At 38.9% G+C, this 140878-nt stretch overlaps 2 protein-coding genes and 1 long non-coding RNA gene across 12 annotated transcripts; 1 reads left to right on the top strand and 2 right to left on the bottom strand.

Moving 5' to 3' along the window:
* Window positions 1-56821: 56821 nt before the first annotated feature.
* On the bottom strand, window positions 56822-73122 carry DLL1 (delta like canonical Notch ligand 1). Its single transcript, XM_032214973.1, has 11 exons — window positions 72210-73122; window positions 71216-71548; window positions 68961-69021; window positions 68333-68590; window positions 63119-63179; window positions 62202-62332; window positions 61892-62061; window positions 61570-61786; window positions 58111-58903; window positions 57880-57994; window positions 56822-57448 (listed from the first exon to the last, which is right to left on the bottom strand). The coding sequence occupies exons 1-11, from the start codon at window positions 72267-72269 to the stop codon at window positions 57443-57445; spliced, it is 2205 nt and encodes a 734-aa protein (XP_032070864.1). The 5' UTR covers window positions 72270-73122; the 3' UTR covers window positions 56822-57442.
* A 2774-nt stretch (window positions 73123-75896) lies between these two features.
* On the bottom strand, window positions 75897-82112 carry LOC116508371. 7 transcript variants are annotated; one of them, XR_004255317.1, is made up of 4 exons: window positions 81930-82112; window positions 79587-81762; window positions 77274-77343; window positions 75897-77152 (listed from the first exon to the last, which is right to left on the bottom strand). It is a non-coding gene; the product is annotated as an uncharacterized LOC116508371 (long non-coding RNA). The 7 variants fall into 7 exon arrangements; XR_004255319.1 differs by having other exon boundaries at window positions 75897-81219; window positions 81631-81762; XR_004255316.1 differs by having other exon boundaries at window positions 75897-77343.
* A 4612-nt stretch (window positions 82113-86724) lies between these two features.
* On the top strand, window positions 86725-121500 carry FAM120B (family with sequence similarity 120B). Of its 4 annotated transcripts, none has more exons than XM_032216372.1 (12): window positions 86725-86842; window positions 88368-88506; window positions 90975-92035; window positions 92918-93098; window positions 95695-95790; window positions 102645-102817; window positions 104550-104642; window positions 115570-115776; window positions 117946-118054; window positions 118877-119014; window positions 120939-120996; window positions 121387-121500. In XM_032216372.1, exons 3-12 carry the CDS (start codon window positions 91013-91015, stop codon window positions 121397-121399), a joined length of 2091 nt encoding a protein of 696 aa, XP_032072263.1. In that variant the 5' UTR covers window positions 86725-86842; window positions 88368-88506; window positions 90975-91012; the 3' UTR covers window positions 121400-121500. The 4 variants fall into 4 exon arrangements, with proteins under 4 accessions (XP_032072263.1, XP_032072262.1, XP_032072265.1 ...); XM_032216371.1 differs by having other exon boundaries at window positions 88413-88506; XM_032216374.1 differs by lacking the exon at window positions 95695-95790 and having other exon boundaries at window positions 88413-88506.
* Window positions 121501-140878: the final 19378 nt, after the last annotated feature.

Genomic DNA, 140878 nt, shown 5'->3' on the forward strand with positions numbered 1-140878 from the left:
ACATAGACTAATGAATTAACAGGGTAACTATTATATATTATTATAGTAATATTGTGTAAACTAATGGGAAGGGAAAAGGAAGAAGGAATAGGGAGGGAAAGGGAGAGAAAAGAAAGTAGGAGAAGAGAACATAGGCATGGAAGAAAATTCACTTTGTAATGTTTTCCTAAAGTCAAAGACATGTGAATAAACAAGCAAAAGTCCATTTTGAAACCAGACATAAAAAAAATTTAATAGCCTGAATACACAACTGTAATAGCAAACCATTAAAAATGGATCCCCTATTTCAATAAGAGTGTAATGAAGGCTGATAGATTTCAGCTTCCACATTTTCATGAAATATTTTCTGAATATTATTTGATCATTTCAAGAATCTCAATGGACAAATCAGACTTAACTACAGACCTCCCTCATATTCCAAAGGAGATATTTTATTCTCAACTGCATTTATTCTGGAACTGAGTAATAGCAGTAACTTATTTTCTTTTATAGTCTCTTTTTCTAAAATAGAGTAGCCATCATATCTTTATCAGATATTGCCAAATCTATCACTTTAATGGATTCTTGAATATTATCCAGGCTGATACGAACATGCTCTCTCTGTTCATCAAAACATACATTAATCAATTCATTCTGTTTCCAGTAATAGCAATGAGCATATACAATAAATGATTTTTAGAATGAACAGTGTAAGGGATTATGACAAAAAAATATCATCATCTGAGATATCATCTATACATATTTTAGTCTTTACCCAGGAGAAGTTAATTTAGATAACTATTATTTTCTAACAATCCTCTAAGTAATATGTATACTAAACAGCTCAACATAGAATTAATGGATTGCCCAATTTAAAAAAAACAACCTGTAGTTCTGGGACAATTTTCTCAATCATTACACAAGGCATCATTTTGTAACATCTAGGCAAAAAATATCTCTCTCACAAAAGATCTGCAATACCTTTATTGACCTGAATGGAGCTTTTGATATAATCCCTCAGGAAAGACTATGGTAGATATTAGTTGTTTCTTTTTTATTATTGATCAGTGGCTTTGAGGCTAATTATAGTTATGTGAGGACATAACCCACCAAGATAAAGGCCACAGCACCAGGATCAGTTGGTATTCTAACAGCACCAATCATCACACAAAGGCGTGTCAAACCAGAGTGCATTAATATTAATTTAATCACTCAGATCTTTTCCAAATGTGAACTTCACTCCTCCTCCAACTAAATTACAAAGTAATTTCCATATTCCTCTATGCTGATGACAGACTGTTTCAAGAATCACATCTGCTATAAACAGAAGAGCACTAATGTTAGCAAGATTCAATGTCCTACTTCCAATGCTGACTTAAGGAAGATGTAATAACATACCTTATGCAGAATGTTTTTGCATCTCTTCTGACTTCACTATTGAATCAATAGGTCATATTTCACTTCATCGCCTCCTATACATTTCCTATATTGATAGGCAAAATCCATAGGCTGGTTTTGTGATATACTTATTTGTTTTCTACTTGCTGACTTAACTAAAATTTAGGAAGATATGAATGCTATTGATATTCGAAAGCTCTTGGTTTGACAGCAACAATGGGTGCATTGAATGCCTATGGATATATATTTTATTGTAGTTTAATTATCTTCACTTATATTTTATTTTAACTAGTACTACTAACACTTTACTATCAATCTTATTTTCTAACTTATTTCCTGTGGTGCTCTGTAAGCTTTTATTTATTTATGTCTCCAGCAGTAAATTCATCGACATTTAACATGTCAATATTAAAATGGCTCAGAAATTTTATCCAGTCCATATCTTGGTTACTTATATATTGCTATATTTAAATATAGATACTGCCTGAGTATTCATAACATTTTAAACCAAAACAAACAAGCCACAGCTAAGGGTGCTATGAAATCCCATTCCATAGTTTCTAAATCATGATCCTGCAAACCCAATTAGTTATGGTTTGTTCAGGAAATAATATTCAGGAAGCCTTGACAAACCTAATGTAGGAATTAGGTCACTTTTCCAATGTAGCAATATGATTCAAATACAAGAATTAAATTTTAATGAGCTACCCAGAGCAAATATATTAACTACTTCAGCTTTAGACTTTCTTCACAAATCTGTATGTAGGATAGACACCTTGCAAAGGGGTTCATTTAACAGCCTTGGGACTTCAGTACTGGGTGTACACTTCATAAATTTTTTAGAAAGGTGTTCTATTTGTTGAAGATTGCAGAGGAATAATTACAGTAACAGGTTTTCTGTGGACGTGGCAATTATATATACCTATATATTGCCAGGCTGGAGAGGAGAATGTGGCATTTATGTTTCTATTATGAAATACATTCATATGGTCTTTTTAGAGTGAGGTATATTTTCCCAGAAAAATAAGCTATTCACTGGGCTTTTATCATAGCCATATTAATGTGCACTTTTCCCATCCTTGACTGGCAGAAAAATATTGCTGGCATTACTTGCATTGTTTTGATGGTTGAGCCTTAATTTGCCCCTATATTAAGGACAATATCATTTACTGGCCTTATTATCATACACACACACACACACACACACACACATGATAATATATCATATATATTATCCCCCTCCCCCTCTCTCACCCTTTCTCCCCCCCTCCCCCCTCCCACCCCTCCCAGTCTCTCTCTCTTTCTCCTATCGGGAGGATGCAAACCAATTCTGAAATCTTGCAAGAAAATTTCAGGGACTTGTCTAGGTAGTTGCCAAAGTCAATACTGATTCAATGCACACACATAGGAAAACAGTACAAACGATGAATAATGTGAACCCACAAGGCCCAGATCTAAGATGGTAGCAGTATATGCTCTTAAGTAGCAAGAATGCTGAACACAGCTAGGTCTGAGAATATATTTTTTTTCGAACAGAGCCACTAGGTTGGACTTCATAGATGGAGGAGAAAGAAAAATAAAACCAACTATCTAAACTTTCAATCAGAAACTTTTTTTTTCCAATTTGTCTTCCACTGGAAATGGGTCAGGTTTAACCATGTTAAAATGATGTATGGATAATCATTCCTTGGGACGATCATCTGGAAAGTGGGATTTCTCCTATAAGATGCCCCCATTCCCAGAAGGGAAAATAAGACAATTCTTAGAGAAAACCAGAATTACTAAATTTAAGAAGGGTTAGAAGAAAAAATTACAATGATGGAAGTAATAGAAGGCATTAAAAGGCAAAAGAAAGGGAAAACACCAGGACCAGATGGATTACCAGCAGAACTATACCAAACATTACAAGAAGTATTAAGCAATGTAATGTTAGAACTATTTAATGACTTACTAAGGGAAGCAAAGATACCAGAAACATGGACGGAGGCATATATAATGCTGATACCAAAAGACGACTCAGACCTACAACAAGTAAAAAATTGCAGACCTATTTCATTACTAAATGTAGATTATAAAATGTTTGCATCAATAATTGCTGAAAGAATGAAGAGACTCCTAAATGAACTTATACACACAGATCAAAATGGATTTCTCCCTAAGAAACAGATCAGAGACAATATGCAAATTGTATTAAATATAGTAGAATACTACAAAGCCTACTCAGAGAAGCAAATGGCATTGCTATTTCTGGATGCAAAAAAGGCCTTTGATAATGTGAACTGGCAATTTATGATAATGCAATTTCAAATGATGGGATTTGGTGAGGGATTTATAAATATGATCAAAACAATATACAATAATCAATCGGCAAAGGTAATGGAAATGGTGAGATGACAGGAAAGATAGAGATTACGAAGGGAACTAGACAAGGTTTTCCACTATCACCATTGTTTTTTATACTGACAAACAAACAGACAAATGTGACAAAATAAAGAGGTAAAAGGGATGAGGGTTAAGAAAGAAGAATATAAGCTACAAGCATTTGCAGATGATTTGGTGTTTACTATGGAAGATCCAATTGAAACAGGGCCAAAACTAGTTGAAATAATAGAAGAATATGGAGAAGTAGCGGGCTTGAAGATAATAAAGATAAAACAAAAATTTCAGTGAAAAATATAACAGAAAAACAGAAAAGAGAGTTGATGGGGAAACTGGATATACAGGTGGTGAAAAAAGGGAAATATTTGGGTATTCAATTGACATCAAGGTGTGTAACACTAAAGGAGGTTAACTATTATAAGGTGAGAAAACAAATTGAAGTAGATTTGGGAAGATGGAAAAACCTACAATTATCACTGATGGGAAGAATAGAAGTAGTAAAGATGAATATACTACCAAGATTGCTATACCTATTCCAAACAATACCGATAAAATTGGAGGAAAAATTTTTTTGAAAGTATGAACAAAATAGTGGGGAGATATATATGTCAGGGGGAAAAAGCAAGAATTAACATAAAAATGTTGCAAGATGCAAGAATTCGAGGTGGATTTGGATTATCAAATTGGGAAATGTATTATCAAGCAGCGGGATTAGCTTGGATGAAAGAATGGATTCTACTGAGTAATACAAGATTATTGACATTGGAAGGTCACGATTTGCAACTACTGTATTTTTCGGAGTATAAGATGCACCTTTTTTCCTCAAAAAAGAGGCTGAAAATCTGGGTGCGTCTTATACACTGAATAAAGCATTTTTTTTGCCTCCCAAAGCCCCTCCCCTTCACCAAAATGGCCATGCATAGCCTTAGGGAGGATTTCAGAGAGTTCCTGGGAACTGGGGAGGGCAGAAATGAGCAAAAAAGGGCCGTTTTTTGTTCAATTTTGCCCCCCCTCCCCAGCAGCACTTAATACTACCTATTAAGAACTGCTTAGAAGAAGAAGTGGTTAAAGATATAATGTTAACTTGGGCAAAGAATTTTGGCCACACAATTGAGCTAGAAAAGTGGCAACAACTATGGGAAAGGAACTATAAATTAACCATGCCAACAGCCTATAAAGAAAACTTATACAAAATGTTTTATAGATGGCACATGACACCCGGAAAATTAGCAAAGATGTCTAAAGTGTTACAACAGGAAGAAGGGATGGTAAATAAAGCAACCCAAATTGTATATTATAACCTATTAAATGAAATAATAAATGTATAAGAATGATAAATGTATAGAAGAGTAACAACTATGTGAATGTATACTTAAAATGTTATGTAAGAGAATAAAAAATAAAAAATTTTCTGGAGGAAGATGCACCCATTCAAGATAAATATCTCTGCCATGTGGAGCCTGAAGAAATCAAGAGCAATATTTTCTCAAGTGGATGGACAGAAGTCTACATGATTAGGAAAAGAATTAGAAGTAACTTGATTATACTAAATTGAAATGCTAATGTTTTCTCATAGACCTCTTTCCTCAGACTCCCAACCCCATCTCCCTATCCTTTTAAAAGTATGGGGAGATTAACAGCCGACGCTACAGCTTCTATCATTTATTTGTAATGAATATGCCCATTTTATCTCCTTGCTCCATCAGATTATGCTGCCACTTTGCATATTTCTTTTAGCTAATGAAATGGACACAGTGATAATTTACTGGCTAGCAATTTGCATGGAAAGTAGTAGCGACTGCAATAGCTAGCATCACTGTCATTCTTAAAAAGAGACATCAAGTCAATCAGGTTCGTTAACATTTGAGCTCAATATTGGACCTTATATGATATGTTCCTGTAAGGGAAAGAAATCATTGTGCAAAATTCACCAGTCTAGCTGGGGAACTGAAGGGGCAGGAAAGAGAATGTTGACTAATGTGGGTTTCTTTTTACCCTATTAATCACCCAACTGAAGCTGGAGATTTCTCTTGAGGTTCTAGATTAACGACCAACTTGGTGGAGCTGACAGCATGAGGCACAGATGATAGCCATCATCCATTTCAAATAATATGCATGGAGAACATTTGAAGCGAATTAATGCCCTTTGCCTTAACCAATTGAGTTGGTGGCTTAAGCTTGCAACATTCCATCTATCTTAGAGCCTCTTTCACTATCCAAGCTGACGGGTGGACGTGTAATTAAAATGAATTAATGATCTGAAGCAGAAACTGTGTTTAATGAAGCTTTTGCTCAGATGTGGGATGTGAGATTCAAAGCTGTTTGCTTACAAATGTTTACCAATCCTCCATGGATAAATGGCTTTGCCACCTGCTCTTTCCTGCCATCGTAGTCAGTTGTTCAGTAGTTGTTAATTTCCTCAATGCAAACTTCTCACAAGAGCTTAATATTTTTGGATCCAAATGTGCGATCGTTTAACCCAACTATCAAGCATTTGCTTTTCACAGTGAGGTTTTGGAGGAGCTTTAGGGAATGTGGGAAGGTGCAGTAACAATCTAATGATTTAATAATTAAACAAAGCTACAGCTTGACCAACATCTCTTTCAACCAATGGCACATTGTTAGTCTATCAATAATTCCTGTTCCTTCTTATTCATCTCTGTCCCTGAGATCGACCTTTGTCCTCATAGCTTTTAAGTTCTTTTCCCCGTCTAGCCTCCTTTCAGCCCATGCTCTTCTTTTCTCACTTGTCCCCATTGAAGATTTTCATTATTTCTGGCACAGCTATGCTCTTGCTCAGTTCTGTGTGACCCACCTTCCTTCAGCATTATACTAGCACAACTGTAAGGCAGCACAAGCATAGCTGCTTCATCCCAATGTATCAATCAACTCACACAGACCGGTTCTCTTTGTTTCCTTCATGACCCAAAGGTCTTTACCTTATAATGGCAGAGGCATCATTTGAAAGCTGGCCTGCAATATATCATTACCACATTGGCTCATCTCACCTCTGCAGTTTCCATGCTGCAGAATGATTTGCTGATTCCTGTAGAAAAGCTCTTTTTGGGACACTGCTGAAGGCTGATTAAAGATCAAGTTGTGAGTTGTTGCAATATCCACATTTGCCAAATGCATGGATGTTAGCCGTGTTTGCCAATAGAATTTCCTGATGAAGTGATCCAAGCAAAATGTCAACACTTTTTCAGTAAGGACTGAACTGAACACCAGACTTACAGTAGCAGTCAAATGTTTTCTTCATCCGTGTTGAATTAGGAGATGTGATCCTCCTCTTAAATTTAAAGCAGGTTCAGGAGGGAAGAATGGTTTAAGGAGAGAAACCTACTATTCATCTAAATATACTGCTTGCATTAAAAATTCCACCTCTGTTTGTGGCAGGAATAAAGCAGACCATAAAAATGGTACAAATTGAATCAAATATTCAATAAAATGGAATGAAAACAGACAGATAAAGAATAGAAGCAGTGTATGGAAAGCAACAAAAAATATGTGGTGGGGGGAGTAGAGCTTGACTGGGAAAGGCTTATAAAAATATGTTTTTAAAAAATGTCTGCAGCACCCAGTTTGATACCTGGTATGTTGCATTTCTTGGCATGTGCCCACTCACTTTTTCTCCAGTGAGACTCTGAAGTGAAAATCCAATCCAATGCAAATGCAGATGAAGTGAACCATTATGTGGGATTAGTTATCCTTACTCCTTCCTATTCCTTCCCAACTCTCCATGACAACCTTTCTACCCTGGTAGTTGAACAACCACAAATATGGGAAAATACATTTGCATAGGTCTCCCCTCAGATACCCACCATTATCGTATTAGGAAAAGGATGGCAATGGCCTTTACTCATGTTGTGGCATGGGCTCCATGTTAAAATTGCAGGAGTAGGTAGTCTATACATGTAGGTAAATAAGTAGAAATAAATAGCAATAGAAGCCCTCTTACAGCCCTCTCTAAGTGGTTTACATTGTCAGTATATTGCCCCCAACAATCTGGGTCCTCATTTTACCGACCTCGGAAGGATGGAAGTCTGAGTCGACCTTGAGCTGGTGAGACTCAAACTGGCAAATTGCTGACTATTTTTAAAAGTGATCTGTTAATTGCACCATTTAAACACTTAACAATAGCAAAACCCCATAGTGTTTACAGCCCTCTATAAGCAGTTTATAGAGTTAGCATCTTGCCCCCCCAATAATCTGAATCCTCATTTTATCAACTTTGGAAGGATAGAAGGCTAAGTCAACCTTGAGCCGGTCAGGATCGAACTCCTGGCTATGGGCAGAGTTAGCCTGCAATACTCCGTTCTAACCACTGAGCCACCCATGGCTCAGACCAGATCAAGCATGTGATCAATGTGGATTAATTTGCGATGTTGTCTAGAACTACTTAGGATATTGGATTATAAAACCATAGCTTCCTATCTTATATGCTAATTATATAATGACATGATTCGCACATACTGCTAAGCCGTGATGTAATTTGTTCTTTGTGACATAATGTGCTTTGTAAACATAGCTTTTGTTTTTTGAAAACAGTGGCTTATGGATTAATGCAACATGTGCATCTAGTCACTGGAGTTTATTAAACAAATTGCTTATTAAGTAACCCATGATTCAGTTCAGTATATGGGCTCAAACATTCCTAGGATTATGATGCTGGCTTTATAAAAACATTCTCATTTGGATTAAAATAGGAAGAGAGCAAGGTATTAAATGTAAAGACTATTTTAATGTAGGAATATTAATATGAATCTTACATAAGCTGTTTTATCAGTGTTTAAAATTAATTCAGGTTATATAAAGTGAATATAATAGTAGTATCAATGGAAAATCTACCATAGTCCTGGAGGGGAGTGAAGCAAAGGAGGGTAGTAACAGACAGTGTGTTCTTCATGACATTGTAATGGAAACTTGTACTGCACAGCAAACACAAAAGAATAGAACTTGGGTTGAGATATCACAACGCACATTTTGTCATGTTGGCATCCCCATGGTTAGGAATACATGGTTAATAAGCATGTGAATCTCTTGTAGCAACCATAACAGTGTCCTGTGGGGCTTTTTTGTGGATTACAACAAACTTGTCCAAACAAACCTCCATGCAGAGATGTGACTCTTTGTAAATATGCAAAGAAATGAACAGAAAGTTTGGGTTTAAGATGACATTACAGAGGGAGAGTTAGTGCTGTCATACTGTTTCTCTCCCACATGTCTCTCCAATCCTGCCAATTCCAAGAAAAAACCTATTACCTAAGGTCACCCGCAGAACTTCTTCCATTCCTGAAAGAGGCAACCAATAAAAGGGTAGAGATACCAGGATACACTTATGCCATTTTAAGCATAGCTTGTACAAATATTACTAGGCAGCTACACTTCTTTCTCAGAATGGTTCTAAAAAATTAGAAAATTACAAATTTAGGAGATGTAGCAATAGCACTTAGACTTATATACTGCTTCATAGTGCTTTTCAGCCCTCTCTAAGCAGTTTACAGAGATAGAATATTTCCCCCAACAATCTGGGTCCTCATTTTACAGAGCTTGGGAGGATGGAAGGCTGAATCAAGCTTAAGCCAATGAGAATCGAACTGCTGGCAGTAAGTAGAATTAGCCTATAGTACTGTATTCTAACCACTGCGCCACTGTGGCTGTTGTAACCCTTAACTCCTGTAACCCTTGTTTGAAACTTACTTGCCTCTTCCTTCTGTGATAAGAGATATCTACATTTATACTGTTTTCAGCTGGTTTTTCAAAGAGTTGGGGCTGGCATTATGGCAAGCAGGGTGGGAGAAGATGCCATCACAGGCCAGCAGTTGCTAAGGAAAGGCTGCAGCAATGCCTGACATTGTTTTAAGGATGATGCTGGCCATCTGGCCATTCAGAGAAAGCTTCGCCAGGGTTTATTTTTCCATCTCTTTTGAGGACTACTGGAGCCTGGGACAGAGGTCCCCAGGGATATCCTTTCTAAAGATCATTTCAGCACACACACTCCTGTTGCAGAGAGAGACAGAGACAGAGAGAGACAGAGACACAGAGAGACAGAGAGACAGAGACAGAGAGATAGAGACAGAGAGAGAGACAGAGAGAGACGGAGAGAGAGGAATTGATAAAAATGGAAACATGTCGCTCTGCTGGAGCTGCCTACACAAAAGCAATAGTCATAGAAAAAAACAGAAAAAAACAGAAAAAAAGAAAGAACAAAAAATTGTCTGCTGAAAGAAAAGAATGGGAGAGTGGGAATAGAAAAACAGCAAAAAGAAGTATGCATAACATAATGCTCACACAATTAAAAGGAAATGAAGGGGGAAAGGGTGTATAGAAAAATTAAAATTAACAAAGTGGGGGAAAGGAAATTAACACATAGCAAGAAATTGTTGGAGAGTGTGTAAATGCAAAACTTGTAATTATCCAAATTTTTCAACAGCTTCAATCTCAACATATGGACACATTCAACAGTATAGCTTTGCCTGACAGTGTTTCTTGTCAATGAACAGATAAGAAAGTGTCATTCATTTCTTAGTAGTTTATGCATGGGTTACAAAAGTCTCTCTTTTGACCAGAGGATTGTCACTCATTTTGTGGGGGTTTAAAATTAGTTTTCTGCTCCAACACACATTTCATAGCTGATGGAAGGGAGTAGTTTGGCCAAGAAGCTGAATGCAAGGCTGAAATAGATCTGAACTTCAAAACCACGTTCCTCATAATACAACTATCCATTACCCAAAATGCAAACTGATGATGGTGATGGTGGTGGTGATGAATATGTAAATAAAGAAACATAAGGTTTCCCTTCCCCCCAAGTACTGAAGTAAAGCAAATAACACACCAAAGAACTTCTCCATATTACCCTCAAAAAACACAAATCACAAATACAATGTTTTTAAAAGTGTATGATTTTTCTCCTCAGTACCCTTTCCGTCCTCCCTTATACCAATCCTCCCTCCATCCTGGATATTTTGTGTCCTGTGGTGGCAACAACTGAGGAGGCAGTAATTCACTCAAACGTTTATTCAGACAGGGAACCAATGGGAGAGCTGTATTTTTCCCGCCAGCCGGCAGGCGTACCTAGACCAATAAATGGTCGGAGGCGCAAGCTTCATCCACAGCTATTTTGAGAGTTAGCTCCAACCGGGAGAGAATGCGTTGGTGGAGGTTGAGATCCTTGAGGCCGTAAATGAACTGCTCGAGCAGCGCCTCATCAGGATCGGTGAACTCGCAGTTGATAGCAGCAGCTCTGAGGGCAGCCACGTCTATGCATTCTAGTAGTGCCTTAGGCATGAAAGTCAGCTGACTTTAGGCCAACCACTCTGTCAGCCTACAATGTCAAAATTAGCCAACGAACCAGTCAATCAATTTTTGTTGCAACCAATGGAACAACATTCAATTGATTCAAAAAAACAGACCCTGCACCTGTGGGAAAATGCTAGAAAGAAAGAAAAACTGCCAATATATAATGAAGATTTATGTTCAATTTCCACTAAGGAAGTTGCTTTAAATCAACAAAAAAGAAAAATGGATTGCTATCTTTTTGTGCAGACAATGTTAAACGTATTTAGAAAAAGAAAAGAAATGACCCTGAAGTATTCTGTGGTATAAATATTATTTTCCTTTTTTCTCTCTCCCTTTGTTTTTGTTATGGTTTAGTGCTTCTTTGTTTCTGTCTTTTAATTTCTGTATCTGAAAAGCAATCAAATATTTTTTTTAAAAGAAAGATGACTTTTGCAACCAACAAGTTTTGTTGGCTTGTGACTTTGAGAGATATTTAAATTCCACTTATAGATTAAGCCCAACTAAGAAAACAAAGAAACGATCATAATGAAAAAATATAAAAAATACAAAATCTGGGCTGATCCAGGACCTTGCATTAGAATAATGAATTATATTAAAAGTATAAATGCAATATCATAAATGTAGTGTAAATACATTGTTTTGATTTAATATTGTGTCTAAGCAAAACATTAAGCACAACTCATGCTCCATCTTCTATCTCTGGCACTTTTAGGTGCAGCTGGGATAGAATGGTCTCTGAAATACTACAGAAATGCTGCCAGTGCTATAAATTCAGCTGTATTGGCCAAAACTACTTCTTTGTGCATGCCATACAATGAAAGTTTAAGAAAAACTAATGCATTTGCAAGGCTTTGCTTTGTGGTCAAATGGGGCTTCTTTTTGAAATACACTGTCTTTAAAGTCTTCTGTGTAAGCAATTTGACGACACTTTAAGTTTGCTTCTGGATAGACATGTTTTAGAAACATTTGCAGTTCCTTCAAGGAGGGCTTGACAAGCCATAGATCATTGTGCCTTCCTGGTCTTCTCTCTGGAGCCACAGCGCATCAAAAACAGAGGTGGTATTCAGCCAATTTTGGATCAGTTCTCCCCAACCAATAGCAGAAATCACAGGTGGGCCCACCAACCTGCCCCGGCTCTATACAGTCCTATTTAGGCACATTTTCAAGATGTGTGCATGCGTGCAAGCCGTGCGCACGATCAAAGCGCACGTATGAAAGGCCGAGCACATAGGTAGGGAAAGTAAGTGAAACTATGATCCAGAAACTATGTACTTTAGGGAAAGAAGTTCCATTTGTTAGAAACGAGGTATCACCAAGCTGTTGCGATTTCTCACCAAGCAGAGAGTGGAAGAAATGTGGTGCCATTATTTTTGATGACTGAAATTATTCAGTGAATCAAATATATATGCTGATAGGGATTAGCTAGCAAGCTTGGAAGATTTTTTTCCCCCAAGGAAAACATTGGTAGTTATAGGATCCTCCGAGGGGACTATTATAAAGGTGAGGTGCATGGGTGCCTCAAAGGACTGGCAAAGAGGAATGATCTGAAAGGATGCATATTCTCACTGAGATGGATCATTATGTCCAAACTTTTTCATATGAACATCTCGCTTTTTCCAAGAACATGGGCTACAGCCTAACTATGATTTGCTATCCCTTACTGGATCAGAAAGAATCTTCCACAGTTTTGCTTCAGGATCAACATTTCAATTTCATGGGCAACTCGTGAGATTGTTTCTTTCTGCTGTGAACACGAGACATGGAGCCATTATGAGATGTAGAAGAACGCCTGGTGCTACCATTCATAGAGAATAGCTAATGTCTTCTCAGTATTTGATGGCACACATCACTTGTTTCTATATTGTCTATCAAAATGTCATCTTGCTCAAAGATGAACTCTGTTATTCCATCCATGTGGAAAGTCTAAAGTAAGTACAGAATTGTATTCTCAACAAACTTTTTTATTTCATTTTACTTATTTCATTTTGTTTTATTTCACCATTTTTCTGCTGTTGTGCACTTAAAAGAAAAATGTTGAATAAACATGATGCTATTTCTGTACAAATTGCACTGTAAATTAATGGTGAGAGAAAAGATGCTGTGCTAATGTGGTTTAACTAAAATTCAATGCAATTGAACAGCAATTCAAATTCTGAGCTTTACTTCTCATTTTACCCACAGGGTTGGTAGTTCTGTGAAGTTTGAGGAGCCGTGTAATGTATAAGTTAAAATTTGAGGTGCTGGCAAGATAGCAAAGTGGCAGCATACATTGTAAAGAGCTCTGACAATTCCTTTAGATATTTCTGTTTAATCCAATGCAGATGATAAGCCCCTGTTAATTACTGGTCAAATACAAACTTCCCTGCCAGCAGCTGTCAGATGGGGAACGGCTCTAAAAATAGATTTCCCCAAAAAAGAAATAATAGAGATAAAAAGAAGGTATACAACCTCTTCCCCTAAAAGACACTCTGAAGTAAAAAAAAAAAAAAACCAATGTAAACACACTGAATAATAAAGAAAGGACACTGATCCATAGCAACTTACACTTGAAAACTTTCTACCTATCAATGCCTGGGTGGCTCAAATTCTTTTGATTTGTCATCCAACACTTCGTTAGATTAGAATAGTGAAGGAACTTACCCGCTTGAAGGAAAAGAGAATAATTTGAGACTGGGTGAGAAAAAAGATCTGAAATTTCATGCACTGAAATTGATGTGTAGCTGCTAGCTAAGACTTCGTTGTTAACAGCTCAGGTGTAATCTCATGACCAGCTGAGGACAATTAATAATAAGATTGATGAGCTAAAACATCTCTTGGATCAGAGAAGTTGGACACATAAAAACTTGCTACCTGAAAGCACTAAGATCCAGCTATATATGGATGTGAGGGGGAAGCAGAAAATCAGTGCTGTTGTGGATCAAACCTCTGACATTAAGACTTCCACTTTTACTAGTTCAAATAACTGGTGTTTCTTACAACTGCACAGGCTCATACTTTTTATTGCTAATAAACAATAAAGTAAAGAAGACAAAGAGAGATGGAATACTCTCTCATAGTTTCCCCCCCTGCCCAATGCTCCTTTGTGATCTGGATGGCCTGTGCTCCCTAGCCAAATATATTAGATTGGTGTACCACTTTAAATTTACACCCTATGCCTTCATGTTCATCAGAATGAAGCACTTCCCGAACAAATTTGAAATAATCCCTATTAAAATTTATCATTATTGAAACAAAGATTCGATCTACATCTCGGGGAATTGGAATTCAGTTCACAACACTGAATAGTGCTGACTTCCTGCAAATGATAAGGAGGACCAATCAGTCAAGGGCTATCTGTTCAGACTTTGACAGTATCATATGTGGGGGGAAAGTCTCAAGACCAGCTGCAATCAGACTTTCTTCTCTGATTCAACAGATGGATAAGTTAACCCCTCCCTCCACATCCAAGAATGGACTTGTTTCCATCTTAAATAAAACCCAGAGCTCGTAAATATCTGCCAAATCCTCAGCAGAGATATAGTAAAACTGTTGCCCTGCTCTCTAGCAGAGAGAGACACAACCGACTGATTTATTCTGTGCCTCAGTCTCACACAAAGTTTCAGTTGTTTCTATTAGGGGAAAAAAGTAGGAGGTATAACAGTAGACTAGTAACTTTTGATATTACTGATCAAACTGATTTTGCAACATCCTGTTCTGTGGATCATTTTATTCCTTCATTCATGGAAGTGAAGAGAATTTCTATTTATTCATTGATTTGTCACCATAAGAGTCAGAACCAGGCAGGAAGTCTTCTTAGACCTGCCTACTCCATTCAACACTTCTTTACTATCAGACTTTTGCTCCAGAGATGATACTGCCAAAGTCTCAACTGGTAGCCATTTGGGGTCTCTGCTAAAACCAGCCCCCTTGTACTATGTCCCATTTAAATCTCCATTGACCTTAGATGTCCCTTCAGTTTCATCTGTAGATCTAAATTATGGGAGAAACTCTTCCCTAATGGATAGATTACTTGTTTTTATCTTCAAATGCCATGAAAATTCCCAGAGGAAGATATAATATAATGTGCACAGATGTTGCACCAAGGAAATCCCCGTCAAAAGAGATGTGAGACAAGGATGCATTCTATTTCCCCTCCTTTTCAATCTATTCATCAACTCCCTCAGAGACAAATTGAAAAGTCCATCTCTCCATCCACCAAAACTGGGAAACAGACACATCTCTGTTCTTCTACACACAGATGATGCTGTGCCCTTTTCTCAGACATAGATTAGCCTGAAACACCACTTTATACACTAGCTGAACACTGTAAAAAAAAACAACTACCCGATATTAACTATTCAAAAACCAATGCATTTGCCAAGCACCCCAAGGAACATGGCTGGTAGCTAAACAACCATCTAATAGAATAAATTAAGACCTTCAAATGCCTATGGATTGTTTTTCATGCCACGGGCAGCTGCAAATCCCACACTTTGTCATGTTAAATATGCATAAAACAGCTTTAGCTCTATACCTTTATATTTGTCCAAAGGAGTCCAGCATGTACCTGCAATGCTTGAAGTCTTCTAGGCCAAGATCCAAGTTCAGCTTCCCTTTGGAGTCTAATTGAGCCCTTAGAGATCATTTCTTCCCTTTGAAAGACTTCAATCTCAGTTTTTGAGATCTATCTTCCAAGTACCCTGCTCCATTCAAAACGTGGTAAATCACCATAAAGCCAATCTACTCAAAATAAATACTTCTCCCTGGATCCACATCCGCTTCTATTGTCTCAAATTTCTTTTTTTTTTCAGCTGCTTTCCCCCTTTAATTATGATTCTCACCTTCCAGTTTCTCTGGGGTCAGGCAATACATTAAAATTTAAAATCTTATGGCTTCTCATGGGCAACCATCACCCTGATGGACTATGAATGTGAACTAGCCAATCTTAAACAAGTTCCTTGACTTAGAGCTGCAATCATATTTGTCAATCTTCTCCAGAAGCATCTTTCTGAGGCACTCTGCATATTTACTTCACCCAGCCAAATGCCCTCAGTTGCATAACAACCCAGAAACTCAGCAGGGCTTTGTCCTTAGCTAGATTCAATGCCCTACCAACAGCCATTATTGGAGGGAGATATCGAAACATCCCTTTTGAACAGAGATTGTACCCATGTGGTAAAGTAACAATTGAAATACAGGGACATGTTAAACTGTATTGCTGACGCTTGCCAGGAATTACTATTTCCACTCATCACCAAGTATTCCATTTGTTCGGATCCTTTCTGTCTCAAATTGCTACTATCAGACCAATCTGGTTCTAGTATGGTGATTACATACATTAAAAATACAAATACATTAAAAAGTATACAAACACCACCATTTCTTTTCAAACAACTCTTAGATATTTTCTGTTTGGAAACATTTCAAATGCAACTGTCCATTTTGTTTTGAATTGAATCTTATTTCTCTCTTAATTTCATTAACTGCCAGAGTTATTGTAACAATATAGAAAGATGTCTGGGTGAGTTTGGGCTACTCATTCTCCGTCTTTTAGTCCAACTCATTTCACTGGGTGGTTGTGGGGGAAAATAGGAGGAAGGAGTATTAAGTATGTTTGCTGCCTTGGGTTATTTATAAAGTAATAAAGGCAGAACTTTAAAAAAAAATATAATATAGATGCAGTATAGTCACTGTAATAGGACTATCTTTTTAGCTTTGAAATCATAATCACTCTTCATGTGCTATTCTTCCTTATGCATTACATCGCTACATTTTCTAGGGGAAATAATAATAATTAAATCTTTTCCATAGGTTTTAGTATTACAATTGGTTCTGTATATTTCAGATCTGTTACTTTACTGTTTTGCTTTAATATTTTACCCTTCTTTTAATCATTTTGGACCCTTTTTGTTATAACATGCTGGTCAATGACTGAAATAAAATGTAAGAAAAATTCAAGCAAGGGATTTTTGGTTGTATAATTAATGTTGTTCTGGAAAGCAAATATCATGCAATACACACAATAAAGGAAGCAATAGTTTCTTCAGTGTCTTCTGGCTGGATTGCTTTTAAAGAAGGGATGTTGTGTTTCATTCTTTTATCATATTCTGTTACTTTAAAAGAATATATGGAATGCCTTTATAGAAACTAGTTGCTACCTTTTTGAACAGAATTTAATTAAATGTGCAGGTTGCCATTATGAGTTTAATTTATTTTAAAGACTAATATAGGTTTTGCTTTCCAAAAGAACAAAGAACTGAACAAAGTTCAGTAATTCAATATTTTCATTTATATTAATACAAGTTTTTAAAAAGGAAAGACTAAAATGAAAGGTCTTTCTATTTTTAACCAGGGGCCAATTAGTCCTTTAAAAAAAAACAGACTAAGGCACATTTTGTTCAAATGAGACATTTTTACAGCCTTGAAAGATAGTGGATTTTAAACCAAGATTCTCTCCTGCTGTGCATTGATCAGCTATTGATTGGAGAGAGTTTGAACTACATTATCCCTGCTAAATAAAAGGCCTTGAGGATGAAGGGATGGAGGGGTGCAAAGGCCTATGTAGATATATATATAAAAAGCAAGCCATCCTTTTGTGGTTGTGTTGCAAAGGCCCTGGTCACTCTTGAAGGGAAAAATGTTAATTGAAAAATTCCTTAAATAGGTAACAGCTTTGCGAGCTGCTTTACATAAAAGGTATGAAATCACAATCAGGCAAAAATGGAGAAAAAGATCCTGCCACTGAAGTGGGAGTTTTCTCTCTAATGATGCTGATTAATTTCTCATTCATGGATGACATGGAGTGATGGAAATGAGTCCTTTCAGAAGAAAGAACTAATGACAACTGGACCTGTGGGTGCTTATGCCAGGGGAGAGGCCATTTCAAGGGAGGTTGAATTAATTGGTTCATTGACACAGAACATTAAAACAAAAAGGTTTCCTATTGGGTGGAAAGATTTAATCCCAATCAGGAAAGGAAAGGAATATGTGGGCTTGATCAAAAGGCTGTACATGGTTAATTCTATTTTACAGAGAGAGAAAATGCCATAGACTTGGAAAGAGACTAATATAACATTAATCCCTTAAGAGAGACAAGATTTAGTGAGACATTACAAACCAACATCATTAGTGAATTACTGCAACATGTTTACAACACGTTTTGCTGAAAGACTCAAAATAATTTTGCAAGAATGTATTCATAAGGATCAATGTGTCTTTTTATCTAAAAGACAATGAAAAGATAATGTTAGAACTGTGTTGGACAATTTGAAATGATGGCAACAACATAATGAAAAACAAGCTGTGTTGATCTTTTTAGATTCAGATAAGGCTTTTGATAATTTAAACTGGGCTTTCTTGTTTAAGGTAAAGTGCCTAGGTTCAATACCACATACAATGGAGAAATTGTTAGTAAAGATAATGGAACTTGCAAAGATGGATAAATTAATATTTTGATTAAAAAACAGACAGTATCTACATTTATGGTTGTCTGAAAACCCCCTATAGAAGGGGTGAAATTCAGCAGGTTCTGACAGGTTCTGGAGAACTGCTAGCGGAAAGTTTGAGTAGTTCAGAGAACCAGCAAATACCACCTCTGGCTGGCCCCAGAGTGTGGTGGGAATGGAGATTTTGCAATATCCTTTCCCCAGGAGTGGGGAGGGAATAGGGATTTTGCAATATCTTTCCCCTGGAGTGGGGTGGGAATGGAGATTTTGCAGTATCCTTTCCCTGTTATGCCCACCAAGCCATGCCCACAGAACCGGTAGTAAAAAAAATTGAATGTCACCACTGTCCTATATATTTGTTTCGTGAGACAGAAAAGTATGTTCATATGATCTGAGGTTTTAATGTGTAGAAAATAATGGATAACAGAAAAAATGAGGTTTTTTGCAATCATAGAGCAAGAGAGAATTTTGTAATTTTACTTCTATTTCTTGCAAAGAAAATCAGAAATTTCTTTCTTCCTTCATTTTTATTTTTAATCCGGACTGTCTCTTTCTCTCTTCTATTTTTTTCTGTATATGTTTCTATTAGTTTTTATGTTCTCTTTAACATTTTAATAGAAGTTATATAAAAATATATGATTGCACATGTTTACTTTCATAGATAATCATGCAATTTCATTTGAATTAATATTAATAACATACTATGAAGTATGTTCATAGAAACATTTCCTTCCCATCTTCCCTGTGGTAAAATCTTTTTTTAATCTTCAAATGAAAACCAAAATAGTTCACAAGAAATGTATGCATCTTTGTCTAGAATTAAGGACAGCTTCTAAACATTCAGGCTACAGTTTAAATAGCCCCATCTTTTCTGCCTAATATCTGGAAGAAATGTCTTAGGAAGGCTGCTCTAATCTAAGACTTCTCAATGGTTCTTTTACTAGGGCAAAAAAGCAATTTCTCATTGTTTGCAGAGACCTAGAGTGGCCTAAAAGAGCTGAATAAATATTTTAATCCTATTCAGTGGGATTCCTGTCTGGCAATTACTAACATCATTACTATGTTATAATAATTGTGTCATCCTGTGTGGTATTATTCATTGAATATGCCTTATAGCAATTCTGTAATGACTGGTCATTGTATTATCCAGAAATAGAACAATAAGAAAATTGCTTATTGCAATTTTGGACATATTAGAAATTGCTCAATAGAGCAATTTGAAATTGTTTTTTATATACATACATGTATATTAAACTTATAAAGTCATCCACTTATACATGACTTAACAATTAAATATCATGTTTTTCTATTAATAACAAAAATTCTCATTAATGTAAACTATCATTATTAAGATTAGTTTACAGAAGTATGTATTGGTTTTTGCTTCTGTACATGCATCACTGAGGGTTCACACAAATTGTGAAGGTCTACAACCACAATAGCAACAGGAAGGAAAGGAGGGAGAGAGGGAGGGAGGGTGGGTGGGAGGAAATAATATAAGCTATTAAATGGCACAAAAGTGAGGTTTGGATAATGTGACCATATTAACAGCAGACTATAGACATTCCCCATTTAGGATGGGTTGGATATATAAACACAAAGTGAATTAACCAAAGAATTTAATATATCTTCTCTTAAACTCTCATGAATATGTTCACATAGACGATCTAGCTGATCGTATGGAATGTGTGTGTGTTTTCACATGAGAAGGCCAAAAGGGTTAAATAGAACATAAAAATGAAGGTGGCTGATTTAATGCTGCGTTCGTAGTCTGAAGTCTCAATTCCCAGGAGGGAAGAAGGATTAATGCCAGTACCACATGTATACCCATATCTGACCCTGATTTCATCAAATCCTCCTGCCACCATCTGCCGGTTTTAATTCCTCTGCAATATTTGTATTTACAACCATCTTCCTCCCACAAAGAGAAGGGGAAATGGGAGGGGGAAATGATTCCCTGCTTATGAATAGTGTGATCTGGTTGTAATAGCTGAACACTGGCCAGGAGGCATCTGTTGCTTATAGTCCTGACAGCATCTGCTACTATTTTGGACTTTTCCCAGCGCACCGTGAGATATGGTTTCTCCCAAAGGTGGCCTTTGTGTGCCCTATTGTCAATTCCATCATTGTCTCTCTCAGCCCGTTCCCACGATGTAGCAGTTTGCCACACAGCGCAGAGTCTTGCTGCCTAGTTCTTCCTATCCTAAAACAGAGTTCTGCAATTAACCTTTCTTTAAAAAAATAAATAAAACCTCTGCCTTTTCTTAGATAGTTTAATATGGAAATGTGTTCATTTTTCCTTGTGGGTATGTTTGCTTGCTTTAAACTTAATATAGGCTGGCCTTAGCAAACTGGGATCTCTGCCATTAGAAAGATACGTGAAAATATAAGAGAAAGTTTGCTGGGGGACAGACCTATTTATGATTTGTCTCCAAAATAACAATATAGCAATAAAACAATCTCTCTCTCTCTCTCTCTCTCTCTCTCTCTCTCTCTCTCTCTCTCTCTCTCTCTCTCTCTCTCTCTCTCCCTCCCTCCCTCCCTCCCTCCCTCTCTCTTTCCCTCTCTCCTGATTTGTGCTATGGCTGTTAAGCACTGTAGCAAAATGTGTGTGAATGATATTATTTATGTGTCTGGTCTTTAAATACCCTTGGCTAGTGGGATGATACTTTTGATGGACACGGGCATCCCAGGCTGTCATCTGGCTGCCTCCCTCTGTCAAAGGGAGAATGTGTCAGGCGCTTCTCCTGGGAACATTTTGATAGGAAGGCATTCTCTGTGCTCACAACCCCCTTCTCTAGAGAGTTACTTATAACTCCTGACAATATCCTTGATGTCAGCTCATAATAGCCCACTGTGAGTCAGGGAGGGGAGGGGGCAAGTGCAACAGATGTTCCTAGTAAAACACATATTGCACTCTGTAAAGTTATCGCCCTTACACACCTCATTGTTTAAAACTGACTTAAAAGATGACCAGGTCAGCTACTCAGCGCATTCAGTTCCCCTGCTCCTATCCCAGTTTCATTTGGCTTATATTCATTTTGCTGAATGAGATCAGTACTATAATAAAATAACAAACGTGTCTATAAATACCCACTCTATAAATTTAGAGTGCCTATTTCACATTTTTCCATTAAATGCATAAGATCAACTACAGTATCATTTAAATAATAAACATATAATGACGTATTTCAAAGTGATTTTAAAGAAATATGCAAACATTTGCTAACTCGTGCAAAACAGATTTTTGTTTTTATTTGCCTTAACTCCTTTATCACATTGTCCATTACCTTAACTAAAGATATAAATTCCTTTTTAGGTAATATAATATCTGAGGGGTTTTTTTGAGGGGGGAATAACAGCATTGTGCAATATGAAAATTATAAAAAATAAAAGCTTATGCTAGAGTTTACAAAGAGAAACAAATTGGCAAAGCTACCTCATAGTTTTATGGCATTTGCAGTTTCATATTCAAAACTTCAGAAGTAGTAAGAAATATCTTATTTCAGTTCCATGGGGTTAGCAAGGAAAGGTGCTGCGTAATATAGTTAAAAACAACATAATCTGCTCCATAGTAATTAATGTAGGAATCAAAATACTTTTGAATTTAAGACTATGATCCCATACATATACTTCTTTTTTCTTCCATTCAGTGTTGATTAAAATTATCAGGAACTTCCTCAGAAGAAGTCCCTGCAGTTTTCATGGCAAGGTTTTTCAATATTGGTTTGCCATTGCCTCCTTCCTAGGGCTGAGAGAAAGTGACTGGCCAAAGATTATCCAGCTGTCTTTGACTTGAACGCCTATGCTGGTCGGGAAATTTTGGAAATTACAATACAATAGAATACAATACAATACAATAGCAGAGTTGGAAGGGACCTTTAGGTTTGGTTTAGTGGTTTTGTATGCCGCCCATTCCCGAAGGACTCTGGGCGGCTCACAATAAACAGGGGAGGGAATAAATAAGACAATACAACAATTTTAAAATCCACAACAGTCACAATTAAGACGGGGCTGGGTGCTTTAACATCCCCCAGCCTGCCGGAACAGCCAGGACTTAGTAGCTTTACGGAAGGCCAGGAGGGTAGTAAGGGTCCGGATCTCCATGGGGAGCTCGTTCCAGAGGGCCAGAGCAGCAACAGAGAAGGCTCTCCCCCGGGGGGTCGCCAGCCGGCATTGGCTGGCAGATAGAACTCGGAGAAGGCCAAACCTGTGCGATCGAATTGGTCTTTGGGAGGTAATTGGCAGGAGGCGGTCTCTCAGGTACCCAGGTCTGATGCCATGTAGGGCTTTATAAGTAACAACTAGCACCTTGAAGCGAGTCCGGAGACCAATGGGCAGCCAGTGCAGCTCGCGGAGGATAGGTGTAACGTGGGTGTACCTAGGTGCACCCACAATCGCTCGCGCAGCTGCATTCTGGACTAGCTGAAGTCTTCGAACACTTTTCAAGGGCAGCCCCATGTAAAGCGCATTGAAGACCCCTTGAAGGTCTTCTAGTCCAATCCCCTTCCTAGGCAGGAAACCCTATACCATTTCAGACAAATGGCTATCCAACATTTTCTTAAAGACTTCCAGTGTTGGAGCATTCACAACTTCTGGAGGCAAGCTGTTCCACTGATTAATTGTTCTAACTGTCAGGAAATTTCTCCTCAGTTCTAGGTTGCTTCTCTCCTTGATTAGTTTCCACCCACTGCTTCTTGTTCTACACTCAGGTGCCTTGGAGAATAGTTTGACTCCCTCTTCTTTGTGGTAACCCCTGAGATATTGGAACACTGCTCTCATGTGTTTGAAATTGAAGTTCCCACATCTTAAAGTTGCCAAGTTTGAAAAGATTGGACTAGATTATTGTTGTTTTAAACAGAGTGGGAAAGAACAGGCACTTAAAGTTGCATTGCTGGGATTCAACATTTATTTTACTAAATCTCTAGATCTGACTGCATATAACATATGCAGGTTTGTAGTCTGATTATCCATCTGATATTTGTATTGTAGCACTTTTATTAGCAGCAACGATATTTTATCATATGTACAATAGACTCACACTTCCAGCTTCTCCCCATAAAAAGAGGCGCCATCACCTTTCCTGGAGGGCAGGAACTCATGATATGATTCTCAACCAAATCCAATCAGCCATGACTACAATCTTCACACATGTTTTCTAAACCTGCATCAGAAATAGTGCTTTCCATTCTGCCTTGGCTCAGGTTGGCTGTCACTTTGTATGCTGTGCTTCAATACCTCATAAATAAATCCTTCTACTCCAAGCAGCTATTGTGGCCAGTAGCAGGAATGCCCCCTATGCTCTAGTCATCAGTAGCTATTCTTCCTGCCAAATGTTTTGCAAGTTTACCAGCAGACTGTTGACATACTGTCTTTTTAAATATATATATAACTTCATTGTGAAATGGCAGAAGGATTGACTTTTTTTTGTTTTTAACCCATTGAAATTGACAAAAGTTCTGCCATTTTCTCCTAGCTCAACTGACACCCTTCCTTCCATTAAGAAACAGAGGAATCCACTATATATAGAGACCATGGTAAACTCATTTAGAACAGAAACATTACATTATCTTCATGGCCAAAATGAAAGAGGGAATCGAAATATAAAAAACAATTTCTTAAACCAGCTTCATTTCCAGCCTCTTTAACCAATGAAGACAAGCAACTGAACTGAAGACTACAAGGTGAAAAAGCCTTTACAAATGTATAACAGTAAAAGAAGAATGCAAAACATTCTAAGATAGACTAGTGGCCTAGTCTATCTTATTCTTCATAAGATAGACTAGGCCTCTTTTCTTTCATTTGGACATGATTAAGAGTTATGTTTCTTTCTCTTAATATCATCACTCGCAGCAGCTCCAAGTTACAGGCCACTATAAGTCTTAATTAAAAGTAAAACATAGTTATTTTGAAATGGATAGTAGAAATTGATTTAGATGAAGCACTGAAGTAAAAATTAAAAGAAAACTTTAGTGAAATTGTCCAGCCAAAATAAAAAAAAACTGAAGATTAACATAAAATGTAACAAAGACACACATGGTATTTATTTATCTCCACATGCTCCAAAATAACAAACAAAAACATATGGAGAACCAGCATAGTGTTATAGTTATAGTGTTAGACAACAAGTGGAGAGGTCCAGATTTTATTCCAGCCCAAGCCTAAAAAACCAACTGGGTGACTTTGTTTGATCACTTAGCACAGCCTGCCTCACAGGGTTGTGGGGAGGGGGACAAGTCTTGTAGAACTACAATCAATTGGTCACAATCAGTCCAAGTTACAACTGCATTGAACAAATGACGGTTATGACCAATCCCTGGAGTCCTGGCAAATCTCTGTGCCCAGGTGGTCATGTGATCACAATCTGGGTGAATAGCAACACATTTGTTCTTTTGACTGATTGCCAAACACCCAACAAATGCATATTTGCCATTTACAATCTTCTCTGCTGGCTTTCCCAGAAAGTCAATGGGGAAGCCAGCAGGAAGGATTGCAAGTTGCTGGAGTAGGTCTCTCACGCACACGTCCTCCCGCAGCGCCTCTGCACTTGCTTCCCATTCATGCATAACTGAACTGAGATGTTTTTAATTTTGCAGGAGATCATCACTGCAAAGTCAGATGCTCTTCCTTTCCTCCCACTCAAAAAGAAGACTATGGGACAGCGGGAGATGCCAGACATTCAATACTGTATTACTGTTTTAAGTGTGACTTTTGACCAGATTTTAAGACATTCTTACCATCTCCCTTTTCTTCCATTTTCAGTTGACTGCAAAGGAGGCCACATGAAGCTGAGAAACTCATCAAAAGTGTGATCTCTTTTTTCCACTATTCCCCCTTGCATTTTTAATAGGGTGAGTTTTCTCTCCCTTCCTGAAACACAAACACATATATGCATGAATGGGAGAGGGGGCACATGCACACACACAGGCCAGTCTTTTGAAAAGAGGAGAGAAAATCCCTGAAAGGGAGGGTCTTCCCCAGCAATAACCCAAACATGAGCTGAGCCAATCAGAAAGGATTGTTGAGATCAGCTTGGACCATGGAAGGAAGGGAGGCTGGTTGGCCCTTTACGCTTTTTGGCAGGTGACCACTATCTAAGAACAAAGGGATAGAGTCAGGTCTTCTTTCTCAGACCCATTCCTCGCAATCTGTTTAATAAATTTAACTTGCCAGTGAGAGTCCTGGCTGTAAAAAACAGCTTTATGTTGACCAACCCATGCAGAAGGAAGGAGAGACCCAGAGACAAGCAGAAAGCAGAGGTGCTGGCACCCCATTCTCCTATCTCCCCTTCCCCCAGCCTCCAGTGAAAAGTTTTTGAAAGAAACAAAAATAGTGACAAGATTAATCAACCTGTGGAGTTGAAACACATGCTTCACTTAAACAACTCTTTTGCTCTGGTTAACAATTGCTTTAATATAGCTCTTGTTATGCTAAGAGAACAGCTTAGCGTAGAAACCCATAAGGCAGTAGATGATGCTTGATCTCTCTCTCTCTCTTTTCTCTCTCTTTTTCTCTTTTATATTATTCTTAAGGTTTTGTTTTGTTTTGCTTTGCTTTGCTTTCCTGGGGCTTTTTGCAATCAAGAGCAGCAGCAAAGAAGAATGTAACCATGTTTATATTTATAAATAAGCTTTCACAATTTTTGTAAATATGCTCTTATGATTAAAATATAGCTATTTAATTCAATGAGACTTGCTTCCTTTTAAATGTGCAGCTCCAGTCTCCATTCCTCTCTTTCCAAATTTAGTCAGCAAATTAAACTAAAAGCAGATACTTAATGACAGGTGACTCTCAATGTGACAAACCTCCTCGAACAATGATTCATTTTTGTAATTCCATGAAAGGCAAATACTGATGTACATATGAATTAACACTGTGTACCTCTAAGGGAATAAATACAGTGGTACATTTATTTTTATTTATTCATTTACCTGTTACTTAACTACCTTTTTATACCACCATATTTTACATACTGTATTAGGCACATTACATAATTAAAACTTCACAAAAACAATAAACAATACTTCAACATAAAAGCCAGATCCATAAAACCACATAAAATCTATCACATTATTTCCTTGTGTTCCTTTATGGCACATCTACATTACTCCATATTCATTCCACACTTTTAGCTAAACAAGACTTAAAACATTCCATGTGTAAAGCAACCCTCATATTTGCCAAACTAAACATACTGAGAAGAAATTGCTTTACAATTACTAGCATAAAGGAAAGATTAAAATCATAGAAGGCATTAAGGCTTCTACAGGTAACAAACTAATCAAAGGGCCACATAGATGCCAAGTGAGCATTTTAAGTAATAACAAATTATTCAAAGATCTTCCCAACTGGGGCAATCAAACATGCCTATGTATTTTATGTACGCATCTATGAATATAATAAGTTCCTTTGTCCCTTTTTCTACAGAGTTTTTTTTTTTAAAAGGAAAGCACTCTAAGTATACAAATATGGTTCCTGGTCTTTGCCTGTTTTGTGATGGACTGGCCGGCAGTCTTACAAAGAGGCAGTCACCCCAAAGAAATCACTTATTATGGTGGATTCATATGATAATGAATGACAGAGGTGAAGATACAGCTGCTGATTAGACCAAGTAGCTTATTGTTCCCACCAGAGTCATCGTGATTATAATCAATTGTTAATGGAAGGATTACAAATTTGGTCTTAAAAATGGATAATTAGCTAGAAGGAACATCTAAAATTGCCTTGATAGTACACCTTGAGTACATCCCTCAAATGCCTGAGTGGCTTTTATTTTGTGATCTTTGGATATAATGTTAAATAAAGAATAGGAGAAAAGGCAGGGACAAATGCAATCTCCCCCTAAAAATTCACTATTATTAAATCCTGCTGGCTTTGAATTGCATGGCCCTGAACCAATCCATCAATTAATTGATTGGAGATGGAGAGGGGGAAATCTGTCTGAAATAACAACTATAAATATTCCAGGTTCTGTCCCAGTGCCTGGACACTGAATGGATTTGCGCTCTACATGGGGCAGCCCTTGAAGAGTATTCGGAGACTTCAACTCGTCCAGAACGCAGCCGCGCGAGTGATCGTGGGTGCACCTCGGTACACCCACGTTACACCTATCCTGCGCGAGCTGCACTGGTTACCGATCAGTCTCTGGATACGCTTCAAGGTGCTAGTCGTAACTTATAAAGCCCTTCATGGTATTGGATCTGGGTACTTGAGAGACCGCTTGCTGCCAATTACCTCCCACAGACCCATTAGATCTCACAGCGTTGGCCTCCTCTGGGTGCCATCTACAAGCCAATGCCACCTGGCTATTACCAGGGGGAGGGCCTTCTCTGTGGCAGCTCCGGCCCTCTGGAATGAACTCCCCGTAGGGATTCGGACCCTCACCTCTCTCCAGGCCTTCCGAAAAGCCGTCAAAACCTGGCTTTGCCGGCAGGCCTGGGGGTGATGAGTTCCCTCCCCTCTCGACATGTATGGTTGTGCGATTGTTGTCGACTTTTATTATTTGTATTTTGTCTTTTATGTTCCCCTTTATCCCCTTTGAATTGTTCGCCGCCCTGAGTCCTCCCGGAGAAGGGCAGCATACAAATAATAAAATACAAATACAAATACAACCGGGGGAGGGGGGATAGTGGGGTGTTTCTGTCTCAATCCAACTAAGGCTGTGGGTATTCAGGACACCCAGATGTGAAGATTTTCCCTCTCTGGTCCTAGATGAGGTTCCATTTCCACATTCAAGAGTGGTGTATAAACTGGGAGTCTTCCTAATCTTGCCTTCTCTGTGGTGGTACATATCTTCTGAAATGAGGTTTCTACTTACATAGATCTGAGTAGGCCCACACTTTACTGGGGTGAGTGAAGGCCCCTTAGATTGTGTGGGGTTTTCTTTTTTTTCATTCCTATCTGATTCTTGTCATCTTTGCCATTTTTAGTGTTTTATTTTTGTAACTTTCTAAATTCCTTTTACTCATGATTCGTTGAAGTCAGGCAGAATCATCATAATCATCACTTAAATAATAAGCTACAAGGTGGAAATATCATTAAAGTAGTCAATACCTAGCAAACCCTGTTATACAAAATACAGCAAAACTAGTTGACTGGACCCAGATGGAACTTGATAATTTAGATCAGAAACGAAGAATATTAGTGCCAAAGCACCCTGCTCCAAACTCAAAAGGTGATTGATATTGATCAGCTGTATTTGCCAAGAGCTAAAAGGGGCAGAGGATTTCTGTAGATGAAACAAACTGTGGAGAAAGATAAGCATGGGTGGAATGATTACATCTGAAAAAGTGAATAATCCTTATTGAAGGAAGTCAATCAATGAAAGATTTTGAACACAACAAAGGTGATGGCTGACTATAGAAAAGAAGTAATCAAAAACAAACTTGTTAATTGTAACAACAAGCCAGTATGTGGTCAATTTTTGAACACTCTGGAAGAAAATGATTTTTAAAAAATACCCACATGGAGCTCCTTAAGATGAGGAGTGTTAAAGAAACTGAAGGTTTTAATTTAGCAGCTGAAGAACAAACAACAGTAAATGTACCAACTAGAGTGAGAAAGATGAAACAATTGATCAATGGCTGCAGCAAAATTTCAAATTGATCGTAAGCAGCGAGTTGCCAAAATTATTTATTGGAAACTTTTCTAGAGGTTTGGATTTGAGTGTAGCAAGAACTACTGGCACCATCAAGTTGAGACTGTTTTGGAAAATGAGACCGTTTTGGAAAATGAGTGAGTTAACATCTTATTGGACTTTAAGATGAAACAGATAGGCATCTTGTTTATAATATGCTTGATATAAAGTTATTGAAAAGACAAAAATCTAGTTCATTGATGTTGCCATTCTGGGTGATGCTAGGCTTGAGAAAAAGCAATGGGGAAAAAATTACAAAATATTTTTCAAGGCACATACTTGCAGATCAAAGTTGAACACTTATAGGGGAAAAGTCTATTGTTATGCCAAGGATGATTAGAGCCCTTGGAGCAATACCTAAACAATTCCCTTAATATTTGAAAATTTTGAATTTGAACACCCTAATTTTACAAGCGTACACTGCTTGGAACTGCCTATTTTCTCAAACATTACCTTAATAATTCTTCTATCAGGCATGTCTTAGACTGTAAATCTAATTGTAGATTGATGATGATGATGGTGGTGGTGATGATGATGATAGATGAAGTCATATGGGCTAACAAATGCAATTCCCTGTTTGGTGCAGAATCCAAACTAAAATACCCCAAAAACAGATGGTTGTCTAGCTTTCCTTCAAACAGCTGTAATGAAGGGTAGTCTACCATCTCTCTGGGGAATTGGTTCCACTGTCAATTTACTCTTATTGTTAGGAATGAACACATACAGAAAACCAATCAACCAGTCAATCCATCCATTATTAAATCAACTTGTACTGAATTAAAATGGCTTCTCTTTGCAACTGATTTATTTTTCTCTCTAATTTGTTTTTTTTTCTAATTGAAGTAGTAGAAGAGATGTATTGAAAAGCAGAAAAGTCCCAGTGCAATTTCACAACCAGAAAGCAAACAAACCCCTTTTGTTTAGGTGCAGAATCCAATTGACTATTGTCGTGACTGTGGAACTTTGAATATCTCAAATCATCCTCCATCCATTATAGATATACAAGAAATTTGCATCTGTTTCTATATAGAATAACATTTCCTTCTGTCATGAGGTTAAAAAAATGATTTCTGAAGCACTAGGTTCAAGTAATAGATGTGTCACTTGTTTAGCTATTTTTCATGGTAAAGATATACAGTAATACTAAAAATCCTCCATTATCATTGGAGGACAAATGATGATAATGCTTCGCCCCCTCCGCCCCTTAAAATACGGGAGATTTTAATTAATTTGAATTCTCACTTACTGCACCATATAACAGCTGACAAAATCAGGGAAGTCTTGAAATGTGGTTCCACTTTGATGGCCTGAATTGCTGGAACCTGCTATTTGAATTCATGAGGATTAACCTGAATTGTATATCATGGCCCAACAAGATGTGGAACATCTCCCTGTTCACATGGCCTTGGGACACAGCAACGATCATCATTTGCCAAGCATCTGAATTTTTTCATATGATCATGGGGATGCTACAAAGGTTGTAAATGTGAAAAACAGTCATGTCACGTTTTTCAGTGCCATTATAACTTTGAACAGTCACTAAATGAACTGTTGTAAGTCGAGGTTGATCTATACTCAGAAAAATAATTATCCATTACATTCAATCAGTCACCTAAGGAACATTTATTCCTTAGACTTGTTAAATTACCAGCTCAGTTTAAACTAGGCAGCTGCAATGGCATTAATACTAGTGCAAAGTTGACAGTTCTTGAAAGGGATTAAATAAATCTATGAAGGATAAGGCTAGCAATGATCATTAATAATGGTGGTGGTGTATTATCTCAGTATCAAAGACAGTTTGCAGCTCTTAATATAATTGCAATTACTTCTCAATTGTCAGTTTATCCAGATGCTCAGCATCTGGTTGGCTGCTCTAAGTACACAGTGCTGGGTTAGTTAAGCTTTTGGCCTGATTCAGCAAAATTCTTATTGTATTCTTCCTTTTTTTTTAGGTTTTCATAGTGATATAAGTGATATAAAGAGTATTTTTCTATGGGTTCAAGAAACTAGAAAATTTTGGAAATCTCAGCTACAATATCTATTTTTTCTATTATCTTTCAGAAACACTTAGTTTCCAAAGACTTGCATAATTTTCTGATAAGACAAAAAAAAAGATGACAGTTTTCAGAATTTCAGAGGTTAGTAACTAGGAACGTAGCCAAGATTTGAGCATGTTCGCACAGTTCTTTTTTCTTGCACTTCAAGCGGCAGATTCTTAAGTGCACTATCACCAGCTGCTTTGGAATGACTATTGCATTCGGAGAAATGAATTGCCAGCAGGCCTGGGAAGACGCTCAAGAAAGAAGCCTGTCATGTGTGAAACAAATGTGGTTCTTTGGATCACAGACAGTTCTCTGGTCAACCCCTGAAAATGAATATGGCACAACATTCTGCTTATCTGGATTTCTGAAACCATGTGATATCTGTCAATAAAACAAGATGTGAATACCCAATGTCCATTCTCATTCAAAGGGCAATTAATTCATCAGTCAAAGCTAGTTAAAGTATTTCCTGAGGCCTTTCCTCACTGCTGACTCAAAGTGCTATTCACATGTCCTTGAGCCAGCAGAAAAAAATAATGTTGAAATGGGCACAACATTAATAAATTGTGTGCCTTTATTTACCGTTTATTGAGTGCCTTACAGTCAGGGACTTATGAATTCTCCTGACTTTGTTATCCTTTTTCCACCAAAAAAAATGACTAGCCAAATGGAAAATATTCACAATTATTCTTCTAAATGAGAGCTGGGGCCGGGGGAAGAAACCAGTTTTAATGGATAGCTAGATGTTTAGCCATCTGTCAAAATTCACTTCAGTTTGGCTCAAGTATTTTGAACAGGTATGTTTAAAGGGCGGAGTAGCAGCTGATATTTGTCATCTTTTTTCAACAATGTTTGAGTACTTCGTGTCCAAAATAAACCTGACAATCAACTCATCACAAGGCTCCTTTTGAGTGCACACACGAGGGGGGGGGAAATGTGCTGAAACCAGAGCAAGTTCTGACCAATAACGACATTGATGGGGTTCTTTGGTTACATATTCAGCAGTAAATATACAAACTGATAACTTATGTTCTACAACAGTTGAATGTTAGCCAACAAGTATGCAGAGAATTGTTCCTCTTTTTACCAGGCAGCAGCTTTGTGGCCACAGCTGGCCAGCTGTTGTTCAGACTGTTCCAGGTCTTGAAGCCAAATATTATTTCATACATCTTGCAGTTACAGGAAGCAATGGGAGTTGAAGGGGACTGGGACTTCCCTACTATGGAAAGCAGAATGACTTTGGAAGTAGCATGCATCGGCCAGAGAAGAGGGGGCATGCCCATGCCAGGCAAAAATGGTCAATAGTTGCTCGGGTAATCCTACTTCTAAGGGTTAATTAATTGCAACGCAGGCCAAATGGTTATGACCTTCAGTAGACCAATAGTTTAAAAATATGGCACAGCTGGTTGCTTCTTGAAGAAGAAAACTTTACCTCTGAAATAGATAAGGACAACTATAAGATGCTTCAGGTTACAGGCAGGAGATGAGAAGACAATGAGAGGAAGATATTGCAGAAGAAACATTGCCAGGCATGTTCATGCCAAAGTGAGTGGAAGTAGGAAAAGCTTTGGAAATACATGTCTCCTGAAAATTCAGAAACAGCATGTGCCCTATAAATATACCATAAATGCATGCTTGCATTTCTAATTAAAGAGTGGCTAAATACAGCTGCCTTGTTTTATAAGGCCAGCCTATTTTTAGTTTAATCATTAGGATCCAGGCTGTATTTTTGTACATATTTATCTCATTCCGCACAACATGGGGTTTGATTTTAAAAAGGAAAATAAACTCATGTCCTCACAAGTCCAGAGGAATAGGGAAAAGAGTGAGACTGATAGAAGCATGTCCTCCCAATACAAGTGTTGCTCCTCTTGTATGTGCATCATGATAGTTCATACGTGTACAAAAGTGGCATAGCTTTCCGCATAGTGCTGCAATACTGCTTTCCTCATTGCTGCTCATAAAAGCAGCAAAGTCCTGCAGATGTTACTGGGTATTATCATCTTGCTCTCAACTGCTGCATGATTCCCTCAAGACCCTTTGGATGTCTTTCCAAGTATGAAGAACTTCCCAAGTATGAAGAACATCCTAAATATGAAGAACATCCTAAGTATGAAGAGCATCCTAAGTATGAAGAACACATGCTTCCTAAGTATGAAGACCCTTTGCATCCTTAATCCTAGTATGAAGAACAAGACCTCATCACATGTGACATGGTCTAGCAAGTCCTCCCTTGACTTGGGAGGATTGAGTTAAATGACCCCTGTGCTCCGCCACATGATTGTGATTTCTAACGATCCCTGGATTTGCTTATGGGGACAGTTGACAACCGAGAAGGTGGCTGACTTGACCATTTCATTTCACATAGGTCAGCAAGCAGCCATCAGAGGAAAATGATTTTTGTTCACAATCGACTTGGGTTAGATTGAAACCAGTGACCCGGAAATGAAAGACTGAAAGGAAAAGGGTTCTACTTTGTGTATGGCCAAACACCACTTCTGTCTCCACCTCACTCATTATCTTGCCACAGCCCGCACCTCCCCTTCCCCCCCCAGTACCCCTCTCAAAAAATTATTAATCCACCCAGTGCCTTCTGTTTTAATTGCAAAGCAGCATATGGAGATCTGTTGTGGTTTTGTTAGAGCCTCAGTACTAACCGTGTCCCCCCGCCCTTTGTGTGCCGATAGATTCATCCTTCAAGAGGGATGCATTGACTTCTGTACTTCAGCAGCCTGATAGATTTCGGAGTGGATGTTTGAAGCAAAGCCTGGCTTAGGCAGAAAATCAATACTAACAGCCTGCCATCATCTGAAGGAGAATGATCAAAGAGGTTTTTCAGACGAAAAAGCTGTGGGGGGGAGAGAGAAAGATATGGATTTTGTTAGCCTCAGCCTCTGTTCCTTGCTGTTGGTACATAGCAGGCTGTTATTACACTGGGGTAGAAGATCTGGAGGGATATCTTTTTTTCATGGAGATCGTCTTATCATAATTATTCTAATTTAGGAGCTTTCTCCTAAAAGATATGATCAGAGCTTAGTTTATGGAAGTGAAGATGATAGGTGTACAATAGCACTGGAATTCTGTTTTACTTTTAAAACCATAATACAATATGACAATACAATACAAATGTTCAGCAGTTGAGATAAAACAAGAAAACATGCCATGTTTTGTGGTAAGAAATGCCACAGTTTAACAATGTCTAGAACAAAGAAATACTTCTTTTTACCTGTCCTGAACTCTCATTGCTCTGCCTCATACCAAAGCCAGTAGTGCTTTAGAAGAGAGAAAGAAATGCTTATCTATTTTCCCAATCTGTACATAGTTTTGTATAAAGTCTACTTTTGCTCATTATCTTCTAAATTAGAAGGTGTCAAACCTTGTAACCTTTTCTTGAAATTATGCTTTTCCAATACCTCAATCAACTACAAAATTGTTCTTCAGATTTGTGGTCAAACCAGATGTGCCCCACATATCATAAATTTAAATGTGGTATCTTTATCTTGGCAATTTCATTGCCTTTCTAATAATCTCCAGCATGGACTTTGTTATTTTGGAGGAGGGGAGTTGGCAATAGCAGATTTCTGTGAAGTTAAGTTTGGAATGGGAGAATGAGAGTACACATCATCATCTTAATTACATTGACGCTCACTAGACTATCTATGTTCTCACGAATAAAGGCAAATTTATATTCTTACCCTAGAGACCTGCAAAACATTTCATGTTTGAAATTGGCTGCTCCAGCATCAAAGGAAGTTGCTTGATACTGTTTTGATCTTACTGGAAAAAGGAGATGTTGATCTTTAGGTCAAAAGACTTCCAATAAGATCAGGACAGAACATTTCCTCTTGACTTGAAATAACTGGTTTCAAATTCACAATGAATTTGTTTTGAGGTTGAAAGCTGTTCCATACAGCAGCACAACAGTGCCATTTCCACACCAGAAGTTGGCCCCAAATTTGCTAATTCAAAGAACTTCTCAACACAATACAGATTGCTATCCTGTCACAGCAGCAAAGCAAAATAGGTGCTCTACCTGCACTTAGATCTTAGGCAAAGGGAGAGACTAGATAGGAAATCTTTGCTAGGGCAGAAGATTCATCAGCAGCAGAGAAGCCATTTTCCAGAACTTCTGTTCCCACAGAAGAGAGAAGACAACCAATTCCCTCTTTCATCTTCTCTGCTTAGGGTTACCAGACATCTGACAAAGAAGTTGTTCTTTTTGAACAATGTCCTCTTTCCAGCAGGTATAGACTTAAAATAAAATATTGTTTGACTTTTTGAGTAATGTTTTAATTTTAGACCGATGTTTTCCGAACTGACCTATCATGAACTGACCTAACAGTCCTTGATACATGACAGGTCACCCAGAGCATCACTGTCACATGTGAACCAGGAACATGTATAAAACAACTTCCACTCCCTTAGGCACTGTAGCACCTAAGCCATGATGTGTGTGTGGAGGGGGGAGAGAAGTGTCAACTTTGAGAATAGCATATCTTTGGTGGGCCCCTTAGCATTAAGTGGATCTTCAGTGCAGTGGTGAAATTTATTTATTTTTACTACCGGTTCTGTGGGCGTGGCAGGGTACTGCAAAATCTCCATTCCCTCCCCATTCCAGGGGAAGGATAATGCAAAATCCTCATTCCCTCCCCACTCCTGGGTGAAGGATACTGCAAAATCTCCATTCCCTCCCCATTCCAGGGGAAGGATACTGCAAAATCCTCATTCCCTCCCCACTCCTGGGTGAAGGATACTGCAAAATCCTCATTCCCTCCCTATTCCAGGGGAAGGATACTGCAAAATCCTCATTCCCTCCCCATTCCAGGGGAAGGATACTGCAAAATCTCCAATCCCTCCCCACTCTTGGGTGAAGGATACTGCAAAATCTCCACTCCCTTCCCATTCCAGGGGAAGGATACTGCAAAATCCTCATTTCCTCCCCACTCCTGGGTGAAGGATATTGCAAAATCTCCATTCCCACCCCACTCTGGGGCCAGCCAGAGGTGGCATTTGCCAGTTCTCTGAACTACTCAAAATGTCTGCTACCAGTTCTCCAGAACCTGTCAGAATCTGCCTGGATTTCACCCCTTCTTCAATGGGAAAGGAGGTCTTTTTGGAGCTAGGGCAAGTGCAACAGATCCATTTCTCTTTTTCATCCCTTCCACAATCCATGGAGAACAGTAGAAAAAGTGAGAGTGGCTCTTTGCTACCAATTTTTTCATCACACAGAGATCAGAGAAGCAACAGCAAAAGTCCTGCTTCTCCCCTCCCCCACTCCATTTTTGGAATTTTGAGAGAACTAGTACTTAGTTCCCACTTCTTTTCTCCTGCTTTTCCAGCCATTATACTTCACATTCTGCATTAAGATAAGTAGAAGTGATGGGTTTTTGATGATAGGACAATCCTGACCCTCCCATGACTAAAAGGAAGAATATTCTGCCACACCAGAATAAGGAATCTATGGCCTTCCAGTAGTTAAACTGAGAGGAACTGCTAAACGCTGCAGTTCCTGTCTACACTCAGTGACAACCAGAGGACTCTGTCATAATCAAGATTGTGAGTAGGAATCAGATCTATCGTTCTGAACACTACAACACAGAACTCAGCAGAGGGAAGAATGGAAATCAACTTTAGGTTCGTGGCATGATGAAAATCAGGTATAAGAAACATGGATGATGAGGATGAGGATGAGGAGGATGAGGAGGAGGATGCTATCCATTCAGTTGTGTCCGACTCTTGGTGATTCTATGAACCAGGTCTCTCCATATCTTCCAATTTTACACTACTTCTTTGAGTTGTTCTATTTTCTAGCTAGTGTCAGCTTAGATGGTGTTCCATCATTGTGTTCTTTGACATTGAAAAGGTTTTTATTTTCCATTTTTTCATTTTCATACACTCACATATATACTGTACATAGCCGGGGCCATACAACATTAAACAATAATCACAGCAATTCCTCTTGTCAACAATACCCAAAAAAATAGAAACCCAATATACCTCTTCCACTCTCCATACACCTCTTTCTTCCACCCCGTTCCAACTTTCTATCTTCCCTCCATCATTCCCCTCTACCCTACTTCCCCTCCCCCTCTGCCACTCCTCTCTCCCGATCCACTCCCTCCCTTCCTTCTCACCCTCCCTCCCATCCTCTCTCCCGCCCTCTCTACCCATCTTTCTTCTATCCCACTCCTCCTCCCCTTGGTGTATTTCCACTATATGTCAATGTACTCAACTTGTCCTATTTTTACAGAGAAATTAAAGAGAAACAGTATACATGTGAAGTGTTCTTTGACAGCCTGATTTCCTTTTACCACTAACTCTTCCAAACATACTCTTGTATGGCTCTTATATGGCTCTTATAGAAGGTCTGAAACCAACAAAAAGTTCACATAGTTCAGTGTTGAGAGTTTAGAGGGAGAAGTACAAAAAGCACAAAGAGAATACCAAGATATTGTTTCAGCACTGATTGATAACTAATTCGTATTTAAAATAGCATATATCTAAGAATATAGCATGGCCCAATCCATGCTATATTCTTGGATATAAGAATAAGGAGATCAAAGCTTTTGCTTCAGAGTGCATTTTAAAAGGCAGAGAGATGTTTAGGGTGTTTGATGTAATGTGAATCCTCAGTGTGGCTCTCCTAACCCCTAGCTGATCTTTTTACCACATCCAAGTGTTAAGGAGTCAACTCAGTGGGGAATTTCAAAAATTTTCTCTACCAGTTCTGTGGGCATGGCTTGGTGTTCATGTCACCGGGGTGGGTATGGTTGCACAACTGATTCATACACAATGCAAAAGCCGCTGGATTTCACACAAAATGGCCCCTGCAACAAGCAGGAACTTCACAATCAGGCACAGCGGATTGTGGCACAGCTGATCGTTAGTAAAAAAAAATGCTTTAAAAGGGTTTTTTTTAAAGTTCCAAAGATTGCCTTGCACAGCTGATCATTGGAACTTGTTTTTTATTTTTTTTAGCATTTTTTTTACTTCCAGTTCTGGCAAACAGTAGCATTTTTTACTACTGGTTCGGGCAAACTGGCCCAAACTGGTAGCATTTCACCCCTGGGTCAACTGCAAGCATCATGACCCATATCTTTGTGTCATATGATTGAGTCTAACCCCACCCATTCATGCCCTGGATTTCTATAAAGGTGAACTGAGTGCGTTCCACTTATAATAAAATGTCCCTGTTACCAAAGGACAGAAAAATCTTGATCTGAGCACCTCATACAATTTTAAATTTGAAACTGAAATATCTTGGGCATTATGGTGGGGGGACATTCACTCCTTGCATCTTGCAGGTACAAAAAAGGAGGTCTCCCTGGATAGAGTTAAACACAGGAATGAGAAGAAATAAAGATCCAGATTCAGAGAAGCTTATAAAAGAGAAATACCCTGGAGACTAGAGCTTTAATTATGAATATTATTGGTGTTCTTCGAGCAGCTGATACCTTTCCCATTAATATCTGTAAATTATTCCTCTGAGACAGGCTTCTTTCTTTGCATCAATTGACATAGGAACATCATGGTTTTTGCATCAAATGGAGATACTTGGCCACATAATAATAACCTACTCAGTATGACTATGGCAAGGTGGATTGCTAATTTTTTTACTACTGGTTTGGGCACGCGTGCAGTGCTTCTGTGCATGCCCAGAAACATCCGTGTGGGTGGGTGGAGCTTCCCACTGCTGCTACTACCAGTTCGCCCGATCTGGGCTGAACCAGCAGCAACCCACTTCTGGACTGTGGCTGTATGTATATAGCACACAGTTGAAAACTGGAAAGGCATGAACTATTATTAAAGATCCATGAGCCTGTCCAGTGGTCTCTTGGGGTGTGAGTATGCTCATTGTAGGCATAGTGTAAAAAAATTAATTATTTAACTTATTCCACTGTAAAATGCTTTAATGATCTGATCTCTCAGCTAAACTCTTAAATTTCGACAAGCCACAGGACAGTCAAGCAAACTGATGAAAACAGAACTTTTCTTTAAAAGCACTGCTTTGTCAATTTAACTGATCTCTGTTAGGTTTGACATCCAGATATAAGAATTTGTTTAGCTATACAATATTGTCTGAATTTAAAGCAAAACAACAGCAAGTTCACTGACCATGTACATGGTGATTTGCTTAATCACAGTTTATTGAGCAAGCCATTTTTGCTTAGATTCAGACCATATGCTAAGCTATAAACATGCTTCACAAATCACAACGGTTGGGGTCACATGCTAAACAAAACCGCCAAATCAAATTATGACAATAATGCACATGTGCAACCAACTAAGAAACTGTTTTTAATTTAAAATTACCTATTTAAATATTAAATATGTACTACAGTAGTTTTCTGGTTGCAAGCACAAGAGTAATAACATAGCAGAAGCAATGTGGTACTGCATAAAGTTGACAAAATAGCAACAATGGTACACTGGAATACCTACAAGAAATATACTTTCTGCAAGCCAGAACTGGTAGGATCACATATAAAGTAATAGAAAATGAAGAAGCCAAAATGTTCTGGGATATTAGAATTCAAAGAAGCAAGCACCTGCCACATAACACTGTTAACGACTGTCAGTAACAAAAGCCAAAATAATATGGACAGTGAATGGAGACAACAGAAGAGAAGAAAAAGAACTGAAAAAAAGATCACATAAAACATCTCCATTGCTACAAAGACTGTAGCAAAAGAAAACAAAAATAGTACCAACAGTGATAGGAGCTTTGAGTGCAATCCCAAAACATCTGGAGCACCACTTGAACACCATGGGCATTGACAAAAACACCATCAGTCAACTGCAAAAGCTAGCTTTACTTGGAACAGTTTACATCCTGCTATGATAACTTTAACATTATTAAACAACATCCGCCTATTCCAGGTTCTTGGGAATGCCAACTCCAGCCTAAACAACTGGCTGACTGTATGACCAATCATTTTTAAAAAATCCCACTTTTGCAGGGGCTCTCTGAAATTTCCCATCATGGACATCATCTCCAGTGAGTAGTTTGCATGACAGGAGATGACGGGAGTTGTTTGGGGCTAGAGCTAATTATTTCTGGGTTAAATAGCAAAGCTGCTTAACTTGATTTTGGATCAAGTATCAATCAAACTGGGCCACAGTGTCTCAGCTTAACCTGGAGGAAAGGCCTGATATGGATTGTGTTGATATAAATTTTTGTCTGCTAGCAACATTGAACTTAATTATATGTAGGTGGAGTCGGGAATTTCCTGTGTCTTTTCTATTCTTGCCCAAAAAAGAATAAAATTGTTGACTAGATTCTTGGTTCTTGTAACCTGTAGACCTTCCTTGACAGGAGGAATACAAACAAAATCTGGCAGCATCTGTTTTATTCATTTTATCAAAATTTCCAAATCTCTTTTTCTGAAGGGTTTATAAATCACGAATTGGTGTTATAGAGACTACTAAATTCTTTTAATGACTGCTGAGATCTTTTAAAACAAGACAACAAAGATTCCAAAAGCAAAGTATAAACCTCATCATTTCTTTCAAAAGTACATAGATCCTCAGTTCAAAGTTTCAACATTTTAACACTTCCAAAGTCTCAATTTTTGTATTGTTTTCTACTCCAGAGATCAGCCAGCATTTTACTGCATTACAGTTTTGTGTCATGGCTTGTCATTTTGCATCTCAACCATGTTGCTATTCAACTAACGGTAAGTGGCTATTTTCCAGGTGCAACAAATACACATGCCTGCTATCTAATTTTATATTTAAATATACTGTACATTGACAAACTATCATTAAATTTAGCATATTTGCTCAGTTTTTCCCTGATAAATGTGTTTCTCTAATTTGCTGTGGTGGGTTTCCATTTTTTTTACTTCCAGTTCATGCACGCAAAGGGTGGGTGGGTGGGTGGAGCCTCCTGCTGCCACTATTACTGGTTCACCCGATCCAGGCCAAACCGGGAGCAACCCACCTCTGGGTCTTTTGTACCTCCCTCTTTTTCAAAAGCCAATCCTTTCCTTTTAAGAAGGGAAATAACACATTCAGTGAAGTAATAACAGAAAAGAAATAGAATCTGATGCTCATATATACTGTATTTTTCTCCTCAGGGAGACTCAGTCGATAACAATAAAAGAATGTGACTTTTCCTCAATATCTGTTTTCAAAGTAGTAATATTGCATGCTATAGTAAAAAGAGGAAGTTTGATCTATTCAATAGATTTAGATCTATTATATCAGTGTCATCTCTGTCTCCAGAAGTTAAGATCCAGCTTTGGCAATTTGATTTCAGCTTTGGGTGGCTGCAGCGAGTCTACTTTACTTAAGGTTGCCTATGAAGAGGGGGTCCACAAATTTTAACTGGCTCTTAATATTGCAATCAGATTGTAGTCAATAGTGGGTTCCAGATCCCGTTGCAAGTGGTATGGTGCAACAGGGCCTGGCATCTACCACATGAACACGCGCAGCGTGCATGCGTACTTACCACCCGCTATGCTCCGTCATGCCTCCGTGACGCTCCAGCTGCTCGGCGGAGCGTCGCACAGGCACCATAAGCTCCATGTGGCTGCTTGAAAGCCCCGAAGAGCTCAAATACCAGTAAGGAGTGCAGGTGGGAGGGTGGACCCTCTGGAGCACCATACCGAAATGGTACCTGTTGCGCCCAGCAGGCACCGGTACGCCTGTACCGGGGCGTACTGGTTGTAACCAACCACTGTTGTAATCCCATAACAATGTGCTGAGTCATCTAAACAAGTTTGCATACCTGATTTGTGATTCCCCAAATAGCCCAGGTTAAATTAGTTCTTGCTTCCACCTTTTATATGGTTTTTTTTATAATTAATTTAGAGATAAATTAATCTACATGAATGTTTTTCAACTATGGTAATTTTAAGATGCATGGATTCAACACCCAGAATTCTCCAGCCAGTATATTGAGGAAATTCTAGGAGCTGAAGTCCGCACATCTTAAAGTGACAAAGGTTGAGAAACATTGGGTTAAACACTCTTTTGGAAATTCATGTAAGCTCTTCATTGCTCACTTCAGAATGTACTATTGAGAATAAAATGAGACCGTCAGTAGGATTAAGCCTGTCCGAATCTTTCTAGCAAAATTGTCAAGTCAGTTCTTTCTTTTCCTTAGAAAAATCAATCCGAACAGCTGGCCTACTGAATAGTTTGAAAATATATAAAGGAAAAATAATTCTCCTTATTAACTCATTTCTGAATATGCCATGATTTATGTTTCTGCTTTCTTAAAAAAAAACTCCTGGCAGTCAGAATCAGACATTAAGAAGATTAAACACTGTATTTAGGGTCTATAACAGTGAGGGCAAACCTTTTCAGCACTGAGTGCCCAAAGCGGAACACACGAGCATGTGCCACACCCCAGAAAATCAAAGAACAGCTGGCTGGCACACATGGTCTTTGGGTTTCCAATGCGCGCCGACCAGATGGTCTTTGAGTTTCCAGGGCTCCAGCACGCACAAAGATTGCCATCACGGGTCAATAATAACATTTGGGATTAGGATGTAGTGGATTTTAAGAAATGTATTGATGTTTTTAATCTGTAACTCCTGTATTTACTCATATAGTGCTAACCTTTCTTATCTGTAAATGAACTCAAATATCACAGAGTATCATTGGCTTGCTTTGACTTTCTTCCTAAGCAAATTGAACCCAATTAAGAACTGGGAAGAAATAAAATAGTGATAAAAAATGCTAAACACACAAACCTAATGCTAAAAAAATAAACATGCTTTGTTTTTGTTTTTTAAAAAAAGCTTTAAAATGCAAATATTTTATTATGGCTCTGGCGATGATTTTATGTCTCTTGTTAGGATGATCTTAGGGCTTTCAGAAGATAGTATTTTCATCAGTATCAGGAGATACTTTTCATCAGTAAATAGATTTATGCACTAGAGCAGAATATCCTACACATCATGCAATGTATATTTGTACTTCTCCATAATGTACAGATAGTCTTCATTTAATGGCCATTCAAAGTTATGACCAACTCTCAAAAGATACTTGTGACTAATCCTCAAAGGTACAACTGCTACCCACATACATACCCCATGGTTCAGTGCTGGGTTTCAATTTATTTTACTATCAGTTTGCTCGTGCTCGCACACAACACTTCTGCGCATGCACAGAAGCGTCCAGGTGGATGGGCAGGGCTTCCCGATGCCACCACTACTGGTTCATCTGATCCAGGCAAACCAGCAGAAACCCACCTCTGCCATAGTTACAGGATTACTTTTCAGGCACTTGGCAACTAGGTAATATTTACAATGGGGAGGGAGCATCCTCCTGTCACATGACTGTGATTTGTGACATTTTTCGCCAGTTTCTGGTGTTCTTTGCAGGTTTCTGGCAAAGAATGCCCATTCGGGAGTGTGGATCTGCTAAATGACCATGTGGTTCATTTAAGCACCATGTGATTTACTTAATAACTGCAGTGACCATCGTAAAATAGCCATAAACTCGAGTTAGGTCATGTGGTAATCCACATAATTATCACAATGGCTTATGACAGGCGTTCCAGACTCAACGGTAGTCACTAAGTGAGGACTACTTATAATATTAGATTTCTAATGTTTATCATGATTATTCTTTGGCTGTTAAAAGAAAATTAAAATAAGAGAGTCAGAGGCAACCATGCTAGACCTGAAACTGAATAACCCTAAAATTAAGGTGATTAAGGCAGTTTAGGTGTCAATGAAATGTAACATTTGAATCTGTCTCATCTCTATTCCCACTACATTTTGAAGAGATGGAACTTATGCAGCAGGGATGTATTGTCTCTCTTTTGCAGATAGTCACTCTTCAGAGTAATCTGCCCCAAAACTGGGACTTTCCAAATGTGTGGCCATGCTGGTTAGGGAATTCTGAAGTTGGCCCACAAATCCAGACAGCCCCTAGTTTAGACAAAACTGCTCTAACAGAATCAAAAACAGTAGGGCTAAGCACAGGAGCATGAGGAAGACAACAAGGTTAGCCAACAGATCCCATGATTCTGTTTGTAATTCTAATGAGGTGTAGGAAAGCCAGACATAATTCCTACGTGCAGAAATTCAGGGAATTGCTGTGATACCTCTGTTTCTAGCAACTTATCATTGCAATCACTAAAGGCCACACTAGCAGCTTTACCACACTCTATTGGCTGCATAGCAACAGTCTGTATGTATGTTGGGAAGCAGATTTGGAGAAGCAGGGAGCCACAGACAAGCTGGCCACTCATGAATGGACTTTCTATTAATATATCTCCAATCAGTAGGATTACATAATACTTTAAGTTGAATGGCTCCTATCCAGAGTTCCAGCCAGCTTAGCAATTTTATTTCTCTCATCCTAGTTTTCAGGTTCTTTCTAGCATTCAACAATGTGTGGTCATTCAAGAGATTGTTAATTTTAATTTTATTGATTGATTTAGTTGCTAACTTTGGATAGGAGTGATTGGCTTAGCTTATTTTTCCCCAAACCACATTTAGGATTATTTATTTATTTATTTATTTATTTATTTATTTATTTATTTATTTATTTATTTATTTATTTATTTATTTATATTTTTATTTATTTATGTATTTATTTATTTATTTATTATTTTTAATTTTTGCTAAACATGGGACTTCCCAGACTATGGTGATGTCAACAAACTGACTGTTCTGAAAGGAGTTTGACCAACCTCCAAAAGGCTATTTTGTTTTAGTGGCTCCATTAGAGGCTTAGTTGGTCAATACCTCCAATTGTTTTTATTTAAGAGTTTTATTAATTTTTTGGTTACAAAAATAAACATTCCATCTTTCCTTATGCAGTTTGTCATCTGGGTACAAGCATCTCTGTGCAACATCGTTCCCCTTTTGCCACATCTTTCACATTCATATTAATATTATTTCCCTAAGTTTAGTATTATAATATATTGAGCATTTAAACGTTATGGAACTCTCCATTTTTCTTCTTAATATCTTCTAGTATTAATATCATATCACCATTAAACTTCATTATTCTCATCATACACATACTAACATACCTCCAATGGTTGTATCGGTAGAGATATTTTCCCAAATATAGTCCTTAACTCTGATGATCACAGAGTAATACACACATGTACATGCTACTACAGTTATGATGTTAAAAGTCACAATCATGGTATTGAATTAACCATTAACTGTTTACGCAAATACCAACACTGTATGAATTGGACAGTTTGATTCTATAGCAGTGTTTTTCAACCTTGGAGACTTTTAAGTCCTATGGACTTCAACTCCCAGAATTCCCCAGCCAGCTGTGCTTAAAGTCTCCAAGGTTGAGAAACACTGTTCTATAGGCTTCGCCAGAATACTGGTTTAATTCAAGAGCGAAATGATCCTATGATTATTTTCAATAATTACATTTTCAGCTCTCACAGCTCAGCTCATAGAATTTAAATTAGCTGAATTTTTTTTTTATGTTCACAGATTTGGCGAATGTGGGGGTACAGAAGGGGCCTGCCATAAGGAGTTATCAAGATCTGAAAAATATGGCTTTGTTTGCCAAAGGCATCAAAGCTCTCCCCAGCTTGACTGCCTCAAACATATGGGAAGTAAAATGCCCCAAATCCAGAATTAGCTGGAAGCTACTAAGTTTGAGAAAGAAGCTCCATAAGTTCTTCCTTTGGGGGATTATTTTCCTGTCGTGCAAAGCCAGAATAAACTATTTGGCCCCTTCCTGGTCCTTTGGTTATTGAAGAACAGGACAAAGATAGACACTTTGGCTTGCATCAAAACGCAAGCCATTTCAGTCCAAATGTTATATGACAAATGCCATCTTTAAGGATTTCTCTATTACTATGCAAATATTGTTTTCAAGCTGTTTTTGTTTTTCTCTCAGATCTGTGTGCTTTCCCATGAGTCAAAGAACTTGCTTTTATTGCTCAAAATAGTTTAAGATAGTTGAGGCAAAGGGTAAATCTAGTAAGTGTGATGAGTGTACTTTCAATATACTGGTCTTAAACAGTAATGGTGGGCTATACATTCTTGGGAATATTAAAAGTCTGAGATTCATTAGGAAATAATTAATCCCAAATTGGTATTTATTCTGCAGAAATCTCCTTTGGCTGATTAGTATTACTATTATTTTGAAAAAATATTTTCAAAGAGTTGTATTTTATTAGTAGTAATAGAAGTAATAATACTAGGAATACCATTGCTACAGGAATAAAAAAGATATTCCTTGAGGCTATTTGGCTAAAAAATAACAAAGTTCTAATAGATTGTAGAGTAATTGTTTTGTTGCTGGGATCACAGTTTGGTGACTTTGTGGTTTCATTTGCATGTTGATTTTTTTTTTTTTGTTTCTCTGAGTCCTGTTTATTTAAGTAATTGTCATCTCCTTTCCTGTCCTTTGTTGACCTCAGGAAACAACATTATTGAAAAAATAAATCTTGTTTCCATTTTGGGATTTTCATTATCTACTAATTTGAGCTGCCTAGACTTCCGTGAAACGAGCAGAAAGGCAGGCTAAGTTGAATTTATTCTTGAGTAAAAGTCAATGTCAGACCTGCAGCCATCTTTTCTTTTGGATCTTTGGCCTGCCACACTTTCTATTATTCTACTATTATTCTGCATTTTCTATTGTGGGAAAATGGGAGGGAGGATTATACGAGTTGGATGATATGTAGCCATAACAAAATTCTTTACAGAAAGCCAAGGTCATCCTTTGTCTCTGCACCTGGCCAGAACTGGATGGGTGGAACTGCCAGCATCGCAGTGGAATATTGAATCATGTGATGGACTTGTGAGTGTGGGGGCAAGATCTTGAACTTTCAACTGGGTGGGGAAAACCAGGAAGCTTTCAGATTCCCAGATGTGCCAACATGGTTCTCTTAATAAATTGGAACTTTGAGCAATTCTTTTCCTTGGACTCTGATTTAATTTTGGATGCTATTTGGACCTCTGACAGTCAACACACCTTCTACTTGAAGAGCTGGAGAGAAAACCAGAGAATGGAAATATGGCATTTCATTTTTTCCTTTGAAAATCCTAATCCCTTGTACCGATAGCAGTCAAGTTAAATTGTAGTTTAAAAAACAACAAACAAGATTTTAATGCTTAAAAAGAAATGTGTTTATTGGTGACATTTTCTCAGAACATGATCAGTAAAATTGAAAAGAAGGTGAAAATGAAACTGGAAAGCCAACATAGAGCAAGAGTTGGGGTGAAATTTTTTGTGGCTAACTGCTAGCAGAAAAGAAAGAGAAGGTAAATGAAGGATGGAGGAACAAAACAACTCATTCTCTGCTTGTCTTCCAATATTTTTCATCTCTAAACAAAAAAAAAATAAGGATTGGATCCATTGAGTAGTCTGACGGGGCAGCGGGGGTGGGGGGGAAGCTAAGTTTGAAAGTTTACAGTGTGAAATACAAATGCTTGCATTATTTAATATGAACTAATGCAATGTCATCATTTCTTTGCTATCAGGTTCCTATTAATGTTACTGGGATTTTGATTCCATGTCATCACTTTCAGTTTTCAAAAAGGGGAATTCATAGCCAGTAGTTGGCAGCATCTCTTATTATTTTCTTTTTTTTTTTCAGATCTCCAAACAAATAGTTCTATTTGGAAACATCATTGTTAACCAGATGTCATTGACCTCACTTCCTCCCTTGGTTTTTTTTTAAATTTGTCCCCTAACAGCTGGCAAGAATATCAGCTCCAGTTATTCACTACAAACACATCTTTTTGTTTGTCTCCATATAAAGGGATCAAAAGGGAAACACAATGGGATAGATTTATTGCAGACAAAAGGAATACGTCTTTAAGATCATTAGCCAATGGCCAATCATTTCCATAGTGATCAACAAACCATCCCAATGACCTTTCTTACCTTTAGATTTGACATCTGTTCTTCCTGAAGTAGAAATCTTTTTAACAGAGCATATTTTTCCAACCATTTTTAGATACCACAAGTGTATTCCTAAAGTAGCCCAAACTGAAGAATTGAGAGTTGATTTGGAGATAAGTGTTTTGGTAAAGACAAAGGACAAAATGGCAAATACTATAGCCATCTTCTGCACAAACATCAAATATGTATTTGTGTAATATGTTATTTTTCCACTATTTTGAATTAAATGTTGGTTTAAATGACTTCATTAGATTTCTAGGAGTTGCAATCTTAGCATATTTTGAGGTCATCCCATAATTCTTTCAGTTCCCATAATGGCTGAGAATTATAAAAGTTGAAATCCCATCTATCCAGAGGAATACAACTCAAAGGAAATTATTCCATAGTTTTATAACATTTTCCCGTCCTGGAAAAAGAAGAGGAATATGAACTATTCTGAAGACAAACAAGATTTTCTTATAACTGACAAGTGTTGACACCAGGTTGTCCAGACAGCCAGCTCAAGCCCTAATATCCTAAATTTAGGATATCCTAAATATCTTAAATAACAATCCTCATGTTTGAATAGATTGAATAGTTTGTTTTTTAAGAAAAAAGAATTTTCCATGCCAAGTGTAAAGTAAACTGGCATAAATTTTACACATTCTGATTTTTAAAGTAGCGTTCGTTTATATTCTCTTAGTTATAAAGTCACTTATTCTATCATCTTATAGCACATATTTATAATAATGCAGAAGAAATTCATGATAAAATGACAAGAAGTGACACTGGATTTCCTACCCCTCCTACCCCGCCACCCACCCACAAACAAACAAACCTTGTTGCTCTTACTAAGTTAATTTTGGCATACGATTTCTGGCAAAGAATGGTAGTGATTTCATCACTTCCAGAATTGTAAGAAGCCATGGCATGTTTCCATAGACTACATTTCACATTTCAGATTCATGATATTTGGTCCAATAAAAATGTCATTGTAAATTTAATTATGTTATCTGTTATTCTCAGCTTCCCCACCTTAAAATGTTTCCATCAACTTGCAGGCAAGGGCCAATACTTGACTTCTTTTAAGCCATTGGCTAGTGATTTCTAACCGCTGGCATCTAACTCAGTCGAATCTAACTTGCCAAAAGTGCACTCTTGCCTGAACACATTTTTATCAAGAAAAACCAAATCTTCTCTAATTCAGCATGGATTGAATTGAATACATTCAACAGCCAGAAAATGTTGAGTATCAAATCGAAACAAACAAATAAAATGAACAGGTGGGTGAACTGATAGGATTGTATGAAGTCTACATTTTCCCTGAAGTCTACTGTTTCCCTGAAAATAAGATCCTGTCTTATTTTCTTTTGGGACCCAAAATAAGCCATAGGGCTTATTTTTGGGAAACACGATTTTAGATTGATCAGCCTGGCTGGGCACCCTGCCTTGCGGCGCATACACAGGGGGACTGATGGTATCCAGCAGCAGTTGCAACCCACCTGTGCCTCGGTCTTTGATCAAACTTGAATAAAGCAATTGAGAAGTAATATTGATCCTGGCCAGTGTAAGGGGTAGTGTAAAACTAAAGATTTAGTGGAACTTCCTAAATCACTTAAAATTAATCACTCTACTTTGGCACAATCTCTCTCACAGAGTTGTGAAGAACAGTTATGTATGGTTCCTTGAGGTCATTGAAGAAAGACAAGGTATCTATCTAACAAATTGGGAAATGTATTTATATTAATTTCTCCTTTTGCCACTTCTACTCTGATTCAAGTGGAATGTAAGGCAATATAACCAAGTAAGCCATTATCCATTTGCAAATTTGGTTCTGATATATTGTATTTATGTCAATATTTGTGTTTCTAATAATTCTAAAGTCTTTTTATAGCGAGCCATTCATCAGAAATCTTCTTTGGGTTTCCAAAAGATATGTTTATATTGCTCATATGCAGAAAGCAAAAAGCTAAGTTATTAATTTTGCTGGAAAGTTATAACTTTGAAGGCTATATGTTAACCAAATGAAGAATGACACTTTTACCCTTTTTATTTTAAAATTTTAAAAGAGAGAGAGAGAGAGAGAGAGAGAGAGAGAAGGAAAGTAAAGGAAAAGGGAGGAAGGAAGGAAGGAAGAAAAAAGAAAGAAAGAAAGAAAGAAAGATTCGTTGAATATTTGATGATAAAACCCTCTGAAAAAAAATAGATCTTGATCCCTTAACAAAAACCAATTGAAAAAAAGGCAACTTGTGGTATATTAACAGCTGTTGAAAGCACCTGTTCTTTATCCTCATCATTACACTTCCTGTAACATTTCTGGAAAAGGCTGAGAAAATCTTTGTGTCTTGCAGAAGCAGTGGCTTCTTTATAATGGCATTTCCATGGTAATTGACTGGCATATTTCAGCTGTGAAAGATATTGTTTTTAATGCTCAAAGAAAACCTTTCTTGCAACAAAACAGTAAAAGTCCAATTTTCCCTGCATGGTGTTAACACCATTTTATGCTGTAGCTTCCATGCAGAAGTGGCTGGGAAATCTGTCAATGAGTTTAATGGTTTCATATGTACCAGCAGTCTTTTAGCTCAGCCCTGATAATTCACAGTTTGGAAAACTTTTAGCCCTCCAGTGGTTTCTGGACTCCAAATTCCAGCATCTTTTATCTTTAATCATGCTAGGAAGGTCTCTGGGAATTGGAGTTCAGCAACATTTGAATTACATATTTCCCTGTCCAAGCTTAGTTTGAGTGTTTTCCCACCTCAAGTGAAGAACAATTGCTGTTAAGGATGTTTAGTGGGATGATGTCATTGGGTAAGTGAAGTAGCCAAATAAAGCTATCATTAAGCCAAACAGTCCCCCATAGGTTCCTAATAGAGTTTTGTCCTGTGTTCTAAGCTATAATTAACTGTTAGAATTTACACTCATAATAAGCAAGACAGACCATTCCAGACACAATATTGTCATTCCATTTTCCTATTTGAAAAGCAGTCAAAGACAAATCATTGATGGTCAGAACAGAACTGCGTTTCTGGGAATTGAGTACTGCAGCTCAACTATTAGTGAGCAAAGTCCTTAATGAGGATCTCCTTTAAACTGTTATATTATTACATTGATTATCCTCCCCTCATATGGCTCTTCCAGGTGATTGACACTTTTCAGAAAGTTATGATGGTAGCCACAACTAATAGCCTTAAACTAAAAGATTAATGGATCTATAGCAGGGGTGTCAAACTGGTGGCCTATAGGCCAGATGCGTCACATACAGGTCACGCTCACCCCAGCGAAGGGAAAAAGGTCACTTGACGGCAACATGATGCTGTGAGTTTGACACCTGTGATCTATAGCATCCGTAGATTCTGGGGTGCAAACAATGCAGATGATCTTTGGATGGCAGCATATATTCCTGATTTTTCACCCAGGTCTGGTAGCCATAATTTTAAAGATTTATAACTCTGTAGAATACAGGAAATCTAATTATGAACTTGTGATGAGTTTCTTGGAGGATACAAGATTAGACGGATCTGAAATCATTATTTATTAGGTATGCTCAATTCTTGGGCGGTGTGGTGGCTCAGTGGTTAAGACACTGGCTTGTTGGCTGGAAAGCTGATTAACTAGGTTCAAGTCCTGAGTGTTGCGCATTGGGGTGAGCGCTATTTTTTGCCCCATGCCAACCTAGCAGTTTGAAAGCATGTAAATTCAAGTAGGTAAATAGGTACCACTTCAGTGAGAAGATAACAGGTCTCCATGACCTCATGCTGACCACATAACTGTAAAAATGTCTTCAGGTACGCTGGTTCAATGGCCTTACAATGAAGATGAGCATGACCCTCTGTAGTTGGTAATGGCTAGTGAAATAAACACCTCAGGGACTCCTCCCCTTCCTACCTCTGAATTTTAAGAACATGGGATGTAAGCAGAAAATTGACTTCTAGGCGTGAAAATATGTCCCACATGTGTAAACCCAAATGGATAGCCAAAGTTCCATTTTTGTCACAAAGCTTTTAGAATGGTCAGATTTTTTAAAGTCAGGAGCTGAGAGCTCCCTTTCCACTGTATAGTTTTATTTTTAGATGTTATCAAGAGGCAAGATGTCGTATTTGAAGAGTGCAGATTAAAAAAGAGAGAGGCTAAGCTAAACTAAACAAAAGAATTCCTTTTGTTTAGCTCTAACAGCATTTTTAAAACTCTAAATACTTCACAGGTCACTTCTATAAAGTAAATGAAAAGCATTTTTTTCTATCAGTTTGAATTATAAACTTTTTAGTTAAATACTAAATGTATGTCAAAAATACAAGTGCATTTTGTTACGGTAAGTAAACCATTGGGGTTTTTTCCACACACTTATCAAAACAGATCTGTTCATTTGAACTTTGTGAAAACATGTTGTTACAAAATTATGCCACAAGACAAATGCAAGTGGACAACAATCCTTCAACAGCAAATTTGAACAAAGCGTGGTATTGTCTTTCTCAAGAGGAAATGTCAAAAGAACTCTTGCATTTGATAGATAGACAACCTAGATAAACCTGCCCAACCTCTGGATGCTCCCAGCTGCTGTTCAAATAGATAACACTTCCTGGAATTAATTCAGAGCCAACCTGGGCAGCATTACACAAATAGCCTGTCAGTATCTAAGACTGTATTGCTTTCCCTTTCGTTAAAACTAGAAAGCAAGAAAGCAGGATGAAGTGTAAAACAACATTGTCAGATTAAATGGACCAAATCTAACACTAAAGGAGACAGGGAGGAACCCACTTAAGTCAATGGACTTGAGCAAGATTCATCCTGGATTAGATTGTAAGCATTTCTTAAAGCATCTCTTGTGGCTGAAATAGTGATGGAAGAAGCATTAATGATTATCCTCAGAAGGAAGCCTGAGTTGGTGACCTATGGGTACTTGAGAGTTTTAGTTGCATATCAGTTGGTATAATTTTGGTCTTTTTGCCAATATAATTTAGGGGATGTTATGTGCAAACTGCAATAATCTATTCAATTACACAATGCTTTAAACAATCCTTGAGTCACTGCCATTGGCTTGGAAATTGCATTTGGATTTTCTCCTCTTTTCTATGATACTGTTATGATAACAGATCATAAATAAATGAGCTAAGAAGATGAAAGGAAAGTATTTATTTCCAGAGCTTTGACGTTAGCTGGTTTTTAACCATGTTACTGTTATTAATTGTGCATTAATATTTTTTAGCTTGGCTATTCTTGCTTTTGATGTTGAGTCTCTTAATCATTGTGTAAAGTGAAGGTCGTATTTTCAGCTATTGTTTCACCCATTGGTTACAGCTACAGGGTAAATATATCCTTTGCTATGACCAAAGGAAACTAAAATTCAATAAAAATTACATGTTGCAGTATCCATTGAGGAATATGTGATTTATGTGTAATGATCCTGGAACTTCGATCAGGAATTAGAAGGCTAAAGTTGTGGCTATCCTATCACAACATGCTGCTGTTCCTACATTGATGAATTGGGCTGATTCTTGGTTGCTTGTGAAATGTGGGCTTTCTGGATAAATGTATACTACACAGGTTGTCCTCATTTAGTGACTGTTTCATACAGCAATTGTTTACAATTACAACAATGATGAAAAAGCAACTTTGCTGGTCTGTAAAGCAAATGACAGTTGAAGTAAGTTCATAGATGCAGTCATAGTTTCATTTAGCAAGTCATTTGTTTCACAACCAACTTACCAGTCCCAGGTGTGGACTGCTTGTATGATGCTGCTTTATACTGAATTGGGCCATTGGGCTATGCAGTTATGTTATTTACTTTGGCAGCAGTTCTGAAAATAATAAGGAGATGTTTTCCCACTTCCACTGAGAAACCAACAGATTTGGAAGATCACTGATTCTATATGGAAGACTTGTTCTCCATATCCACTTTCATTTTGAAAAGAATTTTCCTCTTTTGGCTAGATTAGGACTTATACTGTGTCACTAACAGAGGTGGTATTCAGCAGGTTCTGACCAGTTCTGGAGAACCAGTAGTGGAAAGTTTGAGTAGTTCAGAGAACGGTAGATACCACCTTTGACTGGCCCCCGCCCCCATCTATTCTCTGCCTCTTGTGTCCCATCTATTCGGGAGGGAATGGGGATTTTGTAGTATCCTTCCCCTGCCACACCCACCAAGTCATGCCACGCCCACCAAGCTACATCTATAGAACCGGTAGTAAAATATTTGAATCCCCTCACTGGTCACTAAAATAGCCAACATTAGTCTTTTGAAGTTCTTTTTACTTTTTTCTTAATTAAAGAAAAAAAAGTGGAAGTTTCAATGCTAGTGAGGAAATTTTCTAAGGTATAGATTTTCACATCTATACAAAGTGTGCAAGACACAGTTGAAAATTCCAGAAACTTTATAGAAGGACTAGCAGTGATATGCAATTGCAGTTGTAAGATTCAATTCTTTCTCTGGCCATTTTTTTTGTTACTGATTACAAAATTTGGTGTTGCACAGCTTAATTACATTTGTGCAGCTATGACGGTAACAAATTCATTTTTCTCATTTTCCTTCTTTTTTCTAATATTCTTTCTTCCTCTTTTGGTTTCTTTCATGTGAAGATCATTTGGATTATCTTCATAATCTGTTCATAGTAGTATTCACTCAGTCAAATTCAACTCATTTTGGTACTGCAAGAAATTTGAGGATTCTTTCATCCTTATGTCTGTTCGTTATACTCCTGTTTGGAGAAAAATCATGCGTTGATAGAATTATCGAGAAAACCCTGTGTTTAAAGACATGTGTATTGTACCAAAATATACTAGAATTTAATAGAAATTAAATTGGAATTTAACATTTTTACAAATGTGGGTTTTTAATTAATAACAGCAAATATATTTTTGTGCATATTCATTTTATTTTTTTCCCATTATATGTTTGTTTGGATATAGGTTAATAAAAACTAACTGGCTAAATATATATATAAAGAAAGTTCCTTGAAGAAGACAAGATCAGAATTTCTTAGTTTTTTTTCTTTAAAGAAACAAGATTATGCACGCACCATACCAAAAAATGAAGCTACAGGCATCCATTTACGATCCATATTTATTAAAAAATAAATCCTGTTTCACTGCTATGAACGACATTTTGGTAAAGACAGACTTATTAAACACTATCTCAAACCAAAACAGGACTGAAAGAAGCATGATAGTATATAGGATGTTTTAGAAGCATGGCAACAAGAAAGCCTTTTAACTGGGCTGTTAAAACTAGAACTCTGAATCAACACTGAAATATCTGTGATGTGAAACAAGTGTATATGTGCAAAATGTGATTTACCCACCATTCTATACAGTGAGCTTGTCATCGCATAGTCTAGTGTTAGGCCTTTCAGAAAGCTTCCAGAAAGTGTCCACTAGTTAGGTATTAGCAAGAAATTAAAAGCCATAAATTTTTCCCAATAGCTTTAAGTGTACTAATTTATTCCTATTCAAGTCTTGTGATTTTCTAATAAACTAGGTACTCAGCAGAGGTGGGCTTCAAAAATTTTAGCAAAGGGTTCTCTGCCTAGTTGCTGGGTGGGCATGGCTATAGTGAGCATGGCCTATTCAGTTCCTGCACCCCGGGGGGGGGGGGATTTTTGACCTCTCCAGGTTCTATAGGCATTCCTCGAGCTTCCAGGAGGGCAAAAACAGCCCCCTCAGTTTCTGGAGGCTTGAAACAGGCCCATTTCTGGCCTTCCCAAATTTCCTGTAGACCCATTTTTTGCTTTTCCCAAGTCTCCGTGCGCGCCCTGCACTTCCCTGCATCCAAAACAGGCTGCGTCGGGATTCCTGGGGGGGAGGGCAGGGTGGGAGGAGCTGGCCAGGAGTGGGATTTGGGGGTTCTCTGAACTGCACAGAATCTTAAAAGAGGTTTTCCCGAACCCCTGTGGATCCCCAGCAGCCACCCCTGGTACTCAGCGTTTTTGCAGGTAAACCCCCAAAGCCCAAGGTTTTTTAAAATATTTTCTACACAGTGAATAAATAGGATAGCTATGTTCCAAGTATAAGCAAGTGTTCACGTTCTACCACCATAAACCTGAAACAGTTCTAATTGAATGCTAGTATAAACAGTAATAAAATCATAGAATTTGGAAAGAGCCATAGAGGTCATTTAATCCAACCTTCTGCTCAGTGCTTTATGTGCTTTTTGGCCCATAATCCTCATTTAAATGTGAGAAACTATTCATATTATTTATAAAACTGATCTAACCAACCCAATGCTGAATCTCAGTTTGCTCTTTCTCAATGACACAATACTTCTATTATAGGCCTGCACCTTGCTTTGCTTTTCTGTTGATTACTGTCCTATGGAAGCACAAAACTATAAGGCTTTGATTGTACTACACAGCTGATCTCTCCAGGGCCCCTACTGCTAAGGCCTTTTAAGTTGTAAAATTAATTAGTAACAAAACATGGAATTTCAAACAGTAGAGAAAGAATGGCAGAATCTGGGGGTGGAGTCAAAAGAGGGATCAGCCTAGAATCTCTACATAGTCATAATCAACTAAGCCCAATCTCCCTTGAATTCCGTTGATATTTATCTAAGCCCAAGCAGGTGCTGTTAGTTCCTGTGCAGTCATGATTAGCAATATATCAATTTAATTAGACCTTCACATATGGACCTGATCTTTCACGCCTGACACATACACTGCCAACATTGTTTTCCTTGATGTTGCTAATGTACCAATAGCAGCTTCTCAACGGTGAATGTGCAGAAGTGTTTCGCAAAAAAAACCAAGAAAAGCATATGCCTTGGATATCATTAATAATATTTATTTTGGAAAAATATTTTTAAAATGAATTTCTTTATTAACAAAAACAGTAAAAAAAACCTCAAATAACATTTTGCACAATGTTTCATAAATACATTATATACAAAAAAAGTCACATAGACCCGAAGTGCCTTTGTACATATTTACCAAAAAAATTAAATTATCCCCCCCAAAAAATCACAAAATACCCCAGCTTTACAAATATCCTGAAAATAATTTTTACAGATTAAAAAAAATAACACACTTTCTTTTCCCCACCTAATAAAAACACATTTTTAGTATAAAAAAGGGACAGTAAAGGCAGTGTCTGTATCTCAAGAATCAACTGGCTCATAGAATCCAAAATACACACTCCAGGCAGTGCACACTTCTTGTGTAGGAATTCAGTCCGTTCATTTAAATACATATAGGGGGAAAAATCAACTGACCATAGTGCAATGATAAATCTTCATAAAAGGCAGTGCAACAGGTATCTTTGAACACAGAGCCTGACCTAGTGTCCGTCATGTATTATTTGCAGTCCCTTTTGCTAACTTCAGTAGAGAACCAGCTCAGTCTGAATTTAGTTTCTCAGCAGCAGTCAGTGAAGGAATCTTTCTCCCTTTTCTTGTTCAGCAGCATTCATTGGGGCATATCACCTTTGAAAATTGTTTCAAAACAACAATTTTGCCATGTCATCTTTTTTTTTTACACCTGCAAGAATTCAAGAGAGACAGGGTGAAAAAACAATCCAAGGATACCCATTAAGGCATAAAAAGGTAATTGACTTGATCATTAGGAGAATCAAATATCTCCCCTAGGTGAGGCATTTTAAGGAAAGTGGTTTTATTTCCCACCCACCCACATTTCTGCATGGGCAGGGTGACTAATGCATTTTATTGGACTGAACTGGAAGATTGGAATCCACCCACCAATGGCTATTGATGGGATGACAATACCGCATATTATTATGGGGAAGATTTATAATTTCATGGGCCGTAATTTTGAAATTACCCTACTAACTCATCCTACAAAGCAGATAAACCATCATTAGGGCTTCCATTGAACAAACTGAACTGCATCAGAGGAAATGGTGCATTAGTGCAATGGTGACAGGTTTTGAGCCTGGGAGAGAATATATCTACCTCCGTTGCTATGATGCATTCATCTTTCTCTTCTGATATGACATACACTGACTGGTACTTTGTGTCTTTTGAAGTGGAATATACCGATTCTGGCCGTTTCCTTTCAGATGTTTCACTGCAAAGAGAAAATTTCAGATGAGGTTGGTTTCGCGACAAATTTCAATACACCCTCAACTTTTGGCAAATTAAAAACCTGACCCATTTAACCACACTCCTCTAACACTCCCATACCTTTTGGGCTGTACTGTTTTTTTCTCCTCTGCTTCCAAATCATATGTTTCCCCCTTAGCTTCACATCTCCCATGATCCTCTTTAACAGTGTCCTCATGCTTGAGGTCATGGACTAAATTGTAATCCACTGACGGGTATCTGACTTTGTAGCCATTTTTGTCAGCATTTTCGCTGTGGAAGTCTATTTTCTTGTTCGTATTCTTAATCTGGGTGGCACCAATGACACTTATGGAGATGTCCTTCTCTCGCTGACAGTTGGCCAGGTTGTTCATGGTCTCAACTTCACTCCTACAGGCATCTTGCTGAGGGTGCTGCTTTTGTGTTTTGAGGCGAAAACAGACTACGATGGCAGCGCAGCCCAGCAACAGCATAAGGACCAGGATAATTCCAGCACACACTGCAATCCAAGGAAACTGGGAGCTCTGACGTTCTGTGTACTGCTCGGTGATGTCAACAATGACTGCCCCTTGAGGGGGTTCAGGAAGCAAGAACTGGCAGTTGAGGCCCCCATAACTACGTGCACATTCACAAACGTAACGGTTGTTTCTTTCGTGGCAAGTAGCCCCATTGTGGCAGGGATCATGCTCACATTTGCTGACAGGAGTGCTACAGTTCTTTCCATTGTATCCCGGAGGGCAGGTGCAGGAATAGTCATTGACTCCATCTTGACAGGTCCCTCCATTTAAGCAAGGAAATGAGGCACAATCATCCATGTTGTCATCACAGTGTCTTCCAGTGAAGCCAGCTTGACATTGGCATATGTAGGAATTCATAAGATCCACACACTGAGCTCCTGAAAAGGTTTGGAGAGGGCAATGATAAATAGGAGGAACTAGTCATAGGAACTGACAATGCTATTGATCTATTATATCTACCCAGGATACTGCTTATTTACAACAAGCCTACAAAGAATAAGAAACAGGCACCATTCAAGGAAGATCATCCAAACAATTTTATGGATTCAAGAAGACCAGGATTTACAAACTCAGTACCTCAGAGTTCATTGCTATAGAGCTTTTTACTGTTGGCATAATATAGTTAATTTTCATAAGAACATAACAGGAATGAATGAATTGATGGCACATTCTTCTAGGCCAGTGTTTCTCAACCTTGGCAACTTGAAGATGTCTGGACTTCAACTCCCAGAATTCCCTGGCTGGAGAATTCTGGGAGTTGAAGTCCAGACATCTTCAAGTTGTCAAGGTTGAGAAACACTGTTCTAGGCAATCATATTACCTGTCATATTACTTGTCAGTCTGGATATTTTTATCACTATTTTAAAGGCAGTCTTCTATTACTCTAATGCAGAGGTGAGGAATTGTGGCCCTTTTATGACTTCTAGCCTTCAACTTCCAGAATTCTTGAGGCAGCCATGCTGGCTTAGGAATTCTGAGAATTGTAATCCACAAATCATAAAAGGGCCACAGTTCCACCCCCCTACTCTAATGAATGGGTGTTTCGAGTATTTAAAAATCAGGTCACTTATCTGGCTGCTTTTAAATGTTGTGGGGGTTTATATTTGATTAGCATAATATTGTCCAAGCAGCTAAGAGCAAAATAAGTGACCAACAGCTTTAAAACAGAATAAAAGCCTTCAGGTTATTTTAAGTACACCACAGAACCAATGTGGAAGCACATATTCTGAGCTGGGCCACCTCAGGCTATTTTTGTACACAACAGAAAAGATGTTTTTTTGATACATGAAATAAACAAATGAAATCTCCCTAAACATTGCAAAAGTAAGATTATTTTTCCCACCCCAATTTCTTGTTTTCTACACCATGCCCCCCCCCCCCCGGCCAACTTTAATTAAACTAATTGAAGTGGGGCTTAATGTATTATGGGAACATTAAAAAGAGGCTAATTCAGTCAGTTAACTAATTCCAAGACTACATTTAGCCTAAATGGGATCCACTGCTGAAAATGGATAAAGTACTTCCTATCAACTGCCTTGGTGTGGAACACCAAATCCTAGTCAAGTGCCTTATTTTGCACAACCATCCCATGAAGGGTGGGAGAGCACGGCCCCGTGAAAAAGCTAACCTTTTCCTTATAGAAGGCATCATAAATGTTATCAGCACACAGTATTCCTTCCAAATACTCTGACTGAAGTAGCTTGAGCCTCCCTCTTTGCTGCATCTCTAAGCAAAGAGAAGGGAATGCAGCTTTCTCGATAAGCTTTGGGTTCAGGTCTCAAAGTCTCAAGCACTTCCTAAAGGCAGAGAGTGGGATTCTGTTCTTCCCAGATATGACTATTTCCTAAGAGAACCCCCCCAGCAAACCTGTGGGGAAAGGGCAACTGTCTGTAGAGATTTTCAATCATCCAGGTCACAGTTATTCTAAAGGTGCTTTTTCCAAAGGCAACTGGACTTGTTGTTGTTTTTTTCCTTTGAAAGTATTTTACTTCTCATCCAGGAAGCTTCTTCAGTTCTTGGATGAGAAACGAAACAAAGGTGGGGAGAGAGGAAATCTAATTGCCTTTCGGAAAAATCTCCTTTGGGAAAGACCAAAAGCACCTTGGGAAAAGTCCCAAATATGAACTTTTCACCCATAGATTAAAGTGGAGCATTCAAGAAAATATTGTTACTACCTGCTTTAATTGAAAAGGATAAACTGACTCATCAAGTCAGTATCATTGAGCCCGGTACTTCAAGATCAAGTGACAGTCAGTTTCATCACCAATCAGATGGACTGAGACTTCAACACCTCTAGTAGGCATCATGTGAGGATTGGGTGGCATTAGGCACCATGTTTATAAGGACTGCATTTTTGCTAAAGAGGGGTATACCCTCTTTTTTTCAAGGAGGAAGGAAAAAACCTGACATATAACTCAGTCTTCTTGAATCTGATGTCCTCTCGCTATGTTGAACCTCATTTTCCATAATCCCTCAGCCAGCAGGCTCAATGGTGGCTGAACTGGGGGAATTATAAGAATTGAAAGCCAACATGACTAGAGGAAGCTGAGCAAGGCGGATAAAACTTCTGAGAAATGTTATTGCGGAAATGCCATTCATATTAAACGCGCCCTTCTTCTCCGTACGAAATGCCAAAGTAAAATTTCTCCAAACGGGAGGGGAAAATTGAGTTGGTGTCTTTTTGTGTTCTTATCAGTTTCACGGTTTTATAAAAAGCTGCACAACACCTTCAGAATTGTTTAAAAATCACTGAAGAGTGTCAGGCTTACTCTGAAGACCACGCACTCACAAACTGTCGCTTCTCTCCCACAGAAACCAGTGTGGTTCAGCAAACTTCAGCGCTGCTTGGATCCCTCTCTCTTCCTCCATTAAATCAAGGCATCTCATTATAGCATGTCAAGGGAACTGCAGTGAGAAGTTTACTCTCTTCCCTTAGAAGTTAAGTGAACTGCAGCAGGAAGGTCATTCACTTCCCATGGATGTTTAGGGCAAAATGGCCATTAACGTGAATGGGTGATCAAATACAGGTACCGGTTTGGCTTACCATTAGCACAAGGACTGGAGCTGCAATAGTCAATTTTCTTTTCGCAGTTGAATCCAGAGTAACCCACAGGGCAACGACAACTATATCCACCTTCAGGATTGTCTGTACATCGTCCTCCATTGAAGCAAGGCCCATCGGCACACGTCATTGCACCCAGCTCGCAGTTTTTACCATAAAAACCAGGTGGACAGGTACAGGAGTAGCTGTTCTCAAGGTCCTGTTGGAAGAAAGACCCACCCTCTTTAGCAATCTTTACTATGTAACTTAACAATTGGGACAAAACCTTCTTTTCAGGCTAGTTGTAGCAGTAGTGTTAACTTACAGTACAACTTCCCCCGTTCTTGCAAGGGCTGACATCACATTCATTGATTTCAATCTCACAATTGGAACCCGTGTAACCAGGACGGCAAGAACAGGTATAACTTCCTTGGCCCGTGTTGGTACAAGTGGCGGCATTTTTGCAAGGCTTATGGTGTGTACAGTAATTTAGATCTGCAGGAGAAGTTACAGACAAAAAAGGTTACCAGAAGGTTACCTGTGTGTCTCTGTAAGGACGTTATCTAAGTTTAGTTTGAGAGAGATACGAGCCTAAGAAAACTGGCTGTATAAAAGTTACAAACAATAGAACTTACCCTGGTTACAAAAAAGACCGCCCCAACCTTCCTGACAATTGCACTGCCAAGGTTGTTGACAGGTACCATGAAGACAACCTGGGTATCGGATGCATTCATCACAGTAACGCCCTTGCCAACCAACACGGCACCTGTGAAAACAAATTTTAAATAATTTTAGTACAAGGACTTCTGTCACAAACTGAAAATTATTTAGATTAAAACTAAACAAAAATCAAACTTCTAAGTAATGTACTTCGTCCAACATTATTGGTCTTATTAAGCTCAGAAGCTTTTTCGCTACCTGAAATACTTTTTAGATAGGTGAACAAGCTAATCTCTTTGATTTTTGTTGTCCTTATTCCTGAGTTCAAGTTCCTTCTGCTGGTAGCCTTGATTTATTAACCATCACTTTTATAAATCACTCTTCTTCCAAGACGCTAAGGATGCTAATTCCATTTAATCTCCACATTAACTCTGCAAAGACGATTATGCTGACGGAGAAATTGATTTCCCAAGGGCCACATATTTTTATAGTTCATCAGAGAGGCATAGACGTCTCCTTGCTCCAAACCAAAACACACCTATTCTCCTTTTGATTCAGTTATTCCAGTAATCACACCCATAAACCACCATCTAATCATTCCATCAAATTAATTATAATTATTCCATGATTTCAAAAGGCTCGGTACAAGGCACAGTGCATCCATTATATTTTAAAGTTAATGTGCTCCTACTAGACACTAAGCCCCATTCAACTTCTTCCAAATATCCATAAATTCTGGAGTGGTGCTTTGTCTCCCTCTTATTTGACTTACACGGACATTAGGTTAAGAAGTAAAGCAGGCCTGAATATAATCAAATCTGGGATTCCCAAATCAAGTTTGCAGGCAGAAGGATGGAGCAAGAGCAGGAGAAAGAGAGGTCTGGAAACTTACTTGCATTCCCCAGGCTTGTCACAGAATCCATGCTGGTCATCACAGCCTGGCAAGCAAATTGCTGAAAAACACAAAGAAACCAAAATATATCCATAAGCCTTTCGGAGCCTTGTGAGCTTAAGTCAAATTCTTTTTCATGACAGTCGAGTTGGTGACAGCATCTAAATGAATCTTCAGAGCTTCTAAGAGTAGTGGTCGTGCTTTTGTAACAGGGGGCTTTACTTATCACTAGGAATGAACATTCCCTTTAATGCAGTTGCACACAAACAAAAGAGAGCACACAATGACTCCTTTCCGCACAAAATCCTGCACAAAATCCCATCCGCCTTTTCTTCCCAGTAAGGGTCAGAAGTCCTATTTCCCCCCCACATCCTATTCAATACCAGAGCTCCTCCTCTTGGTATCCTCGGCATCCTCAGCAAGTGTAAGAGAGAGGGAGGGAGAGAGGGAGGGAGAGAGGGAGAGAGAGAGCATGCACAGATAAGGATAGACAGCTGGTGTGCAGGGTGCCAGCCGGGACAGCTGCTCCATTGTCTATTCTCTCCCAGCAGCTGCCCCACTGCAACAATACCCCAACTCCTTACAGCCAATCAGAGCCAAGATGTGCTTTCTCATCAGCCTATCCCTACCCAGATCTAATCTATGGCACGCGCATGATTTCTGGGCAAAGGGGAAGGGTTTTTTCTTATTCAAATAATTAAGTCTAAAGTTCTTTCACACACACCCCCAAAGGAAGGAGGGGGAGTGGAGCCTGAAGAACACAGACATAGGAAGGAGGTAAGCAGGCCAGCAGGAGGGAGGATGGGAGCAGGGCGGGGAGGGAAGACTTCTGCTCATTACTTTGCCTGGTTATGGAACTCATTAAGCAGGCACTGTGAGTTTTAACCCCACAAAGCAAGCCAGAGACAATGACAAGCACAGAAGGAGAAACAGAAGATGAAGAAGAACGGGACTGATCATCAGATTGTTAAGGGGGGGGGGGGAGAGAGAGAAGGAATGAATGGGGCAAGTGTGTGGACGAGACAAGCCTGCCAATTTTGGGACAGGCTTTTGGGTTGACATCATTTCCCTCTCCCCAACCTCACCAAGTAAATGCACCATGCATTCTAACAACTTGCTCACAAGGTTCAGAATGTTTTGGAAAGAAAAGCAGGAAGGGTTTTTCTTTTTCTTTCCAAAGGCTGCCAACCATATCTTATTTCTCATCTCCTTCCCTAAATAATGATAATCTAATTAAAGGGGGATCATGCATTGGGGATCATGTCACCTGGGGTTTTTCTTACTAACTTGACCCATAAGAAAATCAGAACCATGGTGGCCCTCCTGCCAAAGACTAGATTTTTGGGCCAGTGCAAAGCAGCTTCTTAAGGCAGCACCCTTACTGGGAAAATCAAATGACTCCACTTGGACAGATCAAATGGAAGCATCCAACTAGGCCAATTCAATTCAGCTGGCTGCTTCCATCCATTGGAAATGGGCCTCCACATTAACAGAGCAGGCCTTTTCAGAGTCTAGACTAAAATGGCCAACTGTTTTGATTCATCACTTTGAAGAGAGATATTTCAATTCAGTGTTTTTGCCAAAGTATTTTGGTCAAAGCTTCATCCAGTTGAAATTCCCCTTCCAATCTCTGCACGACTCCAGTAAGATGTGGGGCCTATGAAGTCGTAAGTGTTTTATTTGTTGTATTTCCTCCAGGAGCTCAAGGCCAACATATTCCTAGACCAGTAATTAAGTAGGTATTCTATACTAATTCTCAATGGGGCCAATCACACTGGCCATGGCTTAACATAATGGCCCGAATTTAGACAGTTACTTGAGGCATACAGTAAAAATTATATATTTCCAGTGAATTTTTTTTTCCTGCCTTGACTTTACCACTAGTTTTAAACACTCTCCCACCAGGCAAAGTATCAAGCAACTTTAAACCCAAGGAACATCCAGAAGGAAAGATACTTGTTTCTCATAAAAGAATGGAAGATTTCATGCTAAATCATAATCTATTTAGGAAAATCTGTGAATTCAAAAGTGAAGGGTTTTTTTTTAAAGCATAAGGATAGCTCCAAATTGATTAGGGCTGGCTGGACATATCTAAAAATTAATGAAATTATAATAAAGAACTAAACTGGGAGGAGGCGCAAATTCCATTAAGTCCAAATACCAACATTACTTAACTCTGCTAAGAAGCACAAACCTAAAACCTCTTGAGAATAAGAATTAATCATGCAATTTCTTGGACTCTGGCCAGTATTGCCGCTGGCTGTTTTCCATGTTATTTATGATCCACTCTGGCTAGTTAAGTATATGAGTGCTTACTTGTTCAGCTTCCCGGATATTTATATTTACAATTATGTCCCTGTAATGCAGCCAGTGTGTGACTTTGAATGAAGAGGGTCTAGTTCAAGGTTAGGCCACCTGATGCCCTCCAGATGTTTTGAGATGTGACCCTTATAAACTGCAGCTAGCATAGAAGATAGCCAGGAATTCTGGGTAATGTAATCCGGGTTACTTGGAAGTAGATCTGGCTTTAATGGAATATGTTTCTAACTACTTTTCTGCGTATCGCTATTGACATTTAATAAAATTGCCTAGAGAACGAACTGATTTCAGAAAGACTTTTTTTCCCTTTTAAGAATGGCATGACTGACAACCCACTGAAATTAAGGGTCAAGGGGGATTTCCCCTTTTATAAACATCCGCTGTGAGGCTTTCCCTGTGTCACCTTTTGCCACCCAGGCCTTTCTCAAGCCAGTCTATGTTAGTTTCTTCTTACTAGACTAATTTAGTCTTTTAGAGAAGAGGACAGTCTAGAATAATAGTAAGATGCCAAGTGCAGAAAATAGGGGAGGGAGTTAGGTTTTTGTTGTTTTTAGTAACTTTTCCAAATATAAGATTGCAACAATATATTTACTAAGCCACAGAGCTACTTGCTAGACAGTAAGGGAAGGAAATGGGTGGGAAAGGGGAGATAAAATGAAGAAAAGGAGAAAATGTTGTCACTTTTTTTCTGTTCTTCTCCCCATCACTACCTTACCCGTATCTTTACTATCCAACACTGAATAATTCTACAGAATCTGAAAGCTTGAACACTGATGTGCTTATTCGATGATCTAATGGTCTAATAAATGCATTCATTGGACTGTTAAATTATGATGGCCATTTCGATGCATGTCAGTTTGTTGGACATATCAATAAATAATAGAGGGAATTAGGTGGATCAGTTTGGCTTACATTACTAATTAATTAATGAACAATACAGCCCTTTGAGGGATTTGTAAGCTTTAATGTCAGGGCTGTCGGAGACATTTTGCCACCTGAGATAAATGACAAAATGGCATTATCTTCCTTTCCCATATAAAGAAGCCAACAAGACACCGCTATATACTTGGATTTTTGGCATTGATATTTGACTCAGCTTAGTCTACCATTCATGGTCTTCTACCATAGCAGAAAAGAGCAGCTGGGGAGTTTAAGAATTGCAGCAGGGGCACTGGCCCTCTTGCTCCTCCCTATCCCCACTTGAGGAATCTCTTTATCATGATTATGATGTGGCTAACTTCATTTAATGTCCATTAAATGTAGTTATATTTACTCAAAACAAAGTTATAGTCTTCAAAAAACCTTATTCTATAGCAAATTTGTTTAAATTGTCACTTGAATATGTATGTGAGTTTCTTTACATTGCTTCCTTCACTGAGTAATAAAGAACAGCCAGGCCTCCAAGTAAAATAATTTGACTGTTACTCTGATTCCCTAATGGGCACTATTTTACTGATCAAGACAGAATATGAAATTCTTCACTTTTTGAAAGATGGAATGAGGATTCTAAAACACTATCAACTTTTCCAAGTCTTCTGTATCAGCCTTTCCCAGTGTAATACCCTCCAGCTCAGTGGTGTGATTCAAAAAAAATTATTACCGGTTTTGTAGGCATGGCTTGGTGGGCATAGCATGGCTTGGTGGGCGTGGCAGGGGAAGGATACTGTAAAATCTCCATTTCCTCCCCACTTCAGGGGAAGGATACTGTAAAATCTCCATTCCCTCCCCACTCCAGGGGAAGGTTGTTGCAAAATCTCCATTCCCTCCTGATCAGCTGGGACTTGGGAGGCAGAGAATAGATGGGAGCAGGGCCAATCAGAGGTGGTTTTTACTGGTTCTCCGAACTAATCAAAATTTCCGCTTCTCCAGAACTGGTCAGAACCTGCTGAATAACATTTCTGCTCCAGCTTATGGTATTGTGGTTGGGAATTATGGAAGTTGAGGACTAAAACTGCTAGAGGCTACTAGGTTGAAGAAGCTGCTGTACATAATTTGGCTGATGTGCATGAAGGAAATTTTTAACCTAAGATAGGATTCTACATTTTGCCAAGATATTGTTTCACTTGCAATTTCAAAGAATAGAATCATTGATGTTAAGCACTTGCAATTCTCAGATTTTAGTGGGAGAATACAAGTCTCCTAGCAAGAAACATGGGAATTAAAACTGATTAATATTTAATATATCTGTGCATTCAAAATTACGAAGAATTATTTTGGATCTTGAACCATCTCTCTGCTATTCATTATAGCAGCTTGATTTTTTCAGTATTCTATGAAAATTTGGAAGCAGATGTTTGTTTTAAGGAATCAACTCAATAAAATTAATGCAATTCTTAAAACAATGAGAAGTTTCCTTCAAAGTCAGTCTCTTTCTTCCAAATCACCCTTAAAAACAGTCTTAAGACATAATATTAGCTGGACTGTGATCATAATTTTGAAAATAATAAAATATCTTTACAGGCCTTTATTCTTTTGCCCTTGTAAGTGAAGTCTTCATACATAATTATATGATTAATAATTGATATAATTTTATCATTGCTTTGCATTAATTACCTCATTTCAAGATCAAATGCTATTTGTGTTGTAGTTGATCCTTGCCCTATATCTTAATGAGTAGATTCATAATTTTGTGTGTGTGCGTGTGTGTGTGTGTGCGAGCACACACACAGCGTGTTTATGTACATAATTTATTTGCACTGATTTACTTCTTAGCATTTGGACATGGAAATGGGCTACACGAACAGACAATCTCCTAAGGGAAACCACCATCATTTTGTCCAATGGCAAAAGGGGATCATTTCCCTTATTACTCACTGAGTAGGAGATGTTTGGATTTATGCAGAGTAACCAGAATCAACAGAAAGAAAATTGAGGTTTTCATCTGTGGATACTCACGGTCTCCACAGTATTGCCCCTTCCAGCCTGGATTGCAGACTTTATCCCCTCGTTCATCACAGGTGAAGTGGCCAAAGGCATCATCCCGAGGGCGACAAAAGACAGAACAGCCTTCTCCATAGTAATGCTCATCACACACAAATCGGTAGGAGTACTTGAGGTCAGTGCGACCACTGGTATGCAGGTCACTGGACCATTCTTCCCCAACAGTCAGATGTCTCTGTGTAGCCAGGCGGCTAATGAGACGTTCTGGATTTTCTGAAGAGGGAGGGGTACAGTGGGATAAGGAAATGGAATAGCAACACAGTTCATCAAATAAGAAATGTGATGTACCACTGGAGACCTAGAAGATCATTGGGAAGGGTTGGCTATTTCTAAGTATGTTGCAGAAGACAGATGTTTATGTGAACAGACCCCAGAATGCTATTGGGCTTGACCTCTAGCCAAGTGGCTGAAGATAATGGAAGACAAGCCCATTGAATAGGGAATTAGAGTAGAAGAAATGTGTAAAAGTTGTCTTCCCAAGCATTGCCTTCCATGTGTGCCAGACTGTTTTCCCATCATGGGAAGGTAACATAGGGGTTAAGGAAGACTCCTGAATATACCACTTGGGAAAACCATTATTTACCTGTGCTGAGGTCATCAGGAGAGTCAGTGTGCAGAGCTTCAATGATGAGAGAGAAAGTGCCCTGCACAATACAGAGAAGGGAGAAACAATGAATGTGAAGGCCTGCAGTCAGCAGAATAATATAATCACAGGAGACTACAGCCATAGCAGCCAGCATGACTCTCTGATCCCCTAACTCAGGCCTCCCTTTTTTTCCCTCAAGGAAATGGCAGCACTTTTTCAAAACTTGCTTCCTGGCCTGTTTTTTCAGCCTGTTCATACAGGATATGGTATTAAAATGGAGCAGTGAGGGGAAACGGGGATGGGCTGGGAACAGCCATGACTGCCAATCCTCCCCCTTAATGAAGAGGATGGCAGGGGGAGAAGGGAAGGATGCTAGAAGAGTGATGGGCCAAACTGGCAGTAACTTTGGTATTTCCCAGTAGGCAGACAAGGGGGATGGGGTTATGTTCAGATATTCTGTCAATCCTGCCTTCAACATTCCCTTCAATGGATCAGCTGTGGCTCCTAGTGATGATCAACTGTCAACTTGCCACTGTCAAATTGCAGTCTGCAAAATTTTTGAATTTCCAGTGGCAGAATTTCAGCATACCATACAATCTAGATCAAGGGTCTCAAACTTGGCCATTTTAAGACTTGTGGACTTGAAGTTCCAGAATTCCTCAGCCAGTTTTGCTGGCTGAGGAATTCTGGGAGTTCAAGTCCATAAGCCACTTTTGCTGGATGAGGAATTCTGGGAGTTGAAGTCCATAAGTCTTAAAGTGGTCAAGTTTGGAGACCCCTGATCTAGAGAAAGATGTTAGAACCGTAGAACAACCCATAGTCCCTGATAGGTAAGAACTACCTCCAAGCCAACAGTAGGGTAACCCTACTCCAGGAAACACCAGGAAAGCAGCCACCCAACTGAAGGTCTTTAGAAAGGGTCACTTTTTTGTAGGATGAGGAAAAACTTCTATGTTTGCAAAACAGACACCCATTTTGATTACATCACTGAAGGCAACCCGGTCTACCATCCAGGATTCTGAGATTTCAACTCCCATTAACTATAGCCAGGAAGGCCAATGGCAGCAGACTGCAGGAAATGTAGTCTGAAACATTATACCATTGTTTCTCCAGCTTAGCAACTTTCAAATGTGTAAACTTCAACTCCCAGAATTCCCCAGGCAGCCATGTAGTCCACACATCTTAAAAGTTGCCTCAATGGAAAAATAATGTTCTAGGTGATAACCCATTGCCTGCTCTTTAAACATGCAAACAAGAGGCTTCTAACATTTTAAATGGGTGCAGAGCTGTTCCTTTATACTTCCTTTCCTTTGGCATGAAGAAAAGTATGGGGAAAGAGGGGAAAAAAGGCACAGGAGGTGGCAGAGGCAAATAACATCTGAACCCATGCAATGTTTTTGTAAAAGCCTCTCATGGAAGCTCCTTCTGTATGACTTGACTTGAAATAAATTGGATCCCTTGGTTCTGGACCCAGAATCTGTCCATTTAAGTGAATTCAAGAGTACCATACAGTGTTCCAGCTTTTGGAAAGACTAAAAATAATCCATCCTCTCTAGATTTTCTGGACCATGCATTTTCCATTGTGAACATCCATTTCCTAATCTAGATAGAATGGCATTCCAAGATCATTTCCTCACTAGTAAATTATAGCTCTGTGTCTCCGTGTCTGTCTATGTATGTAAAATGTATATAGTATATATTATAGTGGTCCCAGAGGTGTTTTTTCAAGAGGCAACTGGACTTTCATGTTTTTCTTTGAAGACATTTCGCTTCTCATCCAAGAAGCTTCTTCAGCTCTGACTGGGTGGTGGGGAATGGAAAGATTTATATTCCTTGCAGACAGCTGGTTATTTGCATTCTTTTAGAAAGAATGCAAAGAAAAAAAATGTAAAGAAAAACAAGGAAGTCCAGTTGCCTCTTGAAAAAGCACCTTGGGACAACCATGACCTGGATGACTGAGAATCTCCATAGACATGTTATAAGCAGTGTTATCCCAATACAGATGTGCCAAAGTAATGGTTAGACTTTTTACCACTGGCAAGAAAACACCAACTCCCTAATTAAAAGATGGCTCTCATCTATATCTGTGATCAAATAATTGACAGGTTCTTCCACTGCATTCAAAATGCTACCTGATTACACATTTTTAAAGTCCATTTGATGTAGACTTACATCCAGTTTACCCTCTTGCATGCAAGCCTCCCCCCTCCCTCAGTCCCAGGCCTCTCCCTCAGAGGCTCGGGCGGTCTTACCGGCCAAGTGAAGCCGAAGGGGAACCGGATGGGGTTGCTGTAAGACGGTTCGCTGCCGCTGGTGGCGGCGCTGTCGGGGACGCTGAACGAGTTGGCTCCAAGAACCGGCGTGACGGCACTGCCGTAGGTGCAAGGCGGCTCTGGGGACACGCTAGCTTGGTAGTGCTTAAGGCACACGCGGAAGAAAGTTTTGCAGTCGCACTGTTGCAAGCCAGCCGAAGCGCCGGGATTGGCGGAGCCCAAGCCCTCTCGGCAGCAGTTGCGGTTGCCCAGAAGTCCCTTCTTATTGACAAACTCCTGCAGCTTCAGCTCGAAGACGCCGGAGGTCCAAACCTGCGGAGAAGGGCCGGGGGAGTGGGGGGGTAACGGCATACGATTAGAGGGGCTTGGAGCAGCGAGGGTTGTTCAGAGGCAACGCCGCACTCGGATCGGGAATCGCCTCGAAGGGGCGGGGCAAATGGATCATTGAAAGTTCTGCCGCCGCAAGCGGACAGCGGCGCTCGTCCGAGGCGTCGCCACCACCACCATCCGCGTCGCCGCGCGTAATGGGCAACCTCCCGCCGAGCCGAGCGCGGGGGCCGAATTGACCACGGCGCAGCGCCGGGTGAACGCTCACCCGGCACCTCGAGACGCTCCGACGGTGGGAGGCGGGTGGGGGGGGAAGAAACGCGCGGAGGAGAGAGAGAGAGAGCACGTGTCCCGAGTATTTCAGACCCGGGAATCCTAAGGAAGCGCTCGAGCCGCGCTTTTCCCTAACCGCGAAAGCTTCTAGTGGGAACGCGGTACTCGGCTCTCCAAAATTTCTGGAGGGAGGAGGACAGGCGCAGGTTGCCGACGCTTCTCCTCACGCGTTACCCACCCCGACCATTGCCAGACCGCCAATTAACTCCCAGAGAGTAGTCGCCAACTTTTGGGGATGGTGGAATGCTAGAAGCCCATCTGCACGCACTCTCCGCCCCCCTTTCCGCATCCCCTCACCGCCCCGAGGGCTTACCTGACAGGGAAGCTGAAGCAAGCAAAAGACGACTAAAGCCAGCATGGACCGTCCACCCATTTTGGCAGCGGGGGGAAGGGGAAGGAAGTGGTCTGGGCTTCTTCCCTTCTTGTCCCCGGTTTTCCTTTCCAAAGGAAGAAACGGCAAACCAAGACGAGCTTCTGTCAAGTCGAGGGTTCCGGACGTTTCTCCGCTCCGAGCCTGGCCGGAGGGGGATTAGAATGATGATTTATTTGTTTGGAGTCTCTTTCTTTCTCCCCCTGCGACCCCCCTCGTCGATGCGTTTCAGATACGCCCTTTAGTTGACTGACAGATCTTGTTTAAAGATGAATTAGGCGCAAGGAAAAAAGGACTACCCTCCTCTTGGCTTCCCCCTTCCAGATACAATTCTTGGCGCTTTGGTTTCTCTTGCTCCAACCAAAGCAAAGGAGAGAAAAAGCCACTTAATTCCCAGGGACGAAGAAAAGACTTCCCAAAGCAGATTAAAATAATCAACGATCTGGAAATCCCTCAGGGGACGAGAAGATAATTCCCGGTGGCTTCAGGCAAAGAGTGGCGGGTTTTTTGTTTTGGCGTGCATGTGTTTTTAGTTTTGCGGAGAGGGGTTGGCGATTACGCACAAGCAGCCGTTTTCAAATCCCAAGCTTTGCTGGTCGCCACTTTCTGGTAATGAATTCCGATCGATGTGTTGCTTTTTTAAAAACAAAAGAAATCCAAGCCTTCCCCCCCCCCCCGCGCGCGCAAAAAAAACCCCAAGGCAAAATGTTATTGCTTCGTGGATTTCCAAAGTCGATGGCTTGGCGGTGCCCGCGTTAATGTCTGCTCTCCGCTTTAGTCATGGGTGAGCTTTGCTTTCGCCTTGAAACTGCCTGCTGGATTGGGGTAAAAGTATTCCCTTTTTTTTCCCTTTTTCTTTCTTTTTCGGTTTTTTTTTCTTTCTTTTTTTTAGTTTTTTGCTCGCTGGCTTGCTCTGTAGCGCTAAGGATCTGCCTGCGTTCGGGCGCCTGCCTGCCTTATATCTCGCCGGCCGCCTGCATGGCTAATGAGATGCAAATGAGCAGCCCCCCAATCTGGCTAGAGCGGTCACAAAGGAACCACTTTTCCAAGCCTCCCTCTCAATGGATCACCAAATGGTCAGTGAGCTGTAAAATGGGCAACCCTCGTCTTCCCCTCCCCTCCAGCTCCCACCAAAATCTGAAAGGGGAGGGGGCGCTGATTTACATGCCTGCAAATTTGGTAACCGCAAAAACCGTCAGCCACACGCACACCCTTGCTCTCCTTTCCCAATAGCCTCGCTCGCGTTTTTTCTTCTCTGAATAGGAAAAAGGCAGGAAACCTTTCAAGCATCGAAAAACGCTGCGTTTTTGGAAGCGTCTTAAAAACGTGTATATGTGTTAGCGTGCGCGCACCGAGCTTTTTTTGCTCGCTTCTTTGCTTAAGCGCAGCCTGCAGGGATGCGTAAATCCACTCACTGCCCTCCAGCCTTTCCGACGTCGGATTACAATTCCCATCACCTTGACCCAAAGCGATGGGAACTGTAGTGCAACGCATCTATCTAGCACAGTAGAGTCTCTTCCGCTGGGAATCAGCATCTCTTGAAGTCTCTTTTGTATTTCATAACGTCTTGGGAGAAACGGGCCAAGGGAAGGAAAAGAGAATTCGGGAGACGTGGACGCAGTCAGATTCCCAAAGTGACTTGGACAGTCTTGGTTTTTCAAAGGCGGTTAAACCCTCGGTTGCTTGCGCTATGGAGTTTTGGGAATCCTAGAGCCAGAGACAGGGGCGATGAGTTGGATGGGAAGGTTCCAAAAAGTCCCTGCGCGCTTTCCCCGGGATCCTTACGCGCAATAAACCCCGAAGACTTTCAGTTGCAAACAATCCGGAAAAGACACTTGCCTTGTGTTAAGTTCCAAGAGGGGGAGAAGAGGGAGGGACGGACGGACGAGGGAAGATTGGCTGGGTAAACAGTCTTGCTTTTTAAAGACCCCAAAAGAACTTCTTTCAGTCCCTCGCTCCACTCCATCTCCTCTTCCCCCCCCCTTTCTTTTTCCCTTTCCCCTGAATTCTTGGCGAACTTGCAACGAGCGAGGCCCCAACTTCGTTTCTTCTCCCCTTCTCTCCCTCTGCCTTGAGCTGTCTCTTTCTGCCTCCCCCCCTTTTTTTTCTGAGCGTACTTTTTGTGTTGTGTGCGTGTGTGTGTTTAACGTGAGCGGTGTGGGTCGTTCGCGTGGCTGTCATTAAGGCAGTTTGTTATTATGGGAGGCCTGCATCAGTTGGCGCTTTGTGCCCTCAGCTGTATGGTAATGTGGACAAGCACCTGCTCTGCACAATGCAACCGAGAGAAAGAGCTCCCCTCAGCGCACGCTACTGACTCTACAACAATGTGCGCCCATTTTAAAAAGAAATCCCTTTCCACGGCCTTCCTTCCCCTCCCTACCTTATCCGAAACGGGGGGGGGGGAACCTTGTGTCAACGGCGTTTTTTCTCCCTGTCCCTCCCTTTCCTTTTAACGCATTTATCAACACGGAAGCTTTTATATTGGTTAAAATGCACGCATATAAGAGAAACGCTCTGCTATCAGAGTAAAATTTAGTAAGTCTGCCTTCCTGGAAGCAAGAACTTAGAATTAAGCAACAGCAACGCCAGGAAATTGCCCTTGATAGGGAAAGGAAGATGGGCCTCGTTGCAAAACCCCTCCACAAACAGGCAGTTTTAATGCAGCCTATCTATCTGCGCAAACGTCATTTGAAATGCTAGAGATTCCGGGGCAGCTTAGAATGGTGAAAGAGGTTTGTATGTAGGGCCCGCTGGAAATCTTTATGGCCACATTATGGGATTTGAACGGCCTTTCCAATGATAAAATGCGACTTTCATTGAAGCAGATGGCTTGATCACAAATTGCCTTACAATGTGCGTGTTGGGCGTGCGGAGGGGGGGAAGGGGAGTGAGGAGTGCAAGAGGGAGAAAAAACAATCTAAACCACTTCATCAAATCCAATTGCTGTTGAAGGTCAATTAAAAGAAAATCACTAATTGGATATGCATTGGAGAAGACAAGTCTACTTTTCCTGGTGGCATACGAGAAATTTAACGTTGAATCTAATAGCTGGGTTTACCCAGCATGGTATGCCAAGAAATAGTTTGGTTTTTGATTATGTACATTTAGCCAATTAAGGTGGTAGTTCTTGGAGGGAGAAGACTGTTGTTAAACAAACCTTAGTTTAATACAAGCTGTCAAAAGCATGGGGTAGGGAATGCAGTTTCTGCAAAATGTTGGCTCTGATCAAATATCTTAATTTTTGGTTTTTTGAATATGAAAGTAATGATAGTTTATAAGCAGAGGCAACATTCCAGCCATGTGACTTGGTCTCTGATAGGTCTGAATGGATTTTTGCCTCTATGCACATAATTTGCTGACCAGAGGCCCAATAATCAGATTTTGGAAATGGTGCAAATCATCTTGCACAAAGCAGTCTTGAGTTTATTAAAGGCAAATTCAGAAAGCCAACCAGATCAGAAAACTATAAAATGACATTCATATATCTTCACCTCAAATTAATCACCTCAAAATGGGACAGACACTGATTTTCACTCTAACCACGGTATGAATGTCTGCTTTTAAAAGGTGCTATATGTAAGGAATTCAGGCTGCTGCAGAAAAATAAATGATCCAAATATACCACAGAACCAGTGAAGAAATGTTGCTGTTTATTTAAGTTTGCATGTCAAATGCATGGAGTATACTTAGTATTTATCTTTTTTCCAGGCAGTGATTCATTTCTTTAAAAACTTCCCAATAACACTGATAAATAAATTAGTCAGAGAATAATCAACTGGGTATCTTTTGAAAGTTCATCTGCTTACTCTTGCTAACCTATACCTTATTGTAAGCTTTCTGCATTCAGTGCTTTTCATGTATATTGGCCTACAAGTTGAAGGGGATTGTAGTTCCATTAAACAACAAGAGCATCTGGATGAGGAATACTGATGGACAAGGTATATATGCAGACAGACTGATTTAAAATGAGAGGGGGAATGCCTGTGAAAAAAACAAAGAAATCTGAGTGTGTAATAAAGTATATGTCTGGGTAAGTGCATTTCTACAGAAACATAAATGATCCTTTGCTGCTCAGGATAGCAAAACAGCAGATATGTTTGTAGTTGTATATTGCATTTGTAAATGTTTTCTGAAGAAAATAATTGTGGTTGCATTATATTCTTGGTCTGATGCAACTTGTTTAGAAAGAAAAAGAATAATTTTAACTACCTTAAGTAAGTTAAAATAGGCCCTAGGAAACACTTTCTCTTGAACCCATTGGGAGAAATCCTGTAGTGTCTCATTTAGAGCTGCAGTGTTGGCAAGTTTTTCGAGTTTGGACACATATTTTAATTTTATACTACTGATTCATGTAAAGATTTATTTAAACAAGGAGTATCATCTATTCATCTGTAATTAGTTCTATACATTGAAGTAACATTCTGTTACTCTCAATTATTCAGAGTTTTTGTAAAAGCTCGAGAGATTTCATTGTAGCAGTTGTTTTCAGGGATTGTAAACAGAGTGAGTAGACTCACTTTAGGTCCCCTGTTCGCCTTTGAGGCAATTTTCAGAGAAACTATCATACAATTAGTATACAATCTACAACAGCTAAGAAATATATTGGAAATTCCTCCAATATCAAAAATCACCCTTCTGGATCTCATTAATACTAAAAATCCTTGTGCAAAACATGCCCTCTTGTGCAAGAGAAATACTCTTTATCTGTTGTTCTTAGACATTTGCCAGGCTGAAGGATGAAGAGATGCAAAGAGAAATTTGCTGTGGTGGCATCTTTTCCTAGGTCAGTTAAGTCAGGGGTGTCGTAGAATAAAGGCGTAGCAGATTTAGGATCCATGGTGATTTGATCTTCGAAGCCAGACTTTCTAGATATTCATTTGACATTCCTGTTATGGGAAGGAGTGTGAATCAAACTTAAACGCGTGCAAGGGCTTAAAAGCCTGCTTCCCCTGGATCACCCCTGCCTCCCCATTAAAAAAAAAGTCTTTCCAAATCTTTTTGACTAACCTGCCTTCGCTCTCAAGGATTTGTTAAATTGACGCAGCACAGATTTCTCGATTAGGTCTGCAAAGCGGAACTGAAAGGCGTCATAAAATCCATCAGAATCCTACCCAAAGCGCTTATTCTCTTCCAACTTAATTTATGCCACGCGATTCTGTATTGGGGAAATCAAGCAGAAAGCCCCTTTTCCCCCCCTTGCTCTCCCCTTCCTCTTTGCTTTGCTCCCCCGCCCCTTCTTCTCAGATGCTTCTGGGCTAACGGGGAGACTGTTTAACTTAAGTGTTTCTATAGGAGGCTGTTGTAGTTTAACTCCTGCCCACCAGTAGCTGGGCTGAACAAAGAAGAGACTCGGGGTCCCTCCATTCATCCTTTCTCTGCACTTTAATTTTCATTGATTTTGAAGACAAGGGGAGCCCTCAGGGATTCAAGCTGAAGGGGGATGACACGCCTTTAGATGCAATCCACCCCCCTGGCCAGCCATCTGCTCCTAACCAAATGGCGTTTTTTCATCCTAGCTCCTGCATGTCTCTAGATTCCGCTCTCACACTTTCAGCTTCAGTCCCTCTAGCTGGCTGTTCCCTGCCCCCCCCCCAACTCAATGCAAAGGCAGCTTAAGTTAAAGTATGTTGAATAGACTGGGGGGGGGGAGGTTGAGAGAGAAAAGAGGGTGATTGGAAAAAAAACAGCCAGAAAAAAAGTGATAAATCCTTACCTTTTTCATTAAGGCAGCACCACAAGCCCCTTTTAAATACTTTTTGATTCCTCAGCAAATTTACTGTACTATGTTGAACTCATTAACCAGCACAGACAAAATGTTAGAAGCAAAAGACAAGGTGAATTTGATCCTGTTTAGAGGAGGGGAGGGAAAGGGGGGGAGGAAGCAAGATCTGAGAGGGTGGGGACCTGAAGCTCTTTCTGTAGAGAACAGAGAAAAAAGAAACCATGTCCTTTGAGCAGCCTGAGCCCAGTTGGCTCCCAAAGGCTCTGAAAAAATGTCAGATTGAAGATTTGGGTGATCTGAGAAGTGGAAGATTTGCAACTTCCTTCTGGGGAGGATGCAAAAACCTTTGTAGTTACCCTTTTCCAGCAAGACTGAGCAGCCTTTTCTGAGGCCGGAAATAGCCAAGACAAAATGATAAAGGGTAGATCAAGAATGTATCTTGCTCGACCATTTCCTCTGCCACGCAGCAGTCATAACTAAGGGGCAGAGAACTTGTTTGGTCTGGAGAAAGTTCAGCTCGAGATACATTCAAGTAAGAAGTTTTAGGGAGTCCTTGGTCAAATGTTATCTGTTATCTGGATATAAATGATAAGGTGGCTACCTGGATTGTTAATCATTAATATAATATATAAATTTCTGTGGTGTGAACCCAATCAACTGAAGCATACTCAAGAAACTAGAGTTAAGCAAAAACAATTCCACACAATATGCAAACCAAAACCTATGTTTATAAGCATCAAGGCAACACACATTTCTTTTCCCATTTAGTTCCTTGAACACAGATGGTTCAATTTAACTGTCATTCATATTGAATTTGTAGGTATGTACATAGCCAGAATTAAGGTAGTTATGGATGTAATACAAAAAGGAAGCATCCGTTTAAAAAAGGAAATAGCAAAATGTGCAGGCTTAAAAAAACTATTAAAAATTGAGTTAAAGGGCACAGGATGCAGGCTGTTGAAGGGAAATGGAAAAGAGGATGGAATGGAGCTTTCTAGAGATGGGTATAGGTGGCCAGCAGGCACCCTGGGTAAGATAACTTCAAGCAAGTTTACATCACATTGTAAAAGGTCCTATTTCTCATGGCTAGTGGAAAACTGAAGCCCCTAACTTCAAGAACTGCAAACTTTCCTGCCAGTTTGGGAGAAGTAAAACCAAGTAATCTTTTGCAGGAAAGAAGTGTGATGTGACGTGTCGGCCTCAACCAATAGGTTAATGGCCAACAGTCTATATAAAAGTCATGCCTCTAACTGGACATTGAACAATCACTGATCTGAGAATATTGGAATCTACATCATAACATGCCTGGCATGGTGATATGAATGCAAGATGAGCTTCTATCTGGGTAACCCAGTTATAGTATTGCTTCTATTTCCAAATACAGTGTGGGCTAGTTGAAGATTAAGCCATTTGGAGGAGAGGTCTTACTGCAACAAATTCCATTAACCCCACTATATCCACAGAATCCAAGTCAGAACGATTCAGTAATTCCATTTGGAAGTTCTAGGATTTAATCAATCTCATCCCCCCACTCTATATGTATCCACTGAGTAAGCAAAATGACACTTTTAAGAAGGATGATGATTAACATTACTTACTTGAGGTACTGATTCTATAATGGCTCAGTCAGTGATGGGAAACCTTTCCTTGATATTGGACTAAAACAATCATCCTTCCCAATTCCCGTGTCTTCCAGAAGAAACAGTCAGCAACTTCCATCATCATCCCCAGCAATATAGGCAGTGAACTAAAATAGGATTAGGTGGGTTTTTTGGGAGGGAGGGGAAATTCACCCAAAGGATTGTTATTAATTAGTCATAGCTTGCCATTAATTTAATCTGAAAGCTTCCCACACACAAAAGATAACTCCAAGACATGAGGCGTTCACATGGAGGAAATTGCTTTGAGGTCCAAGCTATTGATTGATATAACAAGCTAGATAGTTTCATGTACATTGGCTGGGTGAACTCTGATTCAGTTCAAGATAAGAAACATGGTAACTGCAGCTTTTTTGGAATTCCCTAGTAAAATAGCAAGGAATGATGAGGGTCATAGTCCAAAATATCTGGAGAGTTCCAATTTGCTTATCCTAAATGGATTTAGGGATCAATCCACACCCAAGATCAAATATTGGCAAAAACCACCTTGGCTGAATAGATGTGACTTTAGTTCTTTTCCCAGAGGTCATGTGTCTCATTCATTTTTTCAACTGTATTTACGGTACTTTCAAGTAATCTCAATGCATTTGCATGAGTTTGAATGGATCGTGAAGACTTGGAGATTAGGGTTACTTTTTTGCTCCCTTGGCGTTCAATTCTGCTAAAGTCAAAAGGATAAATAAATCATAATTCAAATCATTGGAAAATGGACATCAATCAATATGTGCAGAAAACTTTGAATGAGCTTGGGCATTTCTTTGAAAAGAGTTTTTGGTTGTTCCACAGTTGTTTTTAGTAATAGATACCAAGGAATTACATTTGTATGATTTTTTTTTCTACTTTAGATACTGACATTACTTAACTGGAAGAAAAGGCTCCTGCATGTTTATCTTCCTGCATCAGCAGGTCTTGTGCCAATTCTTACAATCGCAGTGACAGACAAGATTTACAAGAAACGGGGGACTATTTTTTTTATAAAGATCTGAGTTTCACCACAAAAAAATGGATTCTAAGCAGCCACACATAGCCAGTTTGGTGTCTTCTTAGCTGTTCAATCATAAAAAATAAAATTGTTACCAAGATTATGTTTGTTTTGACACTATCTCACACTCAATCATCTCCAGGGATCAAATTTATTCCTCAGTGTGCTCACTTGAAGCCACTGCCTCAGTTGCCCATCTGTTTCAGGGCCTTTAGAGTGGGGCGCCAATGATAAGCCGGCTGCAAAGACAAAGTCAGTGAACAGAAACAGTCCATATTCACATGTGACCCAGTCGAAAGGAGAGTTAACAGGTGTAGTTCAAAGCACACTTCACTTGAGAGTAATCCAAATTAAATGCAATGACAATTAAACTTCCCTGATTTGCCTAGGATTTGGCTTTAAAGATGCAATATTATTAAACATGGTTGCTTGGTTTTAGGCAACCTATTTATCCTTTCCTGTAACAATCCCCAATCTTCCTCCCTCCCCCCCCCTCCTCCTGCTTCACATGTGCAGGTCACTGAGAATGTGGGAAAGGAATCCTCTCCCCAGATTTGGTGCTCCAGCAACTCAGGACTTCCGACTTCCACACTGTGCAGGTGAGAGAGTTGGAGAAGAGAGAAAAATGGGGATCACAGTGAGCCTGCACCCATCGAGTTAGGGGGTTCCCCCTCCCCATGCCATGCACCCACGTAGGAAAAGTCGGAGCCCACGTATTGATTTTAAGAGAGCCGGGTGAATAAGTTTGGCTGCTCTGCAGGTTTGTCGAAAGTTGTAAAGGCATGTGCTGATTAGAATAAGAAAGGGCGGGCGCGTGGCTCAGCTGGCACACAGAGAAGCCAGATGACAGATAAGCACCAGCTCCCTGCGACCGCTCCCACCACCACCCCTCCCACGACTTCCCCCGGCTCCGCTTTCTCCCTCTCTCCGCCTCTCCCTCCCCGTTTTCCAACCGCAAATCATCTGCTCCTCTCCTCTCCATAATAAAGCAGGCGTGTTTACCTGGGATCCCAGAACTGGCGGGGCATTCCTTTGTTTCTTCATCAGATTGCTGCCGCCAGCTGCTCTTTCCAGCCCTTGCTTCAACAAATCTGATCGGGGGGCCTGCCTAGGCTGGGGTCCAAAGGAGAAATCCTTGAATAAGGAAGGGAAGGGAGGAAGGAAAGGAAGGAAGTCTCGCTGCCATTCTCCTTCTGATTTCTTTGGCTTCAATGGAAAGAGCCTACTTGGGGCTATTCTCCCGCCCCCCAATTCTTTCCTAACCGGGAAAGGGCTTTTGGTTGATTTTTTTCCTCCCGAACCTGAGGTCAGTCGCGTGCCTGGACGTCGACCCAGGGAGCATCTCCCGGGGCTGCTGAACAAATCAAAAACTAGTTGCCGGGCCGTGAGAAGAGACCTCTCTGAGGCTTAGCAAACATTGCAGATCCGCCTGCCAAGGCGGGATGTTATTTCCCGCGGGATCCTGTTTCAACCTCTCCCCAGATTGCTTGTAGGACTCTCCGGCGGAAGACGGAAGCGTAGATTTCTTGGTGGGTGGAGAGCAGGGGCATACTTAGAGTCTGTGCTATACATATAACGGGCCGACGTTTTAGAGCAGATTCTTACATTTCTTTGCATTCGTTATCTGCCTAGTAGTATTCAAAACCCTCCGAGTTGATTCCCTGGACTGAACGCACCTTAACCAACCAACAGGTCAATGGGAGAAAAGGAGTAAAGAAATCAAATAAAATTAATAATTGGAAATTATTGGATGCCATTAGTGGTATGAATGCTTCCTCTTAGAATATTTATTTCAGGGCGTTTTGCCCATGGTGGGCAGAAATGTATAAAATCCGCATTGTAGACTTTTGGAGGACACTTGTTTTTCCAAATCCAGATTTCCATATTAAACAATACTGTTTGTAGACCATTTCAATATCGATCAAATAGGAGACCCAGTTTGTTCTAATGGTTAAAGCACCAGGCTAGAAACCAGTTGAGTTCTACTCCCACTTGAGACATGAAATGGCAGGTTGACCTTGGGCCAGTCATTCTCTCTCAATCCATGATGCTAGATAACATGCTGCTCAGTACATTCCTGTAATGTTTGGTTGATCTAAAAAAAGTAGACCCTGCACTTGCAGGAAAACACTAGGAAGAAAATATATATCAGAATTTATCAAATACCAGTGCGTTCTCAAAATTTAACACATGTACTTGCAATCTACTATCTTCATAAAATAAAATATTACCTATACAAAACTTACGTAAAATTAGAGCTCTCATTCCATTTTTCCATTTGTACTCTAGAGGGCCTATAATTTTAGGCCTTCAAGTATAACCTAAAACAGACTCTGACCTGAAGCTAAATCAAAATTAAGCATATTTTAGAAATAAGTTTTCCTTTGTCACATAAACAATAACTTGGCAGCAATTTTTGCTTATAAGACTCTTCTCTAGAACATTTGTGATGTCATCAGATGATGTGAGCGCAGCCTTGATCTTTGGGCTCATTCTAATTAGATATATAATATGGCTGTAATAGAAACAAAAGCACTGGTTTGTTGTCAGAACATTTCACTAGCGGATGAGATTGTTAACTTACCATTATTTATTATTGAAAAGAGGGATGGGCTCTAGACTGTTAAATCTAAAATCCACAATTTCTTAAGAAATCAATAGAAACTATAAGCCAGACCTATGCATACATTAATATAATCATTAGTATCAACTTCTTCCTCCTCTCAGAACCCAGAGCAAGATACAATCCCCCATTAAAACTAGAAAAGCAATCAACAATATCTGTTATAAATCAAGATAAAAACAGTAAGAATGCAGCAAAATAAAGTTCACTTTATAAGGCCATCTGAAGTGCAATCTGTTCCTGGAACTCACAGAATAAGCTGCATTAAAATCCTACCTTCCGTATTGGTAGCAACATTAAGGCCCTAATATAAAAAAGATGTGGAGACTCTAGAAAGAGTGCAGAGAAGAGCAACAAAGATGATTAGGGGACTGGAGACTAAAACATATGAAGAACGTTTGCAGGAACTGGGTATATCTAGTTTAATGAAAAGAAGGCCTAGGGGAGACGTGATAGCAGTGTTCCAATATCTCATGGGTTGCCACAAAGAAGAGGGAGTCAAACTATTCTCCAAGGGACCTGAGGGTAGAACAAGAGGCAATGGGTGAAAACTAATCAAGGAGAGAAGCAACATAGAACTGAGGAAAAATTTCCTGACAGTTAGAACAATTAATCAGTGGAACAGCTTGCCTCCAGAAGTTGTGAATGCCCCAACACTGAAAGTTTTTAAGAAGATGTTGGACAGCCATTTGTCTGAAACGGTATAGGGTTTCCTGCCTAGGCAGGGGGCTGGACTATAAGACCTCCACGGTCTCTTCCAACTGCTATTGTATGTTTGTATGTATAACATGTCTACATTGTGACACCTGGAATACGCAAAACATTAGGTATCTAGGTACACTGGGTGAAAAAGCTCTAGCAATTGTAGACAATAGCGGTTAAGCATATGCATTATGCAGGACCCATAATTTATGTAAATATGTGGCTTTAGAATTTTTAAATTGTTCATCCCTCTGAGCATGTGCTAATATGTTGCTTTTAGAAATATTTTTTTGCCACAAGGACAAGATATTTGTCAGAATGAATATCTTGGTAAACTAGTTTTTAGAATATTATCTTAATATATTGAAGATTTGTTTTAACTTATCAGTAAAAATATATTATAATTTTAAGTTATATGCCCCACCCAAGTCACCCCGAAAAGTTATCAAGAATGTTTAGTTTATTGTATTGTTGATGTTTATTTGTTTGTTTAAATTATTCACAGCCCACCTTACCGAAGAGCTACTCTGGGCAGCTTACAGCAATATTAACAAACCTATCACATAATATAATGTATATTATTTGTGTAATTTAACTACATTAGTTCCTTAATGTGTCTGTTTTGACTTCAAAATTTTCATTTAGTTCTATTAAACATTACTTTTAAATATTGGATTGTTGTTGTAATGTTATTCTGCTTGTACAGACTCCAATTTGAAATATATGCATAGATGCATGTATTGCATAGATATCATCATATCCAAGATGATATTTTTAAACAAGGCTTTTCAACATGAAGCTTTTAATAGCAAATGCAGAATATAATCCACTAATGTATGTGCAATTAAGCATGGGATGAATTGCATTAGTAGGGAGATATTTACTTGTCCATTTTTTTATGCTAATATAACTCAAACATTACATTTTCTGCAGAATTCACTGGAACTATATTCAAACTAAGAGCACTTAAAATTGCAATGTCACAGAAAATCTCTATTTGCTAATAAATACTCTAGAATATCCCTTTTGCTTCTCTTTTGCCATTTGCAGAAAATCTGAATATCCCATTTTCTTTTAATGCTTTTCTCATAGTTTTATTTTTCACCTGCAGCAGAAGTTCTTTTTAAAAATGATTTTCAGTCCTTTTTCAGATGTGATTTTGGAGTTTGGGAATGATATAGATTCTCTGCTTCTGGAGTTGGGGGGTCTTTTTTCTGTGAACATCTGCCTGCAGAAGAACAGATGTAGGCACCTGCAGTGACAGGCTGCACATGGTCCACACTATTCATAGGCATTCAGATGTGGCTACAATGGTAAGCTTTTGTATATGCAAAGTCACTAAATATATTAATCTGTGTTCCCCTGAGCACTGCCCCATTTAATTTCTTCATTGGCAATAACATCTGATCTAATCCTCCAATTGGCTCCCTACTGTGCCCATTTTCCCCTGGAAAGATATGTGAAGTTATTTAAGCTTCCACCTGTTGCCTATTGAAGTCGGTTATGGGATCATCAAAATTTTCAGCAAGACACTCATGGTTCTGCTATGATAAGGGAACAGAAGGCAGCCTATTTAATATATCTTAGAGAATATTTTAAAATTTAGTAAAAAAAAATTTGTCAACTACCAATAAAGAAACTTTCTGGAGAAATTGCTAATGCCCTTTTGTGCAAAATTCCTATAACATTAGGACAATGGCGAGGAGCAAAACATCAGTCAGTGCACCTTTTTGCCTTTTGCAAATGGTCAAAATCCCCATGTAAAGTTTTGCTAAACTTTTAATACTGCAGCTAATAGAAACTTTGCTTAATATGCCAAGCAGCTAAAAAGTAACCCTAATCTCAGATGTAAGATTTCAATTTTGGGGACAATTTTGTTCTACTACTCTTCTCTGATCGCTTCCTCTGTTTTGATTTGTTTTCACCCACAATGCATCCTTTAGCTCCATTGTAACCCCACACAATGCCCATGGGTATCAGGCTGTGTGAATGAAGACAGAAGCAGTTTATACAAACCAGCCCCTTTCTTTCCTCTCTGTCTATTGTTGTATGAATGGGCCTTCTGCATTCTGCTGCTAGGAAACCACCTTTTTTAAAGCCTAGCTTCAAAAAAGGGACAGACCCCACAATAAAAATAAAGCAAAAATAGTTTTCCTGTTGCTTTGTTTAAACAAGTCTTTTAAAAATAACACCAAAATCCTCCAACAGCAGAACATTTGAGGGCATGCATCTTTTTAGAAATATCCAATTCCTCACCTCTTGCATCAGCGACTAACATCAAAACAAGCCTTTTCACATTTAAGCACTGAACTATTTCACCGGAAACCTTAACCAAAAGGATAATTGAGATTAAAAATAACATCTGTAAGCATTATTTTTTTGTTCTAACGGAAGGGTAGAGAAAAGTATAGATAGCAAGTTGTTTTAGAGAGATACAATGTGAAAGTAATATTTACGTCCAAAACAAAAACTGTACAAAACTGTAGTAAGTATGGACATCATGCATGCAAAGCGGTCTTGGGCTCTTGCTCTGTTTCTACAAATTACTGTAGCTGTCAGGGGAGATTTAACTTCCACGCTGTAGTGGCATTTAACAAGAGACACACGTCCTTTTCCTAAACACTACATTTTGTTTGTCAACTGTCTTCTCGTCCGCCAGCTCTTTATGCTTTAGAGACAAGAGAGCGTCTGGTGGGGGATCACGTGACCGCCGCCAATCCCGTCTTCCCGGGGAAAGAACCATAGAGACTTTTAAAGTGTGCGCACGCTCCGTCAACAGCACTGCAAAGGGATACATTGAAAGGAAGCGTTCAGCGCAAACCCGGCATCTGGCTCTGAGTTGACCTCTTAGTATTCCGGCCTAGAATCCAGAGAATTAAGAGGCATAAGGTACAACCTTAAGGCTGCTGTCCTCCTAAGAGTACTTATTTTAGAACGTCAATTCCCTCCCAAGGATGTTTCAATCACGGGCCGTGAAATGGTTCCGAATATGCTGTAGGGTGGAATTAAAACTCTTTGAGAGGATACACTCAAGAGTTGGCCGGGAGGCTGGTAGGACGTTGCAGCCTCCGATAAGGGCTTTGTCAGCAATATGCCCGTCCTTTGCAGGGTGTTGTTCCCGTCCCTCCCGGCTCAGAACTAAGCCCGTTTCTTCCGGCTCGTGGACTTAGGGGCTGCTGAGAGATAGAAGAACCCAAAGAGCTGTTGATAATAGGCAATAAGATGGGTCCATGCAACATTGTACTTTATTGTGTTGTAAGGATCCAGCCATTTGGTCAGTTTACCCAGCAGTGAGTTGTGGGCAGCTACAAAATGAACCCAGATTGAGTTAATTATTTTTGGGAGAACCATGGAAGGTGTCTCCAGAAAATGCAATGATTTATTGAAGGCAATAATGAACAGTATGCATCTTGGACATGTTTTTCAAGGGGAGAAAAACGGGGCAGGATCTCAGATTTCAGGGATGTTCACAAGGTGTGGTCAAAAACATCAAGGGATGGCCATGGGGTGTGATCAAAGTTTTGGGTGTTCTTATGTGTGATGCATATGCAAGACAGACCAAAACTGCCAGAGGTTCAGTAGTACTATTGTAGCCGTTATACTGAATGTCCAAGTATTTAGCTTACTCTGCTCTTTAGTTATTCATGCTATGTTGAGATGCAATCCTAAATATATTTAGATGACATTTATGAAGTTCGCTGGATAGGCATCAATCAAAAACTGAAATCTTGTGTTAGCTTACTTAGTAAGCATGAGGGCATATCAGGTTAAACTTGACCTTACTGTTGAGTAATATATTTGAACTATTTTACTGTATGCAAATACTACAGTCAGCTATAATGTAGTGCATGAACAGGATCATTATACACCATAGTTTTAGAGTGAGCCAGGAATTTATGCCCAGATATTTTCAAAAATTGTAACTTCTGATTTAGCATCATTTGCCACTGTCTTAAAAATAAAATGAAGATCAACATTCACCAACAATGTAATGGTGTGTGTGTATGTGTGTGTATTATAGATCCATATTCCTGATTCCTTTATTGTATTTCCATTATAAGAGGAGAAATGTACTGATTGAATGTTTGGTTGTCACACATTCCTGAATCTGGTAGGAAGTTATATCTTATTGACATTATTTTAATCTTGTTTATTGTTGCAAGAGAGGATGTCATTTGTACGTAGTACCTGAATATGCTGCATTATTGTGCCTTTAAATTAGAAACCAGATAGACGTTCAACAAATGAACAAAACACTTTTCATAAGTAATATTCCCACCTTTTATAATTTTTGCTTTGAGACTAAAAAAACAGAAGAAAAATAAATACCATTAAAATAAATTATCCTTATATGGGACTGAAAGGACGGTGATTGTTTTAGTTTGTTTCAAAATGCTATTTGCTTTATTTAAAGTTTTATATTTTAAGTTCTGTGTATGTCACCATACATGTATGAAAGACAATCAGGAACCAGAAGTCTCTGGAAACACATGCAGACTGCAACCCTTCTCATCCTGGTAAAGGAAAGGACTTCAAACAGGCCAGTAAATCTGGTTAGTACTTTTATCAGGGCGGAAATGAAATGGCATAATATTTTCTGGGGTAGACAGATGCTTTAGTGCAAGTGCAGAATTGTTTTTATGTGCTCCATCTCCTTCTGACTGGGTTGATAGTCTCCGGTGGATTATTAGCAACATATTTCTTCTGTTGGTTTGCCTTTGATCTGAACCCAGGAGCTTTCAACATTAATGCTACCATCAGCCAAGTAGATATCTGACAAGTAAGTTCATTGCTGATGGACTGCACTACATCAGCAGTTACATTGCTGTTGCTCAAGCAGAATTTACCTTACCATGTTCCAGTAATTCTCCTGATATCATATTTGTGCTTCAGGACTTTCAACTAAGTTGTTATCCATACTTTGTCCATTAATTAATTAATGGGTTAAACTCCTTGTGTTCAATCTCCCTTTCCTTTGTACGTGTATACCCTTTGTTCTTTGCTAAATTAACAATCATGCTATCTACCATCAAGGTTTAAGCAATTATCCCCATTACTTTCATGAATTGGTTTGTCCCGTTTTAAAGACACCCAAGTTGGTAGCATTATCTCATGATAAAATCCTGGTTATCACTTAGAATTAAATCTGATTGTCTATCTTGAACAGATTTTAAGAAAAAACTTATTCTAATATTTTCACCTTTGCATATAAAGAATCAGCTATAAATTAAGACTCTTGTGACACAGACTAGGTTCATAAATAGTTCTCAGATTAAAGTTCCCAAGAATATATTAGAAAGCAACCATCAGTACCTTCATGTTATTTCTAGACCAATTGAAACATTTATTTTTGCACTATAGTACAAAGGAATGTGATAATAGCACATAAGGGGTAGAAACCATTAAAGAAAACTAGAGGCATCTTTTAAAATTGCAAGTTAAAAATCCACAGTCATTTTCATGAATAGAACATACTGAATATAACACTTCCAAGGTATTTTGTACAGTAATGAAAATGTGAGAAATCAGCAGTGTGAAAAAATGATGTGACACTAATTAAGTGCTGCTAATGTCTACTCTCTCTGTATTAGAAGTGAAATTTTATTTTCAGTAGCATAAAAAACAGAAGAAGAACCAGAATTATAAGACTTGCTTTAGGTTAAAAAAAAAGCCTTAAATATATTTTTTAATTTAAAATTTAAATTTTACTCAATGTACATGCTATGAAAACTTTATTATTCTTGCATTGTTTGCATTAACATCATTCCAACAATCAAAAAGTAAATAATACCCCAATCAAGGAAATAACAACACAAATAAAAAAACTTAAATCATAAACAACAGCCTAATCAAAGAATGACCAATAAAACCAAACCCCACTTCCTATTGGTGCTGATTAGTAATGAAATTCAAGAAGTTTAAATGAAAGTCAGGAAGACCACCAAGAACACCACAGTTCAACCTGAACTACAAATACTGTACCGTCTTCTATCGATACTGGATTATATTTATATTTGTGCAAAAGGCAAATTGCCAGCAAGATCCAATTCACTTTTAAAATCTTCTGCATCAAAATACATACTTGATCTTGTTACTTTCTAGCTTTGTTACATATCCACTAAAGGTGAAAAACTGTTCCCTCACTCAGTATGATTACATTTTCAATAAATATTTGAAATTCCCTCATGCATTCTTGGCAATTCATCCTGTACTAACGATACATCATTTTATAAAAATTCTCTGTAAGATTATAATTTAATCTAAATTTCAACCCATTCTTGCACATACTGTCCCATTGATCCAACTGTATATTACACCTTACATATTTTTGCCCATACAATCTTTAACATTTATTATCTTCTGTACCATTTTCAATAAATTTATCCATATTAACAATAATACGATCATCATCTGTACAGAGCTCTACATCAAATTTAGTTTTACTGTTTTCAAATTGTAATTCTTTTTATCCAACTTTCCATTAGCTGATCATAGGAAACCAATGGCAGATAAAACCTAACTCTGACTTTCCTCTTATTTTTAAGTTAAATTCTTTACAAAATTTAGCAATTCAGCCTAGGTTAACCAATTTTGTTTAACTATCATTACTTTTCTATAAAATGCTTCTTGTGGTGACAACCATAAAGGCATTTTAGAAGACAATTCTGGTTTATAGGAAATGTGTAGTATTATTTTTAAAGTCCACATTTACCTTGACTTTATCATATCCCTGAAAGCATTTCTCAACATTTCTCAAAAATAGTAAGTTGTTCCCCAAATTAAACATATTTCTCAAAGTGTTAAGACTCTGATGTTATGTGGTACTTGAATAGAAATATTGTCTGAAGATTTGTGAATGTTATTTCTATTTTAAACAGTGAAAAATAATGCTGAGATCAGTTTAATAGAATACTTCTTTAAAATCCTATCATCTTACCTCTCTTTAGGATGATATTGAAATGGATTGAAATTGCACTTGGTAAACAATTATGACAACTATTTTCTTCTTTCTCTTTTTTAGCTGGTGGAAGAAATAGAGATTTTCTATGCACTAAAAGTATGGGTGTTAAAGGCTTATATACGTTTGTGGTCACTGCCTGTCCAGATGTATGTATAGTGATAAATCTGAAAGATGTGGCTGAAAACCATTGTGGAACTCATCCTGGATCTGTTCCTGTCCTTGTAGTAGATGCTATGTCTTGTCTTCGACACTGGTATACACCAGAATCTTGGGTCTGTGGGGGCCAATGGCGTGAATATCGTTCCAATTTGGACAGTTTCATAAATCACTTTACAACCGCTGGTATCAAACTAGTTTTCTGTTTTGATGGCCTTGTGGAGCAAAAAAAGCGAAACGAATGGGTCAAACGAAGGTTGAGAAATAACAAAGAAATAGCTAAGATCTTTGAGTTCATCAAAGCCAATAAGCAGCAACCTGGAAGAGGAATGTTCTTTATACCATCTGGACTGGCCACATTTACGCGTTTTGCCTTGAAAACTCTTGGTCAAGAGGTGATATGTTCATTGCAAGAAGCAGACTATGAAATAGCAAATTATGCACAAAAGAACAACTGTATGGGAATTCTTGGAGAAGACACAGATTACCTGATTTACGATACCGTTCCTTATTTTTCCATTAGTAAGCTACACTTGGATTCACTGGAAACAGTAATGTACTCAAGGCAAAATCTCTGCGGTTGGCTTGGTCTCCGTGTCCCAGATCTTCCCCTTTTGGCTTGCCTCCTTGGCACAGACACTGTCCCAGAAAGAGCTATGGAAGGTTTTCGGAATCAATGTTTATCTTCGTATCGGGCAAAAAGGCAAAGCTGTGACAAGAAAGATATTATTATTGCTGTTGCAAATTATATTTCAGCTATTCCACATGTTTCTGAGAGTTTGATGGATCTGGAAAAAATGCTGCCTTTGGGATCAGACCAGTTAATATTGCGCAAAGGAATAGAATCTTACTTGCTGCCTGGACAGCATTCTCCCTGGCTTCCTTGTGACTTCACATCTACATTACAGTTAGCAGCAGAGCAGAAGAAAGATTTCCCTATTTGTTTAGATCAGGAAATCTTTCAGGTAATTCCTTATCTGGGTTACCCGAATTCAGGCAATTACAAAGAGCTGGTAGTTTGGCTACATAGATGGATATTATATTAAGTATTAGTACTTCTCTATATTGTTTTCTTTGGAAGGGGTACAGGATAGTCTGTTCTTCTTTTACGTTAAATCCTCGTTAGTCTCCCAATGATACACAACGAACTGTGAACTGTGAACAAATCATAGTTCACCTATGTTTTTTAGGTTCATTTTTATGGCCTTATGGTGTTGAAGATGGCATAAGAGGTGTGTATGTGTGTGTGTATCTTATGCCATCTTTCAGCGGTGCGAATCCCTAGCACTGCATAATGGAGTGAGCTCCCATTACTTGTCCCAGCTTCTGCCAACCTAGCAGTTCGAAAGCATGTAAAAATGCAGGTAGAAAAAATAGCAACCACCTTTGGTGGGAAGGTAACAGCATTCCCTGCGCCTTTGGCATTTAGTCATGCTGGCCATGGAGACATCTTCAGACAGCGCTGGCTCTTCGGCTTTGAAACAGAGATGGGCACCGCCCCCTAGAGTTGGGAACAACTAGCACATATGTGCATGGGGAACCTTTACACACATATATAAAGGTACACATGTATGTGCGTGTGTGTATATACACATACACACACATACACAAAAATGTTAGTGAAACAAACACTAACTACAGAAAATCAATTCTAGGTTTAGTCCATCTATTTGTTCTTAATCTCCCATAATAAATGGCTGAAAAAGTCATACTCTCAGTTGTCACCAACATCATTGCTAGGGTTTCTGTGGCACTCATAAATTGAAGAAAAAAAAAGAATTAAAGGTGTGTTCTGAAGCTAAAAAAGCAAATCAAATATATATATTTATTTATTCTGCTTGTGACAGATAGCTGAAGAACAACACATGCGAGCTGAAAATCATATGATATACAATATCCTAAGCCATGCAGAACTTGAGTGCAGCAACACGTTGGAAGATGAATATGATACCTCCCTTCCTGGACAGGCACTTATCTATTGCCCTGTTCGGCAGCACATCTATTCCATCCTGCTGGAGTCTGCAAAAGGTAAAGGGTTCATTAGAAATTTACTGTTGAATCTTCAAAGCTTGGAGTAATGAATTGCAGTTGGGTCACATGCTTATGCACAAAATTTGAAAAAGTGATCTGTGCAGTTTCTAAATGCAAGGCTTGCATAGATAACCCAATTTTGTTCTTGATACTGTAGGCAAGCCACATGTAATTAATTAGAAGACCATTGGAAATAATTGAAGGAAGTTGTGTGCACTTGAGAGCTGGTGTATTTTGAACCTTTTAAGGAAATCTTGTACAACCCCTATAATCAAATACTTATGAAAGCTGTTAATAAGCAAGCAAGCAGAGCAAAACTGTAGCCTAATATAGTAGGGGTTTTTTTAAGGTTATTTTAACAAAAATGTGCTTTCCTCCCAAGTGTTGAAATTATGATCTTAAATGAGTTTGAAGAGTTGTCCTTAAGATATTAACTCTTTTCCCCCCAAAATTATTTAGAATAATAATGGAGGAAAATGAATTTTAGTAGAAATTTGACAGGAAAAAATAGTACAACTTAAGGCGAAGCAATTCTGCAAATGGATTGCGTAGCACAAAACGTGGGATGAAACAGAAACACGACTTTTTAGTTTTTGGAAGCATACATTTTCATTCCAGGTATATGGAATACATTTACTTCGATCTTTGATAGATTAATTTTCAAATAGATACCTCTCTTTGCATTATGTAAGCTATCTAATATTCACGCAAATTACTCAGTTTGTCAGCTAACGTGGTATCATCTGCTATGAAAGTACTTCTACTTTCATGTCCCCAGCCAAATACCTCCAATGTAACAAATAATTCTTCATGAATGTACTGCATTCATAAATGCATTAAAGAGCCAAGGGAATACCATACATCTTTATCTTACATTCTACTGAGTGTTGAACCATTTGCTAATTATTCTACTCTCTTGCATACTTTAGTTCCATCATATGCCATTCTCACACTCATCAAGCAATCATCAGCTCTATAATCATACTAAACATTTCATAATTTAGAATAGAGCTGGAAGGCACCTTGGAGGTCTTTAATCCAACCCCCTGCTCAAGCAGGAGACCCTATACCCGTGATGGCGAACCTACGGCACGCGTGCCGGAAGTAGCCCACAGAGCCATCACCCATTGCTCTTTCGGGTTCTGGCATGCCGGCCAGCTGGTCTTCATGCACGTGGGAATGCCGGAAACCAGAAGAGCAGCCTCATGTGCGCACCAGGAAGATGATCTTCCAGTTTTCGGCACACATGCACTTTGGCCACCTGGTCTTTGCGTGCGCATGCGCACCAGAAGACCAGATGGCCGGTCTGCGTGTGCGTACCAGAACCAGAAGATCATCATTCTGGCACATGCATGTGCACTGGCCACCTAATCTTTGCACACACATGCGTGCCAGAAACCGGAAGACCAGGTCAATTATCAATTCGGTTACTCTTTCAAGCAGACTTCTGCTCAATACATCCCGAGTTACAGTTGACAAACTGACCCCTCTTTTTGTATTACTTTCTTCTTTGTGTACAGCATTCTTCCTATCATGAGATACAGATGCAGCTTTCCCATATACATTAAACAAGATAAATTAATTAGAATTAGAATTCCATTAGAAACCTCACTCAGATTTTAACATTTCTCCAGTTGCATCTCTATAGATGCAGCCTTAACATTTGTCAACATTTTATACCATATAGAGCTTCCGTATCATCGGTTCCCCCCCCCCCTTTTCTTGGATACAAAACTGTTATGGTATTTGTTTTATTTCTGCTGAAACCCAAACAATTTTGATGTGGGGTAATACAAAAACTCTTGACATGTTTAATTCAAATAAACACTCTGCAGGTTTTTCCTGTTTTGTGGAATATCTGTTTACAAGGGATGCTATCTGAAATTGACTTGGCAAATGTTATCTGGCATCTGCAAAGTAATGCACTCTATTTCCGAACCTCCTGGATGATCAAGAGGGATGCCATATTCAGTGATATTGAAAATTGCCAAACAATCAATAGCACTTAGACTTATATACTGATTTACAATGCTTTACAGCCCTCTCTAAGCGGTTTAAAGAGTCAGCATATTGCCCCCAACAATCTGGGTCCTCATTTTACCCAACTTGGAAGGATGGAAGGCTGAATCAACCTTGAGCCTGGTGAGATTTGAACTGCCAAATTGCAGTCAGCTGGCAGCCAGCAGGTTAACAGAACAATTCTGGCTCCTAAAATGTGGAATACTGTTTACCTCTCTTGGGTAGGTGCAGACAGAGCTCAGGGTAGGTGTAAAGAACCTTTTAATTATGTTGTTACAATAAATATTTTCTGAAGTTTCAATGCATTTTATAGTTTATTTTTCTCCATTTTGATGTTTGGATTTTTAGGGGAAGCCTGTGCATTAAGATTACAATAAAGAGAGGTGTGATGGCAAAAGTTATAGGAATCCCTACTCTAAACATACAAATCTGAGAAAATTTTTATGTAGGATCCATTGGGGTTTAATCCCCATTAAGATATGGGAATGAGCCTAAATCATCATACCTTTGTTTTTACAAATCGTACAATGTCTGCTCTCATCTAAATTCATTGAACCAATTCTCTATTCTTTAGATGCCAGTGGAGCTTATCCTGTAGTCAAAGAATGGTTTGTATATGCTGGAAATTCCTTGCGGCAGCCAGACCTAGTGCAACCCAAACCACTGCCAGGTAGAACGAGATTTCCTCCTGTATTAAAATGTGAACTAAATATAAAATATTTGTTAAAAAATACCCTATCAGACATTGGAGTTTTGAGAATCAAGCGTTACTAAGAAGTCAAGTTAATTTTTTTTAAAAATTGTAGTATGCCAAGAAGATGTTGTAAGTTTATGATCCCTAAACATAATAAACATCAATAAAATTCCATGCATCAAGAATCAGAAGAACAACTCTACAATAATTAAAAATAAATAAAACAGCATTGTTTCCAAGTAAAACATAAGGGGAGGACGCAAGAAAGATTCAGATTGAGTCAATTTTCATATGTAGATAGGTTAAAATAGTTATCATTGTCCTATTCTAATGTGAGTAGAGTCAACTTTTTCTTGTTTAGGGATGAAATTTTAAATTAAGATGCCACTTTTACTAAGCCCTGCCATTTATGAGTCTAGTCAACCTTAATTTGCTATTCAAGCACATTTGATAGAAGCATTCATTGCAGAATCATGAACATTACCCATACACATTTAATTACCAAGAATGAGCTGAACAATACATTGGGATACAGTTCTTTCAACATAGCTGTCTGCAAATCATTCTTCATAAGTTACTAACTTTGACAGATGCTGCTTCCAAGCATGAGAAAAGTCCACTTTTACATGTTTGATACATGTATGAGAAAGGCTTCCCTTTGCATGAGATGGGCCACTGGATGAGACAGACGTTGTCTAGATATAGGCCTTATTCTGCAAGACTATACTTATGTTCCTAAAAAGTAGTGTGCTGTGTATGTATGTGCACACAGGCACACATTATTAGAAGCAGCCATAATGATGTATGCACCAAACTTAAGAAAATATATGAATTACTCATGGTGGAATCCAAAAAAATCCCAAGACTGTATTTATATTCCCTTCAATAATGCAGCCCTAATAGTTAATAGTATGGAACAATAAGAAGAAATCAAGAGACTATAACAAGGAACAGCTTGTCTGTCTCCTGGCAGAGATCTTTACCCAGGGTGACTGTACAATTTATATTCATAATCATTTAACCATAAACTAGAGTGCTCGGAATCTAGATTAGGCTTCCCCTGTTGCCTCCAGATATGTTAAAATCTTAGATTAGAGAAGGCTGATCCAGATAATCTCAACCACTCAATCCTTATTACTTGCAATAGATCTGCATATTTATTACATTTCTAACAAAGTCTTCATGTTAGAATAGGATTTGAAACAGTGTATAATTCAAGAGGTTTAGTTGGTATAAAGAGATATTGGTTTGATCTTCACTTTTAGCTAATATTAAAGGGATTAAAGGTTTCCCCTGTCTGTCGTGACGGATTTAAGGAGATGGTGCTCATCTCCAATTCTCAAGATGAGGGAGCCTATGTTCTCCTGAGGCGGATCTGTTTTCATGATATGGGTCAGTAGAAAAATACAGAATGCAGTAACCATCCAGCCAAAGCAGTACCTATTTATCTACTCACATTTTGCATGCTTTCGAACTGCTAGGTTGGCAAGAGCTGGAGCAAGTGACAGGAGCGCTCTGGTCTCAAACCCTGACTGTCTGCTTTCCAGCTGAAAAGCTCAGCTTCTTTACCGCTGGATTATCATGCCCCCTATTAGCAAATACAGCATGATATAAAGTTTCCCTAAAAGAACCTAGTTTATTAGATGCCAGGGGACTTAAGTTTAATTTAAGCTGTTGATTGAGCTTCAGCTTCATGATTAAGGATATTCTGTCCAATAGATTTATCTGATAGGTTCCATTCTTCTCACCATCCCCAGGGAAACCAGTATAAACAAGGAAGAACACGTTCTCTGAGATATAAAGTAAATCCATCCTCTCTAAATGAAAAGAAAATAATAATTAACATGATTGAGAAAGGACTATATTTCAGTAGTAAAACAGGTGTTCTTCATGCCAAAGGTTTCCTGCTCTGTTCCTGATATTTGCAGATAGAGCTAGGAAAGCATGAAAACCTGCTAGGAATAAGCATAGATCACATGAAGTGGATGGCCAGTGACCTAACTTGGAATCACCCACTTTCCCATTTCATATCTAGGACAGTCAAAAACATACTGTAGGAACTGTCAGTGCATGGGAGTTCATGGTAACAAGGTCAGCCAATGAATAGGCATAGCAACAAAGTAAGTCAATGAGGGCTGTTTGGAAACTGAAACAGTATTTGCTGGAGACAGCTAGGAGCCTGGGCATGTCTTAGCTCAACTGTTCTGTACTAAAGCTCTGAGTCTGTGCTGAGCTCGAAACTAATCTGTTCTGAACTGAAACATAAACTCTTGTTTCCTCTGCCTGTGCTTGCTTGTATTTGCTACCAAGTTGGAAAACCTGCTTTTGGTATTGTATATTTACTTCATGTGTTATATTATATATAAAGAGAAGTTAATGACTCCTGCTGAATCAGTTACCGGTGTGTGCTTTCTGGATTTGATTGCTGCAACAAACTCTGGCAGGAACATCCCTAGGGCACTTTGTGCCGATTCAGTCATTCATCACATTGGTAATTGGTACATTGTATAGAGGAGACAAAAGCAAAACAACAACAGTAGAAATTTCTTGATTTTAAAAAAAGTCAGGCTGGATGAACTCTTACTTCTAATTCTCATTTTTGTTCTGAACACTGAGTAATATGCCTTGAAATTAAGAAATCTTAAAAATTGAGACTGTTTCTCTTGTTGGGCCAGACTGCTGAGGAATGGCCTACTCTTTGGTAGGAGCAAATCAATTTCAATTTTGTTGTTTGTTGTGAAGTCGTGTCTGACCCTTCGCAACCCCATGGACAGCGTTCCTCTAGGACTTCCTGTCCTCTACCATCCCCCAGAGTCCATTTAAGGTCACACCTACTGCTTCAGTGACTCCATCCAGCCACCTATTTCTTTGCCGTCCCATTCTTCTTTTGCCTTCAATCTTTCCCAGCATTAGGATCTTCTCCAGTGAGTCCTTCCTTCTCATTAGGTGGCCAAAGTATTTGAGGTTCATCTTCAGGATCTGGCCTTCTAAAGAGCAGTCAGGGTTGATCTCCTCTAGGACTGACCAGTTTGATCACCTTGCAGTCCAAGGGACTTTCAGGACTCTTCTCCTTCAACATCAGTTAGGGCAGAAAATATCTGTCCTAAATCTAGAGAGAGGGTTGACATAGTAAAAAAAGGAATAGCCTTTTTGTAAAATGCATGCAGCATGCAGCATGGAGAAAGAATTTTATACTCTGCTATTTTTTTTCCTTCTATGGATCAACAACACCAAGCAATCTCTTGTGGAATTTGCTTCAGGAAAATCATATTTGGGCTGAATATGTATGAGAAATTTCAATATAGTAAAACATTCCCTCAAAAGGAGGAATTATAGTACAGGTTGCCTTTGAGCAATGTTTGCTATTTCCTCAGAAAGGAAAGTCTGTTGTGTTCTTTTTCAGACTAGTCCAGTTTATTTTTAGTACAATAGTCCAAAGCAAATATTTTTCCTAAATTTTCTCATGCACTTTTATTTTCTGCAAGATGAAACTGTAGTTCACCAAATAAGGAGTTTGGCACTGGGACATTTAAATTATAACATGCTTTACTACTGCATTTCAGTTGAAGTCAATGAAGAAAAACAAATTCAAGTTCACATTTTTTAAACTGTATTTTGTAATCAATACACATATCTATGGATACATATGTTGCACGCATTACAAAACAAAGCTAGTTAAAATGTTCCATTAAACTTTGTTGCTATTTAACAATGATTAAACTCACAACCTCATGCTAATCATAGTTTGTTTAATAAATATCTATTTAATAAGACAATATTTTTGGCTTTCAGAAAATAATCTTTAGCAAGAAAACCATGTTGTGACTGGCCAAAATCCAGTCCTGCAGCCTTTACTAAGTTACTGTGTTGTGATTAAATTGGTAAATCTAACCATTTTTTTTCTGATTTTTAAAAATCAATATTTTTTTAAAAAGTAGAAAAGAATCTTTTGGATTTAGTTGACCACACACATTTGCATGAGGTATTGGCAGATGCTAATTCTCAAGGCCTCCTTCTTCAATCTAAGATCAATGTCTTACATAATTCTTTGCTGAGGGCACATTAAAATGCTTTCAAGGGAAATTGCCAGGCACCTGTGTGGTAATCTACAAGGAAATGAGCATCATTTGAGGGTTCTAGAATCTATTTTGATTTTTTATTTACTAAAACCCTGTGGCTTATCAACAGAATCTGATAGAAAATTGTGACCCAAAATCTAAAGCAGTTATTTTCATGAAAAATCAGGATGATCTTTCTCCCCCACAAATTTCACATTCTAAAATTTGAAATTCTGATCTTATTTATAAATAAGTAAGAATAAAAAGAAGGATGAGTTTTATTTAGTTCTAAAAGGTAGAAACACCAGAAATTGTCTGGCAGAATATGATACTTCTGAAAGTTTTTAATAACCACTTGCCTCATCAGATTTGCCAGCAGTATCTGGAAAAGGATTTCTGAAGAGTTTGAGTTTGTCAATATATTGGGCAAGAACTTTGTTCAGATAAACAGGTCTCAAACTGTTCAGGGATTTAAAAGTTTGAGATTTTATATAATATTTTAGTGGGATTTATTCCTAAACAATCTAGGCTGCAGTATTAATTACAGTATTAATTAAGAGGAAACCCCCAATAGAATTCAGCAAGGCATTTAAGACTGCCTCCTAAAATATTTATATTATTGCCACCATTATTAGTGTCAGTGACCTTTAGTGGTTACCTGAAGACTGTCACATTAGCTCTTAATGATAAACTTTTTTCCTGTTTTCTTACTTTTTGCTCATGTATTATTTTGCTAATTAAAAGTATTCCTGAATTACTTCCCAGTTCAAAGGCTCCTGCGGAAATTTGCTCATATGATCTTTGTTCTTTTAGGGGGAAACAATATGTACAGTATAAGTAGTGAAAAAGAGAAAAAACAGAAATGCCTTTAATTGTGGGATATTTAGATATTCTTGCGGTAAGAGCATAGTGTGGTACTCCTGAACTCCATGAAGCTTTGGGTGGGAAAGTACACATTTTCTTGGGCCTTCAACTTAAGAAATTTCACACTTGGAAAGAAACTAGTCTTAAGGGTGAAGAACAAAATATTTATTTTCTGTTTTGGATCTTCAGAAAAAAGTACCATTTGGTTAAGTGAGTTTTGTTTGCTAAATAAACAAGCTCTTTTTCACTCAGTTATACCTCAACACTGTAATCATTTATAGCAGTCAAGTAGTTTACTTAGGAATGCAACTTCTGTTTGTAATGATTTAAAAAAAGGAAAAAAGATATGCTACCAAATGTAGCTTGGATGATTGAGTCTTAAAATGGTGCCCCATTTGTCTGAAATACAGAATTAAAATACTGTCTGGCAAGAATTTATCCACTTACTAGATGTAAAATTTTTATTTCAGATTCATCATTATTTTGGCAGTTAAGTAAGAATGATAAATAGTAACATTTGAATCTCTGTTTTTTGGGGAGGCAGTGTCTCATTATAACATCTAAAAAATGCAGTATAACATAAGGGACTAAAATTGTCCTTGTTCCACATTGTATACAATACCTGCATGGAGGTACCCTGGTTTTGCATTCTGTAATTATCCATTTGGTAATAAGATTAATAAACCATTATGTCCTTATTTTGAGACTATTTCCAATGTGCAAATTACTGTATATACTCGAGTATAAGCCTAGTTTTTCAGCCCACTTTTTGGGCTGAAAAAAGCCGCCTCGGCTTATACTCGAGTCAGTGAAAAATTTGCCCGAAATGGAGGAGAAAAAGGGGCGGGGCCATGCCGCTGGGTGACACTCGTGAATGGCCCAGTGCCCCTGTGAGTTTCCCCTCCCTCTGTGTCAGTTTGCCGCGCAGCGCGCACCGCACCATCCCCCCTCCTCACGTTCTAATGTAATGCAGGGCTGTCTTACGATTCCCCTTCCTCCCCCTCCTGCCGCTCTGCAACGATGTCCCACCTCCTCCTTGTTATGGCAAGCAGCCACATAGCGATGTCCCACCTCCTCTGGTACAGTGATCCAATGATAGGAATCACTGTGCCGTGTGTCATAGGAGGCGGGACATCGCTCCCGCGGCTGCACGGGACATCATCATCACAGCGGGACATCAGCATCATGAGGTGAGTGAAGTATTTCATTGAATACACCGCTAGTTTACTGTTTTTCTTTGAAATAAATATTCAAAAACATTGGTATCTATTTTTATTTTTGAAATTTACCGGTAGCTGCTGCATTTCCCACCCTAGGCTTATACTCGAGTCAATAACTTTTCCAGTTTTTTTTGTGGTAAAATTAGGTGCCTCGGCTTATATTCGGGTCGGCCTATACTCGAGTATATACGGTAAATCATCTTGTAAGACATTTGCTAGGTGAATTTTGCTCCATTTTACCACCTTTCTTGCCACAGTTGTTAAGAGAATCACTGCAGTTGTTAAATTAATAACACGGTTGTTAAGTGAATCTGGATTTCCCATTGACTTTACTTGTCAGATGGTCACAAAAGGAGATCACATGCCCCTCCCCGGACTCTGCAACTGTCATAAATGTGAGTCGGTTCCCAAGCGTTTGAATTTTCATCATATGACCATGGGGATGCTGCAATGGTTGTAAGTGTGAAAAACGGTCATAACTCACTTTTTTCAGTGCCATTGTAACTTTGAACAGTCACTAAATGAACTGTTGTAAGTCGAGGACTACCTGTAACAGCCTCTTCTCTGATAACACGTTGTAGCTCATTACAGTTATTGCAAGCTTGAGGTTTCTCATTGAAATGCCATGGCTGTACCTTCCATAGCTTGCTTCTACGATGATGACACCTGTAATGGATTTCTTCCCTAGGTGGCAATCCTAATTTGAGAACACTGTGGCTCAACAGGAGTGCTGAGGCCGAGAACCAACGTCTTTGGACATTTCTGGCATGCTTTCAACTTCAAGATTCAGCAGAGGATCTCCGGGCTCTGGAAACGCCTTTCTTTGTTGTTTGTTCCTTGTTACTCTACCTTCTTTTGCAAGTAAAGAAACCCCTAGTTCTTCCTTGCATGTTAACCTGTTTTTCTATATAGTCTGGGCAAGCAGCCCCAATCCTTTTGGGCACCAGGGTCAGTTCTGTGGAGAGAGGTTTTTCTGCGGACTGGAGGGGGCGTGGTTTTGTGTGCTTCCTGTATTCCATGGATGGGGTTCTGCTTGTTTACGTGGCCCGGTTGCTGGCATGCAACGGCCCGGTGCCAGTCCACAGACCGGGGATTGGGGACCCCTGCTCTAAGCATAAGTAAATTGCAAATTAAATTACTTGGTGTCTTGGAGTGGGCCTGTCTCTAATCTTACACTGAATTATTGAAGAGGACATGGAATGGGATTTCCCTATCCTGAAATTATGGCTTTAACACTTTAGATCTGTGAAAAGTTGTGTAATCTGATATAATGGTTACAATATCATTTCTTTTTTTGAAGGATATCACCGCTCATTTTTATTACTAATTCTAGTTATGTATCTCATCTCACATCTGTAGAACCCAGAATGGGATTGGAATAATGAAGATGGTTTATAAAAAGAAAAAGTATTGGAAAAAATAGATTGTAAGGATTTTGTTAAGGGGTTCCATCATCATCATTATTGATATTATTATTTTGACAACTAGAACGCTGCCAGACAAATACACATTGTCTGAATACATATAGTCCTTGGAGGTTACAGGAAATACATGAAATTCATTGGAGGGATAATGAAATAATCCCTCCATTGAAAATGTAAGCTTTGCCTGTTTTGTAGATTATTTGGAATTTATTTGCCACACTGCTGGGTCACAGTGCTTACCATGCAATTATATTTTATCATGTGTTTATAATTTATCATTTGAGATGATGATGATGGCAGCAACCCTTATCAACCATCAGTGCCAGTCAATAATATTTATGATACATCTTTAAATGGTCAGTTGACTGAGTTTCATGTTTAATGAATAATTAATAATAATTAATAATAATTCATTAAATTTACATCCAGCCCAGATTATGGTCCTCACTGGATGCTGTATTCATATTGGAGCTATGAATCCCAAAATTCCTAATCCTGATCTTCATACTTGCTAGTTGAAAATTCTGCAAATTACCATTCCAATGCATCTGAAGAATACTAAACTGGGGAAAGCTAGATTCTAGTTCAAGGTTCTTGTTCATATCACCAAACTGTAAATTCCTGTTGCCTAATGTGAGTGAACTAACTAAAGGAAATTGCTGTGGCTTGGATCTTTGTTCTTGCCTTTGTAATGAACATTCAGATCAGACCTCTTTCACTCTGTCACCCTTCTCTCCTGTATTAATTTAGTCAGGACATTAAGGAAGTTGTTTTTAAAAGGTATCTCCTTTTTTAATGTTGCACAAGATAACAAACTGGTTAACAAAGACCAAGCCAACCTTTTTCTAAAGTGCTTAATGTTGGATTGTACTTCTCCTGATTTACAGACAAAATGGTGTGTCTCTGTGTAAGGATGTGTGTGGCTACACATACTGTATGTATTCAAAGTTTACTGTGTGTAGGAAAAATGAATGTACAGCAGGGTATGGCAACTGTAGCCGTGAAGACCTCTGATGCAGATGCAGATTTTAAAAGCAGCTTTTACAAAATAAGATAAGGTATAAGACTGACATTCCCCTAAAAAGGAATGCAGATAATGAACAAAGCAAGAATTTTCCTGCTTATTTGTAACCAAATCTAAGCTTCTGTCTTAAAACTTTGCCTCTTAGGTGGACAGCCTCTCTTTAGAAGATCTGCATGCATTTATGGCTCAGGCTCTGTGCCTCCAGGAGAAATCAGCTGCTCAGCTTGCAGACTTGCAGGTATAGACTTGACCCAACTCTTAATGTAATACCCACAATATCCCTAAGGTGAACATTGCATGGCGTTCTCTTGACTTAACTCAGATATGCAGAAGATTAGATTTGGGGGTCAGGAGGTTTCTACTGCTTTGTTTTGCTGATGAACTATTTATCTGAAATTCTTATTTCGTTTTGATCTGGCTAAAACTTTAGAAAGATCTGCCCTATTGGAGCCCAATGACCGTGACCCAGATGGTTTCTCCATTATTTGTCAACACTTCTTTGTATAACATTTTTGGACAGATATATCAAGCAATAGAAAGCTCAAATACTTTCATTTGCATTTTGATAAGAGCAACTTTTTTCCAAATTTTCATCATCCTCTTAAGGTAGATTTCTTAATTCTTCTAGGTATATTGGATGTTGGTTCCCCTTTACCTGCACAGAGTTCTCTAATGACGTGGCCATTGGCTGACAGTCATTAAGACTTCCTTAGGGCAAATATTATTTACCTTGGTTTCGGCCCATAATGGAATTTTAGAAATTTCTATTGAAGAGCATGAGCAACACTTGTTCATTGATAACCTGAATTCCTATGACTGGGTTAGCACAACATATTAAGCCCAGATGTGCTGACAAGCCTGTAATTCACTGTGTTGCAGAAAATCAACTGACATACTATTGTTTACATTGTTCCAATTCAGGAAATTCTGTAAATTGTGGTTTACTTTACCAGAGATAAGCATTATTGTGGCTCGCCAGTGGCCAGCAGAGCTGGCAGCAGATTCCGACAGTGAGGAGGTTGGGGAGGAACATGGTCCAGTCCTGGAGTCTGGGGAAAACTCTGATGAGGGCTCTGTGTTGGAGGTAGAGAGGGGGCCAGCTGCCTTCAGAGTCAGACATCAGTGAGGCAGACGAACAGCTGCAGCCTGTTCCCAGTGTGTGCATGCGCAGAGTTGCCAGGTGAATGGAACAGCTAAGGAAAAGGGGTCAACTTAGGAGTAAGGCCACAGGTGGAGGATGAATGGCCCCTCCCAGAGAAAATAAAAGAGGAGCGAAAGGGGAGTGGAGTTTGCTTAATTGCTTCGTGACTCTCTGAGACTCCTTGCCAGGTGTTGCAGATAGCAGCCTGTCAGTTCTCCAAGCCGGATAAGGTCTGTGACTGTAAATCCTCCCTCAAAAGACTTTGTTGGATGTGAATGAGTAGAATTCATAGTAAATTAATAAAAGGGTTTTTTGCCTGGACAAGGAGTGTGCTTCGTGCTCTTGGGAAGCCTAGGTCAGAACAAGCATGCGTTCATGTACATAGCCTGTAACTATAGTACTTCCCACTCAACATATGCAAGTTCAGTTAGCCTTTAGTTAATTGTATATGCCTGTATGAAAAATCTCTTTGCAGTTACAAGTTAACTTGTTAGGGTGTGTGTTGCCGTTGAGCAATCTGCACAATATGCATTTAAAATATATTGTAGGCTTGTGATACACTTGTCTGGTAAGCAGGGTGTTTGTGTATGTCTTTTTTTCTTTTAATGACTGCATGCTTAGTAGGGACATGTGCCACTTCTTGGGGAAGGCAGTAGTGGGGCATCTTTACGAACCAGCCCCACCTTTGGAATGTTGGGCTGCTTTGAATCAATTCTACATTCTCATTTAACACTCCCTTGTTTGACTGCAAGGTAAATGAGCCTCCTGCCAGTCGTGTGTCCATGCAATTTCCCATTGTTCTCTGGTATATACTGTATTTACTCTGAAATTCCAAGCATCTTTTGCCTTCCTTCTATATCTTGTCAGTACTTGTCTTGTTCTTGATAGCTAAAAACATTTTTGTTGTTTTTTTTTTTTAATTGGCAGCTCTACCTGCTCAGTCAAACAAAGAATTTGAGTGTCATATATATGCATCATGTAAGAAAAAGACCCAGGGTTGTAATTAAAACTGTGGTTTTTAATTTAATTGTAGAAGGAGGGGAGAAGCATATGTCATGCAGCCGAGGACTTTACAAAGCTGTTAACTGCCTGGCTTTATGGCCTTTAGTTGTAAAAACACCTAAAGCAAATAGAATGCGAACATGTAATGTTGACATATTTTATTGGCATATTTATGAGCACTTTTTAGATAGGCTTACAAATTGCTCGGAAGCAGCTGTTCCTGGATAACCGTTCCTGAAGTCTTTGTACATGATGCCTCCCACTAAAATCAAGAATGCTGTGAACAGTTTTCTTTTTTCCTCCACTTCACATTTGTTGTTGTTATTGTAAATGAAAAGTCATCAAATAATGATGGCAATAAGTCAACAGAACATTATCAAGCGTGCCTGGCAGGGAATTAGGGCTAAAATGCTTCTGTTTTCAGCACAAGAATTACATAATCAAATATTGTGAATGTGGATTCCATAAGAGAAATTATAGAAATCATGTAAATATTTACAGAAATCAACATTTATGAAGTACCATACTAAAACCCATACAAAATATCTTAGATTAAAATTGCTGAATATGTTTCATTGAAAAGAAAATTATCCTCAATTTAAGGTGACTAAAAACCAACATGGCATCTTTATCTGCCTTCATCACTACATTCTATACATAAACTAATGAAATAAGTAAAGAAATAAATTGAAATAAATACACATATATATTCTCAGTAAGTGTAAGGCAGTCTTCCTATTTTAAATGCAGTATCATTAGGCATTCTTATATTAGCTTTGGTTTTTCCTTCTACTAACCTAACAGAAGACCAATACATAATCAAATTTATTTAGACATCATACTATAAGACATAAGAATAATTCATTGTTTTGCCTTACTGTGGTGAGCAAATGTAGACACTGTGGTTTGTAAATAGCAACAGCACTTAGACTTATATACTACTTTACAATGCTTTACAACCCCCTCTAATCGGTTTACAGAGTCAGTCTATTGCCCCCAACAATCTGGATCCTCATTTTACCGACCTCGGAGGGATGGAAGGCTGAGTTAACCTTGAGCCTTGTGAGATTTGAACTGCCAAATTGCAAGCAACCGGCAGTTAGCAGAAGTAACCTGCGGTACTGCATTCTAATCACTGCACCACCACAGCTCTTCAAATCATAATTTTGGGAAGAGCATTTACTTGTAAACCCGCGTTATGGATTATTAAATAAGTAATAACTTGAGGTATTTCATCTCAGTTGAATACTTTTAATTAAATTAGTTAAATTCTAATTAAACTAGAATTAAATTTGTTAAATTACATTGATTACTGCTGGTCATTGCTAATACAATGATCAGAAAATCATTTGGCGAAGTAACTAAATCTACTGCACTATGGTTAGAGTGTAGTATTGTAGGCAAACTCTGCCCACAGCCAGGAGTTCAATCCTGTCAGAGCTCAAGGTTGACTCGGCCTTCCATCCTTCCAAGGTGGGTAAAATGAGGTCCCAGATTGTTGAGGGCAATATGCTGACTCTGTAAACTGCTTAGAGAGGACTGTAAAGCCCTGTGAAGTGGTATATAAGTCTAAGCGCTAAGTGCTGTTGCTATATATCCAAATAGCTTTTGGAGAAAATTGAGATCATACTTTCTGTTGTTTGTTTCATTAAACATTCTGTAGAATTCTAAATGTGTACAAGAAAAAGAATGAGACAAAACAGACAAAGGTTTTTCTTATTAAATAATCTTACCCAACAAAATGGAACTTGGGTCATTCTCCAAGTTCAGTTTATTTTATTGTTTAAATTTCTTATGCCCCTTAATAAATCCTTATTGACTACAGGACTGGTGTGCCTAACATTTTGGATTGTCTTCAATCCAAATACTATAATTTTGTAGTCCCAAATAGCAGACTTTGGTGTCTAATAAATGTTTGGATGTTTCAGCTTCTCCCAACTTTCTATTCCTTCCAGTCTTTGTGATAGTTTTATAAATTCTCTTGATTGCTATTTTCAGAATGCATTTAAGTATGTTTTTTAAATGTAGTTCTAAAAGCATGTGGATAATTTCCTTGTTATTCAAAATATGCTTCACCACCTTGGGATTTTATTGATGATTTATTGGGATTGTATTGAAGATTTATTTTCCTTGAATCACTCTGTTAATATAGTGCATCCCTTATATTTGCTTTCCAGTGGAGCAGCTACTATTTTTTATGATACGCCTAGCTTCTAAAGTATATTTCAACAAACTTTGCTCACTGGATTAATTCATTTGGCAGGCTATGGTGGCCTTAACTAATCAGAAGCAAGTTGCATTTTGTTTAGTTAGCCTTACTCTCAAGTCAGTGTATTATTGTACAAGGAAGAAAGTTCTGTTGAACTATAAGGTTTATTATAAGTAAAGAGATTTAAGACTGCATTCTCAATCCCTGCAGAACATATGTCATATTTTTTCTTTTTTTTCAACTCCCATCAGTTAAAACATGGCAAAGGCTACTAGCTTCTAAAAACATAACTGACGGACACAATTAACAACTGTGTATCAGTTGGCATTGCCTGTTAAATATTATACCAACTTCTGGTATATAATGACTAGGTACTTGAGAATCTGAAATGCATTCTTTCTTTAGGCTAATCGGAAAGGATAAAGAGAGAAGATAGCATTTATTGGGCTAAACTATACTGCACCAGCAGTGACCTGTGCTTGGCAGGTGTGGCATGGGGGAAGGGAGCCAGTAATAAGCAAGTCACAGCAGGCACACCTGCTTGACATCTGCTCTTACGTTCTTCTGCACCTGTCTTCCTATCTTTGTTACACAAGAGCAGGAATGCAAGTGTTCACATCTGCCTTTGCTTGTGATAGTGATAGTAATGATAGTGTAGAAGACTAGCGGTGAAACTCAAGAAGATCAAGAATATGTGTGGCACGTTCTACATATTTACTGGCCTAGTTTCTGTGCTGACAATCCAAAAACTCAAAAGTGCAAAACTTTTGATTTTAGAGCTTAAAACAAATATAATCCTAGCAATAATTAAAATTCAAGTAAGGGAACATATTTGCTGAACATTCAGTGAGGACTGAAATGTTCCTATGATGACCATTCCCCTACCAGGGACAGTTACTTTCCATTTTCCTTCCAGTGATTGGATACTTGGACCCTGAATTTATACAGGTAGTCCTCGACTTACGACCACAATTGAGCCCAGAATTTATGTTGCTCAGTGAGAAATTTGTTAAGTGAGTTTTGCCCCATTTTACATCTTTTCTTGCCACATTCGTTAAGTGAATCACTGCAGTTCATCAAATTAGTAGCAATGGTTTTTGAGTGAATCTGGCTTCCCCATTGACTCTGCTCATCCGAAGGTCACAAAAGGGAATCACATGACTCCGGGACATTGCAATCGTCATAAAAATGAATCTGTTGTCAAGCATCTGAATGTAAATCACGAGACCATGCGGATGCTGCAAAGGTTGTAAGCATGAAAAATGGTCATGAGTCACTTTTTTCAGTTCCGTTGTAACTTCCAATGAACTGTTGTCACTAAATGAACTGTTGTAAGTCGAGGACTACCTGTATTGTATTAGTACATATTCTTTCACCTTTTTTACTTTGTCTCAACCAATTAATTACTAGTAGTTGTTATTAATATCTGCCACCGCTTGGTAGGAGTTTAGCATGCTGTTCATTTTGTGTTAATATCTTCCTCAATTCAAGTGTCCCATGGTGACAACTGTTAAGTAAAGTGCTTATTTGTAAAATTTCCAACTTTTTATTATTTCATTTTTACCATTCCTGGGTTTTTTTAATGCACTGAAGGATGATGGCATGACAGTCAGGAAGCATTTGAGTTTTTCAGTCCTTTTGTTTGCATTCTTTTCTAAATGCCAACATCTATGTAGCTCCCTATCACAGTCATCTCTTGTTTTGTTTTTGTTTTTTGTTAGCTAGCAGATGATGATGCACAAATAAATATTTTGTTCTTATTAAGAAATAAGGACAGGGTGCTAGCATTTTCTTTTCTTTCTATGCAAAGTGAAAATGAAATGTTTATTACTCCATGATTGATGATAGTTCAGGAGGCAAGATACTGATTTGATTATACTTTTTTGTGTTTTTCTGTTGGCCAGCTGGAGTGAGTAAACACTGATTGATTCATAGTGTTCTCTGTGTTTCAAGGTCAGGAGAAGGGAAGATTGTTGTAAATCAGTTTCAGACTACTTTGTGAAAGATTGAAGAGTGAAAAGTTTGGTGGTCTGGAATTGCCCTAAGTCAAAATAAGAAAAAGCAATTATTTATATACCTCAATTTCTCACTATTGTTGCAAGAGTGAAACATATTTCAATCAATGAAACATGTTTCATTTTTTGTTCATATATTGTATTGCATGGATGGTTGCTGCTATGTCAACTGGCATTTCCTCTACCATTTTAAAACTAACTCAGATAATGCAATGTGAAAAAAGATATGCATGACTTTCTTTATCTCAGCATTTATTTCAGTGGAGAGCACAGCCTGAGAAGGCCTCCATTTCAGCCCACAAGAGGGATTCAAGCCTTTTAAACTTTCCCATCTGCTTTCCCCATATTCTCCCATGAATGTTGTGCTCCTCACAACCTGGTAAAGGTTTGTTTATCATATTTGACATACACAAAAGTAGTGAGATGCATCCTTTGCCCCTCATGTTAGGGGTTTTGTTTTCTCTCTTGAATATTTATGACTGTGGAGAGAAATATAACTTTGATGTATGAAGTGTTACTATAAATCTCTGTACTCTAGACACCCAGCCCCACATTCATGAAATAGTAGCGAAAAGGTAAACACAGAATATAGAACTGTAGTGATAGATCAATTACAGGGAGACAGAGAGAGATGGTAGATTAGTTAAAAAGATGAGAGAGATGATGATGATAGCAATAGCACTTAGACTTATATACTGCTTCATAGTGCTTTTACAGCCCTCTCTAAGGGATTTACAGAGTCAGCATAATGCCCCCAACAATCTGGGTCCACATTTTACCAACTTGGGAAGGATGGAAGGCTGAGTCAACCTTGAGCTGGTGAAATTTGAACTGCAGCTAGCAATCAGCTGAAGTAGTCTGATGATGAGGATGAGGATGATAGGGAGGGGAAGAGGGAGAGAGATTATAGATTTAGTTACCCTTGAGACTGGTAGATACCTAAGGACATAAGTCTGATCCAAGGAACATTGGTTTCCTCTTCATCAACTTCCGCCCTTACAGTATGGCTATGTAAGAGCAAGAGAGAATGACAAAGTCAGGGAGGCAGTTTGAGTTGCCCACTAGCCTACAGATGGCTCTAGACAGCTTCCACTCCAAGGGGGTAGAAAGTTTCCCATATTATGGATATAATTATGATATTCAATATCATTCTGTTTTTTTAAAAAATTCTGTTGCATTTAAAAGTGAACACTAGTATCTTAAATTGTGTATAGTAAACAACCAATGTAGATCTTTAATTTCATGCATTATGCAATCCTTTTACCTGTACCAGCTAGCTGCCATATATTGCATTATATGATTCCTGGACACTTTTCAGTGGTAACACCATTGCAGTAATAAAAACTGTTGTTACTACAGTAGATGTAATGATGCAGAAGCACTCCTAAGTTCTTTCCTATGAATCCAGTATCAAATGAGGATCAGGGAGCACTTCCAGACTTCAGATCTCTTTACTTGGTGTTGATCCTCGGTCCTACCAACACCTGCCCTCAATTCTACATTAAAACCAATTTACAGGTAGTCCTCGACTTACAAGCATGCATATAGTGACCATTCAAAGATACAACAGCACTGAAAAAAACTGACTTATGACTGTTTTTCATGCTTATGGCCATTGTAGCATCTCCATGGTCAAATGATCAAAATTTGGATACTTGGCAACAAGTATTTATGGCGGTTGCAGTGTCCCAAGGTCACCTTTTGCAACCTGCTGACAAGCAAAGTTAATGGAGAAATCTAACATAACAACTACAGTGATTCCCTTAACAATGGTAGCAAGAAAGGTCATATAATGGGGCAAAACTCACTTAGCAACTGTCAAGCTTAACTATGGAAATTTGGGGCTCAATTGTGATTGTAAGTCAAGGACTACTCTATAATGTGGCTAATGCTGGAGTTTTTTTTCTTAAAGAACGTTTCCACTTTGGACCCTAGTTAGATATGAAATGTATGCATGGTCCATTGACAATGGTAAATATGTACCCTTGGAGGTTTATCCTATTTAAAAAAAAATTAGGAGTGGCGTCAGAAAAATAAAGGCTACAGTTTCTGAGTTTCAGAAAACAAATACATAAATCTGTTACTATGTGTTTGTTTGCAATAACAAAAGTAGGCTTTGTTTAGTAGACTTGAGTTTCAGCATACATAACAAACATCCCTATCAGATTAGCATTTTCTATTCCATATTTGAGAAGGAGGGGAAAGACTTGTTAGTGGGATTGGCCTTCCAGAAGCACATGTAGGGGGTGACTTCCTAGCATTAGGTTAGAAGTGAACATTGGGGACTTGTCATTTCTGCATCAGCTTTCTCTGATCTGAGGACCCTCCAATGTATGGTAATGGCTGGGGGATTTTTTTTACACACACACACACACACACACAAGATTCAAGGGAACTGGTTTTAAAGAAATGTCCACATGGTTCTAATTTAGAACATAATTTAGCATATATACTGTAATCCCTATTGTGTTCAGAGAAAATACTTTTCCATTTCTGCTGATTGGCAGCTCACCCAAATGGCAGGTGACACGTGGCTTCATTTTTGACTCAAGTAAAGGGAAGGGAAGTGAAAAGAGACTTATTTCTGCTGTAGTTTGAATATTCCACTTATCATCTACTGACCTGTATCACCTTTGGTCAAAACAGGAGTACAGGAAACTCTTCTGTGGGTTGGTTCAAACAGAAATCCTTTTGAACTTTGGAAAGGAATTTAATTGGCTTGAGTTTGATTAATAAACATGGCTTTATTTGTAGTGAGTTCCTTGGTCTGTTTTGATTTTTGAATTCTTCTTCATTGGGACCCTGAAATGTAAAGCGATATTGGGTTGTCTGTTTAGGTTCACTCTGAGCCTTGGCTTACAGTAAATACGAGTTTTGTCCTACCAAAGTATCACTTTACACAAATCTGCCATTGTGAAGCTCAGCAAATAAACCTTTCTAGCATATAAACCCCAAACTGCTGATTTGTTTACTGTTAAATATTTACTGTGAAGCACTGTGGACTTTTAAGAACTGGTTATTCTAGTTTGTCTCTTCCAGCAAATGCTGTAGTTTGTAAGATCTTTCTTATTTTTAGTCCCCTTGTCTGTGCTACATCTTTGATTAGGCAGGAAGGACTAACGTGAGCTCTAATCTTTAACACACACATAATATAACTGTATTTTCAAAATAAATAGCAATGCATTCTGGTGGGAAAAGGGAACACAGAACTAATCTTCTGTATATTTGAAGTCAGTTAAACTGACTGAAGAGAACTGAACTTACCATCTCTTTGGAAGAACTGGTCAATCAAAGATATATTAATAGCCTACAAATTTCTATAGTCTTAGGCAATGGGTAGCATTTTTATAAATGGAATAAAATAGTTACTTTAGGATATTTCACTTTCAGCACAAAGTGAATTAATTTTATCAGAATGTCCAAAGCAGACGAACAGCAACTTAAAGCTTTCTATCACCATATCCTTGCTTTAGCATTCTCTTTCGTTAACATGCTCATAATAAATTAAACTCGATTAGTTCTTTTGCTAGATAATTTGGTAAGGTAAAATTAAGCTGCCTCTACCTAGGGAGCTTCATAGCTAGACAAGCATCTTCATCCAATTTTTGGTAATCAAATTCAATTCTGCCAGCTATGCCATGTTAATATGCCAATAACCTTAAAATTGTATGTGTTTGTAGTAAAAGTTCTTGTAGGGCTGAAGAAGAAGACATCTTTATTACGGTCAAAGGCCAGCAATAGACATTACATTTTTACAATATATTTAAAAAGTACTGACATTAAAAGTGGATAATAGCATCCCTGTTGAGAAAATACATGCTCTCAATCTATTCGAGTCACTCCTTGGTTTACGTGGGTGAAAAGCCGAAAGTTATGGGAGTAGATATAATGGTCCCGAAATTGTTAGAGATATCTAAATAATTGGTACAAGATGACAACTATAATTCTGTAAGCATTTTTCTCCTTGTGGACATTGCAGCAACACAGAATTTTGCCGCTGCATACGTGGTAGCTGGGTTTGTGTCCTGGAGGAGAAAGCCTACATACAAATTGTCTGCCCTTCCTGGCAATCTCTCTAATAAGGGGAGAATAGTTCTTGTAGGGCTTATTATGCTATCTGATTGCATTATGTTGACTGGAAATGGCTTCTACATCTGCCATTCTGGTTTAACACAACTCTTATTTGCCAGGTAGATGGGTCTGTGTCACCACTACATTTGGAAACAGCTATATATTATGTGGTTTTATTAAAAACACTCTCATACCGACATCCAGACAACTAAAGTATAGGGGCATAAGCCATGTGTCATATTGGCCTACATATATCATAGGACATAACTGTAATAATAAACAAGGGTTCCTATTAATACTAGGGAATCTAATTGGAAGCCCACAAACAAGACATCAGCACAATGGCAATTTCCCTGCCATGTTCCCTAGCAGTTCTTGACCAAACTATAGATAGACTATATGGATGGGTGGGTGGGTGGATGGATTATGAATTTGCTTCCTTAGTAGCCTGGAAATTCTATATGATGTATTCCAACCATATCCAAGATACAGGATGATAGTGATAATCACAGGATTCATGCTTAATGGAAGAAGCAAATAAGACACATTATTACATTTCTTCCACATCTTGTTGCAAACATGGAACTACTGCATTTTTTTCTTTTCATGCCAAGCCATCAAGATTAGGATGCATTGTATTAAAATGTAAAATTCTACCATTCTTATCTACAGGAACCGTATTAAATGCCAATAATTATGCTGCTCTCCCTTTTTCTATTTTTAACAGCTTGCCCAAATTGATTCAAGAGCAGTACAGCTTGGTTCGCTGTTTGTCCGGGGCCTTGGTGTGTTGCTGATGACCAATAGTGCCTGTGGTTTTCCCTTTCAAATGGATGATTTGATGGCATGGCATGTATTTGATGGGAAACTTTTTCAAGAGAAATACCACCAAGCTCATAGAGGATGCCCTCCATATCAGCTCCTAGAACACAATGCAAGTATACAGTCTTGGTTTTAGATTGAGGAAAACCTTTTTGTACTTAAAAGGATGAATAAAATGTGTGTATATGTATGATGTATATATGACATTTAGCCCCTGCAGCCTCCTAGAGTTTCCTGACTAATGTTTGGTTAATATAGAGAAATGGACCTCAACTTTAGTCATAATTAGAGGCAACATAATTAATTGGTGGGACACAGGTTTGTCACAATCTTCTCTTAGCATTACTAATGAGGGTTTTAGAAGTGCTGTACAGTCATGGAATATTTGTAATTTCTTCAGATCAGAGGTGGTATTCAGCAGATTCTGACCAGTTCGGGAGAACTGTTAGCGGAAATTTTGAGTAGTTCAGAGAACTGGTAAATACCTCTGACTGGCCCCACCCCCATCTATGCTCTGCCTCCAGAGTCCCAGCTGATCAGGGAATGGGGATTTTGCAGTATCCTTCCCCGCCATGCCCACCAAGCCATGCCCACAGAACCAGCAGTAAAAAAAAATTGAATCCCACCACTGCTTCAGATACTTTGAAAAGTATTCTATGTTTTTAAATGATAGACTAAATTATCATTTCTCAACTATGGCAACTATAAAATGTTTGGACTTCAACTCTCAGAATTCCGGGAATTGAAGTTTGGAGATTTTAAAGTGGCTAAGATCAAGAAACATTGGCTGGACTATATAAATGCTGAAATGTTGATGCAAAGATAACTGTCAACTGAAGAGTTAATATTTTGATATTTCAAGATGTTTCATAAAAGTGAACAAAACACTTCCATATGAAATAACTCTTCAGTTGAAAAAGCCCAAACTTTTCTAAATTAAAACTAGCCTTTTAAGACACCAGAGGCTATTTGCACATAGTTCAAAATCATGATTCAGTAGTTGATGAGTGAATCTAAGATTCATGCTCACAATTTCAATCTTTTCCTTGTGCATGAGGAAGATTTTTAAAAAAACTATTGAGTTTTGATTCATTCTGTCAGGTTTGTCTTGACTTGGGCATTTAAGAAAGAAGGACCCTTGACTCCCTTTTTGAAGTGAAAGTTTTACTTTTAGTAAAGTCAAGCAGTTACAGCATAGGTGAAGCAGGATCTGAATATTCCCATGCAAAGCCTGCATTTTCCCCTCTACCCTGGCCCTCCCCCCTTGACTAGTCCGTCAGTGTCCAATGATATTCAAATTAGATATTTTGGAAATGGCTTTGAGATGTGGCACCTCTTTGCTGGATTAGCATTCCATTCTCACGGCTCCATCCTTCATTGGCCAGTCTGTTCTAGTTTGACACCTCTGGTTCCTGTCATCCCCCTTTCTACCTTCTACCTCCCCAATCTCCCCCTCCCTGTATTTTATGGCAGGATGCCAGTGAAGCAAAGTATGCTGAAGATGGCAGACCTGACACATTCATAATTAGACCTATTTTTAAGCTATTTTTTAAAAATGAAGTCGTACCTTGAATTGGATGTACAGAACATGGGAAGAGAAAAGTAGACAAGCTGCTTTAGTCTAATCCAGTGTTTCTCAAACTTGGGAACTTTTAAGTTTTAAAAAGCCCATGTTGCCTAAGGAATTCTGGGAGTTAAAATATCCCCCCATTGTCACACCCGGAAGCCATCTTTTACCTTTTGGACTTCAGGCCTGCCACATTTTTTACTATGGGAAAATACAGAATGCGGGTGATATGTAGACATAATAACATTCTTTCTCAGAAAATCAAGGTCATCTGGCCCTGCGGCTGCAATGAAGTCACTGGGAGGCAACTCCTGGTTTGGATAGTACCTAATTGGATCATGTGATGGACATGTAGGTGCTGGGCAGGGACTTGGACTTTCTTTTTGGTGGTCAAAACCTGGAAGCTTTCAGATTTAGGTTTTCCCAGATGTGCCAATATGACATCTCTAATAAAATGGAACTTTGAGGAAACTCAAGCCTCGGAGTCTTCTTTCATTGGAGGTGTTACTTGGAATCCTGACACCCACCTTAAAAATAGTCAACCTTTAGAAAGGCTGGTCTGACCATATTTTGCTCTTTTCTTTGGGTGGAGTGGTAACTATGGTTACTAGCACATACTTTTATCTTTAAGATGTGAACCAAACTTTAATGATTTCATTTTTATTTGACTCAAATGAAAATTTCTCATAATTACCAATATTATTTCACCTGTAGGAGTTACGATGCGCAAAGTTTCAGAATCTGTTGGACCTGATTTGCAAAGCAAGCATAGCAAATGGGAGGAATATCCAGAGCAGACCAAGACCAAGCAGCTTCATGATAAGTAAGTACTACCTGAACTCTTCAGAAAATCCACTGCATGTGACTTATGAGAATATAAACATCTTTGGCAAGACATAAGATCCAATGATACAAGACTTCGCAGATAAAACGTTGATGCGCTGTAGTCCAGCAACATTTGTTATAAAAGCGGAATAGTCATGGAAGATGTAAATTGGAAATAAATACTGTATTTGTAGTTGGGTAAATTGAATTCCATGCAAAGGAACCAGTTTTTCCAGAAAAAGATATATGCATTCATCATGTAGGATAGCATGCACTCAGCCTATACCAAATCTTGCTTATAGAAGAATTAGATAAAATCTTAATTTGCTTGAAACGTGTATAATAAATCTCACCTCTGTTACTTCTATATTTTAAAGAGGTAGTAGTTTTATGTTACAAGGGACGCAGTCGCTCAGAGGCTAAGACGCTGAGCTTGTCGATTTAGAAAGGTTGGCAGTTCGAATCCCTAGCGCCACATAATGGAGTGAGCTCCCATTACTTGTCCCAGCTTCTGCCAACCTAGCAGTTTAAAACATGTAAAAATGCAAGTAGAAAAATAGGAACCACCTTTGTTGGGAAGATAACAGCGGTCCGTGCACCTTTGGCATTTAGTTATGCTGGCCACATGTCCACAGAGATGAGCACCGCCCCCTATAGTCGGAAACGACTAGCACATATGTACTTTTAATTATATGTTCCATTTTTTGTCCATTCTAGCTTAAAAACAGAATCCCAACTGTTTCATTTATAAAAACTTCATTGTATATATAAATATGGGGCAACTTTTTCTTTAGTGTATTATGTCCAATATTTTCTTTAGGGAAGCATGGAAGGGGCAGAGGTTCTCACCGGAGGCTTCTGAGCAGAAATCCATCTCATTCTTATCAGCCCCAGTGCAGGGAAAGCCAGTGGAGAGAGCCTCAACAGACTAGTTCCTTCTCAGAATTTCAGCCCTCAGGTAAAAACAAAATTACACAAAACTGAGATACGTACCAAGCTACATTTTTAAAGTTATTTATTTACACTTTTTTTTAAAGTTCAAGTATGAGTCAAGTTCTTGATTGTAACCCCTGAGAATGTTCAATTGATTTTTATACAGTGAAAATAATGAGTAAATAAGAAGGGGGTTCATTTCATTTAATTATGAGGCAAAGCTAACATTTCTACGACAGAAATAACCACATCAAAACAGTTATCTTATTCCAGCGTATCTTTCTTTCTCACACATATCAGCAGGATTTCCCTGCTTAAGCAAAGACATTCTGTGTTTGTTTTGTATCAAATTCTTAAGGAATTTCACTAGCCAGCCCACCAATTGCCTGCCTTCTCTTGTCCTAATTTGTTCCTCAGTTCAGTAAAGCTTTTTGTCCAGAATCTCTGTTGAATGGTTCTTGGACATACTTGAAAGTGAGCTCTGAATTGCAGTAAAGGCGGTTCCCACTCTCAAGCTTGAGTTTTCTTCAGTTTTTCAATGGGACAATTAAAATATCACACTTAATTGTCTGCAATTTGGCTCTGTAATTGTCTGTAGTTGGCAGCCTTATATTAGTCCTCTTAAAACATCAAGCTTAGAGCATCTGTTAATTTATCAGCTGAAATGACAAAAGTGTGATTTACCATTTTAAACAACGGGCTGATCAAGTCTTCTCTCTCTCTCTCTATCTCACACACACACACACTCACACACACACTTCTTAGCTGCTTTATGGGTTGAGAGAGAGGTGCAATGGCAGAAAATGATACTAGTGAAAATATTTTTTTATAGTAACATTAGGAAGGCTTTTTAATGGGTATAACTTTTTATCTTAACCTGCCTTCGAACTCCTTGGAAGACTAGTAGAATTCATCTGGGACTTCCCAACTACTTTATCACACTCAAATCATTCTGAAGACAGATTATCCCTCCGTAATATTTTCGATAGACATTTATCTTACTGTTTGAAACGAAGGCCATGATGATGATTCCAAGAGTTGGAGTACCAGTACACTTAGGTGGCCCCAGAATGGAGAAGGGTGATCTAGAGCAGCGACTCTCAACCTTTTGGGCACCACGGACTGGTCTGTGGAGAGAGGTTTTTCCACGGACCAGAGGGTGTGTGGTTTCACGTACTATACACCAGGGGTGAGGTTTTGCTTGTTTGCACGGCCCAATTTTTAGCACGCTGCGGCCCGGTAAAAGTCCACCGACCAGGGTTTGGTCTACAGACTTGCTAGGTAAGAGAGAAACTATATGTGGAATATTGGCTTTTTTGTTTGTTATGTTACTTCCTCAATCCCTTTCTCCTCCTCTCTCTAAAAATGAACATCCTTTTCTCAGACTATAGATCACATTATCCATGATAAAATCTACAATCTGTCCTTCCAGGTTTCCCCCCCCCCCCATGTCATTATAGTTCTAAGATGTTTTGTGAGTGAAGGGAAGGCTTTCAGTTACATATGAGTTAAAATAGCAAGAACTGAAACACAAAGATTACATCGGTCAAGAATAGACATCACTCTGAGCATTTTGAGGGACTATCATTTTCTAAAAGAAATAAATAGTATTTGCAATATTCTTTAGAACGTTTTTTCATTTCTTCAATGTTTGAAGAATACAAAATATTTCTGTCAATATCAATATGGTTATAGTGCAGTACTGCAGGCTACTTCTGCCGACTGCTGGCTACCTGCAATTTAGCAGTTCGAATCTCACCAGGCTCAAGGTTGACTCAGCCTTCCATCCTTCCAAGGTCAGTAAAATGAAGACCCAGATTGTTGGGGGACAATATGCTGACTCTGTAAACCGCTTAGAGAGAGCTGTAAAGCGGTATATAAGTCTTAAGTGCTCTTCTGTTTCTTCATTTTTTGTGCATATTATAAGTTAATCTCTTCCCACACCTCAGGTTCACAATATAGACCAAGACACCAATCCTTGAGGGGACAATTCCAGTTTGCTCCTCGGTAAGTAATTTTTTGATGGAGAAGGGAAGAAAAGCCCATTTCAACATTTGTATAAAGGCACTGGGAGAAGTCATCTGTTGATTCAGGTGAGATAGCATCAATGCTCTGATGATATTCAGCTGCACATCTTTATCCTGGGCCAAGCTGTAGAAGGTACATATCTTGACCTGGTAAATGGAGGCTGTTGAAAACTGGGTGGAATGAAAATGAACCCATAGCTGTTTCTGAAAGTCTTTGAGGAGTGAATGGTCACTTATGTGCCAGTTATATTATGGAAGATGTATCCAAACTGTGGTTGCTAAATGAGGATTATCTGTATTGTTGTTGTTTCTCTCTTACTAGAATGAATTATTCATTTTTGCTTCATAAAGATTTCCTTTTGATTTTCAGATGGCCAAGATGAATTCCTCAAGGCTATGAATGAGTGAGATGAGTTTGAGCAGAGAAGTTGTGTTCTGATCATGTATTCAGTTAATTGTTTGAATAAATGGGCTTTGTAATTGATTTGTTCTTATGATTTGCAAAGCTTAATCAGGCACAATCTCTCTTTCACAAAATAAGATGTAAGATGCCTTTCCCTTTAAAGTTGCATGATAAAGTGGGCACAAAATTTTGAAGAACCAATAGCGATGGGTACATGGGAAAAGATATGGGTAAGGAACGTAAAATTTACGCAAGCCCAAAACCTGAGAGAGAACTTCTACAAAATGTTTTATAGATGGCACTTACATCCTAAAAAATTGGCTTGTATGTATCCGAATTTACAACCTAAATGCTGGAGATGTGATTGTGTGGATGCTACGTATTACCATATATGGTGGACTTGTAAAAAGGTTAAAGCATTTTGGATAAAAATATGGTGGATTATGCAAAATATTCTTAAAAGAGGATAAAGTTTACTCCTCAGTTATTCCTGTTAGGTATAATTACAGACTGTATAGTTATAGAGACTAATATGATTCTGAACCTTACAACGGCAGCAAGACTATTGGTGGCGTAGTACTGGAAGAAGGAAGAATTACCTACTATTCAAGAATGTACACTAAAAGTAACAAACTTGGCAGAGATGGCTAAAATATCAGCATATTTTAAGGACCATTCAGATGAGAAATACAAACTGGAATGGAGAAGATGGATTGATTATATTCAGAATAAATATGGGACTAAGAAACTCCACATAGCTTATGAATGAATGAGCAAGGATACAATTTGCTTAAAGTTAGCTTTTCAAAAGGGGAGTTAAAGTACAAGTGAGGGATGATGCTGAAGTCTGTTAGCTTATCTTAGAATATGTTAATGTTAATGTTTATACCCTAGATTTGCTCTGGGAGGCTGGGGGGGGGCGGGATTGGGGGGGAGTTGGATTGGGGGAGAGGTATATATTTGTAAAATATAAAATTTTCAATTAAAAAAAAAGTTGCACGTTCTCATTGTTACACCATGGACAACAGGCTTTCTTTCTAAATAAATAGTTTTTTTTTAAAAAAAAAAACTACAACTCAAATATACAAGTGCAGCACTGAAAAATGACCTACGACCAGTTTTCATGCGTACAACTGTTGCAGCGTCCCCAAGGCCACATGATCAAACTTCCAGCATTGGTAACACATATACAGGTAGTCCTTGACTTACAACAGGTCATTTAGTGACTTTGGAGTTACAGCAGCACTGAAAAGAGTGACATATTACCATTGTTCACACTTAACGACCATTGCAGCATCCCGATGGTCACATGATTTACGTTCAGATGCTTGACAACCGACTCATCTTCACGACGGTTGCAGAGTTCAGGACTCATTTTGCGACATTCCGACAAGCAAAGTCAATGGGGAAACCGGAGTCACTTAACAACCATCTTACTAATTTAACAACTGCAAGGATTCACTTATCAAATGTGGCAAGAAAAGTTGTAAAATGGGACAAATTCACTTAACAAATATTTCAATTAACAACATACATTTTGGGCTCCATTGTGGTTGTAAGTTGAGGACTACCTGTATTTTCAGCAGTCAGACTCCTGGGGCCATGAGATTGTCCTTTGCAATCTTTCCAGCCAGCTTCTGACAAGCAGAGTCAGTGGGGGAAAGTGGATTCACTTAACCATTGAGTAAATTATTTAACTGCAGTGGTTCGCTTAATAACCAACTGGTTGTAAGTTGAGGACTACCTGTAATCCTCAACTTATCAATTGTTTAATGACCATTCAAAGTCACAACAGCTTTGGAAAGGGTGCCTTATGGCCTATAGAGCATTTCTGGCTGTCGTAAAATGTTGCGCTGCCTCCCCGCCCCAGTGTTCATGTGACTATATTTTGGGTGCTTGACAACCGGCTCACATTTAGAATAGGTGCAGTTTACCATGGTCATGTGACTATGATTGGGGAGGGGGTTGTTTAAAGCTGGTTTCCAGATTTTTTGCTGGTTTCTGGCAAAAATCTGCCAATTAGGAGAGTGCATTTGATTTACATCCACTGTAAAAAAAAAAAAAAAAACCTGTCAAAAATTGGTCACCAGTACCTCAAGTTACAACTACTACAACTTCTATCCAAATTCTAGTCCCAATTGCAGTCATAAGTCAAAGAATAGCTTTACTGTGGTTAAGTTTAACCATGGTTTGTTGGGTTTGGATAATAAAACAATCAAAGTTTGTCCAGAACGTCTTGTGACTCAAGCATGGGAAAGAATAGGCAGGAATTGTTTTCTTTATTATTGTAAAAAAAATGGTTTATGTGACTTGTGAACATAGACATCAGGAAAAAAGAAGCTTTGAAACCAATGGGATTTTTGGATCAAATACAGAAAATAATATGGGTTTTTTTTTCCTGTTTTTGCAACTGTCAGTCATACATAACTGATCTTGTAGAAGTAGTTTCATTTTTTTTCCTGCCAAGTCGCTCAGAAAATAGCTATGCCATTTATAAATACAATCACTTACATGTCTATACATTAACATACCCAGAAAGCACCTAGGATGGATGCAATACCCAGGAATCAAAGAGATTCAAATGCAAGTTGTGTCTACTACCTTTTTTTTCCTGACATACTTAGCTGTTCCATTAGCATGTGTCCATGTCAGTATGGTCTGTACTTAGTAGTTGTCCTTGTGGAAATATTTGCAAAATGGGAATTTTAACTTGATGTCACTCGTACAAAAACAGCACTTTAAATTAATTAAATAAACTACAGTTTTCAAATACTGTAGATTTAATTGAAGGTAAGTGGAGAGTATTTGGTCTAGATAAATTGAGAATATGATAAAGAAGTTCTTAGGAATTGTTTCTGTACTAGATCTTTTTATTTCAGGATAATTATAGCTTACCATCTGAAATATTCCTATAAAAATCCTTACCTTTCTATCACACCTATTTTGTTTTATTTTTCCATGAATCTATGTGAAAATACTCATTTTTACTTATTCAGAACTTCAACATAACTTTCAGGATCAGCTCTTTGTGTTGTTATTTTTGTGGCTTTTATTTTAATTGCCCCTGTTCTTCAGGCCAATTTTTTTTAATGTTGAAATGCCAACCTAATTATGTCAGGGACAGTTGGTCTTTATTTTGATTTCATTATTATGGGTTCATCTTCAGTTAGTTTACATATTTTAACATAGTTTTATAATTTGACATTTACGTTATAAGCTGCCATGGGAAGCCAGGGTTTCTAAGAAGTAGCTACGGTCACCACCAAGTATTCCAATTTCCAGTTCCTTTTTAAAAAAAAAAATATCAACCCACATCTATGATTTGCAAAGCTCTCAAGTGCTGAGAATACCATAAATCAATCATAGCTCCCTCCATCTGACCGGGTTGGAGACTGCTAATAGCAGCATTCAGTTAATGTTCTTCTACCTCCACTTATCATTATTGCAAGTTCTGTGCATCTGCTTGGTATTTTCCCAAAAGAAAAGAGTGGTAGGAATGGGAAAGGGCTGCCAAGGCATCATCTGATTGTTGCATTTTAAAGAGTGGGAAAATATTAATGTCTTAACACAAAATATTGCCTGATTTTCTGTTGCTTTAGTGGGGAACATTTTGGTAGCCAAGAGCTACACTAATAAAGGGGAGAGAGGAAGTGAGATGCAAAATGGGCAGGGTTATCACACAAGGGAGGTTGGGGAGGAATTGGGTGAGTCTTATCAACCCTTTGAGGTTGTCCAGACAGGAAACACAGACCATGAGTACTAATACTACCTTATTATAATACAGAATTCTCAAGTCTGAAAGGCCTTACCCCCTCCCCTGCCTTTATTTTTCTGAGGACTAGGGAGGGTCCTTCCTGAAATGCTTTTTCCATCCCCATTCCTCATTTGGACTCAGATGTCTCTCATCAGATTGCAGTCTGGGCTGAGGATCTTCCCCCTGTCTCCCAAGGTTATCCACACAGCTCTTTATATAGTCTTTGTTTTTAATTGCAAAATGCTAGCTTTCGTCTGTCCATCGTATCAAAGGGGTGAGAAAACAGGACCATCAGTTTTCAGATGTCTTGATCCAAATGGGTACTAGGAAAGTGACAAGAAGATTCTGGGCAGTGGTGAAATTCAATTTTTTTTTACTTCTGGTTCTGTGGGCATGGTGTGGCTTGGTGGGTGTGACAGGGGAAGGATACTGCAAAATCTCCATTTCCACCCTACTCTGGTGCTAGTCAGAAGTAGCATTTGATGGTTCTCCGAACTACTCAAAATTTCTGCTACCTATTCTCCAGAACCTGCTGGGTTTCACTTCTGATTCAGGGCCTGTAGGCCGTTCTGTGTATAAAATGTTCACCTCTGTCCTACACATCAGGAACAAAGGAACTGTGAAATTGCCCATAGAAAATTACGTTTTGATTTTGCAAGATGGAGTCAAATCTTCACATGGATGCCATTAGTTACTCAAGTCTGAAGTTATATCAAATATGCGATTATTCACACCTGCAGCATTTGAAAAATATTGCCAACGGAGGGACTATTGTTTAATAATAAGTTTAATTTCAGAATATACTGGAGCCTTAGAACCTCTCATTCAAGTGGTGCAATTCAGCTTATTCTATCTGGTTCAGGCGAAGTGGTAGCGGTGGTCCAGGAGACTCCACCCACCCACCTGGACATCATCATCGTGCCTATTTTGACCTTCTGTACATGTGCGCACTCACATTTGTGAACCAGTAGCAAAAGTAAGTTGATTTCACCCCGCCTCATTCCCTTTTCAATATTCCACAAGGAGTATTCCATTCACGGTAAAAGCTACATGAATTGTGTGGAAACCATTTGTAACAAGCCACTTGTTGTCCTAAGATGAAAAGCCTTCTAACATTCATGCTATCTATGTATGCTGATAAAGACAAATACGAATTGTTCAAAAAGGCAGACCTCCCTGGGAGTCAGAATACAAGCATATTCAAACAAAGATATTTCTAATGTGAAGATGACAAGGTAACATCCAGGTGAAACCAAAAGGGGAGAAAAAGCAAACCCAGGGAAAATCCACTTTCTGAGTCAAATGGCAGAAAAGCAAGTTCATGGCCCAAAATACCATCCCTGTTGCCAGGCAATTATTCTGATTTGTTAAAAGAAAATCCTCAACAGAAAAATGATAATATTTGTAAATTGCCTGGCTCATTTGCCACAAGTGAGTCTCAGTTCAGAAGGGAATTATATCAAAATTATATTCAATTTCCCTTATCATTAAGAGATTGTACTAGGCCTTACACTCACAAAACCAGAAGGAAAATAATTAAACATTGTTTAATTTGTGCCAAACTAGACCTTATTTTATAATGAGCACTGGTAGCGCAGTGATTAGAATGTAGTATTGCAGATAACTCTACCCACTGTCTGGAGTCTGATCCTGAAGAGCTGAAGGTTGACTCAGCTTTCCATCCTTCCAAAGTCAGTAAAATGAGGATCCAGATTGCTGCCTGTAAACCTCTCAGTGAGTGCTGTAAAGCACTATAAAGCAGTATGTCTAAATGCTATTGTTATTTTTAGTTCCATTGTAGCAGGATTCTATATTTCTGACTGGGGCTCACATTAAATCTCTGGAAATTAATTCTCCTTAAATCCCAATGCTATATGTATTGTAAATTAAGCCATTATTGGCAAGCAAGGTAAGCTCCTTCACTCTGAAATACAGTATTATCATATTTACATCACTCTAGCAATATAGCCTTAGATAATTGGTTTGAAACTGAAGTACTGCTCTTCATTATTTGGGATGAATGCATGTGATACATTATGCACCAGTTACATCATATCTTAAACTGAACAAATGTGGCATGCAGGTTTGCTTAATTTACACATGAACTTTGCATCACTTTGAGTCCTGAGAGTGTGTGGGACAACCATATAAATTTTCATAAATAAATCTAAATGAAGACCAGAAGATAGTTGTATGGAGCTATTTTCATTCCCAACGAAGATCTGATCTCAGCCGTCACCTTCTAAATACCACTATTATGATACTCCATTATGGAGTAAAAAGGCTAAAGACACATTTTCTTATAATGCACATGACCTTTGAAATACAAATGATTTGATTAAAATTGGGCACCACTAATGTCTCAATTTATACAGATAAAGTAGCTCTTTCTCAGCCAGATCCTCTTCAGATACTTTAGGGGTAGAATTGGGCTACTAAATCTGGATTGCAAAAATACAGTTGACTAGTAAAGAGTGGTATTTTGCATCTTTTGTTATCCTCCTAGTATTTGCAGCCTAGGACGGTTAGCTACAAATTCAAGTTGCTGGGGAAGCAGTGGAGGTCACCAAGTTGGAAAGACTAGTAGAAAATATGGTAAGGCAGTTTTAATGTTGAGTCAAACTGAAGAAGAGGAGGAAACATTTAACACTACAAATACGAAGCAAGAGCTGTGCATTATTTTGTTACCAATAAGCCAGGAATACTTCTGAACCTGGGAAAGTTCCCTATATAAGGTTGGCACATAGAGCAAAGCTGGATCAAACCATGATTAGAAACTCTGCCAACAAAATGGATATAACTGTTTAAAAACCAATTTGGGGAAAGATGTTTCAAATCATTTCTGGAGTCCTGGAAAGTGCAGCTGGTCCATGGCCTTTATCTTGAACAGCAAAGGCTCACTCCCAATTCACAATAACCCTCCTATTTATCTGGGCTCTACCAGTTGCAATTTGCAACAATGGAGGAACAAAGCTGCCATTTGACCTAGAATACAATTTTCAACTAATTAATAAAGTGACCATTAGTGCCCAAGGGGATAATAACAGGAGTAAGAGCAAATTACTGTGCTAACTAATGCTTGCTAAGGGGGTGCAAAGGAGACCCTGCCATTGTATTGCAAATGTATTGAGGCTCTATTCTTCTTTTCTCCCACCCCACTAATACTCTTAAAGTGCTCCCACTCAACACTTGCTCCTTCTTAGGACCCTTGCAAAACTGTGTAAGAATTAGCTCTTCAAAGATCAATCAGGATCTAATTGTTGCTAACAAAGTGCCACCTGGTGAGAAATGTTACAATATACCTTCATTACAAAGCATTCAGTCTCTTAGCCCTATAACTGCAGTAAAGAGCTGGTTAGTGGGAGGGAAGGTCTCTACATCCCAGCCCACCCCCATTGCTGTTTTCAGGCACCTGCGAGACTTGTAAAAGGACTTCAAGGCAACATGCCTTTTATAAGATCTGGGCAAAGACAGTTCTGTTATGTATGCAAAATCTAGGAACAGTTATTCACAGGGCCTCAGATGTATTTTTCACCAACCAGTCATGGTCTCAGTGATGCAGCATACTAAGTAAGCATCTATCAAGAAAATAATTGCCTTCATCCCTCCAGGAATTAAATTAACACTTCTCATCTCTCACCTCTTTACCAGTGCTGGAATACCAATAAAAAAAAAAACCAATTGCAGCATTATCAGCAAATATATGTTAGGTTTTGCAGATGTATTGTGCTGTATTGATACATTAGCTAATAATGCCGATTTTTTTTAAAAAAAAGATTCAATTACGAAGGAGAAAATTACATCGTTGAATACAATATCAAATAACATAGGGTAGGCGTACATATAAATCTCCTTTTGAGTTTAAACCACAGAGGTATAACTTATACCAAAGTGGCTCTAATACCTTCATTATCTAGTTATAAGCCCCATAATTACCTTTGAAGCAAAACACAATACTATTTCCTCCCATGCTGCTGACAAGGAGACTGAGGCTGAGAGAGATAACTTAACCTAAGACCAACTCATAAGCTCAGGGTCTAAAATTCACAGATTCTAGTTGCAGCTTGGAAAAATTTTATTAAGAAAGTCAGCAACTTCCTCCTTGTTGTTACCTGTATTTTGGATTTCTCTGTAAACTTCAACCCTGAGTAAGAATAATGGAATGAGTCAACATTAGACAAACCTTTTACAGGAACTGCTGGGGAGAGGCCTATTTACTAGGCTTAACATTGGCCTAGTTTAGCTAAGATCCTAGTCCCCTTGAGTATTCTGCAACAACGATGTTTTGATTCTCACAATCTATAACCATGATGGTGAACCTATGGCACGCAAGGTGTTAGCTCGCTGGCCTTCTGGAGGGCCGAGGGAGGCCATTTTCACCCTCCCCAAGCTTCAGGAAAGTCTCTGGAACCTTGGGAGGGCGAAAAACAGGCCCATCAGGCCTATCGGAAGTTGCAAACATGGGTAGGGCAGTCATGCGTGCATGCACATGTGGATGGGGAGCATTGAATTGTGCGTGTGGATACACACGTGCATGCGATAGCGCATACACACACAATTTTGGCACGCCTTTACAAAAAGATTCGCCTTCGCTGACATATAACATTCATTTTGCCAAAAATTGTGAATCTGCCACAAAGGAAAGAAGCATGCAGAAAATGGGTCAGGTTCATCAGAAGCCAAATATCTACAGAGTCTGAGACTACACCAAGGCTTTGCCCTGTTACAAATGAATGATTTCTCACAGGTAAAGAATGAAAGAAAAAGAGAGAAAGAAAAAAAAGCATAGGCATCTTTTGGACATTACCAAATCTATGAATCATATAATAAAGTTTCCTGGAGGACCCAGAAAAAGAAAATACTCCTTTGCAATACAAACTGTTTTCTATAAAACAGGAAAAGGTGGATCAGCTTGTTGAATATGGGTTTTCAATGGTAATGGAATGGTACAGTCCAGTGGTGGGATTCACGTACCTTCCCTGCTGGTTCGCAAACGTGCGCGCACAGGTTGTGCAGGGGTGGGATCTGGCAGGCACTACTGCTGGTTCGCTCATGTGCATTTTGCGTGCACGCATGCACAGTGCTGTTAAAATTGTTCTGCACATGCGCAGAACTGAAAAACAAGATGGCAATGCCTTGGCGCCACCCGGGGAACCGGTTTGCGGGCATGGCAGCCTGGGTCACTGGAAACTGCAGTGACCCAGGCCGCCAAACCACTACTAGTTCAGTCGTTAGGTGGGGGCGTGTTTGCCCATGTGACCACCTTCTGCGCATGCGCAGTGCTCATGCATTATATCAGGGCAGGTGGGCGGAGCCTCCCGCAGCTGCTGCTACTGGTGTGCCCGAACCAGAGCAAACCAGCTGGATACCACAGACTGGTACAGACGTATCTCATATATGATATACCCACCATTAAACAACTGATACTATCACTGATTAATTATATCAGTTAATCTGTTCAATAAAACCATAATAATACTCATTGTAATAATACAATAAAATTGTTTGGAGTTTATTAGACTCTTTAATCTCCTTGCTCACAGTTAGTGTCTGATGTATCTTGGCTGAAAAATAAACTTAGACAAGAAATGTCCTTGTGTATCTTCAGGAGAGTGGAACAGTAATAGGCTTCCTGTCACAATTACTATACAAGTAGTCCTTGACTTACAATAGTTCATTTAGTGACCATTCAAAGTTACAACAGCACTGAAAAAAGCAACATGACCATTTTTGAGGACCTTTGCCGCATCCCTAGGGACACCTGATTTACATTCGGATGCTTGACAACTGGTTAATATTCATGACGGTTGCACTGTCCCAGGTTCATGTGATCAACTTTTATGACCTTCTAACAAGCAAAGGCAATGGGGAAGCCAGATCGACCTAACAGCAGTATTACTAATTTAACAGGTATAAGTGATTCACTTAACAAATGTAGCTAGAATAGCTGTAAAATGGAGCAAAACTCACTTAACAAATTTCTCACTTAGCAGCATAAATTCTGGGCCCAATTGTGGTCATAAGTCAAGGATTACCTGCATTTTGATTGAAGGTTTCACATATCCATCTGCAGACCGAAACATACTTTTCTGAATAGTCTGGTGTTTCTACTCCAAACTATTTATGGGGATTTTGATCACTGCACTCTTAATATATTGGAAAGAACCAGCTTGTAGTAGTGACTAAGGCACTGAGCTAGAAACCAAGACACCACGAGTTTTAATCCTGCCTTAGGCACAAAGCTAGCTGGGTGACCTTGGGTAAGTCATACCCTCTCAGGCCTAGGAAGAAGGCAAGGACAAACCACTTCCAAAATCTTCCCAACTGCAAGAAATTGTTCAGGGAAGTCACCAAAAGTCACCAACACCTCAAAAGATGAACAGACACTCTTAATGCATGTGGAAGGTGCTAGGTTGGAGAGGACTCACCAAGAATTCTTTAAAAGAGCAAGGTTTCATTTCTATATAAACAGTCACCACTTGTCACAGCTCATCAGGTTCTCGATGTCAGCCTAACACCAAATAGCCTTTCCAGGATTGACATTAACGACAGAGTAAGCTTTGAACATGGGGTAAAGTCAGATATGGACAATTGTCCCTGACTTTTGCAGAATGCTCACCCATATTGCTCACTCTGTCAGTCGTCAATGAATTCATCCCCTTAGTGGTCCCAAGGTTGGCCCATTGCTAGGTTGTGTGAAAGCGCCTTGGATCTGTTCCCCTACTGACAGAAAGGTGATGGATGGAGATCCAAGTATCATCAGTGTTAGAGAAAAGCACCTGTGAAAATCTCTCACACCCTGAAAGGCATCACCTACTGGTATCTATTATAACATATCAAAGGGGAAACTTCACGTGAACATTTTACCTCTTTTCACCATTATTTTCTCAGCATGTTTCAGCTTTGTTAGGAAAGGCTTTTGCAGCCAAATAAGCTACTTGCTTCCATATTTTGAAATGAGAAATGGTCCAAGCATGAATAGGTGTCTCTATCTCTGAGTTTCCTTGATCTTCACCGGCTACAAATATGCTGCCACCGGAGGTGTGTTGGGTGTCTTCTGCCTTTCTGATACTGAGATTTTGTGTTTTATGTTTTCAACCTCTTTTCCCATCCATTACATTTTGTATCTTCCCAGATCATTAGCAGGGTTTGAGGAAATCTTGAGGAAAGTCTTGTGGCCCTTAGAAGTTTCTAAATGGTGACATTGAAGCAGATGGCTTCTATGACAAAGAAGAAACCCAAGAACCAAAATTACAACCCAAGCTGTACTTATAAAATGATAATGCTATCAGATCAGCTCCTGTAAACTTGAATAGAAACAATCTGATATGATCCCAGGTTCTTACATGATTTGGGTTCAAAATTCTCCCTCCCCCCTCCCCTATCTATATCTATCTATCTATCTATCTATCTATCTATCATCTATCTATCACGTCTGTCTCTCTCTATCCCTCCCTCCCCCTTCTCCTCCCTTTCCCTTCTATCTATCTATCTATCTATCTATCTATCTATCTATCTATCTATCTATCTATCATCTATCATGTCTCTGTCTCTGTGTCTCTCTATCCCTCCCTCCCTCTCCCTTCCTCTCCCTCTCCTATCTATCTATCTATCTATCTATCTATCTATCTATCTATCTATCTATCATGCCTCTGTCTATCTCTCCCTCCCTCTCCCTTCCCCTCCCTCTCTCTCCCATGTATGTATGTATGTATGTATGTATCTATCTATCTATCTATCTATCTATCTATCTATCTATCTATCTATCTATCTATCTATCTATCTATATCTTCTTTCAAGAGACAGAGCGTATGAGAGAAAGAATAAATAGATAAGGTAGACACCTAGGTTTTGGCATTCCCTGTTAATTAGTGTTCCTGGGAAAACCTGCCACGGATGAAGATAAAGGCCCTTCCGTTAAACCCACTGCATTTCCTTTTGTGCAGCTGAATGTTGTTAACAATGTTGCATTCTGGTGAAGTAAAAAATCTAAAACTGCACTGAAGTGTGAGTAATTGGTTCTTGAGCAGATTCTCTAATGCTATTCACTTTTCCCTGCTAATCTTCCTGTGTGAGCTATAACAATGCAGCACCAAGTGAGAAGGAAATGTCAGGTTATGTTGCAAGGCCAGCCTCCTGCCCACCCTCCATCTGTGCTGATGTCAGGGCTTATTGGAACATATGCTGCCTGTTGCTCACTGGCCATCTGTTAGCTGAGCTGATGAAGTGTTCCAGTTACTGGGGCAACGGAACCCTTGATTGCTAAGGGCACCACAAACATTCTCTGCTCTGGTTTCACTTTTATCCCTGCTAAGGAATGGCAGGAAGGGGATGGGCTGCTCAGGCTCTCCTTTACCACCTCTCTTCCAGAGAAGGCCAGGTTAAAATAACCACAGGGTTTACGTTTTCAGTCCTCTAGGGGCTTTTGAGGGAATAGGAATTGAATTCAACAAAAGGTCATTCCTATGCAAGTTGTGTACTCAATGTAACTGTTGTAGCTCCTTGGTTTTTAAAAAGTTCCTACAGTCTTCCTGGTTGCTATAATGACCCTCAGATATGTCACTGTGATTCCCCAAGAAATATGTTAGTTACTTTACATTTAGTGAGAAATAAATATATTTAGTAATTATTTTACATTGAGTGGGAACTCATTCAGAGCCCCGGAATTTTTCTGAAAGTCCTGTTTCTTGAATAGCCCTCATTTGGCTGTTGTGATTGTATTGGAAATTTATTCATTTATTTGAGAGCAGGGAAGTTGCCTTTCCTTAATGAATGTAAAAACGTTTGTCAGGAACCAAAGAGTTTATATGTCATGCAGAATTACTTTGAAGGGGAGGAAAAATATGTTAAATATAAAAGTTTGGGATCCAATCTATTCACTGGACTTTTGACAAAATCACGTGGTCTAATTTTTAGGCATTGCTACAAATTGCAACGGCAATAGCTGGCTGACAATTTCCACAATTGTGGAAACAAAGACTTTAACTTTTACTCAAAGGTGCTTTTTCAAAAGGCAACTGGACTGTGACAGCTACGACGTTTGAAAAAGCACCTTTGAAACAACTATGACTTGGATGAATGAGAATCTCCATAGACATTTATATTTTATTCTTTTTTCCCCTTGGATTTGGTTAGGGATATTTAACCAAATTCCCCAGAGAGCGATAACAAACAGTTTTTGAGAATATCTATTTTACATGTTTAAACTTTTTTTTACATTTATATCTGTAAGTATTCAGCTTTTAATAAGAATTTTTCAACAGTTGATATCAGGGTGGAGAGAGTGGAAACTGGTGTTTTCAAATTAGGATCTTTCTAATTTCTAGAAATCTATCATATTCTTGATATGCTTCTATCATTAAGACATCAGCAATTTTCTTTTATATATACAGTGTAACACTTTTCCTATGTCATTCGTGTAAATCGTCATTTTTAAATCCACTTTCAAATCAATCTATCAAATAAAACTTGTTTCTCTTCCATACCACCTTATAAACACAATCTATAGAGACAGACACACTTAAAATTAATTTCTGGGTTCATTGTTCAAAAATATCCTTCAGTATTACTGTATTTTGCCTGGTTCTGTATTTGTAGGTTGAGTTTAAGCGTTCTCCTTTAATTTTAATTTTTAGTTCCTTCTATTCTTTTAATGTCCAATGCTCACCTATGTATCCTAATTCAGTAAATGGAGACTGCACTCTTTCTCTCACACTCCATGTGAGAGACATTTAAGTCCACTTTTGGATGTGATGACATTCAAGTCCACTCTTGAACTCCTCTTTTTTGCCTAATTCCATCAGACTCAAAATGACACCCCCCCCCTGCCCCAGACAAACCTATCTTGTAATCCCATCTAGACCTCAAAATAGAAGCTCCTTACCAGCTCACAGTCTAACCCAAGGAAACCCTTACAAGGAAATTGCAAATTGGAGAACCCCCAGTCTTCCATCTTATTAGCTGATGACCTCAACATTCTATCTCCTTAACAATGGACTTCTTCTCTGCTGCCTTCCTGAAACGTCATTTTGTCTAACAATAGAAATAATACCAAGTACATGGACAAGGGCCTTTGCTTTTACAGCACATTGTTCAGTGTCCCTCTTTCTTCTGAGGGAGGCATCTAATAATCGTTACAATAAACATGGTTCTTGGAGTTGTGTTCCTTTTAGAAAAATCTATGACAATAAAGCCACCTTTCTATGATCAAGGGGTAACAGGACAAATTAGTCTCCTTCAAACCACACCCTCCAGATATGTTAGAATCTTAGGTGGCTGCATTTCTTGTTGCTTTCCTCTAAATAAAGAAAATGGGGTCACACTTCATGTTGCAAACTATGCTTTTCAGGTGCATCCCCAGTGTGATGCTACTCTCGTAAGATTGATTGGTTTGTCCCTCACCCATGCCACCTCAGGGATGCTGCTAGTCAAACTGTTAAATAATTAATTAATTAATTAATTAATGTATTTATTTATTTAATTTATTTAGCATTTGGCATATCATACATGGACTAGCAATATATACCATATTTTTCTGACTATCAGATGCACCAGAGTATAAGACGCACCAAGATTTTGAAGAGGTAAATTTTTTAAAAAAGGTTTTGCCTTCCCTGGCCCCCAGGAGCACTGTGCAGGCCTCCCAAACACTCTGCACAGCCTGTTTTTTTGTGGAAAGGGGGCATGCAGAGAGTTTGAGAGGCCACGGTAACTTTTTGTGGGGTCACTTATATGTCTTCCAAAGTTCCCTAACTTTCAGTTGTGCTGATTGAGAATTCTAGGAGTGCCAATATAGAACAAGATATATGTAGCACACGGGTTGAACTGTGGAGTCAATTTTAGGAGGCCAATTCAGTGCATCCCAAAAGTTATGTCCAGTTGTCTAACAACAGGAAGAAAAAGAGATAGAGAATGGCATTCTTTATGAAATAGCATTGGTCATAAATCTATGGCACGTTATATTTCCCTCAAACTGGACAACAAGAGGCAGATGGACATTTCTTTGCCAAAGATATCAATGGAAAGTGTGGGCACAATTTGTTAAGTTTTTGCTTGCTGCAACAAGAATTAGCTGTTTAGTGACTGTTATCCTAAAATGGCTGACTGTATTCTTTACCATTTAGGGGCATGGCCTCAGATCTATTGATGCATGCAGCATGCAGCTAATAGAAAAGCTGAGGTGTCTTGAGAATTTCCAACCAGATCTTGGCCCCACATTCTGGCTTTCCACTACTACTGTTGAGCATTTCTACACAGATGTCTTCATGGCTGTTTTCTTAGATTTCAGTAGATGAGGAGAGGAACGAAGATCTATCCAGTTGGCCATGAGAGGAAAGGGTAAATTGACATCCTCAATATGGAACTTCCTTGATGTTTCTTCTTTACTAGCAAGTAATGGTGGTGGTGGAGAGACAAGGGCCCAGAGTGTCTATTCTTGAAGTTGGCTGCTAGTAGCCAAGACATGGGATGAAACAGGAGTCCCATCGATGCCATACTTCAAACTGTCCTCTCAGCATTTCTCTAGGCTGAAACCAAACAGGTGCAAGTTACATAATGTGAAAAAAAATCTGTTTCTAAGATCTGAAGCTCAGCTGTGCCACTGGCTATTACATGAGGAGGGAAATAATTCAATGGCACCATATAATTCTTATAGATCTATAATCCCCTGTTTGATAACAAATTGCAGCCTGCTTACGCAGCTCCTTTTTCACTCTCTGGCTAAACACATTAATGAGCATATTGCACAGGTTACAGCTATTTTAATGAGAGTGATCTCATGGACAATGAATAAATCAGGCAAAATAGTTTCTAATAAAACATCCAGGAGATTTAGTCTTGGGTTTGAGCTGTTTTGTTTTTGTTTGGAATAGATGGAGCTTGTCTGTTGTTGTTTTTTAAAAAAAAACTATCTGCCATTCAGGGCCATCTGGACAATCCAAAGAGAAGCATGGGAGGGGGGAGGGGGGCTCTATTCATACTTCCTCACCGGCACAGATGCTTTGCTGTTATCCTGATGTGAACCCCATCAGCACTAAATTATTCCAGACTTACCTGAAATAATGCACAGCGATTTTTTAGTTGCAGGACAGAGAACTCTCGGCTGCAAATATATGGGTGTTCCGTATATAGCAACATGTACACTTACTGAAAGGGGAAGAAAGACTTTTGGTAGAGATTGTGTTAATTTGCCCAGGGTCAGCCCTGATTCTAGTTAAGCTTCATGGTCTTTCTTATCCCTCAGCCAGAGTATGCCTTCAAGTCATCCTTGGAAAGTGAAGTGTGAAAGTGTGGTTTTTTTTTTCTTGGTGCCATTTGCTTTTTAAAGACTTTTATAGCTCTTTTCACACCAGTAGCAGTGTTAGCCCTTTTCCTTTTTTTAACCTAGTCCCACTTTTGGGCTATTAGGTATTTACATTCCCATGCTGCCTACATTCCTTCACTTCTCCTGGCATACCCACCAACAAATGAGTCTGCTTTCATTTTGGTATTCTAGGTGCAACAGAACAATTTGTTTTTTCCCCACCCCAGATTTCCAAATGATACCTAGACCAGTGTTTCTCAACCTTGGCGACTTTAAGTCCCGTGGACTTCGACTCCCAGAATCCCCCAGCCAGCACAGCTTAAAGTCGCCAAGGTTGAGAAACACTGACCTAGACAGTGTATTTACACTATTGTAATATACACTATTGATTGCAGATGCCTTGATGGCTTGGTAGATCAGTCATTCAAGCCTTATTTATTTTATTTTCGTGTATTTATTTTTCACATTTTTGAACCACCCATCTCCCTCAGAGAGAGACTCTGGCCGATGTACAACCAAGTCATCTTCTGGATGGGTTGCAGATATTGTCTTCTTCAGCTCTCACCTTGGCAGATAATGATTGGAGTTGTAGTACAGCATTCACTTTTGAGGGAAGAGGAAAGGATCCCACCCCACCTTAAACTGCTTTTGAAACTGTTTTTTTTTCCTGCAGCTTGGGAAGCTGTTGGTTAAGAAACTCACACAGAGAAAAGAGAATCATAGCACCTGAAACTCGATGCACAAAACCTATGAATCTTGGGGAGTTTGTTATTAAGTTTATATTTAAGAATGTTCAAATCAATGCAGTACAGACTGTTGGTAAGAGATAATAATTTTTACCAATTCCTTTTTTCATGACAATGTTTTTAGTGTTGGAAGATGAGGTAGTATGGGGACAGGACACAGAAAGAGATATTGGCCAAAATCACTTCCTTCAGTTCCATTCAAAGGGGGGGGGGACACTCTAGATTTGGTTTACTTTTTTAAAATATAACTTTTTTAAAATCAGGTAATACAAAACAAGTGTATAAATGGGGGATTCTGGGTGTTAAAGTCTACTTATATTAAAATTGCCAGGCTTGAGCAGTGCTGCTGTAGTGTTCCAGTCAAGCTCTTTTTCAACAGCTAAAATCAGGGTGATAGCTTACAGTGCAGTGCTTTCATCATCATCTGTGCACAGCACATTTGGCAGCAAGTGTTTCCTAGCAGTTTCAATCATTTGCATCATCTTTGGCATCATCCCAGGAGATGTTAATAATCTTAAAATCGTCCTTAAGTGTTTGGTGCCTGACCACATTTCTTCTCCCCTCCAGGTGAAGGGCTGGGGTGATCTTCTTCTGAGAAGCCTTGCACCCCTTCTCTGTGCTTGCCTAAAATCTGTTCTTCATGCCCCAACCAATCCTCCCTTGTGCCTGTGAAGGCAGGCAGCTCTCTATCTGGTCAACCACCTCCCCCAATGCCTGAGGGGCCTGGGACATCATCATCCTCCGTTCCCGTTCTCTCCAAACATGCCAAAAAGACATGCCACTCTGATCAGATGGTCCCATCCAAAATGGGCTCTGTTGGGGCTATGACAGGTATATATGGTTCAACTTCCCTTAAGCTCTTGGAGCAAAGAGATTCAATTGATACATTACATCATGTCTTCATGAACAGAGTTTTTCATGATTTGATGATTTCTGTATTCTTAACGTAGTGTGTGGCATTTTTAGTTACAATGACCATCAGGAGACTTCACATGTATATGTACTAGCAGTCCTGAAGAGTCACTATAAGCTGACAACTGCAGAACTGGTCAGGAGACCATGAGGTGTTCAACTTTTGTTTGTAGACAAATCTCACACCATGTTGAAACAGGCAAATGGCAGCTTTGTCTTCCAGGTGGAAAAGCTGTGAGCAGAGAAGGCTTTGTCCTCTTTCCATGTCTAGCCTGCTTAAATCCCATGTCCCACTTCTGTGGCTGTGCTTGTTGAGGCTATGATATTTGTACAGTGGATCTCATCCTACAACCCTTGCAAAGAAGAGACTGAATTGAATTGAATTTGAATTGAATTTATTATATTTCTATGCCGCCCTTTTCCCCGAGGGGACTCAGGGTGGCTCACAACCCAAGTCGGGGGGGGGGGTACAAATAAGAAAAAAGAACACGAACAAAACAATACCACAATTTAAAACACTCAACAACCATACCATTCGAGGGGGGACAAAAACTCATTAGCCCCAGGCCTGTCGGAACAGCCAGGTTTTAAGGGCTTTGCGGAAGGCCTGGAGGGTGTTGAGGGTCCGAATCTCCATGGGGAGCTCGTTCCAAAGGGCCGGAGCAGCCACAGAGAAGGCCCTCCTCCGGGTGGTTGCCAGTCAGCATTGGCCAGTGGATGGAATTCGGAGGATGCCTAATCTGTGAGATCTAATCGATCTATTGGAGGTAATTGGCAGCAGGCGGTCTCTCAAGTACCCAGGTCCAATACCATGAAGGGTATTGGGCTGGGTGCTAAGTAGCCTCTCTATCAAAGCCTCTCTGTGCATGGCACCTGTTGTTTCTGTGCTTCAGTGCACATAGGGCAGGAACTGGCTTGAGTTGTTGGTCCACTCAGCCTGAGCAAATTCAGCACTACCTGAAGCACTCCTTTATGAGAGCCGAGGTGGCGCAGTGGTTAGGGTGCAGTACTGCAGGCCACTTCAGCTGACTGTTATCTGCAGTTCAGCGGTTCTAATCTCACCGGCTCAAGGTTGACTCAGCCTTCCAGGTGGGTGAAATAAGGACCCAGACTGTGGGGGCGATATGCTGACTCTGTAAACCGCTTAGAGATGGCTGAAAGCCCTATGAAGCGGTATATAAGTCTAACTGTTATTGCTATTGCTATTGCTATTTGTGAGACTGAGCGTACGGAATGGCTTTCCTCCATTTTCTGGGTTGATTGTTGAACAAAGATGTTCCTTCTTAGCACCTCAAAAGCAACCAGCTTTCCCCTACACATGTAAATGACAGTGGTGTGGACGATCATGAAAATGGTTGAGAAGTCCAAGGATAAGGAAAGTTGCTGCAGTATAAGATCAGTATGTCCAACCCCAGCAACAGTCTGTCCCCTGTCTGTCCCTCAGTGATAGTAGCATCTCCATGGCTACTGTCAATCAGATGGAAGACTGAACTATGTCCTTCAAACTAGTGTCATTTTGGTCCCTTCTAAGAGTTTGTTTGGAGAGCTGACTCTTTTCTTGGATCCTGGAAGAAATGGTGTCATCAAAACTTGTGTCAGATTTCATTCCCCAGGTCACTTAAATTAACCAGGAAAAGTCAAAATCGTTTTGAATATCACTCCACAACGTCCTACCCACCCAAATTTGTGACTCATCTTCCAAACTGCTCAGAAGTACTCCAGAAATGCAGTTTGAGAACCTCTGGA

Source organism: Thamnophis elegans, chromosome 4, assembly GCF_009769535.1.
Source record: "Thamnophis elegans isolate rThaEle1 chromosome 4, rThaEle1.pri, whole genome shotgun sequence".
Classification (NCBI taxonomy): domain Eukaryota; kingdom Metazoa; phylum Chordata; class Lepidosauria; order Squamata; family Colubridae; genus Thamnophis; species Thamnophis elegans.

Coding starts and splice junctions, on each gene's coding strand:
- FAM120B (XM_032216372.1), top strand. CDS start 91,013: ATGGGTGTTAAAGGCTTATATACGTTTGTGGTCACTGCCTGTCCAGAT. Junction 92,036..92,917: donor TAGATCAGGAAATCTTTCAG/GTAATTCCTTAT, acceptor TGCTTGTGACAG/ATAGCTGAAGAACAACACAT. Junction 102,818..104,549: donor TACTCTACCTTCTTTTGCAA/GTAAAGAAACCC, acceptor TTTGCCTCTTAG/GTGGACAGCCTCTCTTTAGA.
- DLL1 (XM_032214973.1), bottom strand. CDS start 72,269: ATGGGTGGACGGTCCATGCTGGCTTTAGTCGTCTTTTGCTTGCTTCAG. Junction 63,180..68,332: donor GGGGCAATACTGTGGAGACC/GTGAGTATCCAC, acceptor TGTGTTTTTCAG/CAATTTGCTTGCCAGGCTGT. Junction 62,333..63,118: donor GACAAGCCTGGGGAATGCAA/GTAAGTTTCCAG, acceptor TTGTTTTCACAG/GTGCCGTGTTGGTTGGCAAG.